Below are 140,363 nucleotides of genomic sequence, written 5' to 3' on the forward strand. Positions count from 1 at the left end.
TTCCGGTACCATCGGTGTGGAGATCGCATCATGCATTCTCAACTTATGGACCGCAGAGACTTCAAGCAAAAAAATTTACATAATATGAACAACTGTTAGGATGTTGCATGAGGCAGGAAACCAGAGACCCCCAGTTGTTAGAGGCTGGGTTGTGTCTATTTGAATCAACCTGTTAAATGCCTTGTAACATATGCCCGCTCCTTTAGGACCAATGGTATTAGCAACAAACTTCTCTGTTGTATTGTTTATTTCTGGGGGGGTATAAATATGTGCTCTGACCCTGGGTTCCTAGTCTTTGTGCTGAATGCTGATTGACGAGGGGTTTCTTGCTGATGCCTAATATCTGGACCAGAGAGCGCTGCGTATGTATAATTGTACTTGGGTCTGTATAATCTCTTGTATGATCTGAGGATCATAGCGTGTAACTGCTGTACTTTTACTTGAATAATACTTTGTGCTTTGGAACCACATGTTCTAGGTCTGGAGTCTTTATTTACTGGATGACTGCGTACGCAAATTAGCGTCATCCTTAGAGGTTTATAGGAAGGATATTAGAAGGTATAGGCAGGGATATATAGAGGTTCAAAGGCAGTATCCTTAGCGAGGAGGGGGCGGGGCCACGATGACGCAATTGTGCGGCTCCGCCCCTGGCCCAGCCCCCAACACGGACCCATTGCCCGGCCACACACCCCACTGTTTGCAGGCATTCAGCTCCCTCCCGGAAAGAGGGAGCTGAATGCCGGCAAGTATGCAGTACAGTACAGTATACTTCATATGACATACTAGTTGGTTACAGGGACGTTGAAACTATTTTAAGCTGGGGGGGTACGCTGTGGGCTGTAATTTTCAAATAGTGCCACAGTTGGATAGAGAACTGGACATGGATATTGTAGAACATTCACCTTTTATTGTTCAACCAGTGTTACTTTTTGCCTTCTACTTCGGATCATTGTCCTGCTCAAAGATGAGCTTTCTCACAAGCTCTAGTTTTCTAGCAGCCTAAGCAGGTTGTCTTGCAGTATCTCCCTGTATTTTGCACCATCCTTCCTTCCTTTAATTTTATCAAGATGCCCAGCCCCTGCTAAGAACAAGCATCCCCACAACATGACGTTGCCACCCCCATAGTTCCCTGTTGGGATGGCATTTGCTGAGGAATGGGCAGGGTCAGGTTTGCGCCACACATATAGCTCTATTTTTGACTCATCTGACCATAAAACTTTATCTCCCCATCAGACTCTGCATCTCTCTACAATCTTTCAAACAAGCTCTTAAGACCCACTACTTCATTAAAGCTTCCAGCTCTCATCCTAACTTGCTGCTACATCTTCCTTCCTCCCCGCCCACCCCATTCTGTGTCACTCTTGTTTGTCTTCCCCTCCCTTAAAGAATGTAAGCTCTTTCGAGCAGGGCCCTCTACCCTCTTGTGCTTCTCCCTACTGTAATTTAATTTATCTCTTACTCCCCACTAGGGCAACTAACACTTGGCTGCTTATGTGGGCGTAAAGGTCACTAATATAGCAATGTTTATTTATTGTTTATTGTATTGTATTGTAAGTCAATGGTTACTTATTTGTCTATGTACTTTGTAAGGCGCTGCGGAACACTTGTGGCACCATATAAATAAATGATAATAATCCCGCATTTTAGTTAGGTCACATTTTAGCTGAGTTTTCTAGCAATCTCGAGACGTGTTTTGATGTGTTTGTTTCTTCAGTGATGTTTTTTTTCCGGGATGCAGTCAGAAAGCCAACGGTCAAAATGCTGACCGCCGGCTTCACGACTGTCTAATCCCGGCAGGGGTCTAATGACAGGCATTGAAATCCTGACGCCTGTCATTTTAGCTACACTGGGCGCGGACAGCCGTGGGGGGGAGGGTTAAGTTAGGGGCTCCCGGGGGGACTTAGGGCTAGGCACCCCCCCCCGGGAGGGTTAGGTTTAGGGTAGGAGAAGGGGAGGTTAGGGTTAGGCGCCCCCGGGGGGAGGTTAGGGTTAGGCACCACCCTGGGAGACATAGGTTTAGGCTGCGGGGAAGGGGGGTTAGGTTTAGGCACTTACAGGTGGAGTTACAGTTAGGCACTTGGGGGGGGGGTTTAGGTTAGGCACCCATAAAGGAGGGTTAGGGTTAAGGGGGGTTAGGTTAGTTAGTGCTTACCTTTACAGCTGTCGGGATCCTCACTGGTGTCGGTCTTCCGGTGTCGGGATTAGATGCGTACAGAGGTATTCCATACCGATCCCCTTTTTTCCAGCGATTCTCCCACACAGGACAGCTGCATACAGAGCTCTTCATGTATTTGCCTACTCTCCTTGTACGTCCGGGAGACTTGCGAATCTGGAAGTGGCTCTCCCAAACTCCGGGAAGAGCAGGAAAGTCTCCCTATATCCGCCGCTGCTGCCAGCCCACTTCACTCATCTGGATGGCTCGATGACGCGATTCACACTGGATCACATCATCGTGGATCCTCTGTGACAAACCAGGAATCTCAGCTTTATTTAGTTGGGGGGGCACGGCCACAATGACAAGATCCCTGTACAACCCGCCTAGCTGACCACTTTCTTGTACCATCCCGGAGATCCCTTCCAAGAAGTCGGCAAGTGTACTGGTACCAGATGCATACCTCCCAACAGGAAACAGGGGAAAAAGTGTCATGGCAGCGCAGCATGGAGGTGTGGCCTTGCATCATGCTTCCGTCTCTGTCATTCTGGGGCATACTTACCGACATTCTAGCTTCCACCTTTCAGACAGAGGGCAGCCAGGTCGGCATATCGGGGGCATGGCCTGGGACATTACCCAGCATTAGGGGCGGGGTAAGGGACATGCAGGCGGTTGGAGGCCGGCAGGGAGATTTGCCCACTTTTCCGGGCGGCTGGGAGCGCCAGCATCGGAGCACTGCAATCCCCAGTGTGCCAGGTGCACTGAAATTGATTTTGAGGCATTATTTACATTTGAAATACTCCTCTTCTATAAATGTGACCCTCTGACCCATATTCAATTAGTTTCGTCTCGGCGAAAAAGTTCCGCCTACCCGACTTTTCGCCGCCTTTGCGTGTTTTGGAGGCAAATTATTTTCGTGAGCAGTTCCGATTTAGTCCGTATTCAATTAACAAACAGGCGAAAACGGTACCCGGCAAATGTGAAACAGGCAAAAAGTGCAGGATGAATTGGGGGAATCACTCTGTACCCCAGAAAAAGATGGGCTGACCTTGGAAATCATTATGGTATTTTAGTATTAGCCCTAATTGAACTGCTTAGGGTACTTAAGTGGTTGTAAAAGTGCTGAAGAATGGCATATAGCAGTGTGTTTTGGTGAAAATAAGTAGTCCCATCAAATTTGGGGTGCTTGAAAATGGGTACTAGCATATTTTTATGTCTCTAAAGTGAAGTTTTAGAAAAAGTTAAATTCCTCTGTCAAACAAGCACCTGCACTCCCCAAAACACTTGGCCCCTTCTTAGATCACCCCCAGAAGCTTCTTTTGCTTGATTTTGACGTTGTCCCCCCACTTTTTTCATCCCCCCCAAAAAAAATTCAAAGGCGTTTTTTGAGGTGTTCCTGGAATTTGTTGTTCTTTTTCTTGGGTGAATTGTCATTTGGGGGGTGTACCAAGGGTTCATGGTGGTTTTACAACATCTGCACCCCAAAATATAGATTTTGCACTTTTTTTGCTCCAGCCATTCAGTGGAGAAAAAGTTTTGCCTATTTCAGTGCATTGACTTTTCACATAGGCGGAAACGGACTGGAATTGAATACGGAGATAAATTTACAGTCAAAATTTTCGCCTAAAATAAAAAACCAGGCGAAAATAGCTTTTCGCTCCTAATTGAATACGGCCCTATCTATAAATCCCCTGGGATTAGAGTATTGTGAGAATGACATGTAACATGCAGAACACATTGGAACATCATTATGCAATTGCACAGTATTGAAAAACTGAGGTATTATCAGGAAGGGAAAAAAACGACAAAATATCCAGGGACAGAGGCTGGAAAGCAGGGATAGTGGCTGGAAAGCAGGGATAGTGGCTGGAAAATAGGGACAGTGCCTGGAAAGCAGGGTTAGTGGCTGGAAAGCAGGGATAGTGGCTGGAAAGTAGGGACAGTGGCTTGAAAGCAGGGATAGTGGCTGGAAAGTAGGGACAGTGGCTGGAAAGCAGGGATTCTGGCTGGAAAGCATGGATAGTGGCTGGAAAGCAGGGATAGTGGCTGGAAAGTAGGGACAGTGGCTGGAAAGCAGGGATAGTGGCTGGAAAACAGGGATAGTGGCTGGAAAGCAGGGATTCTGGCTGGAAAGCAGGGATAGTGGCTTGAAAGTAGGAACAGTGGCTGAGATGACTGTACTGTGTATGTGTGCAGTGACAGCCATTGTTGTAGACACTGCCGCCTGCGGTAACTCCTCCCGGCCAGCAGGTGGCGGTGCAGCCGCAGCAGCAGAACGGGTGTACGTATACAGAGAGAAGGATGGGGGAAGTGAGGAGGAAGATGAGGGTTGCTGGAGACAGATGAGCCCGGAGGACTCTTGTGGTCGGTACACCCCATTTCCTTACACCCACCGGGCAGGTACAAGGGTGGGAGGCAGAACCATGAGCGGGGGTTGCTGGGACAATGTCATGGAGGCTGCTCATGTCCTATATCCAGCTCTGTCCATCAGTCATCTCACTACAACTCCCATCATCCTCACTGTGCTGTATGCAAAATCAGGGGGTCTCATGCAGGGATAGGCAGCATGTGACAGGTGTGGTGGTACTACTAGCCCCAGCATGCCAGCCTGGATATCCCACAACAGCTACTTCAGTCTGCTCTAATACATAAACATTGCATGAAACTGTAGCAGGTTGCCCTAGACCAGGGGTCTTCAACCTTGGCCCTCCAGCTGTTGTGGAACTACACATCCCAGCATGCACTGCCATAGTTTTAGCATGCTGTTATATCAAAAAGGTGGCAGTGCATTCTGGCATGTGTAGTTCCACAGCAGCTGGAGGGCCAAGGTTGAAGACCCCTGCCCTAGACTCTAGTAGTGTCCCCCATCATTGCTTATATTGCTGTGTCATTGTGCTTGTTACTTTTTATTACTTTTCTTTATTTTTTTAGCAATATATTACTGTATACATGCTGTCAAAGTAAATGGTGCATTGCTTTCATGTCATTTGTTACCTGCCATTACATATACATGCTTTATGCAGTGCTCAGTGCAGTAGGTAAGGGTACAAAAAAACAGCCCAGGCAATAGCATGGAAAATAAGCAGACCTTATGTGCTAATGTAAAGGACTCAAAAATGGGTTGGGATGCCGCTGGTCAGGATACCGACAGTGACATCCCCACAGTCAGAATCCAGACACCAATATGTAAGTATAGTAGCACTAACCTAAACCTAACTTCCCCCTGCCCGCATTCTAAACCTAACTCTCCCTACTCGGGAGCCTAACCCTAACCCTCCCCCTAGTGCCTACCCCTAAACCTATCCCTCCCCTAACTCCCGATAATTACCTTCGGGATGCCGGCGGTCATGATACTGGAGGCGGGATCCCGACTATGTCGGGATTTCGGTGCCGGTATTTAGACCGTCAGCATTCCGCATGCTGGTATGCTGACTACATCCTGAAAACAGAGTCGGCTCTGTGCATAGACTAATGCCCATGCCTAGGGTGCCATTGCTCCAGGCGGGGTGCCCAGCAGGTATGGCAGTGAGATTGGCTCCAATTTAAGGGCACCAGCTAAAACCTTGCCCTGGAGACCAAATTGGTCAGCGCCGACTCTGCTCGACAGTCTTCTCACAATCACTCCCGGGTGCTGCTTTTCTTCCACTCATGCACTCACCAGGTGGGGGCGCTGTGGCGTATGAAGGCAGAGCCTGGAAATAAGGCTAGTTCAGAAAGATTCTCTGTAATTCTTGTTTTGTACACATAAATAATCCACTAGGGGCCTGATACAGAGGTACACGCAATGCACACATGCCCGCCCCTGGTTCTGGTCCACCTGTGATGACATCAGGCAGCGTCAGTGGTGCAACAGGTGTGCAGAGGTGTGAACAGGAGTGTTCCTTTGTTACGTAGTTTGTACCAGCATTGTGACCCCCTTCCACACATTCATGGCTTTTTTTCAGCACTGGATAGAGACTTAAAAGTCCCAACTTGACAACAACTAGTGTTCCTGAGATGTGGCGATCTCTTGTCGCCTACAAAATGAAGCTGTAGAGTGCTTCATGGAGCTGTCTGCTGCGTAATCTGGGAGAGAGTCTAAGCAGACATTTATACACCCCACAACGTCAAGAAAGTAAATGTCAGTTCATATTTGGAGGCTGCACAGCACATTTATTCTAGGTAGATATTGGTGGCACTTTTATCTGAGTCATCACACCAAGATGTCTGATTAATTCACTCAAGTAGATCATTTAAATAAATATAGGATAGCGCCACTGTGTCTATTCCGGACCCAAGAGACACAAACTCAAGTATATGTATAAAGACAATTTATTGTACCAAATATGCAATTAAATAACACATAATAAAATTAGCATAATGAATTTGTAGCAATAGCAACTAGTATCATTTAACCTATAAACATGGGAAAAGATTCAGACACACATATATGATATATAGACGTATATTAGATGTAATTCTCAGTAAAGAGCACCAGCTGTGTGTTCTAATCTCTTATATTTGTGCTGTGTCTTATGTATCTATCTGTTTAAAATTGAATAAAAATTGTAGCATATGAATAAAGTATCCTTTCTGTGAATAAATACAATGTTCCTTTGTAGACTGCTTTAAAGCCAATCCCATTCGAGAGAATCCAGAGACTTGTGTTGGCGTTAGATATATAGGGCCTGATTCAGACCCACTCGCGAGCGGCTGTCCGCTCGCAAGTGGGTCGATGTTCTGGACTGAGCATGCGCACGACGGAGGGAGCTCCGTCGTGCGCATGCGCCAGACGCGACGAGCGAAGGAAAGTCCTTCGTTCGTTGTGTCTGATCAAAGGGGGCGTGCTGTCGATGTTGATTGACAGCACGCCCCCTTTGGTAGGCGTGCCTCCCTAACGCCCCCCGTCAGAAGCCGGCCCACTGACATCACTAGTGATGTCAGTGGGAGTGATTTTGGCTCTGATAGAGCCAAAATCACTCCGGAGCTTGCGGTTGAAAACCTCAACCGCAGGCTCCGGCTCGCAGTTTCGATGGTCGCGATGGTCAAGACCATCGCGGCCATCAAAATGCACGCTCGTATAGCCTGTGGGTGGTGACCCACAGCTATACGAGCGTCCAGGAGGACGCTCCATTTTCATGGAGGCCGGCCCTCATTCAGAGCGTGCGCTCTGCTCAGAGCGTACGGCTCTGGATGAGGGCCATAGTTCAGCTGCTGATCCACTTATATTCCCAGACTTATACGGGTCCAGAGTATTCAGTCAATGTAGCATATCCCCTTATGTGCTAAATATTCTTCAGTTGGAATTCTCTAATGAGAAAGAAACGCGTTGGGCTGTCCCTAAAGCTAAGCCTGCATTCCTGACCTACAACCTTCCGTGAGGAGACTTGCGCAGGGTGTTACCGCATGGTCCCGGACCCTGCACCATCACAGTCCTAGCTATCCCCTTGGTGTGACTATTGGTGCTCCGGAGTTGAATTGCTCCTTGGGAGCCCCTCCGTTGAGCGCAATACACCATCAAGACCAGAGTCCAAAGTCCAGAGTGTGCCGCCAGCCATTAGCCGCCTTGACCAGCCAGCCGCTACACAGCTCATAGCGGCTTTGGCTTTCACATTAGTGTGGAAGAGGGACTCGGCATAACTAAAAAGAAGAACAGCTATCAGGTGAGCAGTTCCTTTGACTACATCTTTTAGCTCAAACTACTCACAGCGGGCGATCCAAGGACCTTATTGTCTGGTCCCATCATTTATATAGCACATAAGGGGATATGCTACATTGACTGAATACTCTGGACCCGTATAAGTCTGGGAATATAAGTGGATCGGCAGCTGAACTATATATCTAAAACCAACACAAGTCTCCGGATTCTCACGAATAGGATTGGCTTTAAAGCAGTTTACAAACAAATATTGTATTTATTCACAGAAAGGATACTTGTTTCATATGCATATGCTACAATTTTTAAACAGATAGATACATAAGACACAGCACAAATATAAGAGATTAGAACACACAGCTGGCGCTCTTTACTGAGAATTTCATCTAATATACGTCTATATATCATATATGTGTCTGAATCTTTTCCCATGTTTATAGATTAAATGATACTAGTTGCTATTGCTACAAATTCATTATGCTAATTTCATAATGTGTTATTTAATTGCATATTTGGTACAATAAATTGTCTTTATGCATAGACTTGAGTGTGTCTCTTGGGTCCGGTATATACACAGTGGCGCTATCCTATCCTATATTTATTTAAATTATCTACTTGGATGTTAGGGTGTTAGAAGACCCCCTAGGAGAGCTGCCTGTCAGGATTCTACTGCAGGGAGGCGGGCGCCCTTAACTTCTTTTGTTGATTAATTCACTCATATATTCTTTTACCAATTAAAGGCCATATTCAACTATCGACGAAAAGCCGTTTTTGGCGATAAAGTATCGCGAGTGACGTCATTTCGACATGCAAAAAGTTTCCTCCGTATGCAATTCTGGAGACTTTTCGCCGGTGCGGAAACTCAATGCAATGGAACGGCGAAAAAGTTTCGCCTATGAATAGGTGTAAAAAAAAAAGTGCAGAATTTGGGTTTTGGGGTGCAAACTTTGGAAAAAAAAACCCTGCACCCTTGGGACAGTCCCCCAAAGGTAAACTGCGTAATAAAAAAGTTTCATTTTGGGGGGTGAAAAAGTCCAAAGTTGGGGGACAAATTGAAAAACTAGCGAAATAGACTCCAGGGGGGTCCCCCAGTATGCCCCAGGTGTTTTTAAGTTTGCAGGTGTTTGCGGCAGGTGGATTTTTTAAGTTTTTTAAAACTTCACTTTAGCACCTTTAAAATATACTAGCCTCCATTTTCCACTACCCCAAATTTGCTGGGACTACTTATTTTCTGCAAAAAAACCCGCTAATGCTATTCTTCACCACTTCTGCAAAGACGCTAATTAGCAGCTATTGACAGCATTTAATTACCCCAAATACCTTCAGCAGGCCTATTCGGGGGTATCTATAGTGATCCCCAATGTCAGTGCATCTTTTGTGGGGTGTCCGGCTGATTTCCCCAAATCTGACAGCACTTTTTCGCCAGGTCTGAATTCGTTGGGTCCCGTTTTCGCCGATTTCTAATTGAATACGGAGATAAGCGGGGAAGCGCGCAATACTTTTTCGCATGGAAAACCTGCGATGGCAAAAAGTCCGGCAAGCGAAAAGTACGGGACTTTTTCGCGTATAATTGAATATGCCCCTAAAGTGTAAAATACCATGATTAAGAAATGTTTATCTACTCTACATGTCTTTGCCACTGTAATTGGCAGGGGAACGGTTTTGCAGCTTTGCAGTACAGGGACTGTATTGTATTTTAAAAGTCATGAAACAAGCCTCAATAGATGGGACATCTGACCTGCAAATGCATGGCTTTTGCTGATCCGATGAGTGGTTTACAGTCATAGATAGCAGGATGACGCGGTCTGTAATACCAGCTGTAGTTAAACCACACTGCCGCTGGTCACGTATACTGGAGATTATAGTCGGGTAAAATGTTTTCAAGTAACCCCACAGCATTAAAGTGCCCATCCACTAGGCGATTAAGTTGAATGATAAAAATCGTTTGCAAATCGTTTACAAAACTGTCTAAAACGACCAGCGATGCACGTGCCCGCCGGTCGTTTAGACATCTATCATCGTGCAAACATGCTGGACAACCTGACGATAACGTCAGGTTGAGCATGTTTGCGGATGATTGATGAGCCTGCACTGAACGACTGCTCGTTCAGTGCAGGCTCATCACAGACTGACAAACGACTGCACGATTACAATGTCGTAATGATGCAGTTGTTTTCATGCCTGCTAGTGGATGGGCACCTTTACTGTAAGTCATTAACATAATACCTTTTTATAGTTACTGGGTTTTTTTTTGCATCTCTTTTACTAGGCAAGATCCACACCTGAGAAGAACGAAATGGTGCGATCATGCTCTGCTGCTAATTGTGTCAACCGCCAGACATTGCTGACCAAACGCAAGGGAATAACGTTCCACCGGTATGTGCAGTGACCTCTGCATGTTTATAGTGATATCAGCAGTGTTTTATGGAGTTGTGAGTTCTAAATATTACCTGCATCTCAATAGAACTCTCTGTGGTAAGGGGAACTGTGTGCAAACTGGCAAAGCAGGGGACACTAAAGATGGGTACACACGTAAAGATTTTCTGTCCAACCATCCAACTAGTTGATTGGTTGGAATGAAAATCTGGTAACGTATGGGAGTAAATGACAATCAGCAATTTGCTCCCAAATGCCGGAAAATGGACAAAAACTGTTGTTTGAACAAATTGTTTAGATCAAACATTTAACAAACTTGTCTGACGACCATTTTCATCTGTTTTCTGGCATTTAGGAGCAAATTGCTGATCATCAGTTACTCCCATACGTTACCAGATTTTCATTCCAACCAATCAACTAGTTGGATGGTTGGACAGAAAATTTTTTATGTGTGTACGCAACTTAAGACTAAAATAGTAAAAGCACAGTGTGAAGAGATACATGAAGGCACCAGAATGAGAGTGGAGCACTTTTGGAGTGGCAGGGTACCTTGACAACCGATACCTGCCCCTCTGCTAGCTGGAGGCAGGGGGTTTAACACATACTTTCCGATAATGTGCGGAAGACTCACGAATTCTGAAGGGGGGGGGGATTTCGATGAGAGTTGACCAGCCTCCAGGATTACCATTGGGCAGTGCAAGAATGGCATCGTTGCTCAGTGTGGTGGTGTGACATAAATCAGGTCGCCACACTCCCAAGGCTTCCCACTTGGAGGCGAACCTGGCACGTTTTTTCCTGTGAAGCTCATTCTTCTAGACATTTATGGCTCAGTGCGACTCCATGGTGTATCCATCAGTGGGTTATTAATCTAGAAGTCTGTTCTTCATAGGCAAAATGCTGCCCCCCCCCCCTCTGATAGTATTTTTTTCATATCTTTAATTCTGTGACATTACTGAATATTTGGCAGTGGTAATTCTAGATTATAGCTGTAAGTCACCAGACATAGACCTAGATGTGGTGGTGCCTGGAGGGCTATGTCTTTATAACCCTGAATGATACAGTTAATCGAGATCTCCTAATCGAAAAGGGTAGGCAAACTGTGGCACTCCAGCCAAAGCAGACCTGTAGCAGGGCATGCTGGTATGTGTAGTTCCACAGCAGCTGGAGTGCCACATGTTGCCTACTCCTGTCTTTGTGGGTGACATGGTAATTACTGTTAGACCCAAGTTGCACTATTTTTATTAATGTCCGGAAATTTTAAAAATTCCGTATAATTATTGCCGCTGTCTTAAGTAGAACTACATGTGTTTGGTAGGCCCATACCCAGAAGTTGGAGGAGGGTTAGGTTTAGGCTGCCGGTGGGGATGGTTAGGCTAGAGTCAGGTTTAGACACTTGGGGGAGGGTAAGGGTTAAATTACAAAAAAAATGTTTCGACCATTTGAACGGGTCGACTTTTTAACCTCGTCGGCCTATTGCACTGTCAACCATTTGGTGTTCACCTATTGACTGTCGACCCTTATATTATCGATCTTTTATAGCACACGCATTAAAGTTAATATCCGGTGGCTTCCCTCTATCTTCTCACTGGAGAGGGGGCTTCTGGGAGTCCCGGGGGCTGCTGGTAGGCTCCAGGGGCTGGTGGGAGGGGCAAGGGCTGCTAGGAGATGTAGTTCTCCCAGCGCCCATTCGGTTTAGGCTGCTGGGAGGGAGAGTCAGGATGCGGGCGTTGGGTTTCTCACCACCGGGATCCTGAGCGCTGGCATCCCATACTCAACCCAGAGTATTATGCAGTTTATTTGGTGTCAAACCTCTCTGGTCATTAAGGCCACCAGGTATCAAGGCCATAGCAACCAATCAGTTAGCATTTATCTAGTACATTCCATACATTAATTAGTTGAAGCTGGCTGGTTGCTATGGACAATTTTTCGAATGGTTCACCTTTTTCTCCCCACCATGTTTCTAGGTTTTAAGGTCTTTTTACTTCAGTTTTCTTTTTTTTTATTGCGCACCCTCATCGTTATTTTTAGGAAAAATTGTTGGGACTTGCTTCAGAACCTCTAAAACTGCGCACACACTTAACAGATATATCTGCAGATGGTGGTTGTTTATACACACTGAACAACCATCATTTGTCTTCTGGCCTTGGGCCCCCGCTGGCCGGGGGGCGCGTGGCACCCCTCTCTCTGTGGCCTCTGCAGCAAGTGTACCTACTGCCCGTAAACACAGCGCAATGCCCCAATATATCTACAGGTATATTGGGCATCGGCTGTGCTGCAGAGCCGACGTGATATGCCTAACCCTAACCCCCCCTAGTGGTGCCTAACTCTAACCCCCTCCTTTCCCTACCCTAACCCTCCTGGGGGGGTGCCTAATCTTAAGTCCCCCCGGGTGTCCCTAACGCTAAACCTCTCCCCCCCCCCCCCCCCCCTTTCTTCCCATGGCTACACGCTAAGACACCAGGCTAACCTTCATTCAGTGAGCCGGGTGTCGGGATTTAGTAGTGGGGCTAATGATAGGCGTTGGGATTTCAATGCCTATCTTTAGTTCCATGTCGGGATGTGGCTGTCGGTATCCTAACTACACCCCCTTCAAATTACCCCAAAATCAACATTCTTTAATTAAAGCACCCCAAATTTAAATAAAGCAATTATTTTAACAAAAAAATAATTGTTTTTTTTTATTTAGTTTTATTTTAATTTTTACATCGGCCTAAAATTTTCCCCAAATCCACCCTTTTTTTTTTTTTTTGAATCTAAAAAAAATAATTTTTTATAATAACTCTACTTAATTTTTTTTTTTTCTATTGTCAAAATTACCCCAAAATTACCATTTTTCTTTTCTGTTTTTTTTTTTTTCGTTTTATTTAACGGAAAAAGTTTTTTTTTATCAAACAATGGTTAATTTTCCCATTTTTTTTTTCTAAATTTCGCATAGGTATTTTTTTTTGTTAAAAAAATTTGCGCCTTTTTTTAATTGCTTACTGCAGGTATAGGGAGCACGCATACCCACGGTAAACCAAAATTGGGTGCGAGTGCACATCATTTTTTGCAGGTAAAATCTTGAACCCATTTGGATATGCCCCTATATCTCTTATTTGCTTTGGTGTCTTGTTTCATTGTTTTATACTTCTATCTATAATCTGGGACGATTTCCTGTTGTTTATTGTCTAGGTTTCCAAAAGAAGAATCTAGGCGAACGCTGTGGGTGAATGCCGTGTCTCACTCTCACGCGGCTATCGGCAGTGACTGGACCCCTTCCATTCACAGCTCCCTGTGCTCACAACACTTCCAGGACAAACAGTTTGACCGAACTGGACAGACGGTGCGACTGAGGGACTCTGCTGTCCCTGTCGTTTTCTCAACACTCGGCTGCCAAAAGGTAACATTATAGAGCTCTTACTGGTTCCTCGTGGCAGATGCAGTAAAATGTTCCTGTCCCCTATCAATAGATAAAAAGCAGCCATTTTGTGCCCTGAGACAATATGCGTGAGAATGCATTACAAACCTGTGACATCACTGAGACCTGAGGCGTGAAGTCATGTCTAGTTCCTAATGACCATAAGGGCAGGTGTGTCATCAACACTAGGTGCCATCAAAATGGCTGCCTCCGCTGTGCTTCAGTGATGTCTCTGAATGGCTACTTTTATATGGATATTGGATTATTCAATACAAATGGCTTCCCCCGCCATCCATGCTAAGGTGTAATGTGCCCTTTGATATGAAACACTTAGATTAAAATACAATGTTGTTGATGTTCTAAATCCATAAATCCATGCATTCGGGTCTAACAGCAAAACTTTGTAAAGCCTGAGGAGAAAATCCCCAATCGTAGGTTTTTTTTTGCTTTTGTGAGGTAAATTATGGTCTTATCGTTGTTTTAGTCTTCGTATATTCAATACTTATGGTGTTATTTATGTAAATGTTGTGTTTGGTCTGGACTTCAGATGCCTCGTCACTGCTCTGCTCTCGGCTGCACCACTCGGGACTCCCAACTGACGAGAGAAAACAACATCTCCTTCCACAGGTCAGCACCGATGATAAATTAGAACGCCTACCTAATATCTAACTGTTGGCTATATACACCAGCTAGTAGACTGCTTACGATTAACCTTTTTGTGAAGGTTTGTGTTATTCATGGTCTGATGGCATACAGTGCTCCGCCTGTCACCAGACCCCCCCCCCGGCCGTGTGTGAGCAGCATGAAAAGCTGTCTGTGGATCTCTGTTAAAACCCTATGGTGTTGGTTTTGTGATGGCGAGAGCTATTTGTATATAGTGTTGCTAGCTCACCATAGGGATCATAAAATGGGGATTATGTATGCAGTCCACAAAGACTGTCACATCTAGCAACCAATAAAATAGTATCTTTCATCAGTCTAGCACAGGTTATTCTATTGAAAGCTAGTTCACACTAGGCTGATATCAGATGTGTCATAATGAGTTACAGTGTATTAGTACTGTTAGTGCCATTTTATTATATGATCATGTTCTTACAGAAGCAGTAGTGATATCATACGTGTGACCGTCTACCCCCGGCACAGATGCAGTCCGGGGCAGTGTAGGCAGGCTCTGGCTCGCTGCCCATACACAGTACACATATCATGGGGCAGACAGAGAGCGACGCTCCCCTACGCGGAGGAAGAGGGTGGCGGCACTGCGCTGGTTGAGTAGGGCCAGTCTCTGCCAGGTGCTGCGGCACTGGTACAGGGCGCTGTCGGCGGCTCCTGGGGTCAGTACGCCCTGCAGACGATGCAGAGCCACTGCTAGATACTGACCTGGAGGATTCATAGCAGAGCGGCATGCTGCGCTGGCGGGCAGTGAGCGAGGGAGGGAAACATCGCAGGCTGCGATTGGCTGGAGAGACTATAGGCAGTGATTGGCTGGGGAAACACTATAGGCAGTGTGATATTGGCTAGTGCCAGATCATAGCACATCCTGTGGGACCTGTTCATCTTCAAGTGAGTCGTTGGCAGCTGTTTCGGGTTAAAACACGGACTATAGCGCGTATCCGTGATCAGGGCTACATTGGTTGCCTGTATTTTTTTCTGACTTCAATATAAAATACTTCTACTAACGTTCAAGGCCGTTTATTGATATGATCAGCAGCTTTGTTTGCTCAGCAGGTGAAATATCCTTGTTTTTAGGTTTCCAAGGAAAGACGACCCTCGTAGAAGCCTCTGGATTGCAAACTGCAGAAGAACAGACCCCAGCGGTAATGGGCTGTGGGACCCTTCCTCCGATTATGTGTATTTCTGCTCCAAACACTTTGAGAAGAGCTGTTTTGAAGTGGTTGGAATTAGGTAAGTGTCACTGCGGCCTCAATTAAAGTACTGTAGGACAGGAACTGTGATGTTTCTCATTTACAAAAAAGGAATTCTGTAGAGTCTGCACTAGTCAATCAGTAACAAAGTATAATTAAACTAAACCAACATCCTGGTCATAAATAGAACAGTTCAATATGAGACACTATCGTTGGTGGTGCTACCAGTTATAATTTGTGAAAATCACATTGAAAACTTGTTTGCAAAAAAGACAAATATAGTCTTACTGGTGCACTCTTAAATACATATTCGAAATGATCAGAAAGAGAAAGATAATATATAAATTAGAACTTAACCTTTAATAAATATTATTAAATTTTTTTATAATAGATACACTTCTTACTGGGATCAAAGAAGGGGGAGACATACATTTATACAAATATATATAATTTATAATATATATAGTTATGAATCGGGCGAAAAATATCTCTTCTACAACTAGTTCCCCTGTATCATTAGTAATTATCTGTTGAATAAATATTTAATAATAAGAGGAGAAGTAGAGTAGAAATCCACCTGTTAAGGATGTGTCATATATTCCTAAATTATTGCAGCACATCAAAATCGCAGCTGCTCAAATAATATACATAATTTAATCATATGTTAATCCAATTAATATATACATGATCAAGAAACCACATAACTGGCAATATAAACATATAACATACACAGTTAAGGAAACTTGGACTAATTCTTTCTGTTTAATGTCCAGCCTGACAAATCATTCTCCTTGAGGTAAAAAAAGAAATTCCATAAATCTACCATAAATAGATACCTTAATGAAGTATACTTAATATGTCAATCAGGTTAATGAGCAGGATACATATATGAGCCTGTTATAATGTTTTTGATGTGCTACAATAATTTATGAATATTTGACACATCCTCAACAGGTGGATTTCTACTCTACTTCTCCTTTTATTATTAAATATTGATTCAACGGTTAATTAGCATTGATACAGGGGAACTAGTTGTAGAAGAGATATTTTCACCCGATTCATCACTGTATATATTATAAATTATATATATTTGTATAAATGTATGTTTCCCCCTTTATTTGATCCCAGTAAGAAGTGTATCTATTATACATTTTTTTAATAATATTTATTAAAGGTTAAGTTCTAATTTATATATTATCTTTCTCTTTCTGATCATTTTGAATATGTATTTAAGAGTGCACCAGTAAGACTATATTTGTCATTTTTGCTTCTTTGCAAACTCGTTTTCAATGTATTTCTCATTTACAGTCTGGTCCCTCCAGTGTTATTGGTAAAAGGGTAGTTGATTTTGGTCCCTAATCAGCTTGAACAGTGGCTTTAAAACAGTGATATATCATTTAAACCTTACACATTCATCACCTTACTCAGGAGCAGTATAGAGGGTAAGGGGAGCGACCAGCATTAGGTGTAGTCAAAACATCACTAATTTCTATTATTAAACTAAGAAAGGAGATAGAATGGGAAATAAACGTACGTGGATAACTTGCTTGGATCTTTTCGGCTTTACATTGCTTCTGTATGTCACATCCCATTCAACTACGAGACTTTTGTAGGGGACCTAAAGCATCATTCTATGTATCTTTCAGATTCCACCACGGGTAGTGATTATCGGTCCTTTGTACGTTTTCCTGCATTTAGCATCTTAGTCACATCGTAGCTGCATGTAAATTCGCTTATTGTGTCAAAGGCACTTAGGTTTATTATTTTTGTCACAGAGGTACAAAGTCACATATTGTCCTCCATATTTTGCCTTTATACCTAGGTTGGCGTCTAAGTCGCACATAGTTTTTTGTATAGGAGTATTTCGGCGCTCCCAAGGATCAGTGTTATTTTGTGGGAAAAAAAAAGAGAATGGTAAAAATATAGTGTAAATCTGTGATTAAAAAACAAAACAAAAAAGAAAGTATATAGACATATACTCACCCTTTATAGGTGAGATCAGTACATTGGACACAAATCAACACCGTGGTCCTACGGTGGTTGCAATAGCAATGATGAATCGATCTGGATGGGTCTCAAATCCTGACAGTAGTCGTTATGTGAAGAAAATAAAACATGCCTCCATAGTGCAAATCGGTTGTCATCAAGTCAGAATAATAGTAAATAATTTCCCGCTCACCTTATTCCAATTGCATAAGCGCCTTATACATTCATTTTAATCTCGATGTCCGTCGGTAATGAAAAAATATATTTCTCTTAAATATAATTTTATTTAACTTCCATTAAAATAATTTCATATATGGCCATACAAAAAAAGAAAATCAATAAAAATATAAAAATAATCATAAATTATAAAATAACCATAAATAGTGCCAAACCGTAATGTAAAAAATGTGAAGAAGGCACCAATAGCAGCAACGCGTTTCACAGACCCTGTGTCTGCTACCTCAGGCTGACAACTTGCAAATGAACCTTCCAGCCCTTAAATAGGGGACTGAGGTTCAGACAAATGATGATTGACATATGGTTAATTAACTTAAAATATACATCAAAATACATAGAAAAAAAACAATATAAGATATACTGCATGTCAAAGAACAACATATAAATGTTTTAAACAGTGTTTAAAATGAATCCCAAAAGTTCATAAGAAATTGGGAGGAGCTGAGCCAGCAAATTAGATAATTAACAGCAGAGAGAGCAATCAGCATGGTAAGATTCATGCATAGACACATATGAAGATAACTGCATGAATAGCCCTCCTGATTGTGTGAAACTGAACCCGTTTTAAACACTCCGATCAGCACTGTGGTCTGTAAACCATCAGCACGATCGGTAGCCATGGAGACAATAGACAGGTGACCTCATACATATGTAAAAGGACGCGCCCAGCAATCCCATAGGTGGAGCGGTTGTCCTGGATACCGGGCAAACACACCCCACACACATATATGAAAAATATATCCAAGAAATATAAATATCTATATAGATCAATCTCCTATGAGTCAGCGTGTCTTCATCCCCCTTCCAAATAAAAATGATATCAATATATCTTCGCATTATGACCAGGTTTGCACCAAACGGATTATTGTTCCAGATGCGGTTATACTCCCAATATCCAATGAATTAATTAGCATAACTTGGTGCAAACCTGGTCCCCATGGCTGTACCTTGTATTTGTAGGTAAAATTGTGTTAAAAGTTTAAACTTATTATGATTTAAAATAAATGAAATACTATCCAAAATAAAAATAATCTGATCCTCATATTATCGATCATCTTTTTCCAAGAAGAATTTTGTGGATTCAATTCCTTGATGGTGTCTTATACAAGTGTACAGTGATGATACATCTACGGTACACATAGTGAATCCATTCTCCCACTTTAAACTCTTCAGTAAACTAATAATTTCAGTGGAATCCCTAAGATATGAGGGGAGGGTACTGACTAAAGGTTGTAAAAACGTGTCCACATATTTGGACAGTCCTGAGGTGAGGGAATTTATCCCTGACAATATAGGTCGACTGGGCGGTTTAGCTGGATTTTTGTGAACTTTGGGTAAAAGTAATGGATCCTTGGATGGGTAATTAATAAGAAATCAAATTCTGATTTCAATAAGATCTCCTCCTTATTTGAAGCCGTCTTTAAAATTTTATATAGTACACTTTTATAAATAATAGTAGGGATCCCTATCCAATTTTTTATAAGTGGTGACATCACTCAACAGACGCTCGGTTTCTAAATAGTAATCTTCACTATTCATAATCGCACATAGCAGCTGCATGCACTGCCTGCTCCAGGGTACCCGTGCATTGTACTTTTGTCGTGTTAGTGATGCCAATAAGATTAATATTTTGTGGAAAAGTGTGTGCAGGGACGCATTGTGTGGCTTAAGCTGGGTACACTTGTCCATATATATCGTTCATTGAATCGACAAACGAACATCAGTTCAATAACAGCACATCGGCGGGTGTGTACACTAGGGATGTGCAGGCTCGGTTCTACTCGGTTCCTTTCGTTTTTTTTTTACCGAATCTTATTGGGTATCAGCTGTCACGAGTTTTGGATAGCCAATAAAATTCGGTAAAAAAAAACGAACGGGACCGAGTAGAACCGAGCCTGCACATCCCTAGTGTACACCAGATTTGCCTCTGAACTACGTCATTCGCAGACATATCAGGTCGGCCCTGCAGCACAGCTGATGTCGATATATCACGCAGATGGGTCGGGTACGGGTTGCCGGCAGTCGGGATCCTGGCGGTCAGAATCCCGACTCTGGGATCCTAACAGGGTTACCTTACCGACACTTGTTGGTCAGTATCCTAACCCTCCGTCTTTGGTGCCTAATCCTATCCTCTTCCCCTAGTGCCTGAACCTAACCTCCCCCTCCTAGCACCCTAAAACTAACCCTCTCCCTAGTTCCTAACCCTCTCCCCAACCCTGCTACTTGCGTCAGCAGCCAGGATACCGGCGCCGGTAATGTAGTCATCGGCATACCGACCGCTGGGATGACAAACACATCCCCATGCAGATATATCTGTGCATATGGGTACGGGCGACCCGCCAATTGACCCATTTGCTGGCCGAATGAGCCGCCAACAATGATGTGACTACCGGTTCCTGTGGCCAGGTGTGTCGGACAACGGATTGGTAAGTGTATGCAGAACGCTTACAAAGCCGGTGGATCGTCCATATTGAAATGTTCATTCTGTTACACCTATGGGACACAGACATATACAATTAGAAAGAGTGTGCAATATATGAGTAGTTATAGTGCATTTTGATAATGAATGAGCCCTATAGAATCACTACAGTCTTCTCATCATGGATAATAAGGTGTCCACAAAATAACTGGTTGCAGTGCACCTGCTGCCTTGGAGGTCACCAGTTTGCTGTGAGATTCCAGCCAATCAGACACTGGTTCCTAGTGACTCTATAGTTTATCATGAGATGGCAGTAGCACTTATTTAATCACATGGTGTGAATAGAACAAAGGTGTAATTAAGATTACCTCATGAGCTCCATATCGGAGAGATTGGTACGTGTTACAACAGAATTGTAATACTGGCCTATGGCTCCGTTTGTCCTGTTATGTTAGGCATCTCCTGGCTTGTCCATTAATGGGGGTTATTGAATTGTTGCCGTTTTTCACGGTGTTCGCGCCCCAAAGTGGTCGGGTTTAGCGGCGTAAAGCAGTTAACCCCGACCAAAGTGCTGGGCACGACCGCGAAAAGTGATGTTTGGGCGCCCAAAGAGGTCACTTTTCGCACATTTCAGCTTTCACCCCGCTGGGGCTGGCAGATGAGCGTGCTCCGACAGGAGCAACAAATGAATAGCTCCATCGGGCTCAAAGGGGGGTAGAAACAATTGAATAGCGCCCATGGAGTCCAGCAGTGGCTTTTCTAATTTGAATCTAAAGTACTTCTAAACGGTTACATACATTTATTACCTCAAACACCAATGATTAAATATTAGTATCAGAAATGTAACTTAAGTGTCCCGTGGCCAAGACGTGGCAGTTTGCTGGTAAAGCTGGAACACATAAGACCTACTTATTAGCACCCTGTTATATTTAAGCTTTATATCCGGTATACAATCGGGAAACCGGCTGCCGGAATCCTGACAGCCGGCTTCCCGACTGCTTTATCCCGGCGTGGGATAAATGACCGGCGTCTATTTCTAGACGCCTGTCATTTTCCCGACGCCGGGAGACCGACGCCCAGCAGATAGTCATTAGTTATTGAAAGTGATTACTATTGTTAGACATACATGACTGTTGATCTAAGACTGAAATAGGTAACCTGCGCCAGCTGTTCTGGAACTAAAAGTCCCAGCATGTAAACTACTTCCCTCCTGAAGCTGTTGGCCAACTTTGGCTCTCCAGTTGTTGTGGAACTACAAGAACCAGCCTGCTCTGCTTTCCTCTCCAGCAGCGTAGCAATCTGTACATCCCTCGGCAGGGCAGCTGCATTCCCTGTTACTTGCAGGACATGCTGGAACATGTAGTTTCACAACAGGCGGCCCGCCTTTTGATGCAGGATCTTCTGGATGGGAAATAAATGGTGACTTTCAGGTGAAAAGCAAAGATTACCGTAAAGAGAGATATCAATCAATAACCGTCTTGCCTTTATGTGAGCTGGGTCTCTTGTTTGTTTTACAGCGGTTACCACCGTCTGAAAGAGGACGCCGTACCCACGATATTTATGTTTTCAACTAAACTGCGGAAAACATCTAAACTCAAGGCACAAAAAAAGAAAAATGCAAAGACTACGAAAACAAAAGTAAAGAGGAAAAAGTGAGTGCAGCCTCTATCATAACTACTTAACTTAAATATATTTTTTACAAAAACCTCATTGGAAATTGTTGATTTGTAGCATTATTTCCCACCAGTGACCTTAGGAACCTCCGTAGCAATAGATCCCTCCGCATTATGCATAGCACGGCAGGGTATGTGTAAAGGTGCCCACACACATACCGATATACTTACGATCCGACGATGTGTCCGATTTCCCTTTTAAATTCTCCCCGGCAGCTTAGCACACGATCAGCACACGATATGCTGTCCAATCTTCATCCGATCTCCTGCAGCCAGACTTTTCTATAGTGCATTGTGTCCTAGATTGTCAGATCTGCCGTAGTGCACGGCAGATCTGAAGAGGCGATGTGCGACCTGCGGGGGCACGCATCGCATCGTGATCGTGAGTGGGGAATCACGATTTGGGCATTTTTTACCCGATCTGTCGTTCCGATGTGTCGGAATCGATCAGTCACAATGTAAACATCCCCCACCCCCCGCATCCCCAGCAGACAACACCACATAGTTTCCTCAGTAAACCTAGAATTCAAATACATGTACAAGATCTCACCCGTGCTACTCCCTTCCTCTGGAACTCTCTCCCTATCCGCCTCTCCACCTCTCTACAAATCCTCAAACGGGCTCTCAAGACTCACTACTTCAAATCCTTCCAGCTCTCATCCTAACCTGCTGCTCACATGCTTCTTCCTTACTGTCTATCTGTGTCACCCCTGTCTGTATGCCCCCACCTATAGATTGTAAGCTCTCACGAGCAGGGTCCTCTTCCCTCATGTGCTTTTCCTTCCCTTACTCATACGATCATCTACTCAAAACTCTCCACAAAGGCACTTACCACTTGATCGCTGCAGCAATGTTTATATACCATGTTCTTATTCTGTATTGTCTTGTACTGTAAGTCGCTGTTTTACGAGTTTGCTCATTTGTTTATGTACTTTGTGAGGCGCTGCGGAATGACGCCTTGTGGCGCCATATAAGTAAAAGATAATAATAATAATAATGTAACCCATCCAGCAGCACTTAAGTCCATATTGTCTGTGCATTTAGATTGTCCTAGTTTTGCCCGTTGGTGTCAGGCCAGCAGGATGGAGGTTGTAACAGCATCACAGAATGTTATCATTTAGGTGCTGGCGTGTTGTCCCGTTTCCATTATCTGTGGCGATAGAAGGGTTATTAACTGCTCGTTGTCTAAGAGATGTTGTACGTTTTAACTGAAGTAAAGGTGGTACTCCCTCATCCGTCACGACCATGGCTATAACTATAGTATTGCTGTAGAATGCAGCGTTTCAGCTTTTTTAGTGAGCGGGTACGTACTCTGGTAATCCTGCTGCCTAATGTAATTCTAGGAGGTATCTTAGGACCACAGCAGAAGGGCGTTACCTGCATATTTAACACCATCATAATTTCATTGTTGATAGGTCCCAGACAGCACTTATAAGCTGCACTTCTCAATCACTGCGGCAGAACATCACCTCTGCTTTGTTCTAATGCTTAAAGGATCAGTAAACTCCAGAATTAAAATATAAGGATAAAATACATTGTGTTACCCTGACATTCTACTGCAGCTCTGTTAAAAAAATTAAAGTATTCTAGTACATCTCTAGTATTCATTCTAGCACCCTGTACCTGTCGAAAACATGTGCAGTACCTCTTTCCTGTCTGGGGTGTCGCTCACTGCTCTGGTGCTTCTAGCACACTCTGGTCTGTATATCCAAAGTTTATTGCATCAGCTGAGTGTGCTAGAGCGACATCCCAGACAGGAAAGAGGAAGTCCACATGTTTTGACAGATGCAAGGGTGCTAGACTGAAGACTAAATCATTAGGATAGTGTCCCAATGAGCTCTTATATACAGGTCAGAGAGCTGAGGGCCTGATTCAGAGCCGCTCGCTCTGAATCAGGGCCGGGCTTTTTTTTTTTTTTTTGGAGCGGCCTCTCGGCCGCTCGCATAGCTGTGGCTGACCACCCCATCGCGGCCATGATGATGGCCGCGATGGTCAAGACCATCGCGAACATCGGGCTTGCGACGAGACCCTTGTGGTAGTGTCTCGTTCATCGCAAGCCCCAGAGAGCTTTCGGCTCTAATAGAGCCGGAAACTCTCCACTGACATCACTCGTGATGTCAGTGGGGCCGCCCCCAAACGGCAAGCGTTCCCTCCGGAACGCCTCCGTTTGGGCAGCCACCCCCCCCCGGCCCGCCCACCAAAGGGGGCGAGCTGTCACTCAACATCGACAGCTCGCCCCCCTTTGGTGCGAGACCCGGAGCGACGGATTGCCCGTCGCTAGCTGGGTCTCGCGCATGCGCAGGACGGAGCTGGCTCCGTCATTCACGTGCGCTGTGGGCCACCATCGACCCGGTTGCGAGCGCTCAGGCCCTGAGAATGCAGTTACTTGAGCTGCTGTGATATCATTGATCATGACCCCCGTGCCTGAATCAGCAAGGTCACACAGTTAGTTTCCTCCAAGTCTTCAGTCATTGTCTTCTAGGTTATCTACAGAAGCACCTCCCCCTAACATAGCAACGTGCAGACCGAAATATAGTTTGGTGGGCATATGTGGTAGCTCTAAACCATTTGCATATTATTTGCATGTTATTCAGCTCAGTAATACACAATATCTGGTACGTTGATGTCAAATAGTGGCTTTACTTATCATTTAAATGAAGAAAGAAAACAAAAATGAATCAAATATCATTGTGCATTAATATTGCAAATGTATGAGTTTTGCAATTCACAAGCCCCCAGTAATTGTTGTCTTCTCTATAGGGACTTTCTAACAAACGATACTACGGCCCGGTCGGAGAGTGCTGATCCTCCTGATAGCCTGTGTTTCGAAAGCAGAAGGTACGACAGTGTCCCCGCACCAGATCTGGTTAACTTCCACGGACTATGCCCTGAAAACATCGATATTCCAGGTGATGCCACTCCAGCTGAAGGAGCCCTGGCAACCACCGTTGATCACCAGATGCATCCGGAGACCCCGCTGGAAGATATGGAGGTTGCATCGGTGATTAATGGGCCTCTCTCAGACTTAGAATTGTCTCATGTACGGGAGGAGATGTCCTCTGAGATGTCTCTGAATACAGAACCAACTGAACCCACGAGAGAGGGGAACGAAACCCCTCGCCCAGTCTCTCCCTCAACATACATGATGCGTATCCCGCAGCCACCCGGAGCCTATATTCAAAATGAACACAGTTACCACGTTGGTAACGCGCTACTGTGGAAGCGAAGAGCAGAGGCTGCGCTGGAGGCTCTATGCAAGGTCCAACGCCAGCTGGAGGCTTGTCGGAGGCGGGAGCAACGGCTCCGGCTCCGCATCTCTGCTTTGCAGCAAGAACACATGCGGGAGAGACGGGCGCAGACTGATGTCCGAGAAAAGCTGAAGGAGCATCTTCAAGTGTTCGAGCTCCAGCTCATCAACGACTTTGTATAATTTTTCCAGAGTGTCTACCAACAGAGAGGGTGACCTGCACTGTCACGGTGACACAAGGACTGGCTTCATAACCGCTCCACATTGGGTTCCCCAGCTAACGATATTCCCGCTACATCTTCTACCTACTTGCTTGCAGAGATGGGGTTGTTCCTGGTCTTCAGTTTGTAGGACACCTTTGTAATTATTCCTTTTTTTTGGAGCACCTGTCTTGTCGCAGAATTAAAGCTTGTATTAAGTGTAGTTTGAAGTACCTACTATTTTGCTTCAAGTTTGACTCCGTAACGCTCTTCGGTCATTGAAGAATGACCGTCCGGTGACCATATGAATATATGTAATTGAGTTTTAGAATTTATTCTATTAGGGGGAAAAAAAAAAAATCAATTTTAATACACTTCTCTTTATGGCATTATTTTTTTTTTTTTTTGTATATTGGGACCACTGAATTTCCAATGCCAGGGGCTGTTATTGGAGCCATTTGAACTTTTTTTGGTTTTGGGGGCGTTTAACTCAAATGCTCCATAACAGCGGCAGCCGTTACAATATCTACAGGTTGTTGTGGGATACATACGTTATATCGGCAGTCAGAATGTCGACAAGCAGTATTCTGGCTGCATAATGGGAGCGTAATACATGTTGGCATGTACGATATTGGCTTGTAACATGTCAACATTGCCGTAATGTCGATTTGTTCACAATTTCAATATCTATACCTAATGCTGGGTACACACTACACGATCCTGGATCATGGCCGACGGAACAATCTATCGGTCGGCTGCACACATTAAACAATATATTGTGTCACTGCACGATATATATCGTTCCGTGGCCACAACCAGGAGCATGGTATCGTTCAAGATATCTTCTGATCGGCTGGCACTGAAGGCAGATCAGAAATACGCTGAACGACCTGCGGGCCTGATCTGTCATATCGGATAACATATCGTCTGGTGTTTACCCAGCTTGACCCTAATGGTAATGTCGACATTTTAACTATGTAAACATTTCAATGTCGACATTTTGTCCATTTCGACGACATGGCACGACATTCTGATGTCGACATAGTGATTTGTCTACTTACTGCTTACATACTGTTGTTGCAATAAGGTTCTAACCAACATACTAAAGAAGGTACCTATGTGCCCTCACACACCTAGCGTCAATAGCCATGAGGCATGAGATGCCTGGCGTGAGACAACTACGGAGAGCAGTGCAATGTTGTCTCTTTTTTTCAGCAGAGAATGCGTTTTAGTCACTATGCGATGCGACAAACCGCTTCACAAGGCTGCACTGATTCCTTTGATATGCGACACTTGTATATTTTTCTTTTCCAAGTTCCGTACATGAAACATACACACACCCTCTGCATCGTTGCAGTTTGTATACAGATTCCAACTCACAGGGCCTGATTCACTAACGTCCGCAACTGCGAATACGCACGCTATCGGGCGATTGTTACATAACTGCGAATACACACGCAGTGCGCGTGCGCGGACACTCCAATGCAATCGGGATTGCGATCGCAGTGGCTGCGCAGACCCATCGCAGAGTGATTGACAGGAAGTAGCGTATGCAGGCGTGCCAGTGCGTTTGAACACCATTGCAGGGGCGCGCAGAAATTAGCCACTGCGATGCCATACGCAGCCTGAGGACTCATAACGTGCAATGAAGTTAGCAATTTCTACTTCAGGGTCCATAGGGGGTCCACAGGGTTGACCTTGGGGTATAGCTGGATCTGGATCCATGGGCACCACGCAGTTAAAGCTTTGCTGCTCCCAGGATGCACTTGGGTCCGTCCTCCTCTATACCCCGCCCCGGCCACAGGCACCTCAGTTTTAGTTGGTGCCCGGCCGGAGTCGGGTCACCCTGCGCAGTGGGGCTGCATAAGCAGCCCCTAAGCTTTATTCTTTATTTTTTTTAAAAAAAAGAAGATTTTATTATTTTATTTTTACTGTCATCAGAGCGGCAGCATCAGACTATCCATCTGGACGTCTACGCTGCCGCTCCAACAGCCCCACTGGCGCTGCGACGCCGGTACTCTGGGGATCGCAGCGGGACCCCGGAGTCAGTACTAGCGTGGCTCCGGGACCTCCCAAGGACTGCTGCCGGACTGAAGGGGCCAGGTAAGCCGCGTGCAGCGCTGTCAGCGCTGCACGCGGGGAAAATGCAGTCTTCATGCCGCCGGTCTCTGGGGACAGACCGGCGGCGCTAGTAGCGGCGGCGGGCTCCCCCTCTTCGGGCATACCCCGCGTATCCGCTGGCCCCCGGGGTGTAAGTACCGGCGGGGAACCGGCTTCCCCGGGGGTTTAGTACTAGCAGGGGAGGCAGCCTTCCCTGCTTCAGCGCTCCTCCCCTCAGCCCAGCGCGCCTTCTCTCATGTGTGCTGGCGTCGCTGGGCTGTTCTCACTCGGCCACTCCTCCTCAGAGCTCTCCGGCGGCCATCTTCCTCAGGCAGCATAGCAGAGCTCCCAGGCAGGCTTCCAGTGGACCAGTCCCCCTGCGTACATCTCCCCCTGCAAAGGACAGTGTTCGCAGCGCTATAGCCCTCCCAGACACTGAATCTGGGAGGTTGATTGTAGCGGAAGGTGCAGTGAGTATAACTTCTCTGCATGGTATGTGACTATTGCTAGTGCTGCTGTCTGTGCTTATTTTCTACTTACTGTCAGCTTTTTACCTATCCCTTTCCTTCTCCTACGGCCCGCAGGTGCGTGGGGGAGGGGTGTTCTTTCTGTGTACCTCACTTATATAAATCTACGTATTTGTGAGGTGTGCTCCTCAGTACCATATTGTGGGCTGTTTGGGTTGCATACTTGGGAGTGCGTGGGTGTTATACGCCTTACCTCGTTTCGGTGAGACACTTTTTTTGCAAAAAAGTTTGTGTCATGTCTGATGAGGGGAATGAGCGCTCCGAGGCTCCTGTGTTGTTTTCCTGCCGACGCTGTTCGGCAGGGGTTGACGGGGCAGATTTGTCTCAGGACGGTCTGTGCGGGCGGTGCCAGTTGGTACCTGGACCCTCTAAACCCCCGGTGACGCAGGATCCTCCGTGGGCAATGTTTACGCAAGTGCTGGCGTCAATCGCGGACCGACTTGCGGTCCCGACTGCGGCCCCTTCTAGGGCGTTGCCCCAGCCTACCATGCCCCGTTCCCCGGGTGTGACTCGTCTGGTGCAGTCTCCTCCTGGGTCTCAGACTGTGGGTCCTTAAGCGGGTTTGCCGGTATACGTGCAAACCCCCACGGTGCCGCAGCAGTCGATGGTACCTTTTCAGGGGTATCCTCAGGCAGTACCCCCGCCTTGGGTGGACGTCCTCTCCAGCTCTGTTCAGTCTGGCGGCTTCGTCATCGGCTTTTCAACATATGTTGCACAGTGATTTGCCCCCACGGGCGTCCAAGCGTTCCGTTCCGGCTTCACTGGCGGCTCAGTTCACGGACACGGACGTGTCTTCGGATGACGGGGAGATCCATGAAGACTCTGACTGTGATGCTGGGGCCCAGGAGATGGAGGCTAAGTCTTCCATTAATGTGCCGGCATTGGTTAGGGCGGTGCGGGCCATCCTTCACATTGAGGAGGATGTGCCCGCCCCCAGGTCAAAATACCCAAATTTTAAAAAGGCCAAGGTAGCTTCGACGGTTTTTCCCCTGTCCGATCAATTGACGGATCATATGGCAGGGGCCTGGCAGTTGCCCAGCAAGAGGTTCCAACCGCAGAAGCGGTTGGCTTCGAACTATCCGTTTCCGGAGGCTCATTGCAGGAAGTGGGAAACTCCTCCAGCGGTGGATTCCCACGTTACCCGCTTAATTAAAAGCGCTACGCTGCCTTTGCCGTCGATCTCCTCCCTGAAGGATCCCACGGACAGGAAGGTGGTGACTTGTTTGAAGTCTATCTACTCTCTCTCGGGGGCGGTGGCCCGTCCGTCCATGGCCCTCTCTTGGGTGGCTAAGGCCATCGAGAGCTGGGCCAATGCTTTGGAGGATACCTTTCCGGAAGATGCTCCGGAGATCCAGAGAGCGTTGATAGGTCAAATGAGGGATGCGGCTTCCTACATTGGGGAAGCATCGTTAGACGCAAGCCTGCTAACCTCTCGGGTGTCGGCTGCAGCTGTGTCAGCGCGTCGGTCCTTGTGGCTGAGGTCTTGGAGAGCTGACGCTGACTCCAAAAAGGGACTGGAGGCCTTACCTTTTAATGGGGAGTTGCTTTTTGGTCCAGACTTGGACAAAATTGTGGACACTCTGGCTAAGTCTAAATCAGCCTTCCTCCCTTCGGCTTCTGCTCCTACCAAGGTACGGAGCTCTGCTTTTCGGTCCTTTCGGGTTCAGGGCAAGGCAAAAGGTTAGTCCTTCCCGAGGCAGTCGACGACCAAGGCCGCTTCTAAGCCCAAGAAGCAGCCCTGGAGTGCCAGGCGCCCTTCTTCCAAGCAGGAAGATAAACCTTCTGCCTGATGGGACGGGCCTCCCTCTGGGGGACCCCAGAGTGGGAGGCCGACTTCTTCTATTTGCCCAGTGCTGGCACAATACCACCACGGATGCCTGGGTTCGAGAAGTGGTCTCCCAGGGGTACGCCCTGTCTTTTCGGCACAGACCGCCCCACCAGTTTTTCTGCACGAGTCCTTCTCAGGATACGACCAAGTCTTTACAGATTCAGGAAGCTATAGAGTCCTTGCTGACAGCAGGGGTCATTGTTCCCGTTCCTCAATTACAACGAGGGACGGGGTTCTATTCTTCTCTGTTTCTGGTGCGGAAACCCAATGGTTCTCATCGCCCTATCCTCAATTTGAAGTCTCTGAACAAATTCCTCAGAGTTCCCAAGTTCAGGATGGAAACGTTACGTTCCATCATTCTGGCGATGGAACCGGGGGATTACATGGTGTCCCTGGATATCCAGGACGCCTACCTCCATGTTCCGATAGCACCTTCGCACCAGCGGTATCTGAGGTTCGCTATCCTTCAACACCATTACCAGTTCCGGGCGCTACCCTTTGGTCTCTCCACGGCACCGAGGGTGTTCACGAAGATTATGGCGGTCATGGCCGCACATCTTCGGAACCAGAATGTACGGCTACTACCGTATCTGGACGACCTCCTGTTGCTGGCGAGTTCCCCGGAGGTACTGCTTCATCATCTCCACTTGACGGTCGCTTGCATGCAAGCGCACGGGTGGCTGATAAATTGGAAAAAGTCCTCCCTGATTCCATCTCAGCGGATGGTTCATTTGGGAGCCCTGCTGGATTCTCGGCAGCAAAGGATCTTCCTGACCCCGGAGAAGGTCTCCTCCCTGCAGCTGAGGATACACAGTTGCCTGAGCAGTTGCCGCCTGTCGGTCCATTCGGCTATGAGGGTTTTGGGCTCCATGGTGTCAACATTCGACATGGTGGAATTTGCCCAGTTCCATTCCCGGCCTCTGCAGGGGTTGATTCTATCGGAATGGAACGGGTTACCTCACCGGATCCGCTCTCAGTTGCTGGTGTTGTCCCCGGAGGTTCGGCAGTCTTTGGCTTGGTGGCTTCAGACAGCTCATCTGGTCGAGGGGCGTCCCTTTTGGAATCCCGGACTGGGTCCTGCTCACGACGGATGCCAGTCTTCGGGGTTGGGGGGCAGTGACCGGCTCGTTGTCACTTCAGGGTCGTTGGTCTGCGGAAGAAGCTCTTCTTCCCATCAACATTCTGGAACTGCGGGCGGTTTATCGGGCCCTGCAGTCGTCCGGTCCCGCTCTTTACGGACGGGCGGTTCAGGTGCAGTCCGACAACGCCACCACGGTGGCGTATATCAACCACCGAGGAGGAACTCGAAGTCGGGCAGCAATGTCGGAGGTGTCTCGCATCCTTGCTTGGGCGGAGTGTCACATTCCAGCGATCTCGGCAGTCTTCATTCCCGGAGTCCTCAATTGGGAGGCGGACTTCCTCAGCCGTCACGACGTGCATCCCGGGGAATGGTCGCTTCACCCAGAGGTGTTTCAGCTACTCGTGGACAGGTGGGGGCTGCCGGAGCTGGACTTGATGGCCTCCCGTCACAATCACAAGTTGCCCGTTTACGGGTCAAGGACAAGAGACGCAGGCGCCAGTCTGGTAGACGCGCTGTCGGTGAAATGGACGTTTCACCTGGCGTATCTGTTTCCTCCGATATCCTTACTTCCTCGGGTTCTGCGGAAATTCAAGCAGGACCGCGGCACGCTCGTGCTGGTTGCTCCGGCGTGGCCCAGACGTCCTTGGTACTCCGATCTGAGGTGTCTCTCCATCGACGCTCCGTACCTTCTTCCTCAGCGTCGGGACCTGTTGTCTCAAGGGCCCTGCCTTTACCCGGATCTGGGTCGGCTGTCTTTGACGGCGTGGCTCTTGAGACAGCCGTCTTGAGGTCTAGGGGTTTCTCCAGTTCAGTCATTGGTACCATGCTTAGGGCACGCAAGCCTGCCTCCGCACGGATTTACCACAGGGTGTGGCGCACTTACTTTCAGTGGTGTGAATCCAGAAACTATGATCCTCAGGTGTTCCGGGTTTCCAGAATCTTGGAGTTCCTTCAATCAGGTTTGGACCTCGGCTTACGCCTGGCCTCTCTGAAGGTTCATGTGTCTGCATTGTCCGTGTGGTTTCAGCGTCGGATTGCTACACTACCGGATGTTCACACCTTTTTCCAGGGTGTTCTCAGGATACAGCCTCCCTTCGTGCCTCCTGTGGCTCCTTGGGACTTGGCGGTGGTGCTACGGGTCTTGCAGGGTCATCCTTTTGAGCCTCTTGAGGTGGTGGACCTCAAGTGGCTGACGTTCAAGACCGTTTTTCTCCTAGCAATTGCTTCTGCCAGGAGGGTGTCACAGTTGGGGGCGCTTTCCTGTCGCCCTCCTTTTCTGATTTTTCATCAGGACAGAGCGGTGCTCCGCACTCGTCCTGAGTTTTTGCCCAAAGTGGTCTCGAAGTTCCACATTAATTGTGCCAGCTTTTCAGTCGCCTGATCTTTCAGCTGGTGAGGCTTCCTTAGATGTAGTCCGGGCACTTAGAATCTATGTGGATTGGACTGCTTCGGTTGGGAAGTCGGATTCTTTGTTTGTCCTCTTCGGTTTTCACAAGAGGGGTTGGCCTGCCAACAAGCAAACGTTAGCCCGTTGGCTTCGTTCCGTTATTTGTGAGGCTTATGCACAGGAGGGTTTACCTGTGCCAGCCTCTGTTAAGGCTCATTCCACTCGTTCTGTGGGTCCCTCTTGGGCTGCTAGACGTGACGCCTCCGCTGTTCAGCTGTGTAAGGCGGCCACTTGGTCTTCAATTCAAAAGTTTTTGAGGTTCTATGCGTTTGACACCTTCGCCTCTCAGGATGCATCCTTCGGGCGCCGGGTACTCCTTTCAGCACAGGAGCGTCCCCGCCCTTAGTTGAACTGCTTTGGGACATCCCCAAGGTCAACCCTGTGGACCCCCTATGGACCCTGAAGTAGAAAACAAGAGATATGGTAAGAACTTACCTTTGTTATCTCTGTTTCTACGAAGTCCATAGGGTCCACAGGGCGCCCGCCCTGACGCACCTGGCTTCAAATGGGCTGTGTGGCTGGTCACCGGTTTTCCGTCTCCCATTTCTGTGAGTATGGTTTCTTGTGTGTTCCAGTCTTCCTTCTCTCTGTTTAGTCTCCTCCTCCGGCCTTAGCTGCTTACCAACTGAGGTGCCTGTGGCCGGGGCGGGGTATAGAGGAGGACGGACCCAAGTGCATCCTGGGAGCAGCAAAGCTTTAACTGCGTGGTGCCCATGGATCCAGATCCAGCTATACCCCAAGGTCAACCCTGTGGACCCTATGGACTTCGTAGAAACAGAGATAACAAAGGTAAGTTCTTACCATATCTCTTGTTTTCCTAGTAAGGTCAGGGCTTGTGCAAGTGTGTGTGAGGCTGCGCTGGTACTCGATTGTACCGATGGTTTCGCAGTCTTGCAAAACATTACAGATGTGTGTAAGGTATAGTGGCGTCCTCATGTAGTGCAATGGATTAGCATACTATCGCAGTTGAACTGCGTGTGTAAGCGCTATTGCATTAGCAGTTGCGTTCCTTACTGAATCAGGCCCACAGATATATATTATTCGCTCCATCCAAAGCCTGGTTTCTCTGATTGTAGTGCCATGGGTTGGCCTAACCCAAATATGTGAACTTGATGCATCACTACATTGTGGGTTTGCAGACTGTGTTGAGCAACTTTCTTGGTTTATTCATTCTTCATATTGACCTGGGGGAATGAAGGGATCACCTGCTGCGGACCGGGGGATACTAAATATTTGTGGTAAACCCCCGAAAACGGGTGTTTTCGGGGATTATACCTTAAATATACAGTGATAAATGGGCCCCTAAGTGCTCTGTGATTTCCGTATCTCTTCCTCAGGACCATAAGTGTCACTTAGGAATGCGAAAAAGGGCAAATCCTCCGTGTAAATGTGGTTTAGCGATTACATGTACATTTTTCATCAATTACACCTGTACTTAAGGGGCCTCATTTGTGGCCGACGATGGCGTCTGCGGCAGTACAAACGTTTTCACCGGCTATTGGACGATTGGGAACCTTCCTCGCTGCCTCAGAATTTAGTGCACAAGTCTGCTTATTTCTGTATTTGGAGGCATCAGATCACTGAAATACGATATATTGCATTTACTTGGCTGTGGCTTAGTTTGCTGGAGGGCGGACGGCTCTTTCTCCTCCACAGAATGACTTGGGTAATTTGGCAGGTGGTGACGTCCCTATATTTTTAATGAGCCATTTGCACCACTTGGTGTCACTGGTGTAGAAATACACATTGCGGATCCTGTTGTGGTTTGTAAGTCGTTATGAGTCTGACAGTCAGTAGGGAGGGAACTCTGGGGTCCAGGTGGGAAAAAGAAGCTGCTTCTTATATAATCCACAATCAAGGGGTAATCCTGGGGAACCTGAGTTAATATAACACTAGTGTGGAAGAGCTTTATGTAATCATACAGTTCCTAGGGCACATCCACTAGGCGATATTAATGAGCGATTGAACGACGTTGTTATAGTTCAATCTCTCATTAATCGTGCACTATAATGTCAGCAATGACCAGCGATGCGCGCTCCCGCTGGTCGTTTCCGACATCAACCATCGCCTGACCATGCTTGTCAATCTGCCGATAACGACAGATTGGCCATGTTCAGGGATGAGGGAGGGTGCCTACACTGAGCGATATATCGTTCAGTGTAGGCACTGCAGGGGAAGAGGATCGACTACGATTACAATGTTGTAATCGTACTGTCGTTCCACTATCAGTGGATGAGGCCCCATAAGACTGAGGTTACAGTTCCTGTCATCTGGTTACATATACAGGCCAAACAAGATTTGAAAAATACAACCTATACAAAAGGCAAATAAATATGAATATCCCATAAAAAGTTCTCTGAATAAAGAATTTTCTCGAAAGGGCGCTGCAGTTTGGATCCGGGAACGGTATTTGCGTACATCGCATGTGAATTTCCGCATTTTTCCGTACGTCCATCCTATTCTGATTTGGACGGAACTTGGCCGGAGCGGTTTTTCCGCGAAATTGGGCATTTTCCGGCAGGAACTTGGAGCAGACAAAGCGCCACCTACCGTCTGCCAGTGACGCCATCTTTCCAGGAATATTTTCACTAAGATGGGTTGTGCATAGATAAAAGAGAATGGGATTGAACCGTGCCAGAGCTTAGGCTATCACCTGTGCCAGTGCCATGTTTAGGATCTGCGCTGTAAGAAGATTAATGGGGGTACCCCCTGCACAGCATGCAGTGGGCTCTGTCCTGGGTGCAAGGCCTGTATATACTGTACACGCGGCACCCTTCATAGGCATCCTGTGGGGTATTCTATTCCTCTAACTTTGTTGTGATGTTATTGCTTTATCAGTTTCTACTTTTAGAGTTTATATAGGGAGATGTACTAAGCCTTAAAAAGTGATAAAGTACCAACCAATCCGCTACTAACTGCCATTTTCAAACACAGCCTGTATAGTGACAGTTAGGAGGTGATTGGTTGGGACTTTACCACTCTTCAAGGCTCAGTACATCTCCCCAGAACTAATAAAATGATAATACATTATTAAATTAGACTTCAAGAAGCCTTCTTTGTCCTGCAAGACTATGAAATGTTTTCTCTGTAAGCTGTCATTAACAAAACTGCTTTCATCCGCATTTTTTAATGTTGTTAAAAGAATGAAGACAGAAATTGGAATAAGACTTATTGAGTGAAAGAGCCTCTTATCCGCTATCAGTTGCACTTTCCATTGGGAGCGATTGATGTGTGATTTTTCAGACGCTATCTGTGCCATTTGCTTGCATTTTGTTAACCACGCAATTACGTATGACATGTGGTGTCATTGATGTTTAAAGCAACGCTACAGGGTAAATGGCCCCAGCCGGGTCTAAATGTCATATTAGCTAGAAACTATAATATTTCTGTGCATTAGATTGAAATTTTCATGTTCAACAAACTCAAAACTTCTTAATTACAAAGATTAACGCTGTAAATTCTGTTTCTATCCATAGAGGGCATTATCTGCATTCTTCATCTGTGCCATCTGCCTTCCTTACTTTACTGGACTTATGGTGCGTACACACGGTACGATCAGTCAGCGATATCGATTCCCGGTGTGCTGGATGATCGTTATTGTTCATCCAGCACACCACCAATATGCCTGCGCATCGCTGGTCGTTGGGCACCAAATAATGAACAATAACGATATAGTTCATATTGTGCGTTTTTATCGTACCGTGTGTACGTACCATAACTTACAGTGGCTAGAAAAAATATTCACATACTTTGAGATTTTTCATATTTTATTTACTAACATAATGGAGTCAAATGTATTTATATATGGACGCATTCCATCAATTAACACAAAATACTCCATACAAATTGAAATATATATATATATATATATATTAGGGATGTGCAGGCTCGGATAGGTTCGAGTTTGCACGTGGAGTTCGGATTTTTCCCTCCAAAAAAACGGAACTCAGAACGAGGCAAAACGTCATCTTACATGGACGAACATCATCATTCCTGGACAAAAGACCAGGAATGATGATGTTCGTCCATGTAAGATGACGTTTTGCCTCGTTCTGAGTTCCGTTTTTTTGGAGGGAAAAATCCGAACTCCACGTGCAAACTCGAACCTATCCGAGCCTGCACATCCCTAATATATATATATATATATATATATATATATATATATATATTATTTTTTTAATATCTATATTAATTTTGTTGTCAACGAATACCCCTTTACCACCGGCCAAAATACCCGTGTTATTGCCGTGTCAATCCGGGTAGCGGCTCAATGGAAAAGGCTCCTAGGGAAGAATCCTGGGTCTCGGGCAAGGTTTTACGCGGGTAAAACCCTGGTCAGACTCAGTGGAAACAGGTAACCCAGGTCTTCCGACCCGGGTCCCGTTTCCAGCATGGTGATCGGTCAAAATCGGAAGCTGTCTGTGACAACTGTCACCAGGAAGAGAGAGATTACAGCCTCCCTATATGGTCCGGACCGTTCCAGTTTTCACCCCATCCCCACTTCATACGGGGGGCTGTAATCTCTCCCTGCCCGTCTCCACAGTGGCAGCTGTAGCATCAGACAGCCTCCCGAAAAGGAAACTCTCCCCTGGTTGCCAGTCCACTCCGGTCTGGCGTTTAGGTGGAGAGCTGGTGTTTCTGGTGCTTAGAGATGCCATCATCTCCAAGCACCGGGACTGCACCAGGGTCGACGCCGCAGTGGGAACGAGGTAAATACCGGTTCTGACCCAGCTTGGAAACGTGTTCCGAATCCCAGGTCAGACCTGGAGTTTTGGTGGAAAAGTTGTAAAAAATGTATTTTGGGTTCTCAAACTCTGTCCTCAGGACCCCAAACAGAACATGTTTTCCAGGTCTCACAGATAACGACAGCTACAGCGGGCCGAACGGTCAGGCGATCTGACCGTTCGTACATGGCCCAGGCTATCGGCGCTGCTATTTTGTAGATAGCAGTGCCAATAATGATGGGCGCATAGCGCCTCTGTCATTTACCGCCCAGACCCCCGATCATACATCGGGGAGAAGTGGTATCAGCGCACATAACATGCGCTGATACCGCTTCTGGGCTTCTTACATCTCCCCCAGAATCACAAGAGAAATAATTAGCTCCACCTGCGGATCTTTTAAAATGTGTCAGTGAGTAATGAGTACACCTGTGTGGGGTCCTGTGTACCGAGTTTGAGGACCACTGGGGTAGAGGTCCAAGAACTGAAAGCAACTTATTCATTTAATATATTTTCATTTTAAACAATCTTGTTACTGTTGAATGCGAGAATATTTCTAACTGTGATTTTTGTTTAAACAATGTGGTCAAACCGCATGCATCCAGGGACATAACGAAGGTCCCATAGCAAAAGTATGTCAGGGCTCCTATGTACCAACCAATAGTGAAAAATTTATATAACACATGTACCGTTGACAAGGAAGTTGGGCCCCCCTCAGCTCTGCACCCCTAGCACCTATGGCATACTTGCCCACTCTCCCGATTTGATCGGGAGCCTCCTGAAAATCGGGTGCCACTCCCGGCCTCCCGGGAGGGCAGGCAAGCCTCCTGTAAGCTGCCGACCCCTCCTGGTCTTCCCCTGCGATTAGTGAAAATCCCCGGAAACGGGGGTGCCTGTGACGCGATTCACGTCAAATCGCGTCATTTTGGCCCCGCCCCCTGCTTCACAATGTCGTGATTATTGGCATTGTGTAGCGGGAGCGGGGCCAAAATGCTGTGTGTGGCCACGCCCCCGTTTTTGCCGATCTGGCTGCCCCCTCCCGGAAGGGGCAGCCAGAATGTCGGCATGTCTGACCTATGGTAGTTACGCCCCCATGCATGTATCCCAGATCTAGGAGTGGCAAATACAGTGGGTCAATGGCTTATATATACACACACACCTTATTAATGCCCTCTTACTAGTCTTTTTTTTTTTGTAGCACCAACTGCCTGAGATGTAGGGGGTTCCAAGCCTGGGTCCCCTACTATTAGAGAAAATGTCTCACTCCCCCAGCTTCCCTGCTCCCACCCCCAGTTCTGTGCTGCTTATTATACTTACCTTTCAATCTATGTGGACACTGTTAACGTGATTTACAGCAGTGATTTTCTACCTTTTTCAACTGGCGGCACACTGAACAAGATTTTAAAATTGCTTAGGCACACCATCAGTCCCTCATAGGAAAAAAAACACATATATTGGTCCCCCTGTGAGAAAAAACACAAACTGGCCCCCCCGCAGGAAATAGAGTAGACATTGGCCCCCATAGTAAAACAAAACACACACATCACCCCTCACAGAAACAAATTAAACCCAATGGCCCCCACAGAACAAAAACAAACACATTGGGCCCCACAGAGAAAAATATAAAACAAAATGGCCCCCACAGAAAAAAAAACACTGATCACATTACTCCCCACAGAAAAAAAAAAAAACCAGCGGAGAAGGCTCACTGTCGTTCTTCTCCTGTCCCTCAGTGACTGAGGGCCTGATTCAGAGCCGGACGCTATTTGCGCTCGCTCGTTCAGAAAAAGGGGCCGGATATTTAAATTGAGCGCTCGCTCTTTGCGGTCTGTTGACGCCTCTATGTCTGAACGAGCGAACGAAACATGCGCTCGCTATTTTAAAAAAAACGCCCCCTGGCCGCTCGCATCCTATTTCATCTCCGCTATTTATTAGATTAATCGAGTACATCGAAAGGCGTATGAACTGCTCGCAGCATTTTCCTACCGCAATCATGCGAGCAGTTCAGGCTAAAAGACAACCAAGTGACGTGGTCGATGACGCTGCTTTGTTAATTATGCACACCCTTAAAACGCCCGTTTTGACCGTTTGGCACGCCTGCGTTCAGATCACCACTCCCTGTTTTCAAGCACCTTCCCCTGTTACCACCCACAAACGCCTCATTCTGTCACTCAAATTAGCAGGCACTCGCTATTTTGCGAGCACACAATTTCCGACCGCAATGACTGGTTCGCGCATGCGTATTACAACCCATATGCATGCGCAGTTGTGCGAACATCGCTCGGAGCGAACGAGCGGCCGCTTACGAGCGACTCTGAATCAGGCCCTGAGCACACAGTGCAGAGCTGGGAGCAGTGTGCGGGCGTGCAACGCAGCGTGTGTGACCTATGTCACGTTGCCGCATCTCCAAAGGTCATGGACTGGGCACACCTGAGCCTCCCTGAAGACTCCAACACTTCCTGAGCCAGCAGTACTGGTAAAGTCAGCTCTGACTGCAGTGAACTCGCAGCACACTTGACAACAGCTCGCGGCACAGTGGTTGAAAAACGCTGATTTTGAGGCTTGCCCCTGGCTTTTGCTCCTCCCTTCTCTACTCTATTCCCCGATCCTGCAGGGGCATTGCCTTTCCTGTCAGGCTGTGCAAGTAGCCTGGATTTTGTTATTTTTCCTTCTTTCTGTACTTTACTTTAGAATTTAGCAGAGCCCTAACCAGGGCTCTGAGTGTCTCGTGCCAGGCCTTCCCCCCTCTACGCATTACGTCATGACGTCGCACAGAAGATAGCTAGAATCTGGTTGCTATGGGCAACATCTCCACATCTAAAAACCTGCACTTTAATAAATATACCCCGCAGTGTACTACAGACACTAGGCTGCAACTTTATCCACACCGGAATTAGTTTTAAACACGTATATTGTTGCAGATGTAGCCAACGGAACTTGGCTTCAGATATAACCGCAGCCGCTGTATTGTAACATTTCGTATTCGTGGGCTGATTCATTGCAGGTCGTAACTGCAACAGCGTACACAGACCGGCCGATGGTACGTACCGAAGTGCGCACTGCTATCACCTACGCAGATACAAAGAAATCGCAGATCAAGGGACAGGACATCAGTGTTTGGGGGGTGGTAACGGGGGAGTGGTCGGAGAAACACAAGCGTGGCTGCCCGTTTGAACGCCGTTGCATGAGCCGGCATAAATTAGCCACTGCAACGGCATACGCAGCCTGAGTACTCACTGCGTGCAATGAGGTTAGCCATTTCTGAGACAGGTCAGACCTGCTGTAATTGTGAGTGAGGGGCCGATGTTACTCGATGTTGCCGATGTATACGCAGGACTGCAAGTTATTACGGATGTGAGATAGCAGTAGTGGGCGGTAGTAGGCGTCTCTATGCTGGCTGTACAATAGCTTTGCGATTACATTCATTAGCATCATAGTTTCGCAGCAGATCTACGTGCATAATCGCAGCCGCAATAACTATCCGTAGTAAATCATGCTCTCAGATTCAAACTCATTCGCACAGAGATGTACAAATTAATCTGTGCAACCTAGCAAACTCACTTTGTCACTTCCAGTTGCTTTTATTTGTGCTACTAACAGGCACATTTTGAGCGAAAGAGACGCTCGGCGCGGCCCAGTCGCAGAGGATCTGGCACGCCGAAAGAGGCTGTTTGGTGCGACTGTAGCCACAGTTGACACATCTGTACACATGAATAGACAACACATTTTCTGTACTGAGGGCCTTATTCAGCAGAGCACACAAGTGCACTGCTGAAAGCAGATTCCCGATGATCGGGAATCTGCGCAGGCACCTTACCCGTTCTGCACATGTGCAGAACGGGTCAGACGCCTGCGCAGATTCCCACGCGCAGACTGGCAGCAGACTGTCATTGCCGTTTGTGGGCGGGGAGGGGACGGCGATGGCCTCCGTTTCCCGAAACAGGCGTGTCGCCGCCATTGGGGGAGAGGGAAGAGACCAGGATCTCCGTCGGCTCATGGAGATTTCCTGGGGCATCTCCCTCTCATCTGTGGCGGCCGGCTTGCGTGACCCCATGGGTCACCTTAGCTGGCCGATGTTCCGGCAGAGTATCCGATGCTGCATTGGACAACGCAGCTCAGATAAGTAATGCAGCAGGAGGTGTGATACCTCATGTGCATTACCATATCTGCAAGGAATCGCAATTGCAAAGTTGCCTGCTTGCATACATCATATATCTGTAACCTGCGTGCATATATCTATAGCCTGCGTGCATACATCATATCTATAGCCTGCGTGCATACATCATATATCTATAGCGTGCGTGCATACATCATATAACTATAGCCTGCGTGCATACATCATATATCTATAGCGTGCGTGCATACATCATATAACTATAGCCTGCGTGCATACATCATATCTATAGCCTGCATGCAGCTTTGCAATTGCGATCCTTGCTAATCAGGCCCTGAGACTGCAAGATAACACTGTATATCAGTCGGCAAATACCGACTCCATGTGCCCAGGGATTCTACCCACACACAGTTGATTAAGAGTAATGAGCACACGCACTAGGCCCTCTTTGATGTCTGCCTCAAAGAGCTTGAACAGATCAGTAGTAGGAATCCCTTTCTCTCTTTTATTCTCCCTCTTAACTCAGCACAATGGCTTCTAGTTCTAATACATGGATGGCTAAGTTTACTGCTAGGATGTCGCTGTTACTGACTGATGCTGGGAACAGTAAGAGATGTGATGATATTACAAGTTGCCGGTAGCGACGTTTGCAGCGGCCATGTCCGCCTGCTACCGCTGCAGCCAGATTTACTACCTAATGCTAATGCTAGATTCTATAGGTCTAATGCAAGGATCCGTGCGCCTTCAAGCAGGAAACCCCACTGCCCGCTGTTTTTCCGTTCACAGTGGCAACCATCATCATGGGTATCAACATCTGCTCCAGCCGCAATACCGCATGCTAGGTGCCAGAGATCCGTCTGCAACAGGCTTCCCATTCTCGTACGCATGGCTCAGAATGGCACGGAACCCCAACTACACCCGTCCATGACACACAACAGTTACCTGTGATGACGCTGTCCCTGCCGAATTCCCGCCCCGAAACGCCCATTTCACAGATGGAACCGACTCAGGGTAGAACGGAAATGTGCAAAAATTAGTACATTTGCTCCTGCGCATTTGCTTTATGCTAAAACTCGCTATTTGTGCGCCTGAAATGGTAATGTGTCTGACTCAGGATCAGCCCTATTATGTGGACTGTGGGCCTGATTCACTAAGGATCGCTATTGCTAAAGCATACACAGGCAACCGGCTGTTTGCGTACAGCGCATGCATCCCATCACATAGACCACAGAGAGCCATCGCAGAGTGATTGACAGGCAGTGAGCGTTTGGGGGTGGTGACGGGAGGGGGGGATGGTCGGGGAAAGGCAGGCGTGCCACTCAGCTTGAATGCCGTTGCATTGGCGTGCATAAATTAGCCAGTGCGATCGCATACGTAGCTAAGTACTTACTGCGTGCAATTAGGGTAGTAGGGTCAGGGCTGCTGTAATTCTGCGTGAGGGGCCGATGGTACTCTATGTTACCGATGTTTGTGGAGGTATGCAAGGTATTACGGATGTGAGACAGCGGTAGTGGGAGGCAGTGGGTGTCTCTATGCTGGCCGTGTGAAGGCAGTACTATAGCAATCAGCATATTTGCGCAGCAGACCTGCGTGCGATTACGGAGCTGCGATCGCAATGGCGATCTTTAATGAATCAGGCCCTGTGTGCGATAGAAATAGAGTTTGATTGTGCATAATATACCGTTATTCTGTGTAGTGTGGTATGATGTGATTTATGCTATGGACTGAATTGCCGACTGTGTTTCTGTGGTATACTGTAGCTAGCGTAATGGAGCAGTATATGTTATAAGTAATACTGTGTTGTGATATAGCTATAGTTGGGGGATGCAGTCAGGAAGCCGATGGTCGAAATGCCGACCGCCGGCTTCCCGAGTGTCCAATTCCGTCAGGGGTCTAATGACAGGCGTCGAAATCCTGACGCCTGTCATTTTACCTACGCCGGAAGCCCGACGCCCAGCATACCGATCGAATTTAAGCCGGGCACGGACAGCCAGGATGGGGGGGTTGGATCAGGTTAGGGGCTCCCGGGTGGGACTTAGGGTTAGGCAGCCCCTGGAAGGGTTAGGTTAGGGGAAGGGGGTGTTAGGGTTAGGCCCCCACCCCCGTGAGACTTAGTTTTAGGCTGCGGGAAAGGGGGGGTTGGGTTAGTAAGTACTTTCCTGTCGGGATCTTCACTGCTGGTCTTCCAGCGTCAGGATTTGAACCACAGGAGATGCGTCCAGCAGTATTTCATACCGGTCCCATAGCAGGTGCCATGACTATGGGGAACAGAAGCTTAGGGGGCCTTGGACCCAGGTTATATATTTGCATATGAATTCAGAGATGTACGCCATTCCGATAGTTACACAGTTGAGCGATTATCGGTGGACTGCGCATGCGTCACGGTTGCACTGCACACGCGCTAAGGTGCCTTAGCAATGCCGCCCGCAGTGAGGATTACTTCACAAAGCGATTCACTGTCAGAAAAAGTTTGGGGAGGTAACGGCGACGCCAAAAAAACGCAGGCGTACCGATCCCATATACGCAGATAACGTGGTTCCCACGTCTCAGTTCAGGTGGCCATTCTGTGTGACCGTAGGGCTACTCCGATGCCCGATTATCGAATGATCTGCGATGGCCGCTGCGTGTATTTGTACGCACTTCTTTGGATCTGCGAAGACGCCTGCGAGTGCCTCAATACATATCCAGCCGGCTACAGCGTTCGCACATTTTCCGCACAGCGGCTGCGTGCGGGATCGCAGCTGCGAATGTATTAGCGTACATCTAGATTGCCATAAAAACCTCCGCAGTAGGGGGGGGGGCGGTAACGTGTTTCGCGCTGAATCGCATCATCGTGACCCTACCCCCTGCTCTACAATGCCCTTAATCTCGGCATTGTGAAGAGGGGGTGGGACAACGATTCCGCGATTGCCCGGCCACGCCCCATGCTCCGCCCCTAGTGCTGCATCATTGCCGCAACATGCCCCCCCCCACCGTGGAAGCCTGACCGCTCCCTCCCGGAAGGAAGGACCTGACAGTCGGCAAGTATGGTTAAGTGTAACATTTAAAACTGCTTGAGGCCTTAAACGCACCTCAGACTGTCCCACTGGGCATGAGACCTCAACAAAGCCCTTAAATCCACCTCTGAACGCCCACATCCTTGGCATCAGACCTACCCACATGGAATGTGTACAGAAAACTGAAGGTAAGGCATAGCTATATAGCTGGTTATAAATGACAGCGATGTCCTAGTTAAAATACAGAAATAAAGGACATATAAAGGGCCTGATTTTGAGTCAGAGATTTTCTAATACTCACGCAAATGTCTGATGATTTCCAACTGTGCAGACATCTAAGTAGCTAAAAAGGTCGCACAGCGCACGGTGATTGAGGCGCCCGGTGATTGAGGCGCCCGGTCTAAGAAATGTGCTGGGTGATTGAGGCGCAGCGGTGATTGAGGCGCCCGGTCTAAGAAATGTGCTGGGTGTTCCTCGGCAGTGCCTGGCATTTGGCAACTCAGGAGCCCAGAGGTGCCCTTTCTTATGGGAGTGTCACTGAAGTGGTTGTCAACTCAGACGCTTAATAGCTAACATTGCAGCCCATACTCTGTCGAAAAATTTGCTCCAAGCATGGGGCAGGTGTAAGTTTGGATGGTGTGACTGGTAGTTGTGTCTAAAGACGCACCAAGCAGGATTTCAGCGTCTAAAGACGCTCAAAGCGGACGCCCCAGTCCTTGCACATTAAGATGCCTAGCTGTACCAGAACAAAATTGTCAAATATATATATTTTTTTCTGTTGGTGCTAAAATGCATATAGCAAATGGAGAGGTCTGTCTGTATATTATGTATTGATGCTATACAAACACAAAATCTATTTTGGATGGACTTTGTGTTGCATTGGGGGGGGGTTAACACAGGATCTGGCTAATCTGACGCAAGCGGCATCGTTCAAGTTTGATGTGGTGCACATCAAAGCTAGTGATATCGCTAGGGAACTGAGGTATGTTAATTAAGGACGGAACAGTGATCGTTCCGTCATTCATTAACTTGTTCTAGTGTATACGGGCAATCCCCATTCAAGGGCATTCGTTCCGATGTTGGAACGAATGCCCATCGCTCCAGTGTGTACTCGGCTTTAAACTGTGGATGTCTGTGTTACCTATGCGATATCCTCATTTGAAACCAAGGTGTCACGGTGTCCAGCTTCTACTGATTGTCCACACGGGTGTTTGATGGCGACAAAAGCTCCCCGGACTGTAAACCTTAATCTGTAAATCAAAGCTATAAATGAATAAATCCATCTTCCCTATTACTATTACTATTACTTGCTTATTTCTCACAATGCATTGTATCAACTTGGAACCAAAGAACAATACTTAATGTGACCACTGGTACCCACAGGGGCGTATCTACCCATTGGCCAGGATGGCACTCGCCAGGGGCGCCGCCAATGGGGGGTGCCAACCGGGGGTGCCACCTGTGGCCAGTGGGTAGAATCAAGACAGGGCCGCCTGTGGCTCGGCGGCTCCTCAGTGCATCAGCAACAGAGATGAGGCGCACATGACTTGTTTAAATAAAAAAGCTTTATTTATTCTATTTACCAGGCAGCCGCTGGCAAGCGATGGCAGCTGCGAGGACCTTGACATCTAAGAACTTCCTAGATGTCAAGGTCCGGGCAGCCGCCATCTCTTACCGGGGCTGCCTGGTAGGTACATAGAATAAATAAAGCTTGATGCCATGTGCCCTTCATCTCTGCTGCTGCTGCACTGAGGAGCCGCCGAGCCACAGGCTGAACCGCTGAAGTCGGTAAATATTTGTGGGCATGCGGGGACCGATGGCTGGATGGTGGGGGCCAGGGACTGGAGCCGGTGGCTGGATGGTGGGGGCCAGGGACTGGAGCCGGGGGCTGGATGCAGGGGGTCAGGGACTGAAGCCAGGGGCTGGATCTGCGGAGGATCAGGGACTGGAGCAGGGGCTGGATCTGCGGGCCAGGAACTGGAGCAGGGGCCTGGATCCGGGGGGGCCAGGGACTGGAGCCCTTTATTACAGGCAGGTTAATTGCTGGGGAGACAGGAGGGTGATGGCTCGGAAGACAGAAGAGGGATGGTGGGGCTGGGGAGACAAAAAGGGGGCTGCCTGAAAAACAGAAGGGGTGCTGGCTGATAAAACATGGGGGCTGGCTAGGGATACAGTAGGAGGGCTGGCTGTAGAGACATTATAAGTATAGAGTAATTATTCAGAAAATATGGGGGGGTGCCAGTCCATTACTTTGCCAGGGGCGCTTGGACCCCTAGATACACCCCTGGGTACCCCCCCCCATAATGCTTACTGACATCCTCACTGTCAACAAGCCCTATGCATCCTGCCTCAATGTACCAGTGGATTCTGAAAAAAAGTACTTAACGCAACACAAATATCGGGTCGGGTATGAAATACCGACGGCTTAAAAGCCGCTGGTTCAAATCCCGACCCTGGAAGCCCAACAGCATAAAATCCTGATGCTGGCTGGTAAGTATAGTTAATCCTCCGCTCTCCTCCCCCCAACCATCCCTTGCGGATCCCTAACCCTAAGACTCTGGGGTGGTGCTTAACCCTAAATCCCCCCTGTGGTGCCTAACCCCCCCTCTCTGCACCCTAAACCTAACCCTTCTGGGGGGTGCCTAGCCCTAACCTCCCCCCGGTGGCGCCTAACCCTAACTCCCCTCTGTGGTCCCTAACCCCGCTCTCTGCACCCTAAACCTAACCCTTCCGGGGGTGGTGCCTAGCCCTAACCTCCCCCCGGTGGTCCCTAACCCCCCCTTTCTCTAGCCTAACCGACCCTAACCTAACCATAAGTCCCCCCGTGGGTGCCTAAACCTAACCCTCCTTCCCCGCGGCTAACCACATCCGACGCCTGGCTTACCTACATTCAGTATGTCTGGCGTGGGGCTAATGATAGGCGTCTGTATTTAGACACCTATCTTTAGTCCCATGCCGGGCTTTCAGTCTCAGGATTCCGGTGGTCGGCATTCCAGCTGCGGCATCCTGACTACATCCCATAAAAATCCATTGATCTACTGATGGAATGCTAATATTAGTGCTTCTCAAGTCTGTTGAATGTGTCAGAGTGTGGACAAGTTGCTCTTTCAATACAAGCGATACATGGGGGGGGGAATGTAGAGGTGACAAAGTTTGGTTCAGAAGTTGCTGTATTCTTTAAAGAAACGGTTCAAGTAGTGTGAAAGGATCCTGTGACATAGCAATACACACTGCCAGTGGAAAATTTCCACACTTCCCCTTTCTTTTATAGAATTAATCTTCTGTAAGTCAAAGCTGTAGAAGTAACAAACTCACATAAGATAAAAGAGATACAGCGGGTAAAATAAGTATTGAACACATCAATATTTTCCTCAGTAAATATATTTGTAATGGGGCTATTGTAATGACATTTTCACCAAATGTCAGCAACAACCCATGCAATCCACACATGCAAAGAAATCAAACCATAGATGTCCATAAATTAAGTTATGTGTAATCATGTGAAATGACAAAGGGAAAAGTATTGAACACATGAAGAAAGGGAGGTGCAAAAAGGCATGGAAAGCCCAGACACCAGCTGAAATCTATCAGTAATTGGAAAGCAATCCTGCCCCTTGTCTGTGCAAATTAATATAAGCTGGTTCAGTCCAACTGATGGCCTATAAAAAGGTGTCTCAATACCAAGGTGTCACACAAGAAACATCTCATGATGGGTAAAAGCAAAGAGCTCTCTCAAGACCTTTGCAACCTTATCATTGCAAAACATACTGATAGCATTGGTTACAGAAGGATTTCTAAGCTTCTGAATGTTCCAGTGAGCACTGTTGGGGCCATAATCCGGAAGTGGAAAGAACATCATTTCACCATAAACCGGTCACGACCAGGTGCTTCTTGCAAGATTTCTGACAGAGGAGTAAATAGAATTATCAGAAGAGTTGTCGAAGAGCCAAAAACCATCTGTGGAGAGCTTCAGAAAGACCTGGAATTAGCAGGTACAATTGTATCAAAGAAAACAATAAGTAATGCACTCAACCGCCATGGCCTGTACGCACGCTCACCATGCAAGACTCCATTGCTGAAGAAAAAGCATGTCGAAACTCATTTAAAGTTTGCTGCACGACATTTGGACAAGCCTGTGAAATACTGAGAGACTATAGTCTGGTCAGATGAGACCGAAATTTAACTCTTTGGATGCCATAATACACCATGTTTGGAGGAGAAATGGCACTACACATCACCCAGAGAACACCATACCAACAGTGAAGTTTGGAGGTGGGAACATCATGGTGTGGGGCTGTTTTTCAGCACACAGTACTGGCATACTTCATGTGATTGAAGGAAGGATGAATGGAAAAATGTACCGAGACATTCTTGATAAAAATCTGCTGCCATCTACCAGGATGGTGAAGATGAAATGAGGGTGGACATTTAAGCAAGACAATGATCCCAAACACACAGCCAAGGACACTCTCAATTGGTTTCAGAGAAAGAAAATAAAGCTGCTAGAATGGCTCAGCCAATCACCTGAGTTGAATCCAATTAAAAATCTGTCATTACCAACAAAGGCTTTTGTACGAAGTATTAAATAAATTTCAGTAAGCGTGTTCAATACTTTTTCCCGGTGTCATTTCACATTATTACATATAACTTAATATATGGACATCTATGGTCTGATTGCTTTGCATGTGTGGATTGCATGGGTTATTGCTGACATTTGGTGAACATTTCATTACAATAGCCCCATTACTTATATATTTACCGAGAAAAATGGTCATGTGTTCAATACTTATTTGGCCCGCCAAGAGCCGTGGCGGGCCCGGGTAACGGGGCGTGGCCTAATTGCTTTAGGCGTGGCCACACCCCCTTCGAAAAAAAAAAAAAGATTTTCAGCGCCGCAAAGCGGAGCTGCGCACTGGCGAGGGGGCGCTCTGAGCCCTCTCAGCCCGGCGCAAAGCCACGGGAGGCGTGATCAGTGTGATCGCTCCCCACCACAGGCATAGGAGACACGCTGTGTGCTAGGCTGCTGTGAGGGAGGGAGGGGCGGAAGCCCGTTCCCAGGTGATTTGTACCCACACCCCCCCCCCTCTCTGCGCCCCTGCCCGCTGTATGTAAGTCAAAATTACATCCTAAAAGGCTCAAAACTTCCAGGTAAGCATTGTGCCGAGAGTGTGGTACCAGCCGACAGTAATAAAGGTTGAGCCCGCCTAGCACCCCCTCTTGTCAGTAATAATGCCGGTGACGTATTCCATATGTTTCTTAAATAAAGTCATCTGAGAATAAATGAGTGCTTTAACTACGCGTCCTTGAGAAAGGTGCTACTCCAGCACTGAAATGGCCATTGGACCGCCATTCCCGTTACTACTGGCAATTTTTTTTTCTGCTAACACAGCTGGCATTACTGATAAGTACCTGTTTTAAAAATTGTTTTCTTTTTTGAGATTTAATAAAGTGTGATTTTGTTTTCACTCACACAGGGAAATTCAATTGTTTTTTTGCACACCCATAAGTAACGGACCACTGACGGAGCGATTCAATTGTTGCCCAGATCGGGCGCAAGTGCCACGAGTGCCCATTACTTATCTTGCCCAAATGTATCGGGTTTAGCTACGTAAAGAGGCTAAACCCATCTAAAGTCCTGGTTAGAACGCCCAAAAGACGGTACGTCACCCTCAGGAGGGTGCAAGCATTTTTTCCTAGAGCTTGCAGAGTCACAACTTTGATCACAGGGGCAAATGGTAAAGTTACCAGGTGTAAGATCCTTTTCTCCATCATTACATTGGACAGGCTCATGTTGCAAACACACCTATATAGAGGTGATTATTTCTTTTTGATACTTTTGTATTGAAAAACACCACAATTTGTGGTCAATCATTGGTGATTATATCATCCTATTTCAATAATGTACTAAGCATTCAGAAATCCCTGATGAAGTCTCGTAAGGAGACGGAACGCGTAGGGTAAAGAGGCTTTGAGATCCACTATAAGGATACACAATCACACTCTGAACCCTAAAATAAGGGTGGAAAAATCTTATACCTTGAGAGTGGAACGTCTGCAACTAACTGTGATGTAATATGTATTGTAAAAAGTGTGTTTTATACCAATAAATTTGAAAAAAGATATTTCAAATTGTAGTATTAAGTTTCACAGACTTATGGTATTGTCTACTGATTTTGGGTGTAGCACCATTGATATTCATGTTTGTTGGGGCAGGTTTGTATCTTCCAGACAATGGATGCCCCTTAGAACAATTTAATCCTTGTCAGACACCAGAAAATCTTCAGATAATCAGCTATGAACCAGAGAATACCACTTTTAGTTTATTTTATATACGCCTCTAGTGGTTTGTTTTTGGCTCTATCGATCGATCAATATAGATATAGAAAAATCCAAAGTAAATGGGTACTCACCAAATGTCTTAATTCAGCAAGCAATAGGTGTTTTGCTACTCGCAATTAGACATATCAAAAAAGTCGACGTTTTGATCCCTCAGGACCTTTGACAAGACATCATAATTTGACAATATATCAGATCAATCCACAAGATCAATCTCACCACCCTACCCAGAGCCAGTATATATACCAGTGCCAATTTATGACAGGGAATGCCCACTGCATGGCAGGAAGTACTATAATCCCAAACAGGAACTATTCTGATACTTACTATAAGTTTAGTCAGCAATTGTGGAAACTGTATCAATGAATCGGGATGTAGTCAGCATCCCGGCCTGCGGGATGCCAATAGTCAAAATACTGACGCTGGAATCTCGACAGCGTCGGGATCCCGGCTCCAGAATCCCGACTGCCAGCATCCTGTAGGTAAGTATCGGGGGTTAGGGGTGGGTTAGGTTTAGGGGTTAGGCACTAGGAGGTGGGTTAGGCACTAAGGTAGGAGTACTGGCATAACTACCGTAGGTGCAGGGGATGCAGCTGCTATGGGGCCCGGACCGCCTTCGTGGCCCGGCCCTCCCCCTGAACCCAGGACCGGCCCGAGCCTAATATTTTTGGTAAGTGAAGATACATTTTGGTGCCCACTGGCGGAATTTGCACGCGTCGAAGGTGCGTGCACCCGACAAAGGAAAGGGGTTGTGGTCTCATGGGAAAAGCCATAATCATGAGTGCCGCCCCGTAATTCCAATCATGCTGGGTACATGCCCAGTGCTTTTGGAGCTGCTGGGCATGCTCTGTCCCTTTCTCCAGTCAATAGATGCCGCATGCATGCGCATGGCATCTATTCACTATTCTCCCCCCCATCTGGGACACTTTCTTGCCATAATCGGAGTGGTTGGGAGGTATGCTAAGGGTAAGGAATCAAAAGAAAGTGGGGTGGTCACACAATAGTATCCCCAATTCAAACTACACCACACAGTAGTGCCCCTTATACACAGTGCCAATATTAGTGCCTCTTATACACAATGCCCACAGTAGTAGTGCCCCTAATACAATGCCCACAGTAGTAGTGTCCCTTGTACAATGCCTACAGCTACAGTGTCACTTACACATAATGCCCATAGCAGTGGTACCCCTTATGCAGTGCCCCCAATAGTGGTGACCCTTCTGCAATGCCCCCCTTAATAGTGGCCCCAGTAGTAATGCCCCCAGTGGTAGTGCCCCTGTAATAGTGCCCCCAAACGTAATGCTCCCTGTATTAGTGCCCCCTGTAGTAGTGCCCCCAATAGTAATGCCCCCTGTAACAGTGCCCCCAATTGTAATGCCCCCTGTAACAGTGTCCCCGTTAAAAATGCCCCTGCAATAATGCCCCCAGTAGTACTGCACCCAATAGTAAGGCCCCTGTAAAAGTGCCCCCAGTAGTAATGAGCCCTGTAAAAGTGCCCCCAGAAGTAATGCCCCTGTAATAATGCCCCAAGTAGTTAGCCCCCAGTAGTAGTGCCCATGTAAAAGTGCCCCCAGTAGTAATGCCCCCTGTAAATGTGCCCCCAGTAGTAATGCCCTATGTAAAAGTGCCACGCATACTGAACACACAAATAAAAACAGAATACTTATCTTAAGCCCCGATCCTGCGTCCTCTGCAGTCCGCCACTCCTCGGAACTATGGGAGAGATGTCATGACGTCTCTCCCATAGTGCCTGTTGGGGGAGCCGGAAGCCAGAGCTCAGGTGTGAGCTCCTGCTGCCCTTGTGGGGAGCCGGGGACGCCCGGCAAATAGACCTTCCTGCGGCGGCCCAGGGGTGAAGGAGTCTGGCGGCGGGGGGGCGAGGGGTAGGTGGGAGGTATTGCTGGAAGGAGTGTGGCGACGGGAGAGGACAAGAAGGAGTGTGGCCGCACTATTGCATTGTGGCCTGGTGGCTAATCCAAGCACCCTCTGCTGGCTGCCACCCTACGCACCTGCGTAGTCGGCGGGCCGGCCCTGTCTGAACCTATGGTGCCAGGCTAGCCGTGGTCGCGTCCTCCAGCACTATGCTGCGCAGGCCAGGCACATCTGCCCTCCCGGTCGTCTCCGCCTCTCCTCATTGACTGATACTAGGGGAGTCGTGGCCTCCTCCTCCCAGCAACAGTCAGTGAGGAGAGATGGACTTGGAGCCCCCGGGAGAGGAGGTGTGCCTGCCCTACACAGCACACGCTGAAGGCGCAACCTCTGAGTAGAGGTAAATCGAGGGGGGAGTGCGGTGGGGAGGGAGGTTTGCTGGGGACCGAGGGGGGCCCGTAAAAATGTAGCTAGGGGCCCCCCTAGGTCAAGTTACACCCCTGGGGAGGAGGGTTTAGGTTTAGGGTGCGAGGAGGGGGAGGTTAGGATTAGGCACCAAAGAGGGAGGGTACTTAAGATTCTCACTGTCAGGATGCCGCTGTCGTTATTATTTTAATGATAGCATCCAAATAGGCATGTCAGACAGTCCGTTTGACTACTGGCAGGAAAAAAAGGTAATTTGGAGCGCCGTGCACAAACTGGCTTTGCTTTACTTGAGATGCCCACACTCCAGTGTGTACTCTGAAAGAATTTTCAGCACAGCCAGGATACTTGTCAGTGATCTGGACTATGAGGATACTTCCCCAAAATATGGAAAAGATGATGTCCATCAAAATTAACTACAAATTCTACAAGAAAGACATTTACCGTCAATTACTTGCAAAAATTACAGAGGCATCTGCAATGGTGGATTCCAGCAGGGACAAATTAATATTGTGTGAAGATAATGTATACACCGATGAGGGTGAGGAATCGGATGATGATGATGATGGCGACAACATCTTGCCTCTGTAAAGCCAGTTTGTGCATGTACAGATCATTGCCAGCAATGTCCGCTGCCTATTGGTAGCTTGTTTTGTGGGGGCCCAAACAAACTAATCGCTTCATGATTGGGGATATTGTTGATGAAGGTGTTGGTGGTGAAGATGGCAGGTGCTTGGATCTAGCAGAGAGAAGGGAGCTAGCTGACGCTGGACTGCTTGTTACTTTTTTAGCCAAAGTTTCTGAATTTTGCAAAAACGTTTTTGATGGATGCACTGCAGATGACGTAACAGAGTGGAGGTTCCTAGATGGTTAAGGGCTCTCATTCAGAGTCGATCGCAAGAAGTGATCGCTCACTCTGAATGAAGTGCTGCCTCCAGGTCGCAAGCTAAGCTGTGGGTTACCACCCACAGCTTAGCTTGCGATCAGGGTGATGGTCGCGATGGGGGCTTATGACCAGACCTTAAGGTTGGGTCTGGGCTCTCGTAAGCCCCAGAAAACTTCCTGCTCTGTTTGAGCAGGAAGTTCCCCACTGACATCATCAATGATGTCAGTGGGGCCGCCCCCAAATGGCAAGCGTTCCGACTGGAACGCCTCCGTTTGGCCGGGGACGCCCCCGACCCGCCCAGCAAATGGGGCGAGCTGTCACTCAACATCGACAGCTCGCCCCGTCTGCTACGAGACCCATAGCGACGGAGCGCCCGTCATAAGCCAGGTCTCGTGCATGCGCACGACGGAGCCGGCTCCATCGTGGGCATGCTCTGTGGGGACCATCGACCCAGTTGCGACCGGGTCTGAATGAGACCCAAGGTCCCTATCTCTACTAATTTTGGCTTTACAAATGATACAGATGCCTTCACAACTGTTGTCAGGATTTGGGTTAAAATAATTCCACACCCAAGATATGGCTTTTCTGGTGTTATGCCCAGGCATCGCCCCAGCCTATAACCCCAGTTTATATCGTTCCCCCAGCCACACCATCACCCCAGATTATACCAGCACCCAAGCCTATATATCGTCATCCCATCCTGTGTTGTATATAAATTACAGCTGCGCTCCCCGTTAGATTGGGGATTCATTGTCCACTTTAGTGGATGTGAGCTCCATTTTAGTCCATATCACCACACCCCCTACACATCTTCTGATTTGGGCTACAGGAGGAGCAGCTTCACTCTGGAATACCGTTGCATGGAGTTGCCCCTCTGACTATCTGAAATTCAGGTACAGGGGCCATGGGTAGGGAGTAGAGCAGTGTTGGCTAACCTTGACACTCCAGCTGTTATGGAACTACATAACCCAGCATGCACTGCTACAGTTTTGCTATTAGGGCATGCTAAAACTGTGGCAGGGCATGCTGGGATATATAGTTCCACAACAGCTGGAGTGTCAAGGTTAGCCAACACTGGAGTAGGGACACTATAAGAGCGCAGTTTTAGCTGCTTTATTGCATTTTTTAAACCATATCCTCTCTTTTCACCTTTTGAAAATATGTTTATGTAAGGCGTTTGTGATGTCATTATGTTTAATATATTATGCACGTTATTTAGCACTTTGTTGTGGTCCTATAGTCGGTGTGTAGACATAGTTTATTCATGATTGAGGAAAGAAGCGAAAAGTTTATTTTTTTTATTGCTAACTTTGTGTTATTTAATTGTAAAATTTCCACTTGCAGTGTCACAAGATTTTTTATGAATTAGAAAAGAATAACACACTGCTCTACCACTTACAGTGTCACAAGATTTTTTATGAATAAGAATAACACACTGCCCTACCACTTACAGTGTCAAAATATTTTTTTACGCATACACTGTATTTCCACTAACAGTGTCACAATATTTTTTACGAATGCACTGCATTTTTCACTTACAGTGTCACAATATTTTTTACGAATACATGGGTTTTCCACTAACAGTGTCACAATATTTTTTACAAATACACTGCGTTTCTACTTACAGTGTCACAATATTTTTTACGAATACACTGCGTGTCACCATATTTATTATACATTGTGCTACCACTTACAATGTCACAAACAATACGTTGTTGAATATTACACTGTGGTCTGACAGGCAGCGTCACAGTAAAAAATAATAATAATATAGTACACTGGGGTACAGCACAAAAAAAATATATTATTTTTTTATGAATTATATTATTATTATTATATTTTATTTTTTAAAAAACACTGGGCACCCTTGGATGGACAGAGCACCCCTGGATGGATACAGCAGCCCCTGGATGGACACAGCAGCCCCCGCCCCTGGATGGACACAGCAGCCACTGCCCCTGGATGGACACAGCAGCCCCTGCCCTTGATGGGCACAGAAGCCCCTGGATGGACACAGCAGCCCCTGCCCCTGGATGGACACAGCAGCCACTGCCCCTGGATGGACACAGCAGCCCCTGCCCTTGATGGGCACAGAAGCCCCAGGATGGACACAGCAGCCCCTGCCCCTGGATGGACACAGCAGCCACTGCCCCTGGATGGACACAGCAGCCCCTGCCCTTGATGGGCACAGAAGCCCCTGGATGGACACAGCAGCCCCTCTTGGATGAAGCACAGCCCTGACAACCGGGGACTCAGCAAGCAAATGGCGCCAATCACCGTGGGGAGGGACTTTTATACAATCCAAAACCTGCGTGAATCCGACAGCGGGATGATGACGTTTTGCCTCGCTTTGAGATCCAAGTCAGGCGGGAAAACCCACGCCGGACTCGGTTCTCGCCTCGGAACTTGAAGTTCCGGGTGGGTCCAGGTCTCAGGGAACCGGTCCCGCTCATCTCTAGTTTTGACCATAAAAATGATTACAATAATACAAAGAAGATATTTATTATATTTTCGTTAAATGTTTCTTATAATTTTTATAGTCAAAACTCGGGAGTTCACCTACGTATGCCAGGAAAGGTTCTGCCTCACCTGCCCGCTCGTCACTGATATACAAGTCGTGCAAGGTCTGGCACTGTAATGCCCATGCTGAACTTCTGCCGGTGCCCTCACGGAAGGGTAAATAACAGATTGACGTTGCGGCGCTCATAAATTTAAATATATATTTATATAGTCTTTAATATATATATTATTTATTATATTATATGTATTATATTTGACACTTGACTGTGTGCTTCAACTTCAATTCATACATTTTTTTTGGGGACACTGGGGTATCGCTTCTCCCAGCTGGGCATGGGCAGTGGACACTATATAATCACTGTAAATAATAATGGCACAGTCAGGTGTGAGCTCTCTCCTGAGCGGCGGAGTGATACGACCACTCTCCAGCGCGGAGGGTGTTAAAAAAAAAAAAAAAAAGAATAGAATAAAAGAAGCGCCGGGCGCCTCGGTTGAAATCAGTTATAGGCAGTCACCACATGGCGCCGTTCGAAAGGCCACGCCCTCAGCCTGACGTCAGCACGCCGAGGGCACGCACTCTTTTAATTGATTGTTCCGCCGCCGGAGCTGGATTTTTTTTTTTCTCTCCTTTGCCGCGCTGAGGAGGAGGAGGGGGGGGGAAAACAACCAACGACCGCGTGTGTATTCATCCGCCAGAGCCGCCGCTGAGGTGAGAGAGCAGCGCCGCCGCCATCCCGAGAGAGAGACCCGCGGACATGTCGGCCACCGCCACGCGTGAGAAGAGGAGCGCGGCCGCCACAGCAGCAGCAGCCGCCGCCGCCAGTACAGCTGTCGCTCCCGCCGCCAGTAACAACGGGGACAACGGCGGCGAGGCGGCCGGCGATGGGCAGGAGATGCTGGAGAACTGCAGCGTGTGTACGAGCCGGCTGAGCGCGGAGCGGGTGCCGCAGCTGCTGCCGTGCCTCCACTCCGTGTGCCAGAGCTGCCTGACCGTCCAGCCCGCCGACTCCAGCGCCGCAGAGCCCGACTCGGGTAAGGTCTCCCGCCATAGCGGTGTTCTCCTACTCCCCCGCCCGCTCCCCTCACAGGCCCACCGCCGCCAGGCCCGGCAGCAGAACAAAGAGCAGCGTGTCTTCCGGGGGCCAGGCCCACCCAGCGGGGCTCCCGTGTCAGAGGCACCCCCTTCCCCTCCTGCGCAGAGTAATACACCAGTCATCCTCTATTCTCTGGAGGAACTACTAGTCTCAGCGTGCTGGAAGGCCTGCAGGAGTAAGCAGTGTGGCTCTCCAGCTGGTGTTGGACTGCATGTCCCAGCATGCTGATTCCCTGGTTTTGGGTGCTGGGCTGTCCCGTTCATGCCCTCTAAATGCTGGGTATGTCCCCTCCTGGGTGCTGGGGATGCTGTGCCGGGTAGGATGCCGTCCCCTCCTGGGTTCTGGGGATGCCGTCCCCTCCTGTGCGTGGGTACTGGGTAGTATGCCGTCCCTTCCTGGGTGCTGGGTAGTATGCCGTCCCTTCCTGGGTGCTGGGTAGTATACCGTCCTCCTGTGCCGGGTAGGATGCCGTCTCCTCCTGTGCGTGGGTGCTGGGTAGTATGCCGTCCCCTCCTGGGTGCTGGGGATGCCGTCCCCTCCTGTGCGTGGGTGCTGGGTAGTATGCCGTCTCCTCCTGTGCCGGGTAGGATGCCGTCCCCTCCTGGGTGCTGGGGATGCCGTCCCCTCCTGTGCCTTACAAGTGTCTAGTGGAGGCTGAGTGCCCAGTGTGACCCATAGTCACTGGGGAAGTGTGTGTATTGGATGCCTGGGTCTCCCGTGAATGCCTCCTGTGCCCTGGTGCTGATTGCAATACAAAGCTCACGGTCATTTGCAACTCTGGGGACCTTTTGTTTTTATAGGCCATCTGCAAGATAATGAATGAAAAGATTTCGAGTAGTGCCCAGTATTGGTCACTGTGCAACATCGCTATTAACTTTTGCCCAATCGAAATATGTTCTGTTCCCAGCTAACTTTTATGCTCTGCTAGTATACATGCACTTGTATTGTTACTTCTAATACTTGCCATACTATCCATTTTAAACTGGAACACACATGAAGTGCACAGGTTCTGTGGCTGGCTGACTTCAAGCCTGCGTTTCACCTGGTTGTAATCAGCCCCAGAACCTGTGTAAGTTATGAGTGTCCTTGTTTAAAGGGATAGTATGGAAAGCCTACTGATATACAATATTTAGAGGCACAAAAGCCAACTTGCACATTGATAAACTGACATTTCATGATCTTGTGACCTTGCTATGAAAAGCACCTATAAATGAGGCAAACAATTTTATAGTAAAAGACTAGTAGCACTTCACCCTCTACTTGTTCTTCTGCAGCTTCTTAAGCTGGGTATGCACTGAGATAATGGGCATTCGTTCCAACAGTGGAAGGGACTCCCTTAAATGGGGGTTGTATGTCCACACTTGAGCGATCACAGTTCTGTCCTTTAGTAACTTACCATAGGTTACTAGCGATGTCATCAGGTTTGATGTGCAGAACTTCAAACCTGATGACGTCACATGTGGCCACAGGAACGCGCGTATTGAGCATACATACTGGGCGATTTAGGAGATTTGCCGTCTAAAGTGACTTGGTGATATTGAATTGTTCTACCGATTGGGTGCAAGTAACTTTACACTCATATTGTTCCCAAATGCACAGTGTTAAGCCACGTAAAGGGATTAAACCAGTCTAAACTATTGGGCGTGCTGCTGAAAATGCAGTTTTCCCACCCAAAAGCCAGGCTATTCGCACATTTGTGCTCTCCACCTTAGGAACGTTCAAGCAGAAATATTGGGCGGGTGATGAACAAGACAATTGAATTGCTTTGACAGGTGACCAAACAATTGAATACCCACTCAAGGGAGGATTCCAATCCAGTGTGATGTGCTGATGCCAGCCTCGTGTATCAGCCTGTTACCGGTATCTCTGACACAGCTAGTTTTCTTGAGCATCCCTGTGGGTGCAAGGTGAAACTTGTGTAGTAGATAGACTTCATGGGGAGAACTCAATTGTTTTCGCCGCCTGCAGCTGTATTGCGCACACGACGGCATCTATTGAATTGTTGCCGATGGGCGTCATAGCATGATTTCTGCTCGCAGCCTTCTGTGGGCAGCAGAGATAGTCAAAATCCTGGTTTTGGGCGCACTAGCCTGGACTTTAGCTGCTTTACTTGGCTAAACAATGGGCTATTTGATTACAACATGTGAGATTAAAAAAATTTAATATCGCCTTGGTACTTTAGACTGGGGAATAAGGCAGGATCTGGTGCGCAAAAACAATTGACTAACCCCCCTATTTGCCTTCTGGAACTGCAAATCACATCCATTGCCGAGAATTGAAACCCCCCTCTACCCCCTTTAGTTGGTATTTGGTAAAGGCTACGTGGCTATTTTATTGAAATAAAATACTTAATTCCGGTTGCCACATGTAAAAGTTCTTCAATACTGCTAATTAAAAAAAATAAAAATATATATATATTTCTAGAAGGATGGTGGCAATGATGAGTTGCGCAGGGGTACAGACCTCGGCTAGGTAATGGGAGCCGAATGCAGGTCTGGCTAATCTAAGATTGCTGACATGTAGTTGGCTACTTGGAACAGGCCTGTATGAAACTGCTGCCCAACTGAGCCACATATGAGTCCTTTAAAGATTTTTTTTTTTCACCTAATGTCTATTGCTTAAGGATATAATGACACTTGTGGTGCTTGCAGCTCATGTAGATTTTTTTCTAGCGCACCGGTAAATGGTATGCTTTTACTGCCAGTGAAAGCTCTCAATATCTGCACTACACAATAGGTGATTTTAGAAAATGCAGATTTTCTAGGTGATTGGGGGAGGGGGGGGGGGGGGAAATAAAAATATCCACATGTTTCTATAAAGGGAGAATGACCAGCCATGTTTCTGTAGATATCAAGTATGCACTAGGGAAAGGATGCACACTCACATTCACTGTGTAAGTTAGAGCCCTCTCTCCCCCACCTGGTGTAAAATGTATTTATAGCTTGAAATAATAGAAACAAAGCAATGTATACAATACGATTCAGCAGAGAACTTTTCAGTAGGACACAATGGGGGCGATTCAAATGTTTTTTTGGGCGTGATAATTAATGAGCGCCCAGTTTGATATTCAATTTTTCTGAGCAGTCATTAATTATCGCCCTCTTCGCCGACTAAAAGACGAGGTTTAGCCATCTAAAACGGCTAAACCCATCTTAATTTCTGGTTAGGATCTGCGGTTAGCGTGCCCTAACCAGGGTGTTTCAGACACACTTCTGCTCATGCACTCCTGAGTGCGTGCAGAAATGCTGGCGGCTATCGCACCCTGACAGAGCAACTATTGAATTGCTCTGTCAGGCGTCTTAAAAAAATATAAAAAAAGCCACCGGCAGAACATTTGAATCGCCCCAAATCTGTTCTTTGTAGTTGTTCAACTTATCAGGGGATGAACGTAACCATCCTGAATATAACTGACACTTTAAGTAGGACTCCAGTAGGTCACTACCTTGTCTGGAGAATGGGGCTTGTTACCAAATAGTCCGAGTTTTATACTGATGAGCCACATGCAAGACTGATCTACACTATTGACCATTACTTTGCTGAGTCTTGTCTGATGTTACCTTTATCGCAGGGGTTCCCAACCATGGTCCTTAAGACAGCCTAACAATCCAGGTTCTAAGGATAGCCATACTTGAGCACATGTGTCATGTGTTTTAATTCGTACCTTTACCATCTGCTCAAGCATGGATATCACTATTATTATTATCATTTATATGGCACCACAAGTGTTCCGCAGCGCCGTACATAGAACTGATAAGTGAACAAAAAACAAGTAACTTACATTACAGTGCAGGACAAGGACACGATTTATATACATTGCTGCAATGGTGATTAAAGCACTCACAATAAGCAGCCGGGAGTTGGCAGTCACGTGTTAGGTGCCCTTATGGGGGGAGTAAAGAGTAGAAGAAAATGTGAAGAGAAGCACATGAGGGAAGAGGTCCCTGCTCGTTAGAGCTTACATTCTAAAGGAGAGGGCCAGACAGGTGTGACACAGAAGGGGAAGAAGGGGAGGAAAGAGCATGAGGTGGGCTAGGATGAGTGCTGGAAGGCCTTGAAGTAGTGGGTCTTGAGAGCCTGTTTGAAGATTTGTGGAGAGTCTGAGAGGGAGAGCATTCCAAAGGTAGGGGAGCAGCACGGGCAAAATCTTTGATGCGGGAGTGGGAGGAAGTAATCAGTTGGCAAGAGGGGTGACATGCATTTGTTGAGCGAAGTGGACGGGCGGGAGAGTAGGTCAGAAATGTATGTGGGAGAGGATTTGGTGAGGGCTTTGTAGGCGAGTGTAAGAACCTTGAATTGGCATGGGAAGGGGAGCCTGTGTAGGGCTTGAAGGAGAGGGGAAACAGATGGAGAACGTCTGGAGAGGAAGATGAGCCGAGCAGCAGCATTGAGAACCGATTGTAGTGGAGAGGTGAGAGACTGGGAGGCCAGCTAGGAGAAGGTTACAGTAGTCCAATCTGGAGATGACCAGTGAATGGATGAGGGTTTTAGTGGTATCCTGGGTGAGGAAGAGTCTAATCCTGGAGATATTTTTTAGGTGGAAACGGCAGGGCTGCGAGAGGCGCTGAATGTGTGGTTTAAATGAGAGGGAGGAGTCTAGGATAACTGCAAGACAGCGCACTTTGGGGCTAGAGGAGATAGTTGTGCCATCAATAGATAATGAAATTGTGGGAAGTGATGTAGTGGAAGAGGGTGGGAAGATGATCAGCTCAGTCTTAGACATGTTAAGTTTAAGAAAGCGCTGGGACATCCATGAAGAGACAGCAGAGAGAGAGTTGGAGATACAGGTAAGGAGCGAGAGGGAGAGCTCAAGGGTGGAAAGGTAAATTTGAGTATCAGCATAGAGATGATATTGGAGGTCAAAGGAGTTTGAGTTTACCTAAAGAGGACGTATATAAGGAGAAAAGGCGGGGTCCAAGAACAGAACCTTGGGGAACACCTACTGTTAGTGGGAGGGAAGAGGAGTTATGAGAGGACACAGAGAAGGAACGATCAGTGAGGTAGGAGGAAAGCCAGGAGAGGGCAGTGCCACGTAAACCAAGAGAGTAAAGGATTTGCAGGAGGAGAGGGTGGTCTACAGTATCAAATGCAGCAGAGAGGTCAAAGAGAATGAGCAGAGTAGTGGTCATTGGATTTGGCAGCAAGGAGGTCGTTGCTGACTTTCGTGAGGGCAGTTTCAGTGGAGAGAACGGAAGCCAGATTGAAATGAGTCAAGGAGGGAGTGGGAGGAAAGAAAGGTGGTAAGGCGGTTGTAGACAATACGCTCAAGGAGTTTGGAAGCAAGAGGGAGAAGAGAGATGGGTCGATAGTTGGAAAGTAAGTTTGGGATTAAGGGTAGGCTTTTTGAGAATGGAGGAGACAAGGGCATGTTTGAATGCAGAATGGACAGTTCCAGATAATTGGGAGAAATTAAGGAGGTGAGCAAGATGGGAACAGGCAGAAGATGACAGGTAGGAGAGGAAATGGGAAGAGATAGGGTCAAGAGGGGAGGTGGAAGGAGGGGAGGGCCTTGACTTCCTCTCCAGAAACACTAAACTAAACCCTAAAGCATGGATATCACTAAAACCTGGACTGTTGGTGTGCCTTGAGGACCAAGGTTGAGAAAACACTGCTCTATAGTGAAAATCTCGAGATGTATTTTACTTACTACAGTACATAGGAACATATTTAGCAACATTTATTAAGTATCCCATGGTTGTTTTTAGCATCCTTAGAACATGCAGCAGATATTGGAGGGGATGGCTGCTTAACTGACAAATTCATCAAGCTCTGGACTGTGATGTGTTCCTGAGGTTGGCCTCCGGCATCTAACACGATCTTCAGATGACTTTAGCCGTTGTAGCTTATGAACTACAGTCTATTGTGTGGGCAGCAGACTGTTCATGCGTAGTAGCATGCTGGGGGTCCCGAAGGAGAAGTGATTGCACCAGCGATCACTTCATTTCTAACATTGCAGGGATGGGCTCCAGTGTTCTCCCCAGAAATTTTTTCCAGCCGGGTGGTGGCCTTCGCAATTATGAGCGCGCCGGGAAAAGGGGTATCTCCCAGACCAATCCAGTCGGACATGTCTCAGGCTGCTCCCCCAGTGGCTCTCAGTCAAAAGTGCCCATTATGCAGTGCCCCCTGTAGCTTTTCCCTTTTTGCATTGCCCCCTGTAGTTTAGCTTTGCCCTTATGCAGTGCCCCCTGGCTGAAGTAGTGCCCCTATGTAGTACCGCAGACTGGTCCCATAGGTAGTGCCCCAGGCTTAAATAGTGCCCCCAGGCTGGCCCCTTTGGGCAGTGCCCCCAGGCTGGCCCCTTTGGGCAGTGCCCCCAGGCTGGCCCCTTTGGGCAGTGCCCCCAGGCTGGCCCCGGCCCCAGCACTTACCTTTACTTGCTGGCCGCTCTCCTGCTCGCCGCTGCTGCGTGCTGACTGGATCTAACAGGCTCGTGGGGCAGGCTACTCACGTCGCGGGTGACGTCACCCGTGCAGTGCATCACTGGGAACGCTGGCCTCTGAAGTGATCGGAGGCTTCTTTAGCCTCCGGTCACTTCAGAGGCCAGTGTTCCACAGTGGGGGTCGGCGGGGAAAAGTGCCGGGTGGCAGGCTTTCTGCCGGGGGATGCGTCCGCAGAAAACAGAGAACAGTGGGGAGAACACAGTGGGGAGTGGGGAGAACACTGGGCTCATATCTGAGAACTTTTTACATGGCCTTGTTTTAGTAAATTCAAGCATTTCCTAATTCGTTTATATTGTGGTGATAAATTATATCGGACCATAAACATGTAATTAATATGCCCTATAGAAGCAACAGGAACGTTTTGTGTTGCTAATAGGGCTCGATTCAATTGATAGCGAATTAAATTGAGCTAGGAGGGACATCCCCAAGCTATTCTATCCAGCGCGGTGTCACGGATTTCTTCTCGCACCCCTCAAGGGGTGCGAGCAGAAATCCGACAAAAGCACAGGCGCGATGGTGGTTTCTGTTTTTAGCGCCCCGGGAAAACATCGCGCTGGGAAGTTTAGACGGATGAATGCTCGTCCTCACGACTAAACACCCTGTTTAAGGCGCGAGGGGCGCGAGAACGGGCATTCCTAGAAACAAACTGCGCGCAGAATTGAATAGCTCTGGGAGCTCCCTCCCGGCGCTGTTTAATTCGCAGTCAGTTGAATCGAGCTCATTGTGTATGTGCTGTCCATTTTCGCTCCCATAAGTTCTAAAGAGCCCCCGCATGTTGTAAGCTGCATATTTACTGCTTTGGTTTGTACATGCTGGCGGCTGTCCTGAAGGTCACTGCAGAGGATAAGTAACTAGAAAGTAATTATAATGGCGCATACACACCGTCAGATTTTTCTTCAGATCTGAACGATAACGATTTTAAAAATCATTCAGTCGTTCATATCTGAAAGAAAAATCTGACACGTGGGCAACAATGAACGCAACCTTCCCGTTTGTCAGATAACGACATCTGATTTGTTTGCCGTCAGATTTGGTCAATGTCATTAATTTTAATACAGGCTGAAATTGTTCAATCGTTTGCAAATCGTTCATCTGACGTATCTGACCGTGTGTATGCACCATTACTGTTTGAAGGCAAATCTCTGTTATTTTAGAACTTGTAATTGCGTTGTAATGCAAGTCATGCATCTTGTGCTGACATTAGATGTTAATGGGCATCGCTTTGTATAATTTTCCTAAATGTTCATTTTATTATAGCTATAGATGCGATATCCCGTTTGCGCTGATCCAAAGCACATAAATATAGCACTGGTCTTAAAGTCCCACTGTTAAGTGTGAATCGATATTGTATCTTTATGGTAGATTTAGTTCTGATCAAAGTAAATGGTTATACAGTGATCGCATAATACGCGCTATAGCGCGTTTTTACGCATTCCTTGAGGTGAGGGACTCTTTTTTTTTTTTTTATATAATAGGTCAGGGTCCTATTGGAAGCGCTGTGGGCGCGCGCCGCAGAGCAGCAAATCACTGCAGGTGGTGCTTGGTTGGAGAGAAGAGACGCTGCCGACGGTGACTGGCTGCTGTGGCTCATACACAGCGACGGTAGACAGCATCTCACCTTCCAATCGCCACCAGCGGCATCACAATCAATCACCACCAGCGGCGTTCTCATCCAATCACCACAGGCAGCATCTCACCTACCAGTCACCGCCGCTAGATAGGGCACTTCCATGCGCGGGTGCCCGAAAAGGGGCCGTGGCCATTGAAAAGAGGGCGTGACTGTAAGATGCGTCCCCTTTTCGTCACTCTTGTGGGCGTGCCCGTCACTTACGGACACGCTGGGCAGCCCCCAAGCGCCGTCGATAGGGAGAAGAGATACCGGGTCACCGCACATTTCCTCACCCGCGGGACACTGCGACCTGCGGTTGAAGACGGCACCCGCAGACTGTGAGGGCAGGGCGCTTTTTGCCCTCCAGAAGGAGGGCAGGGCGCCGCGCCCCGCTAAAACAGCCTAACAGGAAGGCTAGGGCTGTGTACATGAGCAAGGGGTTGTTGCTTCACACTTGGACTTGGTTTTACAGAAAACGAGAGTAATGAGGAACCGTGTAAAATGAGCTACATAGAAACATGCATGAAATATTATTGTAATATTTCCAGTAAGTGATGGTGATTGGATCCTTCGCTAATCTGTTCTGTGTCCCTATAACCAATTATAGACGGGCACCAGTTTGCTTAATTGGACACCCATTTTCAATGTCCTTCATATTTTTGAGTGGTGGAGATTTAGCAAAGCTTGGAGAGAGCGTACCAACCAATCAGCCCCTATCTGTCATTTTTTTATTCCAAACGGTCTGTAAAATGACAGATGCTGATTGGTTGGTACTTTCTCTCTCCAAGCTTTGATAAATATCCCCTTATATCCGCGATCAGATCTGAGCGCTAATTTTTGCATCTGTTGGGCATGTTGAAAGATTTCTCATACCAGTCAGTGTTAATGCTCGGTCACTTCCAAACACTGCAATTATTGGCCCTAACAGCCTATTACCAGGTGATCGCACCGATAATTGCAGAGTGTATGGCTGTGGTTCAAGCGCTTTCTGGTTCTTCTGATGTTGCTTATTAATTACGATATGCCTGAATAGTTGCTATTTTGTGCACACTAAGGGGGCAATTCAATCAGTGCTTTGTTGATGGCACCAGGAGGGAGCTCCCAAAGCTATTAAATTCAGCGCGCTGTTTAGTCCGACAGTAAGAAGCTGTCAGAAAAAGCCGTCTCTCGCAACTTAAGTGTTTAGTCGCAAGAACCGCCATTCTCCAACTAAAGTGTTGTCCGCGAGGCTGTTAGCGCTGCGCTAAGCCGGACAACAGCCTTGTGGCCTGCACTTTAGTCTTATTTCTCCTCGCACCCTCAGGGTGGTGCGGGAATAAATAGTTTAGTTGCCCTAGCAGTGCGCTGAATTGAGTAGCTCTGGGAGCTCACTGAATTGTAATCCCCCCTCTGGGCTTTGGTCATCTGCGTAGTCATGCAGTACGTTAGGTTTTAGATGCAGGTACTGTTTTATTGAATGGCATTATTGTTTGACAAACAGTATTTGATAGTGTTATTTGGTAAGAAGCGTCAGTGCCGACAATCTCTAATACTGCTGTACTGTACAGGGTTTCCAGCGTTATTCTCCAGTACCCCGCCTACACGTCTTCTACTGTTCAACTCCACTTGTATAGCGGATTGCTTTGTTCTGTTTTCAGTTTTGAACATAAAGATCCAGGTTTTCCCCATATTGTTACGTGGGTCCTGTCTTGCTTATAGGCCAGCCTCCATGTTAACCTTTTACAAAGGAGATGCTGAAATTGCATCATTTTAAAGCCATGAAATGCTCTGATCACAAGTAAACATGCTGCTTATTCTTGTTGACTAAAGATCCTCCTTTGCATTTTCAGCTGTTATTCATTGCCCGGTGTGCAAGAATCAGTGCTTTCAGAAGGATCTTGTTGAGAACTACTTCCTTAGAGAGGACTCCTCGTCCGAGCAAGTAACTGAGACAATTCAGGTGAGACTATTCTGTTTACTTGTTAACCTGCTGTAATGTAATCGTAAATGGAGTGGGCGCAAGAGCCCACTTGTTGTTACCTATGTTTTAAAATAGACCTGGTGCCTACATACATACAGGAATTAATTTTGTTCGCTGAACAAATATGCAACTTTCGAAGAACCAGTAATATCACTGAGGTACTGTCATGCGGGGGATGTAGTCAACATCCCGGCCCTCAGGATCCCGACAGTCAGAATAGCGGCTACTGAATCCTGACGATCATCAGAATACCAGCTCCAGAATTGTGACTGTCAGAATCCCGACTTTTAATTTTAGGTACTAGGGGGAGGGTTAGGCTTAGGCTATGGAAGTGGTGCGTTAGGGGCAGGGCAAGAGTTAGAATACTTGCCAACATGCGTTGGAATGTTGACAGTCTGGATTCCGGAGGTAGCATTGGATTCTGACATCCGGGATATTGTACCCAACCCTAGTGGTAGATATTCTATGTAAATAGAGGCCACATTTTTTATTCTAGTTCAGGCCACAAAGCCGGGTGCCGCCTCTTTGTGCAATAACATGTCCACATCTTTCAGGTGTGGTTAAATACCTTTGATCCCATTTCTGTTAGTTATGAAAGAACAGGCAGCAGCGCAGTATGCGTACTCGCAACAGATGCGCACGAGAACTATGCTAATGTAATAAAGCATTACCTCTGTTTGCAATTATATTGTTTTCTTTACAAACTTGGTCCTTGTATACAGTCTTTATTTCATAGTCATGGTTATTTTCACCGATGTGTAAATTCCTTTACAGGGATAGATTGCCTGCGTTTCCAAAACTTTTTAAGAATCACTTGATCTATAATATGAATACTGCTTTATTAGTCAGTCGTCTGTATTTTTACAGTACAGCGATGAATTGATTCTGTTGGTAAGGGCAGTGACCTGTGTTAATGTCAGGGACAGTAGGTGCTGTATGTGACTGATATTAGGAGAGTAATGGAGGCAGCAGGTAGCTAGAGACTAAGTTATATAGTGGTTGGAGCAGTGTTCTCAGCAGCACAGAGTATATCAGGAGATGAGGGATGTGTCAGTGTGGAATGATGTGGGAGGGGAATGAAAGCATCAGGAAGTCTTTGTGATTGTGTTCATTACATAATCTGAATAGTGAACTACACTCCTGTAAAACTGATGTTGGAAGGTTGCGTCAAACACGAGTTCGCACACCCAGCTTATGTTTAATTAGCATTTTGACTTTACCTACATTTTTGGGTGATTCTTGTGCACATTTTAAGTCTCCTAATTAAAACTATAAATTGATTTTCTGACCTTACTGTGATCTATTATCATCTGTTGTGACTAAAGGCTAATACCATTTTTAAAGTAAACCCACCTGACACCCATAATGGCTTTCTGCAAAAACACAAGTTTTGTTTAGGGTAAAGGCCCCCATCACATCAGAGTGATTGCAGCAATCTTGCAATTCTGCAATCGATTGAAAAAGGGAAAGAATTTTACACACAATCGATTGCAAATCGTACGATTGCTGCAATCACTCTGATGTATGGGGGCCTTAAGCTATGCTGATGTGATTTGGTCGCCAACCCCCCCCCCACACACACACACTACAATTGAACAAATACGAATCATTAGTTTTCATTGTGTTCTAAAATGTAATGCTTTGTTTTCAGATGTTACACTGCAGCTCAACCCATATAATGCATTAGTGTGTGCTGTCAACAGATTGATAAAAATATCTATTTTGCAAGCGCACGTGTGAATGAGTCCTATTTGTTAAACTTTATATTTTTGTTTTCATTGCAACTGTTAGTTGCCCAACGTTGGTGACTATTAATCAGTGGTTGCCAGGAAGTTTATATATTATAAGCCCTGTAGTATAAAATTAATAGGACGGTGGCAATGATGAGTTGCGCAGGGGTACAGACCTCGGCTAGGTAATGGGAGCCGAATGCAGGTCTGGGCTATCTAAGATTGCTGACATGTAGTTGGCTGCTTAGAACAGACCTGTATGACAATGCTGCCCAACTGAGCCACATCCAAGTCCTTTAAAGACTTTCTAATATCAGAACATTAGCTGATGTACCTGGTTTCACCCAAGTAGACCTTAGCTATTTACGGCTTCCATTTCCATCTCACCACTCCAATAACATATTAATCTTTTACCTGTATAGTAATGCATCAGTGTTATAGTAAGTCATTACCTTCCCTCACCTGTGTACTAACCTTCCTCTCCCTTACCTCAGTAGTAACACCTTTCCCTCCCTCGCCCATGTAGAAATACAATCCCTCCTTCACCCTTGTAGTAACACATATTCCTCCTTCGCCCTTGTTGTAACACTTTTCTTTCCTTCACCTTGTGGTAACACATTTGATATTCACCTCCCTCACCTGTGTAGTAACACATTTTCCTCTCACCACTGTAGTAACATATTCCCTTCCCTCACCATTCAAATAGAGGAGTCACACCAATTACCAGTGATGTTTGGCAGCACTTCGGATGACAGGTGGTGTTTGAATATGATCTGTGCTACAGCCACAGTGAGACAGTCAGGCAGGTCATTGCACAGGGAGAGTTAACATTTTAGCCCTTTTCACCCCCTAAAGCCATGTACACACTAGACGATAAATTGAACTTTAACGTTATCGTTCATTGCGTTCAATATCGTCCAGTGTGTATGCAAGATATAGTTAATGATACGCGCTCCCGCAGATCGTTAAGTTTTTCATTGCTGTTACTTGCAGGGCAACCTGACTATATCGTCAGGTTCGGGGATGAGGGAGGGTGCCGTCACTAAACGATATCGTTCAGTGTGTATGCTCAATGTCGTTAACAACATTGAGCTCGGCAGTGCAGGGAAACGCATAACAATATGCTCCATGAGCGATATCGTTAAGTGTATATGATCGTTTAGGAATCAAATTTAAAAAAAAATCCCTCCTTGGTGGTCACCTACGTCATGGAAGGAAGATTCTTCCTGATTTTTGTGTTTCTAGATCCAGGGGTTTTGGTTGGGCGTTGATGTCTTGTGGTGGTTATTATATAACAGCCATCAATTCCAGAACGTTTATATCAAATTGAAGTAGTCACATAACATGGTGGGAATTAAATTATCGTTCGGGTGCCTGCTGCTAGTGGGTGCTCGCCGGCAGCACATCAATTGTTTCTACTTCAGGGTCCATAGGGGGTCCACAGGGTTGACCTTGGGGTATAGGTTGGGAACCAAATCCGGGCACCACGCAGTTAAAGCTTTTAGCTCCCAGGATGCACTGGGTCCACTCTCCCTATAACCCCACCCCCAAGCCAGAGGCACCTCAGTTTAAGTTGGTGCCCGGCCGGAGTCGGGTCACCGTTAGCGCAGGGGGAGTTGATTAGCAGCCCCTAAGCTTATTTTATTTTTTTAGGGACAAAGTTTTTTTCATGGACTTTGGACTCTTCAGAGCGGCAGCGTCGGACTGTCCATAGGACGTCTAAGCTGCCGCTCCGTCACCCCGCTGGCGCTGAGACGCCAGTACAGATCTGGGGATCTCAGCGGGACCCCAGAGTCTGTACTAGCCGGACTCTGCGGGCGCCCAGGACTGCTGCCGGATCCACGGGGAGCAGGTAAGGTCGCGGATCACCGCTTGCGGTGATCCGCGCATTTCAAATGCAGTCCTGTGCCTCCGGTCTCAGGGGACAGACCGGAGGCGCCGGCAGTGGCGGCGGGCCCCCCATACCCCGTGTGTCCACTAGACCACCAGGGACTTAACGATCGGTGCAGGGAGCCGGCGTCCCGGGGGTTAATAGCCGGCCAGGGGAGGCAGCCTTCCCTGTTACAGCGGCTCCTCCCCTCAGCTCAGCGCGCCTTTCAGTATCTATAGTCTGGCGTCGCTGAGCTGCTTCCTCCGCGGGCCACGCTTCTTCTGAGGTCTCCAGCGGCCATTTTCTCTGTGGTGCAGCAGAAATCTCTCAGGATGGCAGTGAGTCCAGTCCCCCTGCGTACCTCACCATCAGGTCAGTGTACACAGCGCTGTAGCCTTCCCAGACACTGAATCTGGGCAGTTGAATGCAGTGTAATAGTGCAGTATATTATATGACATGTTTATGTATATATGTATATATCTGCATTGTATGTGACTTATGCTAGTGCTGACTGTACTTTATTCTCTCACCTGTCAGTGTATATCTATCCCTTTTCTTTATCTGCCCTAATACAGCTGTACTTAGGGTGGTTCTGAGACCTCACATTTATATACTTGTTAATATTTGTGTGGTTTGTCACATACTGTTGCGTGCAGCACGTTGCCATATTTTAGATGGAACTGTGTGTTGCATACGCTGAAAATGGGTCCCTGCAGCTAATTTTTGGCATCAGTCAGGACCAGTATAGTGCTGCTTAATATTTCCGCCAAGATTGGTCAGATATGTCTGACCAGGAGATAGAGCGTTATACTGCACCCATTTTTACTATCCTGCAAGTCATGTGCTGCAGGTGTTAGTGCGGAGGATTGGACTCATAAAGGGTTCTGTATGTGGCGTCATCTGGTGCCGGCCTCTTTCACGACCCCCTTGGGCGGTTTGTTTTCTCGGGATCCTCTCAATTGCGGATCGCCGGGCGGGCCCCATTGTTGTACCTCACTTGGGGTTACTTCACCATACTGCCCTTTTCATCTCAGGGTATCTCGCAGCTTCTTGCACTCTTCCCCTGTGACACAGACTACCGCTCCCTGCAGGGGTTTTTCGCAGTATATGAATTCCTCCTGGTGCCACAATAGTCTGTCATTCCCCTGGCAGGGATTACCACAACAGCCACCCTGGGTGGATGTCGTTTTCTACGAAACGCTAATTGGCGTGGTTGACGCCCTGTGGTTACTTCCCAGTTGGCTCTGCCGTGAACTGGGTACTGTTCGGGGCTCTTTCCCTCTTACACGGGGGGAAGCCTATTTCAGGTATTATTATCCCTGCTTTAGGGCTGGTAGCAGGTCCATTCTGGTTAGAGTGAATGTTGACCTGCACCTGTATCATACACCCTCAGTATTGCGTGCCTTCGGGTTACCTGTTGCTGACTAGCGGGTGGATCGCATAGCGGGACTCTGGCTGTTGCCAGATAGGAGGTGTTACAACAGTGTTTGGCCTCCTGTCCCAAATTCCCTGAGGGTCATCACGAGCCCCTCCTGGGGGGGATGGGCGTGTTACTCGTCTGATTACAGACGTTACTACGCCTCCCATTCCTGCGTGGTCGGATTCTTCGGATCCGTAGGTGGTAACTCTGCCTGAAATCAGTATACTTGCTTTCAGGAGTTGTTACCCATCCTACCATGGCTATAGCATGGTTGGTTAATACTATTGCATATTGGGTTGATGCATTTGTAACGTTTTTTCCCCTCCAACACGTCGGGGGTTCAAATGTATTTGGTCGCTCACGTAATATATGCTGTTGTCATAGGTGGAAATGCCTATATTGGATACCAGTCTCCTAACTTTCAGAGTTCCGGCTGCGACTGTATCCTCCGTAATACCCTATGGCTGCGCTCTGGGAATGCAGAGGTGCAGATACCATCTTTAGGGTTGATATTGTTTGGTCCTGACCTTGACAAGATTGTAGTAACATTGGCAGTATTACTAACGACAAGTTTACCGCTTTCAGCTATGCCCACTACAAGGCCTCAGACTAAGTCTGTTAAGTCTTTTTTGTCCTCTGGGTCAGCCTAAAGGTCTGTTTCTTCGTAGACTGTCGGCATCTACAAGGGCCGACATATCCAGTACCGAGCAGGCCTGGACTGCCAGCCGATCCTGCTTCTGAACCTACGGATATCTCTTCAGTCTGACGGGACAGGCCTACAACTGGGAGATACCGATTTTCTCAGTTCGCCCGGTATTAGTGTCAAGTTGCCGCGGCTACGTGGGTAGGAGGGTACGCCCTCTTTACAAGGGCCTTACAGATCCAGAAAGCTATGCAGTTGTTGCGGTAAGCGGAGCTAATTAGGCCATCCCCACTATCTCAGTGAGGGACTGGTTGTTCTGTTTTCTTTCTGGTGCGGTGGCTGAATGGTCCTCTTTGGCCTATTCTCTGTCTCAATTCCCTGAACCAGTTCCTAAAGCTACCTGGGCTCAGGAGGAAATCCCTATGCTCCATCATACGATGTTTGGGACCTGGGGACTTTAGGGTATCACTGGATATACAGGACGCGTGCCTACGGGTACTTACAGAGACCTTTCCTCAGCATGGGCTGAGGTTTGCTGTATCACAGCAACACTTACAATTTTTCGGGCTCTGCCTGTTGGGACTGTCCTCAGCCCCACAGGGGTTTACCAGCGTTTTGGATTTTCTGACGGTTCTTCTGTTCAGTATATCCCAATGCTCCTGTACCTGGACGGCCTCCTGCTCTTAGCGGGATCACCGGGGTACTTTACGGCCAGGTCAGGATGACTGTGGCTTCTTCAGGGTGCAGACGTTTAATCAACGGGGAAAAAGTCCTCCCTGCATCCCTCTCTGGGTATTCTTCATCTAGGATCCCTGCTGGATTCTCAGAATCTGAGAATTCTTCTGGCGTAAGACGGAATCTCCTCTCTTCCATTAGGAGTACATGGTTGTCTGCGCAGTCGACAGATGTCTTTACACTCTGGGATGCATGGTGGAATGGGCTCAGTTCCATTCCAGGCCTTTCCATAATTGGCTCATCTCCAGATGGAATGAGTTTTTTCTGTCGGATAACTGTTCAAACGATGATGCTCTCTCCGGAGGCAAGTCGGTCCCTGTCCGGGTGGCTATTGCCATCTCGTCCAGGGTTTTCTTTGCTATGGACAGTGTCTGGATCGAATCCTTTTCAGTGCAGTTGGACGTCTGTCGATTCCACCCTGTCATTTAACTTACTCTGGCATAACTCTTGTTTCCCGGTGAACCTGAAAAGGTTCAGTCCGACAGGGTCAGGACAGTGGCTTCCTTTTTAGCAACACTGTTCGTTGGGTGGCAATGACAGGTATGTCACATATTCGGACATAGTCCGAGGGTCTCCTCCCGACCATCTCGGCAGCGTTCATTTCAGGAGCTCTCCATTGGGAAGCGGGAGTCCTCAGCCGTCACGACGTGCATCCCGGGGACTAGTCTCTTCCCCAAGAGAGGTTTCATCTCCTGGTGAGCAGGGGGGGCCCCCCTGAGGTGACCCTCATGGCCTTCTGACTTTATCACACTATGGTGTTACAGTTCAGCTCTGGGGATTCTGAAGCAAACTTCAGCGACTCTTTGTCGGTGAAGTGGTCCTTCCACTTTGTGTACCTGTGTTCTCCGGTCTCCCTTCTTCCTCGCGGTCTTTGGAAGTGTTTTCAATCGAGACGGAGATGCTTTCCTGCTGGTGGCTCCTGATTGCCCCAGATGTCAGGGGTACTTGGATCTTCGGAGTCTCTACATCGATACTCCATCCCTGATGCTTCACTGCCCGGACCTGTTGTCTCAGGGTCCTTGGTTTTGCCTTGGACCTGGGTCGTTTGTCTTTGACTGTGTCCTTACAGTGGTCTTACGGCTTCCCTGGCTTTGTCATCGTTGGAATGATTAGAGCACATGGATCAGCTTTTGCTGGGACCTACCACAAACTGTGGCAGCCATAAATCTTATGGTATTGTACCTGTCGATACAATCCTCCGGTGTCCAGGATTTCCAGATATGCTGGCATTCCTTCTGGCTGGCTTGGGTTTCACACTTGGCCTGGTCTTCCTGACAGTGCGGATCTCTACATTGTCAGTATGGTTAAGATATGGAATTGCTTCACTCTGGTATCCAGTTCATCCTTTGGAGTGTTTTCTTGATTATGCCTCCATTTGTCCTCCCTAGGGACTCCTTGGGAGTAAGTAGTGGTTCTTCGTTACCTCCGGGGACAGTCAATGGAACCGCTGGTTGTGATAGCCATTACATGGTCTATTGCTTAGGCTCTCTCTTTCTCTCAGGGTGTTTATGTCAACCAGGAGAGTGTCTGAATTGGGAGCGTTCTCATGTGGCTCCCTCTTCTGGAGGGCATCATGTCAGGGTGGGAGTTGCTCTCGCCCTGTGTTTCTTCTTAGTGGTTTTCAGGTTCCATATTATTCTGGAACTTATGGTACGGCCATTCTGTCCCCAGTCCTCTCGGCTGGTGTGGCCTCATTGACTGTGGTCTGGCCTCTTTGGATTTATGTGATCCGTTCAGGTTCCTTACGGAAATCGGACTCCTTATTGGTGGTCTGAGATTTCTGGTTTTCACAGGAAAGGATGGCCGGCCTATAACCAAATGTTGGCTTGGATGGCCTCGTAGGTCTTCCTCAGGGGCCTACCCATGGGTAGGCCTTCCTGTTGTTGATGCTTGTTTTTTCTCGGGCCATGTGACCCTCGTGTGCGGCTCGCTGTGGCGCCTCGGCTGTTTTGCCTTACTAGGTGGCCACGTGGTCTTCTGTCCACACCTTTTTAAGGTTCTAGGCATTGGTTTCCTTTGCCTCTCAGGATGCTTCCTTTTTGGCGACGGATTCTCCTCTCAGCACAGGAGCGTCCCCACCCTTGGTTGAACTGCTTTGGGACATCCCCAAGGTCAACCCTGTGGACCCCCTATGGACCCTGAAGTAGAAAACAAGAGATATGGTAAGAACTTACCTTTGTTATCTCTGTTTCTACGAAGTCCATAGGGTCCACAGGGCGCCCGCCCTGACGCACCTGGCTTCATATGGGCTGTGTGGCTGGTCACCGGTTTTCCGTCTCCCATTTCGGTGAGTATGGTTATTGAGTGTTCCAGTTTTCTCTCTTTTTCTCTCCTCCTCCGGCATTTGGCTACTTACAAACTGAGGTGCCTCTGGCTTGGGGGTGGGGTTATAGGGAGAGTGGACCCAGTGCATCCTGGGAGCTAAGAGCTTTAACTGCGTGGTGCCCGGATTTGGTTCCCAACCTATACCCCAAGGTCAACCCTGTGGACCCTATGGACTTCGTAGAAACAGAGATAACAAAGGTAAGTTCTTACCATATCTCTTGTTTTTGTCGTTCAGACGCGAGTGCTGCCAGCGCTGAACTTTCTGCTCGCAGCCCGTCTGGGCGGTGAGCAGAAATGTGTGAAATGGCGCTTTTCGCATCATGGCATGACTTTAGACTTGTATAGCCACGATATGTATCTAAACCCGGTACATTCGAGCGCGACCAGCACTATAATTAAAGGTAAACATATTTATCTAATCAAAAAAGTCTGCTCGCAAGAAACCAATTTGAATATTAAAAGTTAGGAGTCTGCATCTATCTAGGACATTGGGCTCCGCTTCAGATCGTATTCCAATGAAGCCAATAAATGCTAAGATCCAAAAGCACCACAAAAACAATCTGAGGCCACCTATTTATAGTTGATGGTTATATAATATATATCTACTGTAAAATGAGCAATACAGACACGTAAAACATCCGCAGTATCCCTCCACGTGTGGTTGATCTGTTCAGTTGTACATTAGCAGTATTGTACAATACTGGACAGCAGCATAGGAATATTAGTAACATTGTATCATTCACATTTGCTCCAGGATAGTCCTCTGACAGTCACTTGTGAGACACGTAGTCACTCTACCCTATAGGTATAAGCTTGGACCAAGAATTACCACAGTACAGGCCTTCCTTCTATCAACCTATAGCTCCTTGTCATCCTATAGACGGCAGCTGTGCAGCATCCTCCTTTCACGTTACTTAGCCAACTGGAGGGCAGTATGCCAGATATCTCCACAGCTAGGAGATGTGAGCAGTTGTGTAGGTCTCCTTTCCTCCTCTTCCATAAAGACCAGATTTAAACGTCTTTCAGCCCAAATCGGCCTCCCAAGTGAGTCTGAATTTGGACACATTGGGGTATATTTACTAAAGTGCGAGTTTTTAGAAGTGATGTTGCCCATAGCAACCAATCAGATTCTAGCTAATATCTTCTATAAGGTGCTGGCTAAATGAGAAGTAGAATCTGGTTGCTATGGGCAACATCTCCACTTCTAAAAATCTGCACTTTATTAAATATTGTCCTTTGAACCATGTCTTAGGAAAAAGGCACTGAGTTATATCTGTGCGCAACTCTAAAGGTGCATACACACTAGACGATATGCTCCCTGAGCGATATCGTCTAGTGTGTCCCCGGCAGGGTGTGCTCAATGTCGTTCATGAAATTGAGCACAGCTGCTGAACGATATCATTAACGATATCGTTCAGCGCCGGGCTCTCTTCCCCCATTCCCTCACATGCAGCAACCTGACAACATCGTCAGGTTGGCCTGCATGTCAGCCCGATGAACGATGATGACTAACTACCCGCGGGAACGCGCGTCGTCGTTATCGTTCATCTTTTTGGGCTTAAAAATGGACGATAAAGTGGACGACTGAACGATAACGATATCGTTATCGTCCAGTCGTCCACTTTATCGCCCAGTCTGTACGCACCTTAATTGAATTGTCCCAGAGCTGCAGCTCTACAATGGGGTACTGAATTGGTATTATCAAGCCCCCAAACCCAGCTAAGTTTCTGATGGTCCATGATAGTAATAAAAGCATAAATTGCAGATGCTAGTGCTGTATTCCTTTTAGTTAAGGCCGTATTGGTAAAACTTCACTTTAACAGCAGGTTGTAGTGGGCAAGATCCTCTTAGCAAGACACCTGAATGCATTTAGTATTAACACCATATAGTCACTGACCACAGCAATGATGATGGAAAAAGGACTGTCAGAAATATATTGTCATGAACTTGCAAAGTGAGGACTGAAATAAATGTCCCAGTATTGTGCTGTTGTGCACTGAAAGTACCTTTACTAGATCTAACACAGGACCCAAGCCGAAGGAGAGCAAACTTCACTCTGCTCCAATTGACACTTGCGCTGGCAGATTGCTGCAAATAGCGCTGTGCTGGCGGTGATCATGCACTGCTGGAACTGGCGGCTGGCTAGATGGCAGGACCGAATTTGGTCACAGTAGCTGAACTGCTGACTCTCTGGCAGAGAGACTAATAATGGTCACTGTCGGTGCTGGCATCCGTGGTCTTACAGGAAGCACCTGCAAAACACTTCCTTATAGGTCAGCTGACTCGTTTCTTGACCACTCAACGGTTGTCATCAGAGGTGGGTATGTTACTTGCTACACAAGGGGCCTCTCTAGTAAGTTAAACCTGCTGTGGCTGGTTAAAGGGATTAAATAGCACTGCTACAATGACAATAAGACAATATTAATGCGATCTATGTTACAGTTGGAGCATGGATATTAACAGGATGAAATAACAAATGTAAAAAAAGGACATGCATTGTAATTAGGAAAAAAAAAGTACAATGTATAATTATAAATCAACTATAAATCTAGCTTCCATCGTACCTTAAGATTAAAAATATATATATCCCTTTTTTTTTTTTTTACCACCCCCAAACTATTTTGGCACTCAAAAGCCAGACGTTTTGCAGATTTTTGGAGGGTGCGATCAGAAATAATGGGGGCGTCCGCAGCCCTCATGTCATGGATTTTGTTTACAATGTCACGCATCAGAAGTTGAAATCAGACATGTACTAAGCACATTTTCCCACTTGTCCAGTTGCAACAAGGCTAACTTTAAGACATGCACAAATGATACAATACATTCAAAAACATGTATATGTAGTGATGGCTCTAAAGTCCTTGATATTTTTAGAACTAAACAGTGATCTGCATCATACCATATGGTTTGTTTCTTTAAATTGCATTCCAAATGAATCACTTTACTAGTGCTTGTACTGTACTACTTTCATATCAAATGCTTCTTTCTCACTAAATACTTTTGTTCAAAAATCCCTTGTGCTGGTTTCTGCTATGTAACTTTTGTATGTAACTTTTGTATGTATGCTTTTGTATCTTGTTGTTCAGAGATGCACCAGCTGTGAGGACAATGCTATAGCTAATAGTTACTGCATTGAGTGCACGGAGTGGCTTTGTGAGACCTGTGTTGAGGCCCATCAACGAGTCAAGTACACCAAGGATCATACTGTCAAAGTAACAGGTAATTAATGATCTGCTGTCAGCCAAGCTTTTATATAAAATTTCTATTCCACCTTTAATCAGGTGACTTACCCCTAATATGTTGGGTTTCTGTATTCCTCTGCTCTGTGTAAACTCTGAATTTTGCCCTTTAAATAACTGCAGCTTTAAATTTACAGCCTTCGTTGCCTCCCAAAAAAAAAATTACAGGAGTAAGGAGCACAGCTGTGTTGTGCAACTGTTATACACACTATACTAGTCCACAAAATGGTCGCAGTTGAATGGCTACAGTAAAATGGAGGCCTCCTCACTGCTCTGCACAGCTTCCCTGCTTCACCCACCACACTCCAGTAATAATGGACCACATTTAACATAAAACAATGGTGCCAGAAAGTATAACAAAACACCCTCCCCTCGTGGTCACACCACTATCCCACTGAAGCCGCTCTGCAACCCCTGGCCACGCATAGACCCTACTACCGGAGAGCTCTATGCAGTCGGAAATAGGAATCAATAGACAGCCGGGGACGTACAGGAGGATCAGCGTAGACTGGGACAGACAGCAGGGATCAGAGCAGGCCGGGACGGACACAGGCACAGCAGTCACCACAGGCTCCGCTCGGCACATGCACTCCTGTGCATGATATGAACACCGCAATACTATAGGCACAAATCTTAGCCGGAGCTGATGAGGATCTGCTTTCTCCCTCACTGCAAAATCTGGTAGCCAAGCAGCAAAACCTGGTAGCTATGGCGACCTAGCCCCCGGGATTTGTCAAGCCCTGTTGACCCTTGAAGAGATCATTTTGATAGAGGGCATAAAGCATTAAGGAATTGAATAAAATAATCAAGAAGAGCTCTTTGGAAACTATTGGATTATTCTCAGGTAAATCCGCGGCTATTTAGCTCGCTCGGGGCTGTCCAATTAGCCCCGTAGTCGGCCTGACGACGGCACTTATCAGGTTTTTTTTTCGGGACCTAATGTGTCCCGAAAGATCCACGATAAGTGCCGTTATTTCACCCAAAAAAAGCTACTGTGTTAACTGGCGGATTATCCTATTCGCCCAAATTAATAGGATAGGGAGAAATAAAATATCGGCGAAAATCGGGGATTATCGGCGAATAATACCAGTTTTTCGCCGATCGCGGGATCATTTAGGGCCAATTGGACATTAAATTTGAGCAATTTTTTTTTGTTTTCATGCTTTATTCACTGTACACATTATTTAGAAGGCCAATTAAAAAAAAAAAAAAAGCCAGTGTCTCTATTTACCACCCTGGAGAGAGGATTTATTTTTGGACTTCTGTTGCTCTATGCTGTCTCCAGGGACTGATTCATCCAGACATCAACATAAACCTCAGTTAATTATTGTCTGGGTCTTGTCTACCTCGTATTATTTGAAACACTTCCCCACTCATTCTTTGTGATTGACCGGTCTTTACTACCCAGTTTCGTTTTACTCATTATTTCATTATCAGTAGCTTGCTACCAGGGCTGCTTATAGCCTAGGTGGCCTGTGCAAGGACTCATAGGAATTCAGGTGTTTGCGCCAGGCATCTCACTAATCGGTGAATCGGATCATTTCAAAAGTTGCTGCGATTAGACGACCACCATTAGCCGCAGCAGACTCGCTTTTTCTCTCAGCCTTTGGAGGTGCAACAAATAAATGTGCTTTGAATTGAAACTGCCCCATAGAATCCTGTTGGCTAAAGGTGCATACACACGTAACGATTTTTGAATGATTTAACGATAACGACGTCATCGTTCAGTCGTTAGAAAAATCGTTCACTGTCTGAGTTGCGATTAACGATAATCGTTAAAGCGCACTCCCGTTTGTAGTTCATCGTCCATTTCAGACTGTCCAACTTAACGATTTTCATTAAGGGAAGGAACATTTTTCGTTCATCGTTGAAAAAAATCGTTCCAATAATCGTTCATTACACTTCAAAAATTGTTCACTTTTTCAAGGGAAAAACTGCACGAAAATGTGTATGCACCATTACAATGATCCGGTAGAGATTCTTACATGTAGTGTGGCTTTCTGTAGGTTTTAAACTTTATTTTAGATTATATCAAGTGTACACTGTTTTGTAAATGAGCTATTTCCTCTGTTCTATGTTCTCCCTTCTTCTGTATTCTCTTGCACAGTTAATGTAACATGCATCACAATTGCAGTCATATCGACACATACATAGCAAGTGGATGTTTCACAATTGTAACGATGTACTTTTTCTTTCCCAAAGGCGGGTCTAAAAAAGAAGCCGAACATACGGTATTCTGTCCAGTTCACAAACAGGAGCCCCTCATGCTCTTCTGCGATACTTGCGACACTCTGACCTGCCGTGATTGTCAACTACAGGGACACAAAGACCATCAGTCAGTACAATACAGCTACTTTTAGATTTTGCCCTAACGTCTTCAGTTTTAGATCTGCATTTTGTGATGAAGATGGCTCGTGACATTGTGTTCCTGGAAATCTTCTAGGTATCAGTTTCTGGAGGATGCTGTCAAAAACCAGCGGAAAATCCTGTCCGCTCTAGTGAAGCGGCTTGGGGAAAAGCACACTACCCTACAGAAATCTACAAAGGAAGTCCGAGCTTCGTAAGTAGCCGTGTAAGATGCATCGTATCAGCCACACTGTAACCGGGCTAAGAAACTGTTAATAAATACAATAATAAATACCCCATAACTGAAACATATTGGTGTTTAGCGATGTGCTAAATTTGTAGTGACTATACACTAGGTCTTCAGTGTTTTCCAATAAAAATGTCAATCAAAAGCCAAATAAATGAGGTATCGCTGAACTACATAAATGTTGCTATCCAATGTTAGTAGCTGTGGGTCCCCGTAGCAAAAATAAAAACTGACCTTCCACTGGCAGTAATTACCAATGGGAAGCCAGGGAAGTTTATACAAGCCCCCCCCCCCCCAATTATATATACTAACCAGTTTAGTGAGTTTGAGAACCTCAGTATGCTTGTCACAGCGTCACACGTTTTCCTTACTAACACTAAATCAATGAGTACGACACCTTAGCATGTTCCTTACATGGATTTCTCTACAGGTTTGTAAAAATGTTTAATTTTTCATTTGCAGGATTCGTCAGGTGATTGATGTACAGAAGAAGCTGCAAGTAGATGTAAAGATGGCCATCCTGCAAATTATGAAGGAGCTTAACAAGCGAGGCAAATTACTAGTCAATGATATGCAGGTTCGTCTAATGTATCCAGATGTACTTGTAAGGGATAAATGTATACTAAAGCTGGGTACACACTGACGTATATATTGCCCGTTCCATTAAACCAGGGGTGGGGAACCTTTTTTCTGCCGAGGGCCATTTAATATATATAACATTATTTGCGGACCTGGTGCAGGCCACGGTCCCTCTGTGTGCTGTCACACGGGCGGGGCCACAATCACCGGTTATTACAGCAATGCACGGAGCATCCTCAGGAGCTGTAAGGACAGCGGTGTGACCATCTGAAGCGTCCTAAGGACGCTCCAGGCTGCACTGCTGCATAGATTCTAGTTAGTCTGCCATTCTATGCACCCTGCTAGCCAGAGGAGGCTAGCAGAAAGAAGCTCCGAGGGCCAGACCAAATGATTCCGAGGGCCTGATACGGCCCCCGGGCAGGAGGTTCCCCATCCCTGCATTAAACTGTCGATATATCTGTAGTGCATCGGCAGGTGTGTAAAGGCGATATGTCATTCAGACATCGCACATCTGTCCTGCAGCACAGCCGATGCCGATATATTTTGCAGACCTATCGGCACGTCTGGCTGTGTCTACGTGCAATCCACCGACCGCCTGTACTCTAGTTGCAGAGACCCACTGCACAGTTGTGATGTTATTATGGACACGTATATGCACTCGCCTATCGTTTGGTTGGCCTGGTGTTTACCCAGCTTAAGTTCTAAAGCTGCATATACACAGCGATTTTTTAAATGAACGATTTTAGTAAACGATTGTCATTCATTTTTTCAAGGGAAAAATGAACGGAAATAGTTTAGTAAAATCGTTCATTTACTAAATGAACTACAAACTATTTTTGCATATTCCCTTAAGGAAAATCGTTGAGTTGGTCAGTCTGACTGAATTACAAACGTGAACGCACATGAACGATAATCATTCATCGTTTTAACTTAAAGTGAACGATTTTTTTCAACGATTGAAAGATACGATAACGATAATCGCTCAAAAAATCGTGTATGCACCTTTAGTGTTTCACTGTAATATTGAACCGTGAGGGAATCAGTCCCTTTATTTTAAAGCAATGCAAAAAAACATTTTTTTTCTTTCAATGTTTTGTCTAGAAAGTGACAGAGGGGCATCAGGATAAACTAGAGAAACAGCACTGGACTATGACAAAGCTCCAGAAACATCAGGAACACATACTCCGCTTCGCCACCTGGGCCCTAGAGAGTGACAATAACACTGCGTTGCTGCTTTCCAAGAAGCTGGTATGAATAGCTCTAGTTGTGTTCTTCATTTTTATTTTTTTCTCCCACATTAATGCTTCATGTAACTAACCATAGATGCCTGTCACCCCAGATTTATTTCCAACTGCACCGTGCTCTGAAAGTTGTAGTAGATCCTGTTGAGCCGTTAGGAGACCTGAGGTTTCAGTGGGATTCGGATACCTGGACAAAACATGCAGAGTTCTTTGGTAAGAATTTTCAGGGCTTACACCCAACCCCCACCCTACTTTCCCAAATTCCCATTCTGCATTTACGGTCACTGTTACAGGAGAATGTGTGCAAGATTGCTGACTTGTAGACGCCCTCCTGAGTATTTTACTAGATAATACTTAGCTCAGTGCTTTTCAGTCATTTCTATATATCACCTTAAATGTAAAAACCTTGATACTGTATAGTTGTACTAAGTGCAGGGAGCACAGCTAAGCTTACAATAAAGAACCCCACATGGCTGAGAAGCATCCAAGGACAATGGACAAAATGTTTTATAACAGCGGCATGAAGCATATAGACTCATCAGTGTGAAGGTGGACCGTCACTTTAAGGTGGTCCAGTCTTAGAGTGCGGATGTTTCTGGGATAAAATAAAAAGGTCAACACTGTCTAAGCACCTGTGTATTCTTCGTTCACTTGAGCTTAATAGGAGCTCCGTTTAGTAACTTGTTTGGATTTAGTGATGCATCAAGGTTCCACCACCCCTTTGTTCTTTGGTAATAAGAAAACATGAGACCAACCCGATTTGAAGCCTTTTTTTTTTTTTTCTATACCAAGCTGTTCATGAATATTTATTTTAAGAAGCCATTAAGTTCCATTGAATTACTTGCTGTTTAGAAACCCTATCTTGTTGTCTTGCCAATTGCGTAAGGCATTGTTATTGCGTTCCCTATTCTGCTTTTGATAATTGGAGGGGAATAACAATTTAAACAAAATCTTTCCCCCTCATCCCTCCAGTCGCCCGCCTTGCTAGAACTTCCCACTGCTCCAGCGACTTTCCATTAATCTCTGGCTCTTCTTTGCATAAGTGCTTGTCAGAAACTGAATCGCTGAGCATGTGGCCTTTTTTATGTCTTATGGGGTGTGTTTACACAGGAAGCCATTGTAACGGTTTCAGTAATGGGTGCTTTTATTTCCAGGTAAAATCATATCTGATAAGACTGGTGTTCTGCCATCTTCAGGATCTCCCTCTTTAAACTCGAGTCAAGTGCTGACACCTCTCACCAACTTTAACCCAATGGTACAGAATCGATCGAGAACTCAAGGAAGAGCAGCTGCTGGCGGTCCTGGAAACTTCATGCAGCAGGTGCAGTCGGTTTTCTCCTCGTACTGGTCACTTTCAAACCTACATGCGCGTGATGTGTTGCCTTTTTATTCAATTCCTTTTATTTACGGTCTTCCTCTTTTATTTACAGTCTATGGATGACTATGACGGGACAGGTATGCAGCTTTAAGCGTGATGTTTTGGTTTGTCCTGCCCTGTTTAGACTAGCATTGTTTTGACAAGAAAAATTTTCTTGTTCCTCTTTTCAGAGGGTGAATCTTCCGGGTTGGAAGCTGTAGCGGGCCTGAAAAGGTACACTTGTAAATGTAACTTTTACGTAGTATTACATGCCTGATCTGGGCTTTCATTTAATATTTTAATTCCTCCTGCGTATTCTCTTGAAGAGGGCGTAGCTCAGATGGTGATGTAACCGAACTATTGAAGAAAGTTCCCCGTGTCAGCCTAGAGCGATTGGATGTGGACCTTAATCCAGACAACCAGCCGCCAGTCTTCAAAGTTTTTCCTGGAAACACCAATGAGGACTATAATTTAATCGTGATTGAGAGGGGAAACGCAGCCGGGGAAACTGTTGTGAAGGTAACTGTTTTTATAAATGGCTGGTGCCTATCTGACAATGGGATGCAGACGGTCGAACTGCCGGCTTCCCGACTGTCTAATCCCGGATGGGGTCTAATGACAGGTGTCAAGATCCTGATGCCTATTTTTTTACCTACTCTGGGACCCCAACGCCCGGCATACCGATCGAAGGGTTAGGGATAAGCCAACCCCAGGGGGGAGGTTATCTTCACTGCCAGTGTTCCAGCGTCGGGATGCGTCCGGCGGTATTTCATACTGAACCCCTAACAGTAGCGCCATCTCTCAAGTTGAGGTTTGTTGGCCATGTGCTTGTAGTGCTAACCTTGTTTTCTCTGCCAGGAGGAAGCTATGGAAACGGGCATCAGCATCCCCACCAATGAATCCACTGAGGAAAAACCATACGTTCGTCCCGATGGTCTGTCGGAAACTTTGCCACCTGTTATTCGTCCACCAAGCGCAGCCAGCGATGGGGTTTCCTCGGAGTTGCAGGGATCTAGCGCTGGTGGATTTTCCGAAACGGTCACCCCTTCTCGCTGTAAGGTGTGCCAGAAAGAAGGGGCACTACTCACATGCAGCCAGTGTAAAAGTAGCTTCCATAGAGACTGCCACCTGCCTGCTATCCTGGAGATCTCAAGGTACTACAACTACAACTTGCATAAATGTCCATATGTTTCTGTTCTCTTGGACCTAAAATTCCCACAATTTATAAATATTGGTCATCTTTTACATGGCTCTTTTCTGTGTTGTCTGGCCCTTTTGTAATTTGTCTGCTGAACTCCTGTTAGGAAGGCGGAGCAGGTAGGACACAGAAGTGTCTTGTGGTGGTGGCAGAATTTAGGGCCTCATTGATCAGCGAGTGATTATTCTTTTTATCACTCATTACTAATCTTAAACGGTGCTCTAGCCAATCAACTCCTATCATTTTTTCAAACACATGACTGTTAGGAGCTGATTGGTTGGAGCACCGTTTAAGATTAGTAACAAATAACTAGAATATCACTCGCTGATAAATGAGGTCCTCAGAATGTTGTACCCAAGAAATGTCTCCCTATTTTTTACCCCTCTGGTTCTCAGCTGACCTTTTTGTATGTAAACAAACCAATTTCAGACTTTCTAGTTTCAGCTTTACGTGTTGATGAAGTTGTTACTGTTAGATAATCTGCTCAAGAAATTGTTGTGATGTAAACAAGGCAATTCATTTACAGGTGTATGCTTTATAATGCAGACGCATTATGAGTAGCGTACAGTCCCAAAATATGTCTAAATTTTTTTCATTTTAGTGGAGACTGGAAGTGTATGCTGTGTCAGGACATTTCCAAGAATGATCAGACTGAGGTTATTCCAATAGTGGATGCCAGTCCCACAAGCCTCTCCGCCATTGATCAGAAGGTATGTTTGCTTTTCATTTACAGACTCTGGGCATCGTCGTTCTTCTAATAGTTTGCGGGTTACTCGGATGGCCTGGCTGTAGCTTTAGGAATCTAGTGTGACAGACTTGTCCCGACTTGCAGCATCGTGCCCTGCTGCTTCTGGTTTTATGTTTAGCAGTTGTGGATATATACGCTTTAGATTATACTTGTGAGTTCAGACTAGATGGTATAAAGAGAAGGACTCCCAAGCAGCACAATCCTAAAGTTGCTTTAAAAAGAGGTGGGTGGCACATCACGCAGTAAATGTAGGGTCTGTAGCCAGACTCAGGCTTTTAAAGCAGAAAGAAGAAATAGATAACTCTGCTCTGGTAATTCACTGTATGTGTATGTTTATATTTTTTTAATACACACACATGCGAGGCAGGAATATAGTAATTCACCCTGTCCATTCTGGTTGGCAACAAAAGTGTGGGAGGGGGTTGGACATTTCACATTTTTTATATAATCGGAGCAAACTGAGGTAGCAATCCCTGTTCCCAAAATTGGGCTTTAGTACATATACGGCTGTGGCCCAAAATGTATCTCTAACACCATTGGATAGCATCTGAGAAAACGTAAACGGGCAATGGCAGCAGGTAAGGGCATCGGTAGATCAGTCACCTGTACAAATGACTCTCTAGTTCCAACCACAGGGTAAAAAGAATTGGGTGAAATTAGTAATAAACACATGATCTGTATGAATGTATAATTTAAAAGAAAGCAATTTAAAGTGTTATATGTAAAGTAACACTGGACTCAAATTACATAGATAATATATTGGACCAATTAATTTTAAATGAACAATACAAATTCAAAATTCATGATATTAAAATAAAAAATCCGAGAATGTAGTTCATGGGAACACCAAAATAATCCATTACTGCCTGTTTCTCAAATTACCCCTATTCTCCCCCCTTTTCTCCATCAGAAATGTGAACGTATATTATTGGAACTATTTTGCCATGATCCTTGCCGACCCTTCCACAGACTGTCAAGTGGAGCGGTAAGTGTACTTTTATCATGTGGTCGTTGTTCCCCAGTGACTGTATAAATCTGTTAGTGTGTGTGCAATTTTGAATTTTAACAGACCAATACTTAAAGCCAAAACTTGTGTTTCTAGGATGATGATCCATTAACTGACTTGACGCTCATCAAAGCCAAGCTACAGCAGAAGTTATCACCTTCGTATCTCAGCCCTGATGATTTTGTCCGAGATGTATGGATGATGTTTAGAAATATTAGCAAGTTTGCAGAGGTCAGATAACGTTTTGGGATGTCTGTTTCATGAATATCTCCTGTGAACATTTTGTTTTTAGGGTCACATGTCAACGTTTGTGGAATGCATTTTGTGTAACGTTGAACAAGACCTGGCCAATTTATTTTCTAATATTCCTGTTAAATTATATGGTCTCTTGGATTTAAGGAGGACTTCCAGTTACAACCTGGATGGGAGCAACTTTTGTCTTTTTGCTTTGCACCCTTGTAGGGGTATGCAGTCGGGAAGCTGGCGGACCTAATCCCGACAGCTGATCCCCGACTGCTTAATCTCTGCGAGGGTTAAATGACAGGCGTCTAAATCTAGACGCCTGTCATTTTTCTGACGCCGGGAGACCGGCATCCCGATTGAAGGTTTAGGATTCCCGGGGGTGATTTATGGTTAGGGGAAGGGCGACTTGGGGTTAGGCACCCCCGGGGGGGAACTTGGGGTTAGGCACCCCTGGGGGGGGGTGGTGGTATTTGGGGGTTAGTATTAGGCACTGGGGCGAAGGTTAGGGTTAGGCACCCCTAAGGGGGAGGGTTAGGGGAGAGAATTAGGTTAGTCAATGGTTACCTTAGGGACGATCAGGATTTTCACCCATGTCGGGCAGCCGCTGTCGGGATTCCAACCGCCGGACATGCGTCTGGCTGTAAATGATACCGATTCCCTTGTAGGTAGTTTCAGGTTGTGACTGAAGGGTGACAGTATCACAGTTGCACTATGGTGATAAATGTTTTCCATTGCTGGCCTGGCTATGAAGCTTATGGGATGCTGGAAAATTCAGAACTTTTTTTTTATTTTTGTTACAGGATAAAGCTGTGGTGCAATCTATCATCGAGCTACAGTCTTTCTTTGAGGCAAGACTCAGCCTCCTGTTCGGTGACCGCAAGTTCTCGTGTCTCCTGGGGGAGGTCGGAGGCGAAGAGGAGCAGCAAAGCGAAAGTGTAACTCAGAGAAGCTCCCCAGTCAGCACGACCAGTGAGAGTGTATCATCTGTTAAAAACACAGCTGAGCAGGATTAATTCAGCCTGGCTGGACGTACCCAGATTATATAATTCAAGTGGACATGCGCATGTCTCGTTTCACACAATCACAACTGCGCAAGTGACTGGACATTTTAAACATAGTCCTCCCCCCTCCTCTTTCAATAGACGAGCGATAGGTTGCCACCGGAAACGAGCGACGAATGCCTTAGGCAGTGAAGACATTCGGGAGAGGCCAATGATGTAGAAATAGTGAGCTCTTATTTGTTACGTTCACTCGCATTGTGTCCCCTTGAGTTTCTCATTGTTTTTAGAACTCTCTTATTACAGTTACAGCTGTGTTTAAACCCTCATGGCTCTGATTTTTGGCAACACAACGGTCATTGCTTAGACTACACTCTGTTCTGCTGACAGGACCCCATGATGTCTGGTTTTGCTGAAACGGTGCTGTTCGGCGAGAGCTCTATTCCTGGATAGAATCTGTGCAACGCTTTACTTTGACGTTCTACAATGTAAAGGCGTTCTTCAATTAAATTTAGTTTGTTTATCTGTGTGTGTGGTTGGTCAGTATATGCTAAATAAGTACTGCTGGCCTCAATTTCTGTTCTGGATGATGGGAGTCGGAAGATCCCCCAACCCGCTTTCCAATGCTTAGCCTCTATGTGGCAGCCTAAACCAGGACCAAATGTTACCCCCTTTCCCCTCATACAGCTGCTGCCTTTGGTGCAAAAGAACGTTCGACTTCATGAACCACAGGACCCTGGAAACATCTGTCGGGGCATGTTAAGTTACCTTAAGGTTCTCGTTGAGTTTACGTCTGTTAGTGCAAAGTCATATTACGCAAGTCTCACTGTAAGCATATGTTTAATCTGGCTATATTTGCATTGGTCAGTTTGTGCTATTGGCCTTAGGATTGTGTTACGCAACATAAAAAAAGTGGTTTCGGTCACCCCCACTAACTTGCTCACAGGCAGACTGACACCAAAATCTCATACTGTAAGAACAAAACTAGTTTTTGAACCACAAGCACATGTGCTGTGCCATGGTTTAGAATACAGGTCGGATATGGAACCTGCGCTTGCAGAGCTGCGCCATTTTATCGGCTCTCCCAATGAAATATCTTAATGTGCTGCGGTGAGATTTACACTGAAAATTCAGTTTGCATAATGGCAGCTTTCAGACACACTTATAGGAGACTTGATTACTGGTCTGGAGGAAATGGTGATCTGAATATAAATATCTAGTTGGTTTACACTTTATCCCCCCATCACTTTTCAGTTTAAATATTTTTTTTATTTTAAGAGTACAAAGCAACGGTCTTGTGGCTTAAGAGAATTGTGGGACGTTCAGCTGATGTCCCTTACAGAGGTGCATTACAAAGATTGATGCTTGCTGACCGTTTTCGGCTTCCGAGGGCCAGGAGTACCTGAAGAAATTTGGAGGCAAAATAATTTTCAAACTACTATAGGAGATCATTGCTTGAAACGATTCCAGGACATATTAGATGATTTGGGTGTTCTTGTGTCATCACTATACTGTTGGAAACCGAATTCTGACATGTCCCCCTTATTACTGTTGTAGACTTTTAAAAACAATGTATACTCATACGCCAATGTGCTGTTCTGTTTGCCTAGATATCAACTGCGATACCTGGTGAGAACATTTTGTAAGAGCAGTAAACATTTGTTAAAACAACTTTCTTTTTGTGTGTTTTTTTTTTTTTTTATTGTATTAATAAAGCAACACTTTAAAAATGATTTGTAACAGGCATTCCTGGTTTCACACAAGTAGCTTTCTACTTGGTTCAGTTTTTTATGATCTCTGCCATTCCTTGCAAAATGCCTGGTGTGTATTTTAGAATGCCTCATTTGAAATAAACATTAAAACTCGATGCAATGGTTTCATTAAGAAAATTGCCTGCCCTGCAACTTTTACGGCCATATGTGTCACTTGATGTGTTAATGATTAGTAAAATAAAAAAAGAAAACATGCATACATTAAGCATGCTTGGCACATGAACCATAGACTACAGAGGTGGTTGTTGGAGCTTGGACACTTAAACACCTAAAAAATGTCACGATACATGAATGTCCTAGAAAGTGAAAATCAGCATTCCCTAGACAAAACAAACTATCCATATTATGGTCACCAAATCCTGACAGAGAAACACTGTCCTGTGGGGGGGGGGGGGGGGGGTCGACAAGTATATACAAGTAACATCATAATTTGAAAAAAATATAGTAATGCCAACATCCTATTTGTCCCACAGACGCAGGGCGATGTACGAGGGTTGTTCAAAAAGTAATGCCTAAATGCTCACAACTCAAAATGTATTATAGATACAGATTTGAAAATTTGCAGTAAAATACTTTGAAGTCTTAGTAACAGAATGACTCTACTCAAAAAATTCACCATCTGCCCTCAAACATTTTCTTCACCTCTCAACCCAAGCTGTGAATCCACTTTGGAAAAATTCCAGTGGTTGGTGTTTGACCCAGGAACGTATGGTGTTTTTAACAACCTCTGTCTTCAAAATGTTGACCCCCGGAGACAGTATTTGAGAGGGCCAAACAGATGAAAGTCAGATGGGGCCATATCAGGACTGTATGGTGGATGTGGCATTACTGCCCACCCCATTTTGGCAATGGCCGCAGATGTTGCCATCGCAGTGTGAGATCTGGCATTGTCGTGGTGTAAGATGACATTTGACAGTGGAATTGTTGAGCTTTTTTTGTGGATGGCTTCTTTCAGCTTAAGTGTAATAATGTATCGATCACTGTTGATTGATTGGTTTGGTACTAAGTAATCGAGAATAACACCTGGGCAATCCCAGAAGAATTTGGCCATGACTTTGTTTATGGATCGCCGTGATTTAAACTTATTTGGCCTAGGTGGACTTGGGTGTTTCCATTGCTTTGATTGGGCCTTTGTTTATGGGTCATAAAGGAATACCCAGGTCTTTTCTCCTGTAATGACATTTTCCAAAAACGTCTCTGGTTTGGCTTCAAAGTTGGTCAAAAAGTCATTGCACCCTTCCACCCTCTGGGCCTTATGATCCCGGTTAATTGCTTTGGAACCCATTTAGCACACACTTTGATATCCCAAATCATTGATTAATGTAGCCATGGCACTGTAGAAACACTAAAGTTAATCACTGACATTACTGATGGTCACACGACAGTCTTTCTGAATCATGGCATCAACGTTGTGTCGGTTCTCTGCTTCACTGCAATTGATGGTCTGCCACCACGAGGTTTGTCGCACACGGACGATTCTCTCGATTGAAAACACTTCGTCCACCTTCTGACATTGCTATAGTCAATTGTACGCTCACCATACACTTTTTTCAGTCTTCTGTGGATTTCTGTAGCACTGCAGCCGCCTTTTTCCAGAAATTCAATGACGGCTCTTTGTTTCATCTTGGATTCCATGGTATTTCTTGGACTACCTAAACAAAAATACATATATAGCTAGCAGACATATTAAACTACAAACTGACAAACTTTAAAATAAATATTGCATATTATTTCAGAGTTATGAGCATTTAGGCATTACTTTTTGAACAACCCTTGTACTACGATTGCATATGTGTTCTTGTTTTAAGTGGAAGTAATCCTAGTGATATTTACATACACAGAACAGCCATAATACCACTGATGGGCACATAATTTTGTTACAATGGCACCTGTCAAAGGGTGGAATGTATTGGGCCGCACGTTAACACTCATTCCTTGATGTGTTGAAAGCCGGAAAACTGGCAAGTGTAAGGATCTGAGTGACTTTGACAAGGGCCAAATTGTGATAGCTAGACTGGGTCAGAGCATCGCCAAAACAGCTGGTCTTATAGAGTTGCTCCTGGTATGCAGTGGTTAATACCTACCAAAAGTGGGCCATGGAAGGACAACCAGTGAATTGTCAACCGGGTCATGAGCGCTGAAGGCTCATTGATGTGCGTGGGGAGCGAAGGCTAGTCTGTCTTGTCTTATCCCACAGAAGGGCTACAGTAGTGCAATGCTGAAAAAGTTAATGTTGGATATGATAGGAAGGTGGCAGAACACAGGGCATCGCAGCTTGCTGTTTATGGGACTCTAGCAGACCTGTCAGAGTGCCCATGCTGACCATTCCACTGCTGAAAACATTAACAATGGGCATGTGAGTGTCAGAACTGAACCACGGAGTAATGGAAGAAGATGGCCTGGTTTGACAAAATCCAGTTTTCTTTAACATCATGTGGATGGCCGGGGTGTGTTTGCGTTATTTACCTTGGGAAGAGATGGTACCCAGATGCACAATGGGAAGAATGCAAGCCGGTGGAGGCAGTATGATGCTCTGGGCAAAGTTCTGTTAGGAAACATTGGGTCCTGGCATTCATGTGGATGTTATTTTAACACACCTACCTAAACATTGTTGTAGAGTACGTGCACCCATTCATGGCAGCGGCATTCCCTGATGGCATTGACCTCTTTCAAGAGGATAATGTGCTCTGTCACGCTTCCAAAAAATTGTTCAGGAATGGTTTGTGGAACATGACCGTTCAATGTGTTGACTTGACCTCCGAATTCCCCTGATCTCAATCCCATTGAGCATCTGTGGGATGTGCAGGAAAAACAAGTCTGAGCCATGAAAGGCTCTGCTGCACAATTTACAGGATTTGGCTGAGATGCTCATTTTGAGACCGGTGAGGGTCGCTTAGAGGTTTGATTTGCAATTGATATTTCCGCTTTCGTAAGTAAGTGTTGGATATGAAACCTCGAAAGTGGACATATGCTAATTACACTGCTGCTGTCTTGTGCACATATTTTTGCAAGTCCACGGCATACGGGTCACAGCAGTGCCGGGCATTACATGTACAGTATATCTGAATCAAGCCCAATATCCAGAATGAGATGAAAACTGGATGCCACCCTAGCATGAGTGTATGGCTGTGGCCATAGAACAGCTCTGTCCTTCAATAAATCTGATGTCCAATCCGTAAAACAGCTCTTAATTCTGAAAGCTTTATAGCTGAGGAGATCGCAAAGCTAAAAGTTGTCATCCATGTAAGGAAAGTTAACTATCGACTACAATGGTTCAAAATGAGGATGTTGTAATACTGTCTAAGTTCAAGGCGCTATAGGAGAAAGGTATGGAGGCTGCACATGCAGCAACCTTCGCATAAAGGCTGTATTTTTTTGGAGTGCTGAAATCAGAATTTTCAAAGAACTAGGTTTCAGACTGCAGTCCTGCTATCATTGAAGTAGCCAAGCTAATTTATTAAAAGTAGGAAACCCCTTCTCACGCCAAGAAATATAAGCATCCCATACCAGCTTTTGAGCCTCAAGTGTGGCCTTCACAATTCTGTCCAAAAAATAACACTTGACCTTAATAATAATATATATTTAACAGTCCTATTCAATAAGGACAGCTGGGTTAAATATCTTGATAGGGCCTGTCTTAGATAAAGACCCCATAATGGAACGGCTGTCAAATTTGGAATGTCTTTGAGCATATTGGCTACATTGGTACCACATGAACAGCTTCACTTTTTTATTTTATTTTTTTTACCTCAATTGCCATTGGAATCCTATCTGGTGTGAACATGTAAATGAACTGATTATTTCTGAAGGACCACTATGGCGACTTTCGGAAATGCATTCAGATTCCGACTCCTTGAGCAGTAACACAGATGGTATGTCAACTTTTGGTTGACCCAACTTTTTGTAGCAACATTTCTGGATGATAGAACCATGGTGAAAGGCATTAATGCAAAGATAATTTGTTTCTAAATATTCTACTCCTGGCACGAATGCCATTGATGCTGCCTGCTGCAAGGCTTAGTTCCACCAGTGCATTATCCTGCATTTTGTGCCTCCCTACATTTTTAAAGGTTTTTCTTTGGTACACCCTTGAGTACATCTTCTCGAAGACTCTCATGTAAAATCAAATGGGCATCCAACTGATAGTTAATCAAGACTAGAAGTTTCTGCATTCAGAATTTTGTCAGGTACTAGTTTGGGTTTTTGGAAGTTGATGAACCACCCATTCTGTCATTGTTATCATCTGCTTATGGGCCTGTAGTAAAGTCGGTCCAGCTTAGGCTAACCATTTGTCCAGTAAGGGATGACTCATTCTCCTGGATATTAGAAGAACAGTCATAGCTTCCATTATGTTTGTAGATCATCTCTACAGTTTCCAGACTGAAATGTACAGCCCAAAATGTATAATGTTGAGACTGAACAGGGAATCATGATAAAGCACTGGTAAGCTTCTTGGACTGGGACAAGTTTGTCCCTGATGTACCTGTCAACCCAAAGATGGGTGTTTAGAGCAGAGGTTCTCAAACTTGGTCCTTAGGACCCCCCACACAGGTCACGTTTTCCAGGTCACCCAGCAGGTGCACAAGTGTACTCATTACTCACACATTTTAAAAGATCCACAGGTGGAGCTAATTATTTCACTTGTGTTCCTGTGAGGCACCTGCAAAACATGCACTGTTTGGGGTCCTGAGGACCAAGTTTGAGAACCTGTGGTTTAGAGCTTTCAGGTTCAAAATTATAGCGACCGTTCCATCAGGTCTCTGGACTAAGAAAAGGTTCACATAGAATCCTAGCCATTTCTGCTCTTCAGGGACGGGAATGATCACCTCTAAGGAGACTAAAGATTGAACAGTTTCCAGCAGAGCTACTCTTTTTGTTTTGTCGGCAGGAAAGCCTGTAGAGAAAAATATAGCGTTATGGTAGACTTACCTAGATAACTCCTTTTCTTTGAGGTCCATGGGGATATTATGGTTGGAATACCAGGCAACAAACAGGTAAAGCTTTGGCTCCCAGAATGCCCCGGGTCCTCCTCCATATATACCCTGCCCTTAGCCATAGGACTTCAGTTTAGTTAACAAGCCTAAAGGCAGGAGAAGGAAGACCAATCATACTCCTGAAACACTCTTACAGAAGATGAGGAAATCTGTGACCAAAAGAAAAACACCCAATGAAGCCAGGCGCATCAGGGTGGGCGCCCTGTGGTTCCCATGGACCTTGAAGAAAAGGAGTTATCTAGGTAAGTATACCATAACTATATTTCTTCGGGGTCCATGGGGATCCACAGGGATACCATGGGGATGTCCTGAAACAGTACCCTTAGGGTGGGGGAAACTGCTGAGCAGAAAGGAGAACTTGTCGCCCAAAGAAAGCATCCTGGGAGGCAAAAGTATCAAAGGCATAAAACCTAAGAAAAGTGTGGACAGAAGACCACGTGTCAGCCTTACACAATTGTTCAGCAGAGGCACAACGACTGAATGCCCACGATGGCCCCACAGATCGAGTGCTGTCACTGTGCTTGGGATAGGAAGATCAGCTTGTGTTTACACCTGAGAGATAGTCATGCGTATCCATCTCGCCAGAGTCTGCTTATTAGCTGGCCATACTTGTTTGTGAAAACCATATAACACAGAAAGAGAATCTGATATTTGAACACAGTTTGTACGCTCCACATAAATATTGAGAGCACTAACTAGATCCAGGGAGGCTTCACCTACAGAAAAGTCTGAAGCCTGAAAATCTGGAACAACAATTTCTTAATTTATAGAAATTGGATACTACCTTAGGAAGGTAACCCTCCCTTGTACGAAGAACAGCTTTATCCTGGTGAAAAATAAAAAATGGGGAGCGACAAGAGAGCTCTGCGAGCAGAAGAGATAGCAAGATGAAGAATTGTCTTTGCTGTCAACCACTTCAAATCTACAGAGTCTAAAGCTGGGCATCCACTATAAAATTTTCTGTCAGATATCTGTCCAATCTGGCTGGTTGGAATGAAAACCTGGTAATGTATGGGAGCAAATGAAAGTCGATCATATGGTTTTAAACACAGAAAAAAGGACAAAATAAAATTTTACATTTGTGTGTTTTAACCAATTTGTCTGAACAACCATTTTTGGCTATTTTCCAGTGTTTGTGAGCAAATGGACGATTGTCATTTGCTCCCATACATTACCAGGTTTTCATTCCTACCAGCCAGATTGGACAGCTTTCTGACAGAAAATTGTATAGTGTATGCCTAGCTTTAAAACTCAAATTGGGAAGCTTGCAACCCCTTAAGAACCAAAGACATATGCCACAGTGCTATCGGTGGAACAAAAGGAGGGTGAACTTGCAGAACTCCTTTGAAAAAAATTCTAACATCTTGTATTGAAGCAATCTTTTGGAACCAGACTGACAATGCAGAAACCTGCACTCTCAAAGTGGCCAGGCAGAGGCCCTGATTCAGAGCCGGATGCTCTGACAGAGCGCTCGCTCTGAATCAGGGCATCTTTTTTTTTTTTTTTAATGTAGCGGTCAGCTAATGCAAGCGGCCAGGATGATGGTCGCGATGGTCAAGACCAGACAGAGGCCCTACCTTGTGGTAGGGTCTCGTGGCCGCAAGCCCCAGAGAGCTTTCGGCTCAAACAACCGAAAGCTCTCCCACTGACATCACTTGTGATGTCAGTGGCGGCCGCCCCCAGATGGTAGGCGTTCTCATGGGAACGCCTCCGTCTGGGCAGCCACCCCCCCCGGCCCGCCCACCAAAGGGCGTGCTGTCACTCAACATCGACAGCATGCCCCCTTTGGTGCGAGACCCGGAGTGACGGATTGCCCGTCGCTATCCGGGTCTCGCGCATGCGCACGACGGAGCCGGCTCCATTGTGCGCATGCGCTCTGGGCCACCATCGACCCGGTTGCGAGTGCTCAGCGCTTGCGACCGGGTCTGAATCAGGCTCAGAGACCATTGTCTAACCCTGCCTGCAAAAAAGCCAGTATCCTGGAAATCCTTAACACCCTAGGATCATATTCCTTATGAGAACACCATTGCTCAAAAGAATGCCAAATTCTGTAATAGTTGCAGGCAGAAGCAGGCTTCCGTGCTCTAAGCATCGTTTGAATTACAGAACTGAAAAATCCCTTCGCTTTCAAGATGGAAGATTCACAAGCCACGCCGTCAAAGTCAGACGGAGCAAGTCCAAATTTCAGCAGAGAATCTGCGTTAGAAGATCCTGCCACAGAGGAAAGGATATGGACTGTCTACCGGCCGATTCTGTATGTCGGTGAACCAATGATGTCTGGGCCAAGCCGGAGCCACCAGTATTACTGCTCCGCCTTCCTGCTTGAATTTTCCTGAGAACTCTTGAGAGCAGGGAAATTGGAGGAAAGAGATATGCCGACTTGTCCTATCTTTCTGCCAGTGTGTCCACGAAGGCTGCTGATGGGTCTCTGGATCTGGCCACATACCTGGGGACTTTGTGGTTGTGGCGTGACGACATGAGATCTGGTAGACCCCATTTGTTTACCAGAAGCTGAAACACTTCCGGATGGAGAGACCACTCTGGCGTGTATGTCCTGGCGACTTAGGAAGTCAGCTTCCCAATTTAGCACTCCCGGTATGAATATTTCCGAAATGGCGGGAAGATGACGTTCTGCCCAAATCAGAACCTTTGTCACTTCCATGTCTGCATAACTTCTAGTGCCTCCCTAATGATTGAGGTAGGCCACTGTAGTCGTATTGTTGGACTGGCTCTGGACCGGCTTGCCGTGTAGCAGGTCCTGTGCCTTGATCAGTACTCTGTATACTGCTCGCAGTTCCAGAATGTTTAATGGCAGATGACTTTCTTGATTTGTCCATCTTCCCCAGAATGGGTGCCCTATAAGAAGATGTTCGTTCCTCCTGGAGATAATCAATCTTTGTAGAGGCCTGGAATGTAACTGGGCATATTCCACCATGTTGAAGGTGGATACCATGGACCCCAGGACCTGTATTGCTGCGTGAATGGATACCCTCTGATTTCGGAGCAATTTGCCCATCCGGAACTGTATAGCCGAAAACCTGTCCACTGGTAGAAAGATCCTTGTACTAGGGAATCCAGTAGCGCCCCCAGATGTACCATCTTGTTGAAGAAAAGGGAAGCCCTTTACTAATTGATTATCCAGCCCTGCTCCTGTAGACATGCAGTGTTCAGCTGGAGATGATGTTGTAAAACCTCCGTAGACTGTTAATATCAGGAGGTCAACCAAGTATGGCAGTATCCTGACTCCTTCTGAAATTAGCAGTTATGACCGCAATTATCTTGGTAAACACCCGAGGGTCTGTGGACAGACCAAAAGGCAATGGTAATGTTGTTGACGAATAGCAAAACTCAGAAACCCTTGGTGGATAGTGCAATAGGTACATGCAGATATTCATCCTGTATGTCCAGGGAACCATGAAATTCCCAGCTTCCATTGCCAGCATAATTCACTGTAGAGTCTCCATACAGAACTAGGGCACATGGATGAACCTGTGTAGAGATTTTAGATTCACAATAGAGCGATACCCATTTAGAACAAATCTGAGTAATAACTCCTTCCTTATTAGCTAAAGGAACCGGGAGTTGTGCAAACAACCTTATGAGGAGTAACCCCTTAGGAAGATGTCATGCAAGAATCCCCAGTAGGGTGGGGGATTTCCCACCTAATGCATTATCCCTGTGGAAAAGTGTAACGAGACACTAGTCTTTTTGGAATCTGGAACAGTCTACCTGGAGTGTTCCATTCTTCCCCCATAAGCTCAGTGAGCTGTTCAGATTGATGGAATCCAAGCTCAATCACCCTCTGGTGCTGGACACCAGGTCTATCCGGGTTTAGGAGCCGGTATTTCATCTTCTAGAATGAAAATTGAATAACCGCCCCTGCTAGAGAGGAACATCCACTAATTAATGGTGCTCCTCCTCTCCGCGATAGGCCTAGAGGGAGAAACTGTGTATCCTCTGCTTCCTCAAATTATATTTCCGAATCTGAAACAGGATGGACTGAAAGAATGGTGCAGTCCATCTATATGCTTAGACGGCTGATGCCTTATTTGCTTGTAACATCTGCAGATAGGTAGATGTTAAAAACCAAATTCTGAACTGAGTGGACATAACCCTCCATCTAGAAAGGATGTATGGGAAGAGGAAACCTAGTAGGCAGTGAGGGAGCTGATACGCGTTCCACTAACTGTGTCATAACTTGAGACCAGGAGCACATTTAAGGTAACCCCTGAACAGGTGCCGGTGAGGTGGACTGTTGTGTATGTCAATTAAACCGCAGTCCAATCCTGAGAGGCCAACTGCACAGGATTACATGAAACCGGCACAGGAACAACAGTCTCATGTTTACCCTTGTCCTGACAAATGGGAAATACTTGCAAGTAACCTACAACCAGTGTACGGTTAAAACTGCACTGTTACCGTTTTCACAGATAAAAATAAATGTGAAGTAATCTCTAATCCCTATACACCAGGTAGTTGGGCGGTCCCAGCAGAGTTAGCATAAGTCACATAAAATGCATAAAATATATTTGCAAAAAGTCATTAAAATCAACTACCTAAACCCATAAGTTTGGTAGGATCTATATGCATATAAATATCAAATAAATAGGATATACAGTAAGTGCAATGCGTGCAAGTCGGCACTGAATCAAATTATACAAACAAAAAAGTTGTTAGGATTCCAGTGCTATATACCTTGTTCCTACGAGAAAGGTATACGAGAGAGAGCCCAAATCTCCCCTCAGCATACATTTCCATGATCAACTGCAGCTGAGCATCTACAACTAATTAGGAGAGGGGTAGAGGGTGCGGAGGGTGCGCTTGCCCTATGGGTGTAATGCTGGAGTAATAGTGTGTTGTGGTCTTTTGTGTTCGATGTTGTGTGTGGAGTGATTGGGTGTAGGGAGGGAAGGGGGTCTAATGGACTGGAGGTGGTGGGTGAGGAAATGAAGACAGAGGCAGAAATGGGGGCCAAAGGGTTTATTGGAAAAAACAGTACTAATCCTGTTCGGTCCCAGGCACCCAGGTGGGGTGAGCGATCCACTTAGGGGTATGTGTGGGTGGAGACTGGGGAGGTGAGTGGACCCTTTTAGGGGGCTCCTTTCCGTGCAGTTCAATAGACCGGCACGTTACCCCTGCTGGACCTTTGGTCAACAGTCTTAGGATGTCTTGGGGGGAGGGGAGTGGTGGGTTGGCAGCGGGTCTGGCGGTTGTGGATGTACACCCTGGCGGCGTCCCGCGCAGGGGTATAAGTCTCGGAGTCACTTACCTAACGGTAGGATTTGTTGGTGAAAAAGGCTTGGGCTGCTGGTAGCTGGTGTTAGAGTTTCCTTTTGCAGATGCGGTGTTGGATGGCTGCTGCGGTGTCAGCTGTTGGAGGAAGCTCTGTGTGTGGTAGTGGCTTGCTGGTGCACTGTGGGGCTTGGTGCACCGCGTTGCTGGCATTCTGTTCCCGCTGCCTGGTGGGTGCCTGCTGGTGTGGATCGCTTAGGGATTGCTGCTGGACGAACAGCTGTGAATGGAGCTGGTGTTGGTTGCTCCCAGGGGGCGGTGCGTGGTCGCCTGGGTCTAGCAGGTGGAGTGGTGATCAAGAGGGGTGCGCAGGGCTTTGCTAGGAGTGATGCCCAGCGCGGCCCTGCGGGTGGTGGGTAGAGAGGGTTCTGGAAGCAGCAAGGCTTGACCGAGTTCTCCACGGGAATGAAGAGCTCTGGTGTAAACTGGCTGTGGTGTCAGAATGTAGGGGGTCTCCGACGCGTTTCGGCAGGGGCTCTGCCTTCAACGAGGTAAGAAGTGTGGCTATGCATGTGTGAGGTTTAAATGTGGAACTTCCGGGTTCTGTGTTTGTCTGGTGGTGGAGATGACCAATCAGGGCTAAGAGTGGGTGTGGCCCATGTATCTGATAGGTCGTGGGTGATTGTGCGAGGCTAAGCCTGTGGTTGGGTGATAACGTCACGTGGTTTGGGCAGCCAATGGTGTGCTGTGCTGCTGTGGGTGTGTTAGCTGGGGCTCGTGTCTGGGTGCATATGTGGCTGCTATGGGGATTGTGACCGGCTGTGAATGGTCAGCGGCGGTCGGCAGCCAATCGTGTGCTCTGCTGGTGTGGGTGTGTATGCTGGGGCTGGTGTGCTTTAATGCATTATGCAGCTGCTATGGGGATCGAGACCGGGTGCGGTTGGTTGGAGGTGGTCACGTGGTGCTGGCAGCCAATCTTGTGCTGTGTAAGGTTTCCGTATGTTTACATGGGTTAAGGTGACAGCTGGCTCTGGCGTGCATTGGGCGGAGGAGGTATGCGGAGTGTTTTGTGCTGTGTGGAGGATTTAATGAGCGGGCAGGGGCATGTGGCAAGTAGGGTGGGGGTCAGGGGCATCGGGGTGTGTAAGGCAATTATTGTGGAGGTGGAGATGTGAAACCGCCTTGTCGTGGTAGTTTAGTCCCGTGGTGCAGGCGGCCAAACATGCGCTGTGATAGGCTGGGTGTGTGTGTGGGGGTGATTATGAGGGTGATGGTTGGTGGCTCGGGTGACCGCAGGGGTCCGGGGAGGTGTGGATGGGTATCTCTCCGGGGATGGTGGCTAGGTGATCGGGCAGGGGGAGATGGAATAAGACTGGTGCGTGTGGCATGTGTCAAGCTGGCAGTGCTGTAGTGGACATTCCTGTTATGTGTATAATGGTGTCTAGATGACGGCCGCGTGTGGTGGGAGGGTGGGTGTAGTGGTTAGTATCGCTAACCTGTATGATGTGTGGAATGCCAGGGTTGTGTAAGTATATATGTGGTGTGGCCAAGTGGCTAAATCGACTGACACGGGGAAGTGTGTGTTAACGTGTGGCGAGGAGGAGTAAGGTTGGTGTGTTGACTAATAGGTTCTTAGTGTGTGGAATGTGTTTGGTGCAGTAGTGTGTAAATGGTCTTGTTGTGGAGAGGGGAGGAAGGGGATTCGTCTTGGGGTGGTGTGGTCACTATAGAGGCAGGAATGTGTGTGGGGGCTGGGATAAAGTGTAGCGTGAGGGGGGGTAGGGGGCAGGTATGTGTTCATGTTACGGACCGGTGATGTGTGTCAGACAGGAGCCATAGCAACATAGAGAAGCGGGGGGCGGGGTGTGTCTTAAATGTGTGTGGCAGTGGGGTGTAATGGGTGCTTAATGTGCTGGGCGATGAGGTGAGGGGGACGGGGGTGGCTCGGATGAGGTCGTGACTAGGTGTATAAGTGTGAGGGCCGCTGGCTGTTGTGTCGGGGGGAGTCCGTTTGGGATGTGGGTGGGGGTGTTGGAATGGGTGGTGCGGTCGATATAAGGGGTATGGGGGTGGTGGTGATCAAGGTGTCAAGGTGTGTATGTGTTAGGGCAGGGTTGGTTGGGGAAGTGGATGTCAAGGTAACGGTGATGCGGGGGGGTGAATGGGGATCACTGATTCCGGGTGTCAGCATTTGAAGGTGGGTATGGCTAGATCCTAAACAAGGAGGAACTCCGGTGGATCTTCACCCTCAAAACACTAGCACCCAAAGGACTAAACATCGATAACGAGATTAAATCAGTCATCTCCAAATGAACACGGCCACCATATACTTGATACATTAACAACACCGATCCCCACGCAACCCCGCGTACTCAACCTCTTAAATTGTCAAGACAATCCGACCTTCCACCCTCTGACCATCCAAACCCCCCCTCCACTAAATCATCTACCACCTCCCCCTACCGCCCCCATCAAGCCATACCCACTTTCAAATGCTGACACCCAGAATCAGTGATCCCCATTCACCCCCCGCATCACCGTTACCTTGACATCCATCCCCAACCAACCCTGCCCTAACACATACACACCCTGACACCTTGATCACCACCACCCCCATACCCCTTATATTGACCGCACCACCCATTCCAACACCCCCACCCACATCCCAAACAGACTCCCCCGACACAACAGACAGCGGCCCTCACACTTATACACCTAGTCACGACCTCATCCGAGCCACCCCCGTCCCCCTCACCTCATCGCCCAGCACATTAAGCACCCATTACACCCCACTGCCACACACATTTAAGACACACCCCGCCCCCCGCTTCTCTATGTTGCTATGGCTCCTATCTGACACACATCACCGGTCCGTAACATGAACACATACCTGCCCCCTACCCCCCTCACGCTACACTTTATCCCAGCCCCCACACACATTCCTGCCTCTATAGTGACCACACCACCCCAAGACGGCACCCCTTCCCCCCCCCCTCTCCACAACAAGACCATTTACACACTACTGCACCAAACACATTCCACACACTAAGAACCTATTAGTCAACACACCAACCTTACTCCTCCTCGCCACACGTTAACACACACTTCCCCGTGTCAGTCGATTTAACCATTTGGCCACACCACATATATACTTACACAACCCTGGCATTCCACACATCATACAGGTTAGCGATACTAACCACTACACCCACCCTCCCACCATACGCGGCCATCATCTAGACACCATTATACACATAACAGGAATGTCCACTACAGCACTGCCAGCTTGACACATGCCACACGCACCAGTCTTATTCCATCTCCCCCTGCCCAATCACCTAGCCACCATCCCCGGAGAGATGCCCATCCACACCTCCCCGGACCCCTGCGGTCACCTGAGCCACCAACCATCACCCTCATAATCACCCCCACACACATACCCAGCCTATCACAGCGCATGCTTGGCCGCCATTCTCTATGCTGCCCTCCAAGTTGGGCAGAGTATTACCTTGTGCACTAAGCACCACCTGAAGGACCGATAACTGGGCCCTCGAGACTTGAAAGCATTAAGATGGAGGAAAGATCTTTTCCCTCTGTTGCCTCATAATCTTATCTATTTCAGGGATTAATAGGACAATTCATGCAAATGGCAATGACTTGAGTCCTCTTGGATTCCATGTAGTCCTCTCAAGTCTTAAACCAGAACACACTGCATGCCCCAACTACTGTGGTCACTAATTCTGGTCACTGTAAGTCCTTCAGCAAGAGCAGCATATTCCAGATACTCAGATGCTTCCCAGATGTAGTCATCCAACATTCTAATTTCTAACTGCAGCCTTTCTAAATAGCTATTCCCACCACTTTCATTGCTTTGTTAGCCCAGGCATGGCCTCACAAAGCAAATCTTCCAGTTGAAGAATGGACTTGAACAATAATACCCCTTTTCCACCTAAATTCCGGGTCTGACCCGGAGTTGGAACAAAGTTCCTATCCGGATCAGACTCGGAATTTTGCCGGCGCCGACTCGGGATATTCCCGAGTCAGCGCCACACATACCGCAGTTGGGTCTGCATAGACCCGTCTTTTGCGGAGTAAAAGTGGTCGCTAGGAGATTACGTCATCTCCAAGCACTACTGAAGCTGGACCAATCGGCCGGCTAGCAGCGCACTCCAGGTCATCGTGACCCGGAGTGCGCTGTTCTCACGGCGGGGTTTCACGGGCTACGCCCGTGTTAAACCCTGCTAGTTACCTGGGTTGGATTGCCGGGTCACTCGACCCGGCGATCCAACTCTCTCCCCTTTTACACCAGGGAGCTGCCCGGGTTAACCCTTCAAAAACCCGGGTTTTAGCTCCGGTGTAAAAGGGGTATTAGTCTGGAGAAACAATCTCTGCATAATTTTATTCGAATCATTTTTATTAGCCAAGTATACTGCTGTATACCCAGAATTTATCTCCGGTTTGCTGCACACCAAGAGCTCACATAACATAACAATTCACAATCCAGCCATAAAACAGTACATAAAGTAACAAACAATAAAAGAAGAATGCCCTATTTAAAACACTACCACAGAAATTGTGAGTATGTATTGTTCCTATGTACTAAAAGCACAATGCAGGAGATTTCACAGAAATTGCTGGTAAAGTGCTAATTAGCTCTGCAGATCGCAGTCCCCATTATTATATATACTGTATGGAGTACAATCTGACCCCTAGTTTAGCCCCGGTAGTTTTGACAATATTAAAATGAACCTCTATATACCCCTGCCTGTACCTTCTAAAATTACAGTCATACAGTAAATAAAGACTTAGACCTGGAATCTGTGGTTCCAAAGCACAAGTGTTATTCAAGTAAAAGTTCAGACAGTTACACGCAATTGATGCAGACACAATTTAGGCGCAAAAGGAATTATACAGACCCAAGTACAGTATACATACGCAGCGCTTCCGGACCCGAAGATAGGCATCAGCAAGAGACCCCTCGTCATTCAGCATTCAGCATGAAGACTAAGAACCCAGCGTTTGAGCACCCATATTTATACCCCCCAGAATAAACAGGACAATAGAGAAGTTTGTTGCTAATGTCATTGGTTCCCAGGGGAGAAGCATCTGTTACAGGGCATTTAACAGGCTGGTTCCAATAGACTCTCCCTGCCTCTAACAGCTGGGGATCTTTCCCTTCCCACCCCCTGCAACATCCTAACAGTTGTTCATGAAATATACATTTTGTTGCTTGTAGGCTCTGCGATCCATAACTCGAGAATGCATGATGCGATCTCCCCACCGATAACACCGGAATACTGTAAAAAGAGTACGCATCAGTACAAAACCAAACACGACTTGTTTAGCATGTATAATACCTTAGTTATCAAATATCTTTATTTCTCAGCATTTAAACTAACTGAACCAACTTAAATCATACACTTTAAAGCTTATTAAACCTTATGTGTGAATATGTAATGTGTGAGTATTCGGGGTTTGATATAAAGATGTATTAATGTGTGTATGAGGAAGGGTGCACTTAACTCTCACTAAGTGAACATCTTAACAGTGTGACATGCTGAGCCAGATAGTTCCACATGCCCACTCTGCCAGCAGTCCCCCCCACCTGTCCTAGGCTTCAAAAGAAAAACTCTTTATTCTCCCAGTCTCTTGTGTGAAATGCAAATAGCCCAGCTACAAGAGACAGACCTAAGATGACACTCTAGTCTTTGAAATCATGTCATTGCAGGAAGCCTGCTAATGTAGGTGTGTATTCAAGCCAGACCACCTGTAGTGAGGGCAGACACTGTCCAGGAAGTTTATCTACACAAGCTAGTTGTCACGTAGTCATTTGCTTTATTCAGCTAATGCAATCAATTTTGGCATACTGTAAAGTCGTTTCTGAAATATATCCTTTATAATACGTAGTCATGAAATAGGCTTCTGGTGAATCGCCGTAACTTGCTAAAAGTATTATCGCCACATGTACTAAAGTGTGAGTTTATCTAAAATGGCGCTTAGGTTGCCATTTTGCAAAATGGCGTCTTGCGGCCAGTCGCAAGATGGTGTCGCTGCGATTCAATTTTAAACTGATCTTGTCTCAGCCAATAATCTAGTTTCGACAGTCCACCCTTTCATAGCAAACAACATGCTATCACAATCTGATCTTAAAATTGAAATTAGGCTTACATTTAAATATTATTTAGTGTTATTATGGGATGGCACAAGGTGGTTCTTAATCCATCAATAATGTGTCTCTGAGTGGGGACATAAAACTACTATTATACGCACACCGTGGATCTTGAAAGATCATGTGAAAGGTGTGGGGATGCACCAGTCTTATAAAAGCAGTCTTGAAGGGGAATTTAGACTTTACATTATCTGAGGTGTTTTTTTTTTTTTTAAAATAACATTTCAATAATACATTAAATAATGGTATTTCCTAGCTCAGGGTTGTAATGCAGTTCTGTATTTACCTTGGTATTTATACTGGCCACTATCATAATTTCATTCTTTCATTTTACTCTATTTTTACATTTTCTACACTTCAACACAATAGGAACACACTGGAGGCATATGCCAATTATTATGATGACAATCAGTATAAGGATTAAGAATTTGCCTATGCTAGCGATCACTTCCTGAACCCATTCCCCTAGACCTGAGAACCATTTCCCTGGGTTCAGCCATGACACTCATCCTATCTTTTCCCCTACTTCAGCTACTGAAGCATTATGGTTCTTGCGAAATTCCCACTTTAGCTGCAGAATTTCATCCATCTTCCGGTCTATCACCTCCTTAGGGTCGCTGGTGTCATTGGTGACATAGGTGCAACATTTTACTCCAAATTGGGTGGCTAACATTATGCAATACCCTCCAGTAACAGAAGTTAAATAATTCAACACTAGCCTGTGTTGCACCAGTTCTTTCTTGTACGCTTGCAATTCTCTCCCTGTATACCTGAATGTGTCATCGTACATCTCGGTGATATTATCTATCATTTTGGCAAGTTCCTGGATATATCTAAAATTTAATGTACCCCGAGCGATCCTGGTGGGGTCCAATGCGACTAGAACTTGAAAGCCAGTTGTCTCACTGATTAACTGAGTGGCTTTATGTACGTCACCAGGTACCATATTTCTTTTGCCTCTGTGTTCATATTGTGTGTGAAGATATGGTGATGGTATGTTTTTATGTATACCCAGCATTTCAACATGTGTGAGGGTCATAACTTCTGGGACTACTCTTCCCAGGTAACACAAACCTTCGGAACTCGGGGAGAGCCATTTATACGCTTTTCTTCCACAGATGAAATATACATTATCAGGGAGAACATAAGGAATGGTATGCATCATTATCATTAAGCACATTTCCCTTGCAACCAATCCTATTTCTGGTTCTTCCATCTGGTACATGGAAGTTTCTGGCTGTATTATTTTAGCACAATAACCATTTGGTACCTTACCAATAATTTATTTGGTGGAACTCAATGTATACCGATACCTAAAATGTTTCCCACCAGACTTAATGGAGTGCAGCAGATCATGGTTTATGGACTCATTATCAGCTCTTTGTGAGAAGGCCATCGTCTGATTATTCCCCGTCACTTCCCAACTCCCGGGTTTATTGGGGTTGGTTATGTTTAAACACAAAAGTGATCTATCTACTTGGAATTGATAGTGTTTGAAATGAGGTGGTTTGGATGAGAGGAATTTTCCATCCAATGTTTTCCCTTTTTGTAATTCTAAAATTTCTGTGATATTCAGCGGAAATGGCACCAACCCTACGTTATGCTGTCCCTGTGGCACATGTGAACACACCCAGCAATCAGTTTGATTTAACACTTTGCCTACCATGCTATGATAATCCTCTAGAGGATACCCACCCCAGTACGGATTATATTTAGGTTGGGACCGTTGGATACAGTTCTCATCAACTAGGGACCCACAAAGCTCACAAATACAGGAATCTTCAGACGATAAACCTCCACACCTTCCCCGAGTATCCGGAATGACAGCTCTCTTAACAATAACAGTACTAAGATTGGTCAGACACTCCCCTGATTGGCATTGCACTCCTCCTGACTCCACTCCATCAGCGCTGCCATCAGCTCCCATTTCCTCTATCGGTCCTCCATCACAGACACTGAGTATCCCCAAACAGATCATCATGACAAAAACTCTACAAAAAAAAAGAACTAGGATGACCACAAGCTCGCAATCGACAGGTCCACATTATCGGCCTTGTCTCCGCCTTGTATCTCCACCGGTTGGTTAACCTCCCTATAGTGAGTGGAATGGACCCACGTATCTTCCTCGGCCACCCTTTGTGGATGTAGTATCGTCAGATACGGACCTTTCCACCGATCAGTCAAACAACCTGAGCTAAAAAAATTTGGATCATAACAAATTCTCCAGATTTGACATCATGACAGTTTGCATTAAATATGTTAGTTAATAACACTTTCAATTTCTGTTATTCGCATTCATCTTCGTGAGACCCTTTACAGTAACCTCATTATCATATTTTCACATGAGGCTGCCTGTTTGGACAGTATCTCAAAGGGGGGCAAATAAAGGAAAAGACAGTCTGGGATAATCTTAGTGTTGTTACCCATCACCTTACACATGTTCTTGGAAACGTCACCTGTAAAATAAGTCCCCCTATCATTTTTAATAATTCTAGGGATATAGTATCTGCATACAGGTTCCTGCAATTAAATTTTGTTATTAATAGCTACTGCTCTAAATAATGCCTGGGCCACTGGGTTGGATAATATGAGTAATCGACCTTAGCCTGGCATGGCTGCCGTTTATCCTTATCAACCTTGTGTCCTGTGAGTGGGAGACAAAGGACAACAGTTTAATATAATTTAAACATGACCTGAATACAACAATAAATCGTCCACATTCTACACTAGAACAGATCCATCGGCAGGTTGAAAAGATTGTAAACAGTCATATAAGGCCTGGGAGAAGATACTGGGGTTGCCTATGAACCCATGGGAAACTCGTGTTCCTGTGTGGTGTTCTTTACTTTGCAGTACTTATGTGTCCCGCTTGGTTGCAGTTAAAACATGTTTTTGAACGGGTTGGATGAAAGGATTGTTGTGGGTGTTGAGCAAGAGGAAAAGGTGGTGGGTATGGGTAAGGATAGGGAGGGTAAGGATATTGTGGGGGATATGAATATGGGACCTGTGGTCGTGTATGATATGTGGGGTAAGGATGTGTTTGCTGTGGTGTGGGATTGGTGAGGATGTGTAACTGTGCAGGTGTGTGTGTGGGTGCAGGTGTGTCTGTTGGCTGTGATGTTACCGTCATTCCTTCCAGAGCTTGGATACCCACAGCCATTAGTTTTTCACTCTGGGTCTCTCTCTCTTCTTGGAGATGTTTTTATCATGTTTGATGGCGGTTTCTATGAGGGTATCTATTGTGAGTCCCCGCCAGCCAGGCTGTGAGGTCTGAACCCAGGTTTTTTTAAACTCTCCTTCAGACCGTCCACGAGTATCGTGACTATCATTCCTCTGTGGTGAATGCTATCTTGAATATCCTCTATCCCAGTGTACTGGATGATAGCCTGCAGAGCCCGATCGCAATAATCTTCTGCAGTTTCACTCTCCTTCTGCTTAATGGTGAAAATTTTGTTCCAGTTAACTACTACTGAAAAATATATACCCAATTGAGTTACAATGCGGGAAATGTTACCTTGGTTTACTTGGTCTGTTAAGGGAACGTCACTATCCAATACACAATCCGTGATAAATTTTGCCACATCGGTATTGCATGGTAGACAGGCCCTTAACACCACACGCCAATCTTTATTAGTGGGTTCATGTGAACTACCCAAATTTCTCAAAAATCTTTGACATTTGGCTAATTCCTTTTTGGGATCTGGGAAATCATTTATGATGGAATTTAGTTCTGCTCTTGTCCGAGGACAATGCATTACTACTTCCCCTCGTGGGCACTACACGTTCGCATCTGCATTTCCGTTCGCAACAGTTATTGTCCGAATGGATGCAGACCGGTAGCGCTGCTAACTTTGACCTGGTTACCTGGCTGGGGGTTTAATCTGCTGCTGCTATGTATGGTATTAACAACTTCCTCTATGGGTGCAGAGGGTGTTAACACTTCCCTTGCTGTTACCGATGGAGATGGCGGCACCACCCGTGATTGTGGTGATGCAGCATCTATCATTTGCACAGCATGGGAAATGGCAGACATTACAATAGGGTCATCATCCACATCATAAACATTTTCTTTATGGTTGCTTAAGAGAGGGTACAAATTGCTTGTTAAATTTTTATGGGTATTTTTGGTAACTGTACTTGCACCTCCATCCACATAAGGTGGGGGAGGTGAGCGTGAACTGCTGGCGATACTCTCCACGACGCTACCTTGCCGCACGGGCACACCATTTTGTGGCTCGCCCGTATTGCAATTCAGCGTCGCGGATGTATTTTCTGGCAATGTGCTCACAACGCTAGTTTGCGTTGTTTGCACATTCTTAAGCCACGCATCCCCTTCATGCTGCCACAGTTTTAAACATTCAAAATTTTTAACCTTTTTCTCTCGGGAGCGCATCAAACTGATGTGATCCCGGACATTGTCTAACACATATTTATCAAAACTACCAATTCTGGGAAACGGTCTAACACTCTTCCTCATCATATTAAACCATAAATCACAATACCTTATTGCATAAGTACCATACTTAGTATGCATGATACGACGGGCCGATCCGATCGGCGCATCCATTAGCAGCACATCATTTTCTAACATCTCTACTGTTTGCGTGGCTCCCATTCTGAGACAACTCCTATGCTTTTCAATAAAAATTTAAACTGGTGAAAGACAATCAAGATACTTTCACTTACCTGTGGACAATTTAAGTTGGCGGCGCCCACACACCTGGATAAGATTTAGTAAGGCAACTTCCACACCTGGATAAGATTTGAAAAAGGCAACTTCCGCACCCGGATAAGATTTAGTAAGGCAACTTCCACACCTATGAGAGTTTATATGTCGGCTACTCTCACGCACCTCTCTACAACAAAGACAACATGTACACCTGCTACTGTGTATAGAATGGTAAAGCTGCTTACCGAGCGGCTAGACTAACCCTTGCACCTAGCCCTTAAAGGTCATATGGTACCTTTAACTGTAGGGAACAAATTACCCCTACCAACAATACACTCACTGTTACACACTTTTTCCTGTGCAGAAAAATACACATTAACCCAGATATTGGTAATAATTAAAACATGTAAACCTCAACGGCTTTGTTTAAACACCATGGCAGCACAACCGGAAGTACGTATAAGCTATTGTGTGACCAGCCACATAAAAAAAATAATGCGACTACCACACAACCGTATAATGGGGGTCATTCAGACCCACTCGCAAGCGGCAGTACGCTCGCAAGTGGGTCGATGTTCCCCACTGCGCATGCGCACGGCGGAGGGAGCTCCATCGTGCGCATGCGCGAGACCCGGACTGCAACAGCCAAGCTGTCGCTCTGGGTCTCGCACCAAAGGGGGCATGCTGTCGATGGTGACTGATGGGAACGCCTACCGTCTGAAGCCGGCCCCACTGACATCACTAGTGATGTCAGTGGGAGTGATTTTGGCTCTGATACAGCCAAAATCACTCCAGGACTTGTGGCTGGGAAACCCTACCGCAGAGTTTCCATCACAAGTCCGATGGTCGCAATGGTCAAGACCACCTCGACCATCTTTTTGGACGCTCGTATATGCTGTGGGTGGTCACCCACAGCTATACGAGTGTCCAGGAGGACGCTCCATTTTAATGGAGGAGGGCCCTGATTCAGAGCGAGCGCTCTGGTCAGAGCGTCTGGCTCTGAATCAGGCCCAATGACTTTTTAACTGCGTACGCAAAAGTGCGTCTTTTGCTATGCGCAAACCTGCGACTTAGTCACGTACTCAGTACTGCGGCACCCCTTTAAACGTAAGGTTCTATCAACACAGGAAAACAAACTTTTTCCTCTCTTGTCCCTGGATTCTAGTCAGCTTCCTTGATTCACACGGAGACAGATAGCGATCTTTCAGCACAAAGCGGTTGCAGGCAAACCCTGCATGTGGCCACTCCATCCTTTGCTGAAATATCGATAGCCATATGTACCGTGTGAGCAGGTAAGTGACTTCACTCAATGAGCCCCCATCTGACGATATTAAAATGAACCTCTATATACCCCTGCCTGTACCTTCTAAAATCCTTCCTATAAACCTGTAAGGATGACGCTAATTTGCGTACGCAGTCATACAGTAAATAAAGACTTAGACCTGGAGTCTGTGGTTCCAAAGCACAAGTGTTATTCAAGTAAAAGTTCAGACAGTTACACGCAATTGATCCAGACACAATTTAGGCGCAAAAGGAATTATACAGACCCAAGTACAGTATACATACGCAGCGCTTCCGGACCCGAAGATAGGCATCAGCAAAAGACCCCTCGTCATTCAGCATTCAGCACGTAGACTAAGAACCCAGCGTTTGAGCACCCATATTTATACCCCCCCAGAATAAACAGGACAATAGAGAAGTTTGTTGCTGATGTCATTGGTTCCCAGGGGAGAAGCATCTGTTACAGGGCATTTAACAGGCTGGTTCCAATAGATTCTCCCTGCCTCTAACAGCTGGGGATCTTTCCCTTCCCGCCCCCTGCAACATCCTAACAGTTGTTCATGAAATATACATTTTGTTGCTTGTAGGCTCTGCGATCCATAACTCGAGAATGCATGATGCGATCTCCCCACCGATAACACCGGAATACTGTAAAAAGAGTACGCATCAGTACAAAACCAAACACGACTTGTTTAGCATGTATAATACCTTAGTTATCATATATCTTTATTTCTCAGCATTTAAACTAACTGAACCAACTTAAATCATACACTTTAAAGCTTATTAAACCTTATGTGTGAATATGTAATGTGTGAGTATTCGGGGTTTGATATAAAGACGTATTAATGTGTGTATGAGGAAGGGTGCACTTAACTCTCACTAAGTGAACATCTTAACAGTGTGACATGCTGAGCCAGATAGTTCCACATGCCCACTCTGCCAGCAGTCCCCCCCACCTGTCCTAGGCTTCAAAAGAAAAACTCTTTATTCTCCCAGTCTTTTGTGTGAAATGCAAATAGCCCAGCTACAAGAGACAGACCTAAGATGACACTCTAGTCTTTGAAATCATGTCATTGCAGGAAGCCTGCTAATGTAGGTGTGTATTCGAGCCAGACCATCTGTAGTGAGAGCAGACACTGTCCAGGAAGTTTATCTACACAAGCTAGTTGTCACGTAGTCATTTGCTTTATTCAGCTAATGCAATCAATTTTGGCATACTGTAAAGTCATTTCTGAAATATATCCTTTATAATACGTAAAGTCATGAAATAGGCTTCTGGTGAATCGCCGTAACTTGCTAATAGTATTATCACCACATGTACTAAAGTGTGAGTTTATCTAAAATGGCGCTTAGGCGGCCATTTTGCAAAATGGCGTCTTGCGACCAGTCGCAAGATGGTGTCGCTGCAATTCAATTTTAAACTGATCTTGTCTCAGCCAATAATCTAGTTTCGACAGTTTACACCATCTCCAGATGTCCCTTCTAGAATGCAGACGCTAAGAAAAAAGAAGCCTTAATCAGCATAAATCCACATTTAAAACATTTAGTTTGGATGAGAAAAACAAAAACCACTCTTAAAATACACAATTGGGTGTCTCTGAGAGGAGGGGATAGTCAGCTACTGAAATCGGGTGTATGTGAGGTCCCCCTGTGGGGTGCAGATATCGGGGAAACTCATCTATGCTTGTTGTCCTGACAAGAGTGTGGCCGATGGGAGCGGAAACCCGGACCCCTCCTACTATGTGACACCTGAGAGGGGATAAGGACGGAGGTCTTAGACGGTGATTGGATAGGAGACGCTGCCGCCGCAGTGATTGGTTGGTAATGTTCACTCTAGAATTTTATTTATGGCAGGGTGCTGATCACCAAGGGCATACCTGCGTGCGGCGAAGGCTCGTGCGCTCTTACGGGACGTGGCCCTGTTGTGAGAGGTGTGGCCTATTAGCTGTCCTCAGGCTAGCGGTAATGATAAATTCTTCATGCTGTAAGCATCATGTACCCAGCATAGTGGCAGCACAGTAAATGTAGGGTACATATGGGATGGGGCTGCAATACACATGTGCCCAGCCTTGAGGCTGTACAGTACATGCATTATACATGTGCCCCATGCTGTGTGGAACACAGGTTTCTTGGGATGCCTGGCACACAGGATTGTGGGGATGCTCCATTTGGAGGTGCAGGGAAAAGTTTGGATTTCACACTATATGTAACACAATGAAGGCTGGCTGCAGTTCTTGCTCACCCTTGGTGTAAGAAGCCTTCACTCACCCAGCTGAGACACACACTTCCCTGGAATACTGGTTGGCCTAGACCCCACCTACAGGCACATTAATTAGGGATTATGCATTTTTAGAAGTAATCCATGTTTTGTGGTAAATCAAACTTGTTATTGAAGAAATAAAATGTGATGCATTAACTAATAAAACTTTAATGAAACAGCTCATGGCTTCTTACCGAGAGCTGCAGCAGCCAGACACCCCAGCAGACAACCAGTGTTCACTGAGAGCATCACCAGTGACAGTGAGCCAGGGGTGGGGTTGTACTATGTGCTGCAGCTGATTGGCTGACCAGTGTCTTTCACTCTGTCAGCCCCCACCCCCAGCAGCAGCATGCTGTTACAAGTCACGGTTACGACTTGAATCCTTCTTACAGATTGCATAGTCAGGTTGTTCCTGTTTTTTCTTCGTGATACTACCTTCATACAGCTTCCCAGCCACATCAAGCAGCCCCCGTGCTGCCATCTGTTCATCAAACCTCCATACGATTTCCCAGCTGCACCAAGCAGCCCCGTGCTGCCATCTGTTCATCAAACCTCCATATGGCTTCCCAGCCACACCAAGCAGCCCCCGTGTTGCCATCTGTTCATCAAACCTCCATACGGCTTCCCAGCCACACCAAGCAGCCCCTGTGCTGCCATCTGTTCATCAAACCTCCAAACAGCTTCTCAGCCGCACCAAGCAGCCCCCGAGCTGCCATCAATTCATCAGCTTCCTAACGGCAATTGCACAACATCGGCACTATTGCCACAACATCAGCACTATTGCCGCACCATTGGCTCCTAAATTGCTGTCAAAACCAAACAGTATTCTAACAGCTATTGCCGCACCATCGGCACAATTGCCGCACCATTGGCATAATTGCCGCGCCATCGGCTCCCAAACCGTTGTCAAAACCAAACACTATTCTAACGGCTGTTGCAGCACCATCGGCACAATTTCCTTGATAAAGGCCGGCATTATCGGCCGAAACGCGTTGGTGAACATCGAGACACATCCATCCGGCAATGCCCTGCAGTGTGAGACCCGGAACAACGAAAGAGAACTGCGCCGCACTTCCACCGCCACCAGCTCCCGGACATCGCTCAGAGGGATCCCGGCGAACGACGGTCCGAGCATTGTCACCGATCGTTAAGCCATCTCTCTCCCCCTTGCACTTGCCTGACCCGTAGCCTACCTCCCGTCCTGCCACCGCTGAGTTTGACCCTCGGCCCCGGCTCCAGCAGTGATGTGGTGACTGTAGGCGGCTTATACATCAAGCAGCACGGGAGAGTAGTGACTGTTCATGGCCACAACACTGGTAGCGGGACTCACATCCCGGCTGCCGTGTTGGTTGAGCCGGTGCATCTGTCACTCACTCCGGTTTGGTGAGACACTGCTGGCTGTCTCCGTAGGAGATCCCCCTTGCTATTGTCTGATAGCAGTGAAGCTGGTCACGTGTGGGCCACGGCTACTGCAGAGCCGTGGTCACTGTGGAATACTAACACCGCATGGACATTTGAAGTTTGGATTACATATTTACCCCAATCAGGGGCAATTTATGTTTCACTATGACTATATGCATCTTGTTCAATCACACTTGGATTATCTTCAGCACCACTGACGCTACCTAATTAATGGACTTTTTGCTACATTATTTTTCAACTCTTTATTCCTTCCCATCTATCAAAGATTCCCCTATTTGTACTGTGGACTTTCTGGACTTTCTGGACAATACCATTGAATTCTCTCTCGATTTGTCCTTCCTACCCCATATACTATACTCTACTTTTAAAATTTCCCCAATGTGTCAACACGGAGGGCCTGATTCAGAGGCGCTTGCAAAAAGCGAGCGCTCGCTCTAAATCAGGGCTGGCGCTGGTTTTTTTAGTTGCGGCCTCCTGGCCGCCCGCATAGCTGTGGGTGACCACCCACAGCTATTGCGAGCGACCAGGATGATGGTCGCGATGGTCAAGACCATCGTGACCATCGGGCTTGCGACGAGTCCCTTGTGGTAGTGTCTCTTGGCCGCAAGCCCCAGAGAGCTTCTGGCTCTAATAGAGCAGGAAGCTCTCTCACTGACATCACTGGTGATGTCAGTGGGGCCGCCCACAAACGGCAGGCGTTCACTTGGGAACGCCTCAGTTTGTGAAGCCACTCCCCGGCCACGCCTACAAAACGGGACGAGCTGTCGATCAACATCGACAGCCGCCCCTTTTGAAGTGAGCCACGGAGCGAGTGCTCTTTGCGCTCACCCTGGGGCTCGCGCACGCGCAGTGCGCACACCGTGCGTGCGCACTGGGCCACCATCGACCCGCTTGCGAGTGGGTCTGAATCAGGCCCTGTGTCCACAGTTACATTGTTGTCAACAATCATTTTTAACCTTTTACATATAGGATTAAACTACATATTCTACCCATTCATATGAATTTTATTGCTCAATCAGTTTGCATTGATCCACTATTTTATGTTAGGACCACAGATTTTGATATAATATATATGTTTGTTTCTCTATTTATGTAGATTTACACAGTTATATTACCGTGACTACATTAATTACTGTACTAGATATAGGCACTTTCTCATCTATAGAGCAGAGGTCTACTGCCATATATATACATTTACATATATACATAGACAGATTATTATATTACATATGATTGAGCGCTCACTGACGCAAACATTTTTTATGTTTGCATGTTTGTATTTACAATTGCACCATCAACACAATTGCTGTACCATTGGCTCCCAAGCCATTGTTTAAACCTATATGGTTTACTAACGGCTATTGCTGCACCATTGGCACTATAAAGCCGCACCATCAATATTCTTATCATCATCATCGGTATCAATTCTAAGTGAACATTTTGGGCCTGATTCAGAGCCACTCGTAAGCGGCAGCTCGTTCGCTCCGAGCGATGTTTGCCCAACTGCGCCTGCGTACGGATCGTTATACGCATGCGCGAACCAGTCTGTGCGGCCGAAATTCATGTGCTCGCAAAATAGCGAATGCCTGCTAATTTGAGTGACAGAATGAGGCGTATGTGGGTGGTAACAGGGGAAGGTGCTTGAAAACGGGGAGTGGAGATCCGAACGCAGGCGTGCTTAAAGGTCAAAATGGGCGTTTTATGGGAGTGCATATTTAAAACAGCAGCGTCATTGACCACGTCACTGGGTTTTTTTTAAGCCAGAACTGCTCGCAAAATTGTGGTAGCAAAAACCAACCACAAGAATAGCGAGCAGTTCATACCCTGTTCGATGTACTCGATTAATCTAATAAATAGCGGACATGACGTAGGATGCGAGTGGCCAGGGGGCGTAGTTTCCCAAAAAACGACCACAAGTTTTGTTCGCTCGTTCAGACTTAGAGGCGTGAACAGACCGCAAACAACGAACGGTTCATTTGAATAGCCACCCCTATTTTCAGGACGAGCGAGCGCTAATTGCGTCCGGCTCTGAATCAGGCCCTTTATCTATTAAATTCCCTTGGACCTCCATGTGAGCCGCTACTACCCTGAGCATAAATCCAGGCGGCCGCCTAAGTACCGGTGAATGTTTCCCAGTTCTAAGGGAACAACGGGCGGCTGTTATTGGTGAATATCTTGTTAGCTGGGATCTAGTGATCTCACATGGAGTAGGCATCAGGATTCGCAACACATGCACGCAGCATCAGTAGCCCAGTCAGTGTATTTTGTACTCTCTTCTTAAGTTGTGATTGACTATAAAACAAGGAGAGAGCCAGTTGGCACCCCACAGCGGTGAAAGCACCACACAGTGTCACACACAACAAAAAAACAATCCATTGGAAACGCAGCGAAAAACATTGGGGGAGAAATCTACCGATGGTGATGAAACATTGGATCCTACGCATTGCAGGGATAAACATCGGAATCATCTGACCGATGTTTCTGATGAAACATCAAATGATTCCCATTCCTAGGGCCAGGTCCAACACTGAGGACCTCATTCAGAGTCGGTCGCAAGCGCTGAGCGCTCGCAACCAACTGGATGTTTTCGTCCTGCGCACGTGCAGCGGCCGCACTGCGCGTGCGCAAGCCCCGGAGCGAGAGAGCAACTCTCTCGCTCCGTAGCTCACTACAAAAGGGGCGCCTGTCGATGTTGATCGACAGCTCGCCCCGTTTTGTAGTTGGGGCAGGGTGGTGGTTACACAAACGGAGGCGTTCCTGACGGAACGCTTGCCGTTTGGGGGCGGCCCCACTGACATCAGCAGTGATGTCAGTGGGGAGTTTCCTGCTCGATCAGAGCAGGAAGCTCCCTGGGGCTTGTGGTTGCCGAGACCCAACCTTAGGGTCTCGTCGCAAGCCCGATGGTCTTGACCATCGCGACCATCACCCTGGTCAGTCGCTAAGCTGTAGTTGGTAACCCATAGCTTAGCTAGCGACCAGGAGGCCGCACATAAAAAAAGAAGCGCCCGCCCTCATTCAGAGAGAGCGATCGCTTCTTGCGACCGCCTCTGAATGAGGGCCTAAGTTTGGTAGATGTAGGGTGCAACTCGCATACAGCGCAGGGCACAATGGGTTGGGGAGACACTGACAGCGGCTTCTTTTGGTAACATTAAAATTATTTTCCATCCATTATCTAGTGAAAAAATAAATTGTTTTATAAATGTGTCTATGCTATATGGTGTAAGCACCCCTTTTATTCGTATATATAGGTATATACCTGTGTCAGCCCTAGGGGAAAGCACCCTCACAAAAGTCTTATTATAAGATATTGCAAAGCCATCAAGGACCTTCCATGGTTTGTGGGATTTAACAGCTTTGTGCTACTTTCTCCTTTCTGGTGTCTTGGTTGAGATGTTGCACGTGGTAATGTCCCAATGTTGGCTACGTGCAATTATCCAAGAAATGTAAGATAGTTGATTCATTGGAGATCTGACGGGGATCATCTTTATGAATATTATAGAGATTCATAATATTTTCTGAAGATGTCAGTAATGGGCCGAGGATCACACGTAGCGCACTTTTGCTGTCTCTTATGGCCCTAATGGCCTTTGTCACCTTCTTAGGCCGACAGCTTTCTAGCAAGCAGCGAATATGCTGTCTCCTTCATAGAAGATGATACAATTAGGGAGCAAAGGCAAAGAAATGTAGGGACAAGTAGCAAAAGAGCTCCAAAGACAAATGGATTATTGACTTAGATGGAGCATGTGGATTCCATGGGTAAAACAGGCTGCGAAAAGAAGGAGAATCTAGGTCCTGGAGTTGGGAATTGAGGTAAAATAAGTAACAACAAGGTCAGGTATCCCATAAGAACCCTGACCATATGGTTCCCAAAGGTGTGGTTATGTGAGTTGATAGACAAAATGCCCACCCACCCAGTACAGTTACAGAGACAAAACAACAAACAAAAACAGTATATAAACATTAAAGGACAAACATACACTGTGATAATTAGGGATGTTAAGAACCCACCTTAAGAGGTTCACCGTGACTTGGTAGGTGCAAACCTCCCAACTGTCCCGCATTCAGCGGGACAGTCTCGATTTTCTGGGACTGTCCCGCTGTCCCACCCGCGGGCCGCAGTGTCCCGCGGTGGGGGGGAAGTTAGGTGAAGCATACACCGCTGCTCTGCATAGCAGAGTAGCGGGTATGCAGAGCGAGAATAGTACGGGGGGAAGCCTGGGGGCAGCCCAGCATCTCGGAGATGCTGGACACGCCCCTTAGTGATGCAAACAGGGGCGTGCCATCAGGCCATGCCCACTTTGCTATCGGGCCATGCCCCTTTTTGGGCACAAGTGCCAGAGGAAAGCGAAAGTCCTGAATCCTCTTGGACAAATGTTGGGAGGTATGTAGGTGAGCAAACATCTTTGGCCAAACATGTACTAAGAAACCTTACTTAAAAAAACATGTTAATTGTTAGAGTTTATAATGGATATGTTGATCATCAGAATTCTTAGTGCTTATAGTGTGCACCTGTATCTCCCCTCTTTTTTCTGCTATACACTTGTGATAATGTAAACAAATAGAAACTAAAATGTCTACTAGTCTACTAGATACAGCTATAAATTACAGAGAACTGTAAACTTTTTATAACGAAACTGTCAAAAGACATGTAAAAACAGTAGAGACCATAATAGCTAGTGAGCCAGGGAGACTGAAAAAACAGACCAGGACCCTAATCAAATTGGTAACTGCAACTGTTGTATAACTCTGTGCCGTGATCAGGGAGGAGGATGTGCCGGAAACTCTGCATTATGAGGTAGTAATTGGGCCTGGATGGGGGAGTATGGATGTTATTTCAGCAAATCGGCATAGTCCAAATTGCAAAATAATACCATTAAAGTAAAGAGATCAGATTACGTGAGAGCAGAGCAAATACGAATAAAGCGCATCATATAAAAATGCAGGAGAGGGCTAGGCACGGTAGATATTTGAGCCCTGGGACTGCAGGTGGTGAAGGAGGTCATTGAGAAATAGAGCTTGGTGCGTAGATGTAGCAATATCCTTGGTAGGACACCAGGTGGCGAAGTAACTCCCCTGTATAGTTGAAATTGAGAGAGAGACGAGTCCTTCAGTCCATTTGCACTTTATAATAGAACCAGGGTATTATGACAAAATCCAATGGACCAGGTAGGAAACCTTATAATGCCCGAAGAGTCCAATCCTCTACAGTATATCATGATGAGCAGGAAATGGGGGAAAGCTGTATGTAGCAGGGAGGCATCATGGAGTGTAGACAAGTAACTAAGGGGCTGAAATGAGTCGTACGCAAGTGGCAATGTGGATGGAACCTGCGGATTACAGCTCACTGCACATGGTCTAAAGAAAGAAATCTGTGACTGCACATATGCCAGATCAGACTAAGGCACATGGATCAAGTTCGCTAGTTCATACGGATTGACCCATCCTTCGACAGGCAAATCACACTATCCGTGAAATGGGCGTTTCTGGCTGGAGACCTTGTCAGCGCGTGACTCTGGGCCTGATTCAGAGCCGCTCGTAAGCGGCCGCTCGTTCGCTCTGAGCGATGTTCGCACATCTGCGCATGCGCCAACCAGTCATTGCGGTCGAAAATCGAGCGCTCGCAAAATAGCGAGGGGCTGCTATTTTTATTGACAGAATGTACCGTTTGTGGGTGGTAACAGGGGAAGGTGCTTGAAAACGGGGAGTGGTGATCCGAACGCAGGCGTGCCAAACGGTCAAAACGGACGTTTTAAGGGTGTGCATAATTAACAAAGCAGCATCATCGACCACGTCACTTGGTTGTTTCTTAGCCTGAACTGTTCGCATGATTGCGGTAGGATAAACCTACCACAAGCACTGCGAGCAGTTCAGATGCCTTTCGATGTACTCGATTAATCAAATAAATAGCGGAGCTGACGTAGGATGCGAGCGGCCAGGGGGCGTCTTTACAAAATAGCGAGTGCATGTTTTGTTCGATCGCTCAGACATAAAGGCGTCAACAGACCGCAAAGAGCGAGCGCTCAATTTAAATAGCCCGCCCTTTTCTGAACGAGTAAGCGCAAATAGCGTCCGGCTCTGAATCAGGCCCTCTGTTCCATCTAGTAGGAGTGTTGCTAGCCATGTAGGTTGATTTTCATGCTTAATTGTAGCGTGCAAACGGGGGTGGAGTGTCTGTTTTGGATGTTTTTTTTGCAGCCAGCATTGGGGTTGGGGGCATGTCATTTACTAATGATGACGGCTGTGGCTACGGGCAGGAAAACAGTGGGCGGGATAGGTTTCCACGTGTGCACAGATTTTCTGCATACATGGACGGATTCTTGCATTAGCATAACCTAGTAAGCAGCCTGCTGCGGCCGTCTGAATATGCATCTGCAGATGCGTCACAATCATCTTATGGTGGTAAAGTCGGTCCCCCCCCATGAGACAATGGGTCAGAGTAAGTCGGGGTATGCAGAGAATTGATCACCCACTACAGGTAGCAGGGGCCAAAAGTATTGGAGTGTACAGAAAAGAGCTGTACACAGCTGTGGGGAGTATTCAGGTTGCAGCATATAATACACACACTTTAATCAGGGGAAACGGCAGCACCGGGCACAACTGACATCCGGAACCCAGGAAAGACACAGCCGGTGTCATGGAAGGCAGAGGAGTCCATAATTGAAGCTGGAAGATGAGGGAAACCTGTCTTGCTGCCCATGTCACCAGTAAAGGGCATCATTGAAAGATTCATTAGCAGACCTGAGAGCCACGAACAGGCGAGGGATGGAACGTCCTGTCGGTTGAAACGGCAAAATCCAACTTTCAACCGAGTAACGCCCATCCGCTGATCAAGTACACAGGAAGCCAAAGTCCAGAACCAGTGAGGAGCAAGCTTCATTAGGCTTGTATGCAGGGCGGTGAAACCAGGGCTCTGGTGGCAGAGCAAGGTAGAGATCCCCAAATACATACAATAAAGTATATGGTTCCTGACCGGCTAGCACTCACAAATATTTTGTTTTTTTTGTATCCATTGTTTTGATCTATTGCCATTACAGTACATCTTTTATCCAAATTTGTGAGCGCAAGCTAGTCAGGAACCGTATTCCTTATCGTATGAATTTGGTTGATGGTGATAGGTGACACTTTTTGTTCCCTCATTACGTTAGCTGCACCATAGTTTGAGCAAAATGGCGTGTCTATAGTGGGTGCAGTATGTGGTTCAAGTTGGCCCACACCGCACACCTTGCGCCCATATATAGTTATATTTACCTTTCTGGAATCCTGTGTCTGCCGGAGCCCAGAGCTGCACAGCAGGAAAAATCACAGAAAATGGTGTGACGGACATTTTTCCGGTGAATTGCACATGCACGCTAGAGATGTCATGGGGATAAGGCGCAAGCGAAATTTTCTGCATGCGCAGTAGATTCTGGCACCAATCCAGAGTCTACTGCTCTGCCAGAGGAGGGGGAAACACACAGAGGCTGCATACAGGCCTCCTACTATCTTAAATTGCTCCCATTTTTTTAGGGTAGTCACCTCTGGCTAATGTCATAGAGGCACCAACAAGTAGTTTAAGTCCAGCAGAGCAGGAGTCAGCACAACCGCGAAGACAGCTGGATCACCTGGAAAAAGTAATGGAGGATTCGTAGAGTTGGACACTAATACCACCGAAGCAGTGAAATTGTAGGCAGTGGCTGTGCCAAAATATGCAATCGCTCGACTGCGTACACATCATCAGCGCATCCATCTCCGAGTCAGACTCATAGTGTCAGGATGCAGCCTGGGAATGGCCGCTACTCACCTCCACGCCGGCGACCTTGGGCTTAGGTGTTCAGTCACTGAGAGTGGAGACTGAGTATTCTCCCTGGGGTCTTCTAGGGCTTCTGTGTGTGTCCTGGTTTCCGGGGTGCCGGGCATGGGCGCAGCCATGTTGGTCCATATCACCTGACTAGTGTTTCCCAATGGTAGTCCTGTGGTCACTCAGATGAACCTCTGATCTAATGACAGCTGCCCAGAGGTATTTAAGTCTGACTCCAGGAACAGGAAACTGCTGTTCAACTTCGCTGTTCCAGTGATTGTTTGACTCTCCAGTAGTTTCCACGTTATATTCCCAGGGTGTTGTTTCAGCCCTCATGCTGACCTCTCCAGTTTCACTTGTAGTAGCTCCCATGCTAATTCTCAGCGTGTTACTTCTGCTTTCTCACAGAACTCCAGTGTCTTATGTAACAATCCCTGTGTTTTCTATTAGTGTGCTGCTCAGCTCCCAAGCCGACTGTGTTACATGTGCCAGGCTTCAAGCTAATTACTAATTCATCTGTCAACCTGCACTCCTGTGATTACTTCTCCTACATTTCTTAGTGCATCTCCTGTGTTCAAGTATTCAGTTCAACTCCTGTGTTCAAGTATTCAGTTCAACTCCTGTGTTCAAGTATTCAGTTCAACTTCTGTGTTCAAGTATTCAGTTCATCTCCTGTGTACAAGTATTACAGTGTCATTCCTTATTTTCCTCGTCTCTCCCAGACACCTAGCCAGGGGGCCGCGACCTCCTCACTCAGTGTGGCAAAACCCACATCCCAATTGGAGGGGTCACTGGTGAAGACCACCGAGTGGGTTAGACTCCGCGCCTCTGGCTATGTCTCGCCAACACCCCGGTTTGACCTTTATTAAGGGAACTAGGACTGTCACTTCCCTAGCCATCCAAACCCCCCGGCTCACAGTCCTCCACAGAGGAACTCTTGCATCGGATCATGTCACATAGAGTGCTGCCGTCCATTTTGGCAGCTATGGGCAACATCACCACTTCTAAAACTCTCACTTTAGTAAATATAAACCTACTAATCTACTGCTGCAGTTGGGTGTTTGTATTGTGCACCCATAATGGCATGCAAAAACGCTTGGAATTTGATAACCAATTGTTTTTAAACAGTGAAAGCCTTCTTACATTACTTATAGAATGGTTACATAGGACAACACTGTTGGGGGGAGGAATCATATGTCTCAGAAAACCAAAAATTCCAGCTGATGAGATTCTGAAGTGTGGAAAAAGGGAATTGGGGCTGAATAATCTTCCAGGACATTGTCATTTATATAGCACACACATATTACGGTATGCAGTCGGGAAGCCGGCGGACCTAATCCTGACAGCCGGCTTCCTGACTGCTTAATCCCGGCGAGGGTTAAATGGCAGGCGTCTAAATCTAGATGCCTGTCATTTTACCGACGCCGGGAGACCGACGCCCAGCATCCCGATCAAAGTGATGCCGGGCGTGGACAGCCACGGGGTTTAGGTTCAGGGAGGTTAGGGTTAGGCTAGGGGGAGGGAGGGTTAGGCACCCCCCCAAAGGACTTAGGCTTAGGCGGCAGGGAAGGGGGGGTTAGGTTAGGCATTTAGAGGGCGGGTTAGGGTTAGGCACTTGGGGTGGAGGTTAGGGTTAGTCTAGGGGGAGGGAGGGTGGGTCACCCCCGGGGGGGACTTAGGGTTAGGCACCCCACCTTGGAGACTTAGGTTTAGGCATCAGGGAAGGGGGGGATAGGTTTAGGCACTTAGAGGGCGGGTTTGGGTTAGGCACTTGGGGAGGAGGTTAGGGTTAGGCACCCCTAAGGGAGGGTTAGGGTTTATCGGAGGGAATTAGGTTAGTCTATTCTTGCCTTAGGGACGATCAGGATTTTCATCCATGTCGGGCAGCCGCTGTCGGGATTCCAACCGCCGGACGCAACCATACCAATTCCCATATTACATAGCGCTTTTACAGAGAGCATTTCATTCCCATCAGTCTCTGCCCTACTAGAGCTAACAATCTATATTCCCTATCACATATACAACCTAGGGTTCATTTTTATCTGAAGCCAATTAATCTACCAGTATGTTTCTGAATACAAACTGCATACAGATGGGGCACTAGTTGGAATTTAACTTTAAGTCAACCACTTCACCACCATACTGCCATGTTGTATATTTTAATAATCTTAATATATAAAAACAAATGTCCTCACTAACTCAGCAACGTCCAGCCCAAACCCCTGGACCTAAGTCACTGAAAAGGGGTAAAATATTTCCTCTTGATTGAGGTGATTGGGCGACAAAGCAACATGTCCCAAGTACTGCAGGTCTGTAAGCTCATTGGGGTCTATTCATATAGAAACATAAACTGGCTACCGAAAGATATCAGTATATATCGCATCACATGCGATATATAGTGATGTTTTGTAGCCATTCATGCACACTTACCTGTTCGGCGTCTTCTAACTGGCCCCTCCGCGTTCCCTGGAAGCAGTGTGCAGACAGACATATTGGGAGCTCGATATGTCATCCTCCCATTGCGCATGTAACGGCATCTGAGAGCAGCAGGTCATGTTAGAGCTGCTGCAAAGGTCGCTGGGCTAAAGGGGCGGAGCCAGCGCCGGGTAGAGAGCAAGGAAATAATCAACTTCCCTCCTCTTTTCTCTTCTTGAGAATCTGGGCCTGATTCAGAACCGGACGCAAGTGGCCGTTCGCTCGTCTGCCGTACGAGCGGAAAAATGTAAATTCAAGCGCTCACTCGTATGTTCGCTCGCAGCTAATCTTCCGCCCCATAGTCTCCCAACCCCTCCTCTAGCTAGCGAACGTTCGAAATAGCGACCGTCCGTCTCCTCTTTGGTTGCAGGGAACGCTCGCACAAGTCAAATCCGGAAGTGGCCCTGTCAGTTTTCGATTGCCTGCTATTTCATTCAGGAAACATACTTGAATCGATTAATAGCAATCACTATATTAATTAGCTTAATTGTTATTCACATGTTTGCAATCCTTTTTTTTTTTTTCAATGTCAATAAACTTTATTATTGTTAGTGTGGGTCATTGCTTCCGCAGAATACGTACGGTTGGACCAAGGGGATGGTTTTTCAAAATTAAAAGTTTGTTTGAATGCTACTCTTGTTTTGCGTTTTTTTTGTAGCCCGATTTTTCATCTTTTTTATTAATATTTAAATTAGCTTACGCATGTTACTGCATCAAGCCTATCATAACTCACATTATATTTGTGAGGGTGTAGGTCACATGACTCATACAATAACCAATAGAATGCTTTTTGTTAATTTTCTAGGACCTTTATTAAAACTGTTTTGTGTAAAAAAAATCATTGCCATCATGAGAGCCGCAGCTTTTTGTAAACGTGAGCTCCTGGTCCTCACTGATGTGATGGACCGGAGAATCACACACCAGCCGCACCCCATCACTAACCTCCGCAAGCGGCTGGCCTACGCGGAGGTGCGGCGCCGCCTACGTACGATCGGCTACCGCAGGAATATCGGCCAACTGTTTCTTTATTTTGGACATACCTGCATGTGCATGTTTACTGTATAGCCCTGTTTCTTTATTTTGGACATACCTGCGTGTGCATGTTTACTGTATAGCCCTGTTTCTTTATTTTGGACATACCTGCGTGTGCATGTTTACTGTATAGCCCTGTTTTGTTTTTTTTGTTTTTTTGGTGTGTAAATTGTTGAAACAAAAAATGAAATATGTATTAATCGAAATTTTTCAACATTATTTAGGGGCTGAGCGCAGACTACAACATCGCCAACGTCAGCGACGTCGGGCACGTCCCCTATCCCCCACTCTCACCCAAACCTCCTCTGCCCATTCTTCCCCAAATTCCCCCTTCAACCCAGACCTGGCCGACCGTGAGGCCCCTCCCTCTCCTCACATTCCCATTACTCCCAATTCACACTCCCCTCAACCCCCCCTCTCTTTTCCTCACCCTCAACTTCATCCCAAATGACCCCTCCTCCATCACTGCTGCACTGGGCCACCTCTGATGAGGAAGATTTTGGGGCTCCAGGACCAGGCACCATTAGGACTGGTTTGTTTCGCTTTAAAACTATGGCTGTTTTTTCATTATTTTGATTTTGGTTGATGTTGTCATTTTGCCTGTGCATTTCAAAATTGTAAAGTATTTCTAATGTTTTTGATATATATCTTTGTTTAACAATGTCAAGGATGTTTTCCCCTTACACATATGACACATGTCCAAACACTCATACTTGTGTCTTTCTTGTTTACGGTACCAACAAATGTTGTATTTTTGCGTAGTTGTAACTCTCTTTTATGTTATTTTTGCCATAGATGTTTTGGCTTTGTTTTTCGACAATCTTTTCGTTTGGCATTCCTTTTGTTTTGTAGTTTTTTATTGTCACCTTTTTTTGTATAGTATGATTTTTTAGTTGTTTTTTCACATATAAATTAAGGTGCCATTTTAGTAATCCGCCCATTTTTTTTACCCACAGAGGACCAGAGGCGTAACGCTGAAATTTATGCAGGCTTGCTGAATTTGAGGGGCCATGTAGTTGCCATGCTTGTGGCCTTGGATCACATTTTGGCGCGCCTGCGCCACTAATTATTTTGTTTCACTCCAAAAATGTCTAAAAAAATAAAATTTATTTTGATTTATTTTAGTCTCATTCCTTGTGTGTAAATCTTAGATTGTTGAACCTTACATAAGTCTACTATTTGTCCATGATTTTTTAAGAAATGTAAATGTGTTTGTCGAAAGCTCAAGTAAGTATATAAGCTTGCACATTAAACACATAACAATACCAATAGGTTTGGAGAAGTAACCTCAAAATGTGATTTTTTTTTTGGTGTGGGTAATGTTAAATTTAAAGGTACCTGCTTAGGCCTACAATTGCAAACATACTGATTCACCATAATACCTTTGGTGTTTGTTTTTAGCAACAAAGCAGGGTACTAAACTTTTACAAATAAGAACTTACAGTATTAGGCATTAAGCAACTTTGCATTTTTAGAAACAGGTTACACTTGGTTGTAATTTACGATGGAAATCGTTGGTGAACGTAAAATAAAATTTTAATACACACAAATAATATACACCAAGTGAATACACACAATAAATACAAAAATTCAAAACACACACACATGTCAAAAACACACCAAAACCCCCCAAAAAACAAAATCAGGAACTGTTTGAAGAAGGAGCATGCCAACATGAATCCACAAATGAGAAGAAATCATTGTTCCCGAAGTTATATCCAATGTGTCCACATAAAGTCATTTGTGTTGATCAGGTAGTAGGCATGGTTTTTTATGGTCATTTTAGATTAAAAACAAAACAAAAAAAATCACTTAAAAGTGTACTTTAAAATATTACATGTCTACATTGTGGCATTTTTAAACATTATGAGGAAATAATTACCTAAAAAATCTGGCCACAACTTCATCGTGTATGGCCCCCCCACATACTGATCTCCGACCAACCTCGGGGGGGCCGTCCTCAGGCAAGGCATCCTCTGGCTGCATTGGGACGCCATCCTTATGGCGATGTTGTGAAATATCCCACACAGGACCACAATTTTCGAAACCATAGCCGGCAAATACATGAGGTTGCCACCAGAGCGGTGGAGGCATCTGAATCGGCCTTTTAAAAGGCTGATACAGCGCTCCACCACCTGCCTGGTGGCTGTAAGTGTGGAATTATACTCACTTTGTGGCCCTGGTGTGGGAGCCAAATAAGGAGTGAGCAGCCAGGGCGTGCAAGTGTAACCAATGTCTCCTGTGAAAACAGATAAAAGAACATCAGGACCATTGTGTAACAAGCTTTGCATTGGTTTCAACAGAAGGTGTCAACTTACCCAGAAGCCACGCATCACCAGCTTGTAGGTTGCTTAATTTGTGCCAAATCCCTGATTGCCGGATGACGAAGGAATCATGTGCACTGCCGGGGAATTTGGCATTCAGGGACAGGATCTGGAGGGAGGCATCACATACCACCATTACATTCATCGAGTGAAAGTGTTTGCGGTTCCTAAATATAGCCTCCAGCCTTGCTGGAGGCTGAAGTGGTATGTGAGTGCCATCCACAACCCCTATGATGTGTGGGAAGCAAGCTATTTGATAAAAATTAGCCTTCGCCACATTAAGGGAACCCATATCCAATGGCATTTTAATAAAATGATGGAGGTGTTTGAAAAGGGCCTCCATCACTGCCCTCAGGATCCTTGAAAAGGAGGATTGGGAAATTCCAGCGACTATTCCCACAGTAGTTTGAAAGGATCCTGAGGCACAAAAATGTAACACCGACATTAATTGCGTAATTGGTGGTATTGCTGTAGGACTGTCAATTTGCCATTCAAGATCACTCTCTATTAATGAGAGAGTGTCTATGATGAGTTGTGGCGAAAGACGGTATCGCCTTAACACCTCATCATCTGGCATTCCAAAAAGGGTGACACGTGTTCTATATATCTGGGGCCTTGCACGCCTACGAGGCCTATGCCTGGGATGCAGTTGAGGTTGGTCAGGTTCTGGAACCATGGCCAATATAATATGACCAACATCAACCTGAAATGTTAAGCAAGGTAGTTATAGGTTTAGACAAATGTGTTAAGAAAAATATACTTATCTTTTCCAAGAAAACCAAAGATGCTTAAAGGCCTGGGTCGTGTCATGTGAAAATCAACCTACATTTCAAAATTTGAAATTTTTACAGATATTAATTTAAAAAACTAGGATTTTTAAAAAAAATCGCATTCTAAAAAATAGAGAAGGGAGCACACATTAGTTCTCAAAATAGTACGCTACATTTAGTGGGAAGACATGATTTTACACAGCAAAATTGAAAACACATTAGTTCGCTAAATAGTACGCTAATTTTACAGATAAATAAGGATACATTAGTTCGCTGAATAGTACGCTACTTTTACAGTTAAATAAGGATACATTAGTTCGCTAAATAGTACGCTAATTTTACAGTTAAATAAGGATACATTAGTTCGCTAAATAGTACGCTACTTTTACAGTTAAATAAGGATACATTAGTTCGCTAAATAGTACGCTAATTTTACAGTTAAATAAGGATACATTAGTTCGCTAAATAGTACGCTAATTTTACAGATTAATAAGGATACATTAGTTCGCTAAATAGTAGGCTACATTTAGTGGTAAGACATAATTGTTCACAGAAAACAAAAAACATTACTTAGCGAAACATATGCTAAGACCAACACATCGAATTTGTAAAATCATGAAACCAAAAACACTTACCAAAAACAGACAAATATCCCAAAGTTCAAAAACTTCACTCGGTCACTGCCAAAATAACTGTTAAAAAAAGAAAAAATTAGAAACCAATGTAAACTATTTACTATTTTTTTTTACAGTGGTTTTGTTAAATACTTACTCAAAAATGCAAAGCAAAAAAGCCGAAAAATATAAAAAAATGCTAACGGAAAATAACGAAGAAAAAAAGCCAAAAGATCAAAATAAACCAGTCCTCCTTCTTCAAACCAATCGCAAACAATCAACTCCACCGCTAAACCTCCAACACTCAAAACATGCCACCTCAACTCGAGTCACACCAAGCCATAAATAGGCTTTATTTTCCCGCTCAAATTAAGGACGGATAATAGGAGCGCACAAGGAATTATGCGGTCGAATAATGCTGACGCATGTATAAAAACGTCACTGAAGGCCAAAATCGGTCTGCTACATTGACCAAAAAAAATTAGTACAGAGCAGCAAAGTACTAGCCAACCGGCACCATGTAAGTGTTTTTTATTTTTATGGGAAAATGAGTATGTTTAACATTAAATTTTAAAACATTTTACTAAAAATATTTTTTAACATTTAAAAAAAAAGGTGTGGAGGATGCCATGGAAGAGGCTGCTGGCCCTAGTAGGCAAACTAGGGCCAAAAAAAAAAAAGGCAGCCACAATTCACAAGGAAGGAGAATGAGATTTTGGTGCAAATGTGCAATGACAACCTGGCACAGGCACCAAGGAATATGCGTGCAACCCAGAGATGGAAACTGTGGGACGACATAGCTAGTGGTGTCAATGGTGTGGGTGAGTTTGAACGTTCAACCCGGGAGGTCAAACGCCGGTACGTAAAAACTACATTTTATTAAAAAGTGTTTACAGGTCAAAATACTGCAGGAATAATGCCAAAATTTAAACCAACAGATGGAGCGACTTCAAATATCGGCTTAAACAAAAACTGGCTGATAGGGCTAGGCATGCAGGGGGGACAGGTGGGGGTCCCACCCCTGTGTCACTTGAGCTCACAGATTTGGAGGCGCTGGCCCAGGGGTGTGTGCAGGATGAGGAGGTGTTTGGCGTGTCGAACATAGATACCGACATGCCAGACTTTGCGGCTCCTCATGTTGCCCCAGGTAAATGTTGTAAGGTTACCAACTCCGAAATGTTTTTTTGACAATATCTAGATTATAATTTTACTCTTTTCTCTTTTTTCTCACAGAGACACAGGCGGATGAGTCTGCTCCAGAGGTGAGCTTTGGCCGCAGAATTTCTTCTGGCTCTGCAGGGGAGGAAGCAGTAGATCCGGCTGGGGACCCTGTGGCAGACAGTCCAGGGCATTCCCCCTCGCAGGCAGTGGCCCTCCTCACTGATCTCAATGGTAAAACGGATCAGCAGACAGAGATTCTGCTGAGGATGGACGCCAATCTGCTACGGGTGGCGGACGCCCTGGAGCAAAGTGCTGCGGCCAACGTGACCATTGCTAAGGCCCTTGCGGAAAATACTGGGGCCAACGTGCGAATAGCAAATGCCCTGGAGCAGCTCGTTCGCCAGCACATGTTGGAGCAGGCCTCCCTTCCTGCCGGAACATCAGGACCCTCCACCTCTGACACAACAACAGCCATCCCTCCAAATGTGCCTAGCCCTATGCCTAGTCCAGAGGCCACAACATCTGCCTCTGGCCAGGCCAGCCGAAGGACTTCCCGGACCTGTTCAGGCTCCCTCCAACCCCCGGCCAAACGGCCTAAAAGGCGATGACAGCACTGGCTAATTTACCCACAATCCATCTCTGTGTTTACCCCATATTCCTGCAGGGCAAAAACCTCCCTCTCCTTTATTATGAATTGTTTTTATTTGTTTTAATTCTGTTCAAATGCCACTTATTTTGTGGGTGTGTGTGCAAAATGATTTTTAGATTTTGTCCCATGAAAAAAAATATGTTTACTTTTAAAAAAACTTGACACAAAAATAAACAAAAACTTATTACACTTTGGAAACAAAATTGCAAAAATCTATTCTTGATTTATTCACAAACTGGTTAAAAGGTAATCCCTCTAACAAACTTACAAACAGTACAACGGAAATAGAAACATTTCATATGTTGCCTAAAAAATAAGGGTTAAAATCAATTTATGAGTTTTAATTAACAATTATCCCAAAAAAAAGGACGATTGGTTTCTTGGTCCAAAAAAAAAACAAAACATGCGTACAATACTGTTTGTCTACAAAATAAACACTTACAAATATGTAAAAAACACTAAAAAAAACCAAACATTTGTTAACTAATTGATTGTATGCCCCAGAAATTAGCAGCTGAGTAGTTCACCTGCGTTCGGTTTTTAACTGCTAAAAAAGGTCTATTTGCGAAACCCCTTAGAAGCTGTTTAGCAATTAAAAGTTAATTGTTTTTGTTGCCTCACTTGATTAATCGCAACACCATCGATGAGTCCGGGGAAGGACGAGGAGGCCATCGTCATTGTGGTAGACTATACCAGACCCAAAGCTGAGCGAGCAGTCTTAATGGAAATTGGATCACACAGTGACGTGTACAAAATAGCGTCCACATTGGACGTTCGCACAAGATAATACATGTACGCCCAAAAAACGCCTTGCCACGCCTGCGTTTTCTCATCTCCACCCCCGTTACCACCCATATACGAGCGAACGAAAAATGACCGCAATGATCCGGCCGCATATTTGCAATTAGAACCGGACGCATGCGTGGTTTAAAACAATCGAATGCGTACGAGCGAACGGCTGATAGCGTCCGGCTCTGAATGAGGTACTCTGTACGCAGTAGAGGAATGGAAAACTGAGCTTTCCATCTATGAATTGCTCTCCCCATACTATATATGGAGAAGCAATCCCGTCATGGAGCAGGGGCATTGCTGGAGAACTCATGAACGTCTCCATGGCAACCCACTTCACGAATAGAACAAAGCAGTGAAAAGCCCTGTTTTCAGTTAAACAGGGCTTTTCACTACTTCATGAATAGATCCCATTTTCTGGAACGACTGGAGGCTCCAGAGGTGGGGCTGCAACGCAGTCCAATATTCAAATAGGGGAGCCACTCCAACTGCCAGTGATGTTTGGCAGCATTCGGGGTGGCAGTTGGTGTGGCTCCCCTATTTCAATATTAGACTGCGCTGTAGCCCCACCTCCGCAGCCACTACTGCTAAGGACTTCACACTTTGACTAAGTTTTTTTTTTGTTTTAGAAAATTCACTTGATTTGTGATTGATTGACTAGGATATTGAAAACTTACCTTAATTTGGGTTGTAATACAGTACATCACTTGATTTGCAATATGGATATTCGAACATGGCAATTGAGTTTTTGAATGTTAATGGGAGATGATGTATCACACCATTGTCCCCATCACAGGAGATGGAGCATGCTTGTTCCAGTCCCTCTCCTATCTCAGCTAATGGCTAGGAAGGTGGATGAGCTAATCGTGAGGCACATGGTGGGCAACTGGGAGGACTTTTCTATCATGTCCCACAACAGCAAGGGGGAAAACTACACCATCTCCACTGAGTACCTCCTGAACATGTCCCAACATCCCCTTTACTTATGGTGGTTTATGCAAACTGGCTGGGCCACCGTTTGAGTTCGTCTTTGAGGTTTACCACAATGGTGAGCTCTATGAGAGTTTTGGTGCTGAGCATTTCCCGTGAGGAGGAAAGGTTTTACACAGGACCTCTCTAAGGGCCAGGACCTCTCTAAGGGCCATTAGATGTATACCTGCCACGTGTAGCTCAAAAAGTGTCCACCACACCAAACATACCTCAGACCGACTTGCCTCACACCTCTAAGCATCACCTCTCTCTGTCCCCAAGACGGCTCCTGCCAAACGTTGTGCCAGATACATGGATGCTAAAAGAAGAAGGCAATTTCAGAATGCGGCAAGGAAATATGCACAGAGTAATCCTGTGGTGCATCATGCTGTGTTGGCAATGTACCAACAAAATAACCCCAAGATGAACAGAGCAGCAGTGGGCAGGTACCAGCAAGATCACCCCGAGGTACACAGAGCAGAACAGTCTCAATATGAACAAAACAATCCTGGAAGATGAGTAGAAAGGCGAGCACTTCCTTGGAAGGTCAAGGCTCTCAGGCATGGCGTATGATCCTGAGGTGGCTTATGCAGGGCCGGTGCTACCATTAGGCAACCTTAGGCGGCCTCCTAGGGTCGCTGGCCCCCTTCTGTGTCTCCTGCCAGACAGCCCCCTTCTGTGTCTTCCCAGCCAGCACCCCCCAACCAGCCAGCCCCCCTTTCTGTGTCCCCAGCCCGCCAGCCCCCCTTCTGTGTCTCCTGCCAAGCAGCCCCACAAAGGGCATAATTATTGTCACTGAGGGGATAGAATCTAATGACATGAGAAGTTTGTTGCCACTTTTCAGTAGGGATGGGACTGGGTGGGAATGAGGCTCTAATTCACGTAGGGGTGGACAATAAGCGGAGCTCCAACTGTAGAACTACACAAGCCGGCATGCCCTGCCACAGTTTTGCTGTTTCGCCATGCTAAAACTGTTGCAAGGCATGCTGGGATTTGTAGTTCAACAACAGCTGGAGGGCCGCTTATCGCCCACCCCTGCATGCCACTGGGTGTCGCTTGAGCTGGTTTTCACTCACTGTTGAGATATTTCTGATTACTCCAATTCCCCCTCTCTGACCATCACCTTCTCTCTTTTAACATATCCCTCTGTCCTTCCCCTTCCTCTACCTCCTGAGGCCACCATCACTAAGCGTAACATTGAGGCTATTGACACCGTTTCTTTTTCTTCCCAGCTTGACTCACTTCTCTCCCCTATCCTGTCTCTCTCCTGCCCTGAACAAGCTGCTCCCCCATACAATGACTCCCTTACTTCTGCTCTGGTCTCTGGGCCTGATTCAGAGCCGCTCGTAAGCGGGCGCTCGTTCGCTCTGAGCGATGTTCGCACAAATGCGCATGCGCAAACCAGTCATTGCGGTCGGAAATTGTTAGCTCGCAAAACAGCGAGGGGCTGCTAATTTGAGTGACAGAATGTACCGTTTGTGGGTGGTAATAGGGGAAGGTGCTTGAAAACGGGGGAGTGGAGATCCGAACGCAGGCGTGCCTAACGGTCAAAAGGGCGTTTAATGGGAGTGCATAATTAGTAAAGGAGTGTCATCGACCACGTCACTTGGTTGTCTTTTAGCCTGAACTGCTCGCAGTGATAGCGGTAAGAAAAACCTACCACAAGCACTGTGAGCAGTTCAGATGCCTTTCGATGTACCCGATTAATCTAATAAATACCGGAGATGACGTGTGATGCGAACGGCAAAGGAGCGTCTTTACAAAATAGCGAGCGCATTTTTCGTTCGCTCGCTCAGACATAGAGGCGTCAACAAACCGCAAAGAGCGAGCGCTCAATTTAAATAGCCGGCCCCTTTTTTGGAAGGACTGTCCGCAAATAGCGTCCGGCTCTGAATCAGGCCCTCTGTTTCTCGGGAGACCACTACTCTGGCATTCCAAATGCACCAGATACCTGCAAAAGTGTTCACGAACCGCCGAGCGACAGTGGAGAAGATCACGCTCTAAGGCAGATTTTCTTCATTTCAAATTTATGCTCATCCTACAGTGCTGCCCTTTCCCTCTCTAAACAGTCATATTTCATGAACCTCATCTCCTCTCAGTCCTCAAATCCCCAGCGTCTCTTCACCACCTTCAACTCCCTCCTCCGCCCACCCCATCGTCGCTCTCTACCCTTGACTTTGCTACCTACTTTACATCTAAAATTGACTCCATACGTCAGGACATCATATCCCACCAGTCCCCCAGCTCTCCATCTCTTTTCCCAGATCACCCCTCCCCATCCATTCTACAGACTCTGACATCCTTCTCCCCTGTATCTGGAGAAGTCATGTACTTCATCCGGTCCTCCCCGCCTTGACCCCATCCCTTCACATCTCCTCCGCTTACTCTCTCCTTCTGCCTGCTCCCATCTTGTCCACCTCCTTAATCTCTCCCTATCATCAGGCACTGTCCCTTCTGCATTCAAACATGCCCTTGTCTACCCCATTTTTAAAATACCTACCCTTGATCCTTACACTCTCTCCAACTATTGTCCCATTTCTCTCCTCCGTTTTGCCTCCAAGCTCCTTGAGCGTGTTGTTTACAACCGCCTTACCACCTTTCTTTCCTCCCACTCCCTCCTTCACCCTTTTCAGTCTGGCTTCCGTTCTCTCCACTCCACTGAAACTGCCCTCACAAAAGTCAGCAACGACCTCCTTGCTGCTAAATACAAGGGTCACTACTCTCTGTTCATTCTCCTTAACCTCTCTGCTGCTTTTGACACTGTGGACCACCCTCTCCTTCTGCATATCCTTCACTCCCTTGGTCTATGTGAAACTGCCCTCTCCTGGCTGTCCTCCTACCTCTCTGACCGATCCTTCTCTGTCTCCTCTCATGACTCCTCTTCCCCTCCACAGCCTATTACAGTAGGTGTTCCCCAAGGTTCTGTTCTTGGACCTCTCCAATTCTCACTCTATACATCCTCACTAGGTGAGCTCATCAGCTCTTTTGACCTCCAATATCATCTCTTTGCTGACGAGACTCAGATCTATCTTTCCTGCCCTGACCTCTCCCACTCTCTCCTCACTCGTATCTCCAACTGTGTCTCTGCTATCTCTTCCTGGATGTCCCAGCGATTTCTTAAACTTAATATGTCTAAGACTGAGCTGATCATTTCCCAACCCCCCAAAATAACCGCACTTCCCACCATTTCTTTAGCAATTGATGGCACAACTATCTCCTCTAGCCCCAAAGTGCGATGTCTTGGCGTTATCCTGTACTCCTTCCTCTCCTTCAAATCACATATCCAGAATCTCTCGTAGTCCTGTCATTTTCATCTTAAAAATATTTCCAATATTAGACCCTTTCTCACCCAGGATGCCACTAAAACCCTCATACACTCACTGGTCATCTCCAGATTGGACTACTGTAACATCTATCTGGCCTCCCCAACTCCCTTCTCTCCCCTCTCCAGTCTGTCCTCAATGCTGCTGCTCAGCTCATCTTCCTCTCCAAGTGCTCTGCATCTGCCTCCCCTCTCCTACAAGCTCTCCACTGGCTCCCCTTCCCTTTCAGAAACCAATTCAAGGTTCTCACATTCACTTACAAAGCACTCACCCATTCCTCTCCTATTTACATCTCAGACCTAATTTCCCATCACTCTCCTGTCCGCCCTCTTCGTTCAACAAATGCACACCGCTTCTCATGCCAATTGATTACTTCCTCTCACTCCGACTCCAAGATTTTGCCGCGCTGCTCCCCACCTTTAGAACTCTCTCCCTCTTCCCATCAGACTTTCCACCTCTCTACAATCCTTCAAATGGACTCTCAAGACCCACTACTTCATCAAAGCCTTCCAGCTCTCATCTTAACTTGCTGCTACATGCTCCTCTCTCCATGCCTACTCCATCTGTGTCACACCTGTTTGTCTGCCCCTCCCCTTTAGAATGTAAGCTCTTACGAGCAGGGCCTTCTACCCTCTTCTGCTTCTCGTTCTCTACTTTCATCTAATTCTTACTCCCCACTAGGGCACTTAACACTTGGCTGCTTTGCTCTGTTGCTTATCTGGGAGTTATGGTCGCTAATGTAGCAATGTATATTATCCTTGTCCTGTATTGTATTGTACTGTAAGTCTCTGGTCAACTTATTTGTTTAAGTACATTGTAAGGCGCTGCGGAACACTTGTGGCGCCACTTAAATAAATTATAATAATATTACCACTTTGCACTGGGGTAATGTTACAGTGGGGTCATTTGGACAGTGGTGTTGGGGAGGGGGGGGGTTAGTCACTGACTAGACAGTTTTTTTTTACTGTAATATTACGTTTTAAAATTATGTTTTTGGCCTAATTTAATAAAGAGCAAGTAGACAATTTTTTAAAGAAAGGTTTTATCAGAGCTTCCACCATTCCAGTAGTAGCAGGATCCTTTTACTTTGTATCAGGTTTCTAGCTATGACTGTTTATTATTATTTTTCTTCTTCAGTTTTGTGGTATTTGTAGCTGTATTTCATCATAAGCATACATCGGAGGGTCAGTGGGCCTGATTCGGAAGGAACGCAACTGCAAATGAAATAGCGATTACGCACGCAGTCTCACTGCGATAGTATGCTAATTCATTGCGATCGCGTCGCAGTACTACACAAGGACGGCCACTTTACACACATCCGTAATGTTTAGCAAGACTGTGAAACCATCGGTAACATTAATTACCATCGCAGCCTCACGCACACTTGCACAAGCTGAGCTTACTCAGGAATTGCTTACCTCATCGCATGCTATGAGGCCTCAGGCTACGTAGGGTATCGCAGAAGCTAATTTATGCACGCCCATGCAACAGCGTTCAAACGCACTGGAACGCCTGCGTTTCGCCAACCACCCCACCGTCACTACTCACAAACGGCTCTTCCTGTCAATACCTCTGCGATGGGTCTGCATAGACATTGCGATCGCAGTACCGATTGCAGGGAATG

The 140,363-nt window shown here is 46.3% G+C and overlaps 2 protein-coding genes and 2 non-coding genes across 5 annotated transcripts; all 4 read left to right on the forward strand.

The window, feature by feature from the left end:
- The first annotated feature begins 4,404 nt into the window (after nucleotides 1-4,404).
- Nucleotides 4,405-25,407, forward strand: THAP7 (THAP domain containing 7). Of its 2 annotated transcripts, none has more exons than XM_088442875.1 (7): nucleotides 4,405-4,552; nucleotides 10,057-10,163; nucleotides 13,335-13,542; nucleotides 14,108-14,187; nucleotides 15,307-15,462; nucleotides 21,582-21,716; nucleotides 24,498-25,407. In XM_088442875.1, exons 2-7 carry the CDS (start codon nucleotides 10,084-10,086, stop codon nucleotides 25,165-25,167), a joined length of 1,329 nt encoding a protein of 442 aa, XP_088299001.1. In that variant the 5' UTR covers nucleotides 4,405-4,552; nucleotides 10,057-10,083; the 3' UTR covers nucleotides 25,168-25,407. The 2 variants fall into 2 exon arrangements, with proteins under 2 accessions (XP_088299001.1, XP_088299000.1); XM_088442874.1 differs by having other exon boundaries at nucleotides 4,405-4,516.
- Nucleotides 25,408-56,578: 31,171 nt separating this feature from the next.
- TRIM28 (tripartite motif containing 28) lies at nucleotides 56,579-90,924 on the forward strand. The gene is made up of 17 exons (XM_088442954.1): nucleotides 56,579-57,064; nucleotides 67,002-67,111; nucleotides 78,942-79,074; nucleotides 81,297-81,429; nucleotides 81,538-81,654; nucleotides 82,150-82,264; nucleotides 83,368-83,514; nucleotides 83,606-83,720; nucleotides 84,662-84,828; nucleotides 84,938-84,962; nucleotides 85,056-85,098; nucleotides 85,191-85,383; nucleotides 85,723-86,018; nucleotides 86,664-86,772; nucleotides 87,721-87,795; nucleotides 87,913-88,047; nucleotides 88,860-90,924. Exons 1-17 carry the CDS (start codon nucleotides 56,788-56,790, stop codon nucleotides 89,070-89,072), a joined length of 2,403 nt encoding a protein of 800 aa, XP_088299080.1. The 5' UTR covers nucleotides 56,579-56,787; the 3' UTR covers nucleotides 89,073-90,924.
- Nucleotides 59,558-59,698, forward strand: LOC148509605 (small nucleolar RNA SNORD94). The gene has a single exon (XR_015869416.1). It is a non-coding gene; the product is annotated as a small nucleolar RNA SNORD94 (small nucleolar RNA).
- Nucleotides 69,007-69,147, forward strand: LOC148509606 (small nucleolar RNA SNORD94). The gene has a single exon (XR_015869417.1). It is a non-coding gene; the product is annotated as a small nucleolar RNA SNORD94 (small nucleolar RNA).
- Nucleotides 90,925-140,363: the final 49,439 nt, after the last annotated feature.

This window comes from Taudactylus pleione, unplaced genomic scaffold, assembly GCF_031769625.1.
Source record: "Taudactylus pleione unplaced genomic scaffold, aTauple2 ptg000318l, whole genome shotgun sequence".
NCBI lineage: Eukaryota > Metazoa > Chordata > Amphibia > Anura > Myobatrachidae > Taudactylus > Taudactylus pleione.

Coding starts and splice junctions, on each gene's coding strand:
- THAP7 (XM_088442875.1), top strand. CDS start 10,084: ATGGTGCGATCATGCTCTGCTGCTAATTGTGTCAACCGCCAGACATTG. Junction 14,188..15,306: donor AACAACATCTCCTTCCACAG/GTCAGCACCGAT, acceptor CCTTGTTTTTAG/GTTTCCAAGGAAAGACGACC. Junction 21,717..24,497: donor ACAAAAGTAAAGAGGAAAAA/GTGAGTGCAGCC, acceptor TCTTCTCTATAG/GGACTTTCTAACAAACGATA.
- TRIM28 (XM_088442954.1), top strand. CDS start 56,788: ATGTCGGCCACCGCCACGCGTGAGAAGAGGAGCGCGGCCGCCACAGCA. Junction 67,112..78,941: donor AAGTAACTGAGACAATTCAG/GTGAGACTATTC, acceptor CTTGTTGTTCAG/AGATGCACCAGCTGTGAGGA. Junction 85,384..85,722: donor CCGGGGAAACTGTTGTGAAG/GTAACTGTTTTT, acceptor TTTCTCTGCCAG/GAGGAAGCTATGGAAACGGG.